The sequence below is a fragment of the Sparus aurata genome, chromosome 10, assembly GCF_900880675.1.
Source record: "Sparus aurata chromosome 10, fSpaAur1.1, whole genome shotgun sequence".
NCBI classification, from domain to species: Eukaryota; Metazoa; Chordata; class Actinopteri; order Spariformes; family Sparidae; genus Sparus; species Sparus aurata.
In genome coordinates, this window is record NC_044196.1 from 33,295,279 (window position 1) to 33,439,457 (window position 144,179).

The window sequence follows — 144,179 nt, forward strand, 5'->3', positions numbered from 1 at the left end:
CCCTGCATCACTTACTAGTGCTCGTGAGCGTTTCGGATGAAGCGCAGTAATCCCAGTATGTTGTCAGGGTAGCCTTTCTTCTTGCCGTCCATCTGCTGGACCAAATTTGGTGGAAACTGCAAAGGAAAATATAATTAGACATAAAGCAGAAATAATAATTACAGAGTGACAGTTGTTATGTTGCAGTCACCTTATTTTTCCACTGGCTGAAGGATCCATCCCTGGCGTATTTTTCCATTGCACCAATCAGTTCCGGGTCAGCATTTGAATACTTTGCCACCTCCTTTCTGTTGGCAGTCTTTCTTAAGTATTCAACTCTCCTGAAAAACAGTTCAATTTTTGATATTTGAATTGTAAAATAAAGAAAACCTTAAAAAGTATCATTCATTAATGATTTAAAATTGTCTTATAGATTGAAATTGACAAAACAACAATTGTCAAACCATATTTTTTAACCATAACAAGACGTGACAGGGATTTTTAAACAAACCTGCCCACATGACTGAACATGCACACTGTTTAGCATGTGGGTGCTCTTAATATTGAACTGGACCCACAGTTCTCCATTAGGGTCCACAGTGATACAAAATACCGTCCTTCGTACAGTCCCAAAGGTCACCAGTAAAAAACATAATTTCACACAGAATATCCATTCAGTGGTGAGCTCACCTCTTATCTATGTAGTCCCTCCATTTCTTCCAATATTGGTCACCTTTTTCAGTATTGTGTCTCAGGGAAAATGTTAACCTTTCCATGTTGTGAATTTCTTCAACTAGTCCTATCCAGTCTGAAATATCTGGGCACTCTTTGCTCAGCCATTTCCTGGTTATTGCCTTTTTACTACTTGCCAATAATAGCTGCAGTAGGTGTCTGTCTTGTTTATTTTTTTCAGTTGGTATGTTGCCTAAGTATATGACTCTGAAACTGAGATCAAGCTGCAAAATGATTATTGATTTGATTGCTGCTGTAATATCTTTCCCAATAAGATGGAATAATGGGAGATTCCGAGAATATGTGAAAGTGACCAGCTGACATATTGCCACACCCTCTCCAACATCGTCCTTGATCTGGATTATTGGTCTGTAAACTTTTGATTCTCCGAGTTCTAAAAAATCTTACAGTGCTTTTCCAGGTGAATTCCCTCCATAAACCTGAGCTGGAGGTGGTGGACAATATCCTACAGATATTTAGCCAATCATCTTCAGTTAACTGTATGTTAGCTTCTTTTTCCCATCTTGATTTAATGTACATTGTGGAAAGACCTCTGTCCTCCTGTAGAGTTGAATAAATCCTTGAAATCAGTTTTTTGCTTGAATTTCCTTTGTAAGTATTGACAAATACCCCAACACAGATGGGAGAGGTTCACATATAAAATTTTGTTATAACTCTTTCCATTTTGCTTCACACTCCAGATCACACCAACCGACCTGGAAGTAAAGCTGTGCTGCTCTGTAATAATCCTCTAAACACCTTTACCACCTTTATCTTTGGGCAGCTGTAGTGCCTGATATCTAATCCGTGGACTTTGTTTTGCCCAGATAAAAGTAGATATCATCCAATTCCATTCATTAAATTGCTTTGGTGGATAATATTGCACTCTTGACCATAATTGTGCCAAAAAATGAAATGAAAATAGAAAACAGGAACATCTATCATTCAGGTTTACCGCTCAGGTTTCCAGAAGAAGGGATGCTTCAAACATCCTTGAAATGTAGGTCTGCTCTCTGGTTCTTCACTGATCATCCACTCGATGAGGTCCTTTGCCACCACATCTTCAACATGGTCCAATTTGTACTCTTTATAAATGTGGTCCTTAATTTCACATGGTATGTCACCGAAAGGATGGTGCCCTCCAGAGAGGATATAATAAATCAGCATCCCTGCCATCTTGAGAATTACAAAAAGAAAACAGTCACAAGCAGTATTTTCTCCAAGTCATTACTTCGGTTAACATAGCAGTAAAACTGACCTGTATATCAGTGCTAAACTCGTATGGTATGTTGGCATCTTCAGATAACCGTTTGCTGCTGCCAAAATCAGCTAATCTCGCCCTTCCGGTAACATCTGCAGGACAAATCAGGAAGACAACCTCAGACATTAAAATCACGTTTCATAATTATAAATTCAAATATTGTTGCTATATCTTAAATATTTGAACTTTTCTTACCAATCAAAACATTCTGTGGTTTGAGATCACGGTGGAGAATCGGAGGTTTTGCAAGTGAAGCACTTTTAAACTCTTCAGAACCTGTTGACAAGTTTCTCTTTCAGCAGACCACCATCATAATTTCTGATGCATTCTTCCAGGGTGTATTCACAAAGCTGAAGACCAAGATATCCAAAGTACTCGTCCTCTGCAAAGTCAACGTATTGTACAATAAATGGATGATCAAGTTCTGGAAGTCGTAGAAATCCCTCCTCATTCCTCAGAACTTGATAGTTGCTTCTTGTCATTCTCTTAATAGCAACCTCAGTGCCATCATCTCTCAGCCCCAAGAAGACGTCAGTACCATCACTGCCCTCTTCTATGCGGAACTCTTCATCATTCATATAAATCATGCTCCCAATTCTGGTAACTCTGCTTCCATCAGTGCTAACGAGCTTCTCGAATTTTTCTCTCCACCTCTTGCTGATTTGTAGCCATGTGTGTATATCTGATGACACAGTGGTGTTGGAGTGGAGTGGCTGAACATTTGAAGTTGACTCCACAACAGGAACTGATGTTGGATCAGTTGCATCACTCAAACACTTGTCATTTGGGCCTTCTTCCTTGTCTGATTTTTCCTTCTCCTTCTTTTTCTTGTTGTTGTTGTTGTTCTTTTTCCTCGGCCCAGGTGAGGCTGTACAGTCTTCACATTCCTCATTTGGTTTGCTGAAATGATTGTTCAGTTTTCTGAGAACTTCTTTTAAATCTTGTAGCATCTTCATATCTGCCCACATCAGAATGTCTTCAGGAACTGAAGTAATTCCCACTGATGATAAGATGTTACCAGCATGTTTACATGACAGCAAGTTTCCAAATATGCCATATGCAAAGATTTTTCTGTTCATTTTGTATTTGTCTTGCACGAAGAAAGCAACTGTTTTACATAACTTCTCCATGAAGTTCAGATCCCAGCCATCTGTGCCTTTTGTTTTCTGTGTTATCACATACAGAGTTTCCAGAACAGGTCCACGTACTTCAGGTCTCTCTTTTAAGCAAAGCCTGTCCAGTAGTTTGGGGACTAAAGCTTGTGCGTGTTCATTTGGTATTTCCTCCAGAGTACACAGAACTGCATGTAAAGTAATAATAGTGCCATGTACATGTTCCTTGGGAATGTTTGGAAAGCGTCTGACTGCTCCTTCAATGTAGGTGTTCAGATTTCCAGTGTCCTTCAGCCATTTAATGCTTCTATGGCGGTATTTTTCAACATTTTGCCAAGTTATTGTAAAGAGTGTTTCAGTCATGGTCAGGTGGGTCTGAGGATCCTCCAACAGCATGTGACTGTCAAACATTTTGAACACTTGTTTAGGTGTTTTACTTTGCACAGCAATTAACATATCCAGGAAATATCTGATTTCAGAGCAGAATTTATCTCCTTTCGATGCGAGCTTGTGAATCACCAGACTCATTTTTCCATTCTGAGTCACATGTTGAGGATCAATGACAGATATGGGTATCACCAGTGCACCAGCAGACATGAGCACTTTCACAACATCCTCTCTGTCATAGATGGCAGCAGCTTGCAGTGGTGTGACTGGTTGTAGATTACATCCATGTGGATTAGCTCTTGCCTCAAGCAGTTTCTCCACAAAAAAAAGTGGTGCTTGGAATAGTGAGACATAATGCAGAGGTGTGACGCCTTGCTCTGAAACATTGTTTGGGTCTGCACCGTGCTGCAAAAGGAAAGTAAATACATCCCTGTTGTGAGTTACAACAGCAGCAGTCAGTGGGCTTATGTAGTCATTACACTTTGTGCATGAGTAAATGTCATTAATGTTGTTCTCCTTTAGTAATTCTTTTAGCTCCTCGAGGTTATTGTCAATTACACACTGTATTATAGGATGTGTTTCTGTTGGGGGAGCTGGCAGTTGGCAGTGTCTGATGATACTCATTTCTTTTCCTCAGCATAACTGAAAAAGAAAAGGTTAGAAAATTACTGTTACATTATATACGAAGACATATACATTCCTTTGAGGAATTCAAATCATTTCTAAAACTTGAAAACTCATCTAACTACTACACTTGTCCTAACTATTAGACTTGCTGACAGCATTAACTACGTGTTTGTTACACAGAGTGCCACACCTTTCCTTCAACTGACATTTAGAATTTAAACTTCCTCCTTCAGGTCTGAAACAGGAAGTAAACTTTCAATAAGCAGAGCTGTGGAATTTACATTAATAGACTTTGGTGGTCGTCTGTACAAGGTGAATTAAAGCTGCAAGCAGCGAAGAACGGGCCCTCGCAGTCCACGTGCAGCGGGGCATGCTGCCGTCAGGGTGTGCCGCAAAGATGTATTCAGGGCAACACCCTCTACTAGGGTTGTCACGATACTAAAATTTTCAACTCGATACCGATTCTCAGGAAAATCTTCGATACCACAAGGAAAAAAAGACCCCAAAATTTAAAAGAAATATTTTCATTAACAAGAAAAATGCAAAAAATAACCTCTGTTACAATAACAATTAGAACAATATTTTGAGGTTGTATGCTGTGCACATCTAAATATTAGGCAAGCCTGATAAAAACTAAATTGACTTAAGTGTTCCTTCCTTGGCTTCCTCGGTATCGATACTTTTGAAAATGAGTATCGTATCCGGATACAACATTTTAGTATTGATACTTTTTTGAGTTTCGATACTTTTGACAACCCTACCCTCTACATGTTTCAGCCATTTGGAGTAGACGGCAAATTGTATGTGGAAATTATATGTAGAGTTGATGGTAATATGGTGAAGCATCAAAATGGACCGCACCACCACAGCCACCAGGTGTGACGTAGGTGAAAGCTTTTGATACGTTTTGTCCACAGATGCTACTTGCAAAGTTTCATGCAAATCAAAAAAAAGTTTTCATTAATTCACAGAGCCTTAGTTGCTCATGGGGAAGTAGTCAACTGGGTTTCAAGTCATTCAGACACACCAATGTGGAGATATGCAACAATTTGTGTTTTGAGCAAAATGTACGGGAAGTTGTTAATTAATAACTTGAGTATTGTTTGGAATATGAAAATTCTTTTAATAACTTTTTGTGCGTCTGGTGATTATACATACGCGTACCGAAAATCATTCATGTACGCGCATGTAGGAGGCGGGGCTTGGATTGTTAATATTCCAGGGGCGCTATAGAGTCCTCAGGTAATGCCTTTCGTTTACATTCAGCTATCGCCAGAAGGGCGTCGGCAATGATTCTACCAAGTTTCGTCTTAATCCGACCAAGATATAAAATATTTCAATTTATTGGACAGATCATTGTGTCATTTTGAGCAAAATGTACAGGAAGTTGTTATTTAGTAACTTCAGTATTGTTTGGAATATGATATATACACACACACACACTTTTTTGTCAGGAGTGTCCACAGATGCTGTGTGCAAGGTTTCCTGCAAATCGGTGAAATTGCCTGGGAGGAGTTCGAAAAAGTAGGTTTGCGTCATTTCCCAAATTTGCGGGGGAAAAACGGAAATGGGCGTGGCCTATATCACGAGATTCAGCACAATTCAGTGAATGCGTGGATATAAGGTTTTAAACTGTGCAACAAAGTAGATGGGAGTTATAAGCCAACACGCACTTCCCTTGATTATAGCTTGATTTCCTTGATTGAGGACAATAATAGATCATGAAATATTCATAATCTATTGAGACCTGCTCGGCCCTAAATATTGTGTTTTCATGTAAACTTTCCTTCTGATGACATCAAATAACCTCAATAAGTTCGGTAAAGTTGAAAAATCACTGCACACATCACTGGTCTCCTGCTGGTTATACTACAGCTGTTAGTTTGGACAAATGCAGTTTGGCATAATTTCTGGGGATTTTCATTGGAAATAATATTCAATAATTTGACTCTTATCCATGGTAGTGTCACAAAAATCACTGCACACATCAATGGTCTCCTGCTGCGGATCAGATCTGTGATGTGGGCAGTGATTTTGGGGACACTACACTGAATAATATTGAAGTTATTGAATATTTTTTGTGGCATCTCTTTTCGGTGTTGCACTTTGTAGACGGTCCCTGCGCCCTCGTCTCACACACGGCTGACCATAGAGACCAGAGTTAATGTCCAGCTGTTTTGATGAAAGTACGGTTGTACCTCGTTGTCTAACTTACTACTATAGGAAACAGTCGTCGTTTGTGTTTTAACAATGTTTCGATTATGAGTTATAGATCCGGGAAGTTCGAATCTGTGAATCTTTACATATTTACCGAAGTTCCACAAGAGTGGAAACTGAAGGAGAGTAGGTCTCCATGACTGTGCTTCTTTAAGTGAGAACACTGATTATTTTACAATATAATTTGAAGGTAAATGTTAAGAGAAATGTAGAAAAATGAACTTACAAAGTTGAAGTAAGGTGTCCACTGTAGTATGAATCCTATCGATTAACGCTTTAAATGCTGCTTTCTCTGTGTTTCTTCCCGCTTCTTACTCCGTCCCGGGAATGAAAAAACCCGCCAGTCGACGGGTTGGCTGTCTTCTTCTTCTTTTTGATCTTTTATGGCGGTTCACAAACAACTTTTTGTTGCATTACCGCCACCTACTGGCATGGAGTGTGGATCGGGACTTTATGCAATCTATTAATAGAGAGATAAATAAAAAAATAATAAATTCTAATGAACAACATTATATTCGCTCTATCAATTTTGTTCTCTTTAGATACTGAAACAAAAAGGGATAACACTTCTCTCCAGAACTTCTCTGTAAAAGATCCCGTAAATCATAATTCATCTTCATTTCTTTGAGATTCAGAATCAGTTCCTTTCTCTCAGCATCATATTTTTGACAATAAAGCACAACATGCTCTAAAGTGTCTTCTTGCTGACAAAACTCACATCTTCCTGAATTGCGTTTTAAATAATGTACTGTTTAATCGTGTATGACCAAAGTGTAACCTGGATATTATTGTTTCCTCTCTCCGGGTTCTCCCCGTGATTCTCAGCATGACTACTTTTCTTTGAATCCTGTTTAACCATCTTCCTGTTCACTCTTCTTCCCATTGCTTTTGCCACCATTCTTCCAATTTATACTTGATTGTAGTTTTTATTTCAGATTTACTAAAAGGAACTTCGATATCAGTATGATTCCTTTTGTAGCTTCCTTTGCACATTTGTCAGCTAATTCATTTCCTTTGATTCCTATATGTGCTGGTATCCATACTAGTATTATATTTAGTCCCATCATTTGAAGTCTATATAACGTTTGCTGCATCTCTATTAAAACATCTGGTCTGCCGCCTGACTTGTTATTTTTTAAGCTGATTAATGAAGAACTTGAGTCAGAGCATATTACTGTTCTCAACGGTCTCACCTCTTCAACCCATTGTAATGATAACAAAATTGCCATCATGTCTCCAGTAAACACCGACAATCCATCACTGATTTGCTTACAAATCTTAATGTTGAAATCTGGAACTATAAATGAAATACCAGTTTTGTTGGCTGAGTTCTTTGAAGCATCTGTATAAATTTGAACACAACTGTAATAGTTATTTTCTATATATGTTTTATTTTCTTGTTGGTGTAATATGAATTCCTTATCTTTGTTCTTTTTGTCAAGCAGTGTGAGATCTACAATAGGATCAGGAAGTATCATGATGTATTACTGAGAGTGGTACCGTTGGACAAATATTTATTTCATTTACTTCTAGTTCTTTTGCTTTCTGCTCAACTGTCCATCCAAAACTTTTTGTTTCTCTTCTCTCCTTTTCCCAACATTGTTCAGTATATCTTGTTTTAGATAATCTTCATTATGACCTTTTAAATTAACTCAGTAATTCAATGATAACTGTACTCTCCTTAACTCCAGTGGCATTTCTCCCATTTCCACTTGTAGTGCTGATGTTGGGGTTGTTCTAATAGCACCTGAGTATATTCTCAAAGCCTGATATTGGATATTGTCTAACCTTTTTTTAGAGATGTGTTTGCTGCAGATCCAAACGCTACACAGCCATATATTAATACTGATCTGATTCATCCTATATAAATGATTTTCAGTGATGTTCTCTCAGCTCCCCCATTCATTCATTGTACCATTTCCATCATTGAGGCATACTAGGTTTTTAGTTTCCATTACTTCTTCAATCAACTCTCCATTCCCATCACCCATAATGTACTATGAGCATTAAAATCTCCACAACAAAAAACTAAATTTGCAGTGGGTTGGGCCTCCACCTTTACAAGAATAGAAAAGGTGTCCTGAGTTTCAGCTCCATTTCTTCAGAATGTACATTCATTTAAATCAATATTAAATTTAAGGTGCACGAGTTCTCTGCATGTCTCTTGTCAGTTTGACATGTTGCTGTTTGACATTTGAATCATCATCATACAAATATTAGCTTTAAGATCCCAATGTCCTTTGTTAATGTGTCATTATATTGTGAGATTTCCCCGTCACAAAGTAATGAATGCTTCTTCTTTTATATGTTTTATCTTTGTTTGGATTTTAACTCATTATGTTATCTGTTTTATTGTAAAGCACTTTGTAACTCGTTTTTGAAAAGTGCTATATAAATAAAGTTATTATTATTATTATGATTATTATTATTATTATTATTATACAACACTCAACTTATTGTGATAAACTAGAGCAAAAAGTTTGTCTCTTGTCTGTTTAACATATTTATTTGAAACACATCATACAAATAGCAGCTTTTAGATCCCAATGTCCTTTGGTAATGTGAGATTTCCCAGTCACAAAGTAATGAATGCTTCTTAGAGAGGAGAAGATTAACTGTGACTGATAGAGCCACAGCACTAATGCTGATGATCAATGAATGATAAAACACATCTTACAATCATACTTTTACACATTTATTTTAATACTCAGCTGACTAAATGTACAGTATATTTTGAGAGTAACATTCAGTATGCTTAAAACAAAAATCATACAAAAGAATCTGCATGTTGTAAATATTGCATATACCATTACTTTTTTTTCTTTGCAAAAGCATGTTTCTGTCAACAGGGCAAGAAGATGATCAGGTCACTCCTTCAAATCCAGATTCTATTCAATTTATTACAGTTTTAACACAATAAGAGCACAAAGCCTGTCACTGTCATAATAAAAGAGAGAAAGATAATAAAAGACAAATAGGAAAAAAATCTCTAACCACTCTCGTGGTCTAAAGACCAACTTTATTATCAATGTGTTTTGGCTTGTTTTCTTTCATAAAAGACAATAAAAAGACCATAAGAACAAATCAGTGTAATATTAGTACTCTCTATATGACCACACATGCATCATCTGTCTGCAAAAACTTCACCAACATTTGGTTAAAATAAAGATTCCACTGTCCTTTGTGAGAAAAGTAAAATAATTTCCACATCACATTGTGATATTTCAGTGTTTATAAATGATGATACTGTATCATTCACTGGTGCTCAGGTTTTAGATGAAGCGCAGTCATCCCAGTGTGTTTGTCTGGGTAGGCTTTGTTATGGGTATCCATCTTATTGACCAACTTTGATGGAAACTGCAACACCTCAAATAATTATCATGAGTTGTTAAAAACTGTCTAGTACTGCTGTTCTGAAACTGTGGTGGTATGTGAGCTCCCTCTAGTGGTACGCACAGGGATCCCAAGGAACATTTACAGATAATAAAATACATCAAAAACTTTTAGGAACATATAATTCTTCATAAAATACAACAGAACTGTGAATGAAAACAACTAAACTGAAGTGTAATACCAAATAAGTTTTTTCTTTGCTGTAATAATAATTTTTTTGTTTCAGCGTGCTGCATAGTCACATACACTCGACATTCATGACTGCAGTAAATACCAAGCAACAACCTCGAGGGCTGAGAAATGAAGCCAATGCAGGAGTAACAAAAAATGCAGTCCCTCAAATGGCCACTTGAGGCTGGCTCCAAAAGTGAGCCAATCTCCACTGCATCTCCATCTTTTTTCTGTCTACCTTACTCTCTCTTGCTGTTCACAGTTAGTAAGATCAAGTCATTCCCCAAAAATGAAGCGGAAGTTTCAGTGCACTACAAAAGTGCAGGGCAAAGATAACACAAGCTCCTTTAGAGAGGTTAGTCAAGTTAATGCTCTGCCTACACAATATTATGAATATTTTGTTTGCAACAAAGAAAGTAAGGAAAGTAATGTATCATGTGAGGGGAGACTTGATGTTCAGTTAATGTTGATATTATAGCAGCCATAACCTGAACATAACATGACGCTAATATAACCTAAACATAACATAACATAACATAAAATAACATAACATAACATAACATAACATAACATAACATAACATAACCCAAGCATAACATAACATAATGCTAATATAACCATAACATGTTAATATAACCATAACATAATGCTATTATAACCCGTACATAACATAACATAAAATAACGCTAATATAATCATAACATAATACTAATATAACCATAACATAACACAACATAACGCTAATATAACCTGAACATAATATAACATGACATAACATAACATAAGGAAACATATCTTCCAATAATATTTTCAGACATTAATTGCTGAACCAATGCTAATATAACCAGAACATAACTTAACCTAATGCTAAAATAACCTGAACATAACATAAAATAACATAACATAACATAACATAACATAATGATAATATAACATAACATAACATAAGGAAACATATCTTTAAATCATATTTTCAGACATTAATTGCTGAACTCTTACTCATTGTGTATTTTGAGGGCAACATTCTCCGCCATTAAAACAAACTCAAGAAATAATCAGGATTTTGGAAAGCTCTTATATTTATTCAAGTTGTGGAAATACATATATATTTTCAATACTATTCAATTAACCTTCTGAGTTTTAAACATTTCTATAAAAGAACATTTCAATGCAAGCACAAAGATCCATTCAGATATTTGTGTGACAAACAGGAATTGCAGTCTTTGTTTTATGTACATTTTGTAGGTTGTAAGTCAGAATTCAATGTTTTCAAACAACAGAACCAAACCTCTTTGTTTCTCTTGCAATCTTTTTGAAATGGCAGTACATGTGAGAGACTATGGCAGAACGGTTAACGAGACAGGATAATCAAGAAAGTAAAATGACTCACATAATGTAGTATACACAAAATACACAAAATTGTAAAATGATAGAAAAAACTTAACTATTGTCATCTTCAGGGTCTTTTCAGGCAATATTGACACACCAAGCAGTGAAAAGAACTATAATTTTGCAACCCACATGGTAGGCTGGTCCAACTCTAACACAACATTGTTTTTTGTTCATATGACATGACTTGTAGGGTTTGTAAGATATAACTAAAATTGTCAGATAAATGTAGCAAAATATAAGAAGAGTTCCTGATTATAATGATTTTCATGTAAACGTAAACAATCTTAAAAAGTACAACTTCTCTACCATAACAAGTGAGGAGAAAGTCCTTTGAATTGTACTTTTACATTATCTTTCTAATTACTTACTGTTAATGTCAGTCTTTTGAAAATAGTTATTATGTAGAACACATATGCAAAATTTTACAGGTTTATTTGACAGTAAGTAAAAGCACAGGAGCGACTAATAAAATGAATCATGACTGAATTCCATTTAGCTGCTTCAGTTTCAGGGTCCTGGTATTGTTCATGCTGGTTCACTGTCAGGTCTTATTGGGACACTTCAGTAGAAAAGAGACACCATTAATGTTATTCGTAACATTTCCTTTTAGGTCTCATGATATCAGGAGTGAAAAGGCCTCTTGGACTATCTTTGTGCAGTGCTGCTGAAGCCTTGCTATGGGGTTGGGCAGGACACTACAACTAATGGTATTCTTTGACACCAGAACTGGTTGTGCTTGGTTGAGACTCTTGTACTGGGACACCCGGGTGCTCCTCATTTGTGGACAGCATTGTGAACCTTGTGGCGATGTCTTCTCTCCGAAACATTTCCTTCAGAGGGATCTCTGAATTCCAACCTTGGCTCTTGGCAAACTTGTAAACACATCCGAAGAGATCAGGAAACAGCTCCATCACTTTAACTTTGTCTTCATCATCGGCACTGCAAAGGAAAAGAATCATTACGTCGAGTGCTAGTAGACTTAATGACTCCTGCATTGTGTTTTGACTTTCATTTGTCATGCATCTTCTTTTATTGAACTGTTTGTGGTAGTAATAATAATTCAAGGGAATGTAGTTGACGGATCAGAAATCTAATTTATTACGTTTGGCTACAAATAGTTTGCCATATGACACAGAATAAGATACTAGAAATATACAATTAACAAATTAAGTAAGATTAAAAATCATTTCCTCTGGCTGCACTGTTAAATAATGCATATTGCACTGACAGGGCCATCAAAGATAAGGTCTGCATGACAGATAACATGCTCAGTTTCTGGCAGTTGGATTTAATAGCTGATTATGAAATACATTTATATATATATATATATATATATATATATATATATATATATATATATATATTTATATATATATATATATATATATATATATATATATATTAGGGGTGTGCCAAAATATCGATTCTACGATATATCGCGATATTTCGTCTTGAGGTACATTATCGATACACTGGTGCCAAATATCGATATTTTTATTTTTTTTTTACATTTTTTTTTTTTTTTTTGGCCCACCACCACAACCCCTCTTTGGAGGACAGCTTTATCTTTATTCAAACATAGGTATACAACCAAATACAATTTAAAAAATGGTTTAAGTAGCTCTGAAACCCACACATATAGATTTTTAATGACAGTTGTAGTCAGTGTCTGTGTTAAGAACAGTCACTGTGCAATATACTCTTTGTTTACTTGGCTGTCATTCATGTGAAATTGATTGACAATGTTTTGTAATTCCTGTGAAATGGATTCAGTGCAGTCAATAAATTATGAATTTCTTCAGTGACACAGATATCGTGATAATTTTTTTTGCAATATATCGATTATCGCAGAATAATGTTATCGTTATCTTGGGCAAAATATCGTGATAGTATCGTATCGCAAGGTACCTGGTGATACCCAGCCCTAATATATATATATATATATATATATATATATATATATATATATATATATATATATATATATATATATATATATATATATATATATATATATATACATATATAGTTAAATGGAGCGTTCAAGACACAATGTGAAAAGGTATGCTGCAGTGGTGCACCACATGAGAAAAATGATGTGTTTTTTGAAAATGTATGTAAACCTATTCTACTAGGACCACCAAATAAAAGTATGAATCTAAAAAATAGCACAATATGACCTCTTTAAGAATTCCATGTCTTAAAGATGTACTTTTAGCTGAGTTTCACTCACTAGTGCCAATGAAGGTTTCGGATGAAGCGCAGTAATCCCAGTATGTGTTCAGGGTAGGCTTTCTTCTTTCCATCCATCTTCTCGACCAACTCTGGTGGAAACTGTAACACCGAATATAATTAGTGATAAAGTGGAATTCAGGAATATAAAAGTTTAAGCTGTTATGTTGCAGTCACCTTCTTTTTCCACTGTCTGAAGGATCCATCCCTGGCGTATTGTTCCATTGAACTGATCAGTTCCGGGTCAGCATTTCTGCAGTTTACTGACTCCTTCCTGTTGCCAGTCTCTCTCAAGTATTCAAGTTTGCTGAAAAAGAGTTTATCTTAGAATTAGGGCTGTCAAACGTTTAATTTTTTTCATTGCGATTAATCGCATTTTGTCCCTAGTTAACTCGCGATTAATCTCAAATTAATGGCAATTTTTTGGGCATTTTTTTTTGGCACATTTCTTTCTGTTCTAAATGTACCTTAATGTATTTTGTTCATGTTCTTAATATTTTTAACAACATAAGAAAGGGCAAATATGCTTGCTTTATGAAAATGTTTATTCAACACTTAAAATCATGCACTTCAAATAAAAGGCTCAAAAAATATCCCCTCACCCTAAATGGGATCAAAACATGGTGATGTCTGCTTTTGGCAAGAGGGGGGTGGGCTCTCTGCATCTGCCGTGTGTTTTGCTTGCGAATGATATTTGAGACTCGACGTACTTCAATGGTAACTCATTTCATGTCGACAGTACATGCAGATAACTTTTGTCCTATCACCTGAACCATCTGGCAGTGTTTTGAAAGTGAATTTGCTGTTCATAAGTCCTTTCTCCATTTAGTTTCACTTTTGCTTTTCAGTCCACCATGTTTTTCCTGAACGCCAACCCTGCTTCTTCTTCTTCTGATTCCCTTTCTTATTCTTCTGCCACCCTCCGGATCAAGACTACAGGTGTCACTGACGGCCGTAAATCAAACAATGTGCGTTCCCTTTTTTTTTATACCGAGCATTAAAAAAATTAACGGCATTAAAAGAATGTGCGTTCACTTTGACAGCCCTACTTAGAACATAAGAATTACAAAATAAACGAAAATATCATATAACCTAAAGGTATTGTTCTACTGTCAAAGCTAGGGTCTACAATCCTGGAGAGCTAACAAGAGAGCTAGCAAGATTTGAAAGTGGCACCTCCTCTAAGTTCCACCCCCCCTCCCCACCCCGTCAGTGCTTCGTCCAAAGCCACTCCCCCACAAACTTGAACGCGCATCTGTTAGTGGAACTCAGCAGGGAGGAGATGCCGGAGCACAACACAGCAATTCAGCTGAATTTAGCACAGAGCAGACAGGAAATCAAGCACCGAAATAACAAATCACATCTGGTTACTTTTCAAAATAAAACACTCCGTGTTGACACCAGCACACATCGTGAGGCCAGCTGTCTACTGTACTGCGTCGTTGCGGTCTCAAACCGCAACCGGTGGGGACTGCTTGACGGTGGAGCAAAACCAGATCGGAGCTGCAATGCAGCGGACCGTATCCAGTGGAAACTGGGCCAACTCATTAGACATTCTCATGGCTAAAAACAACACACAAAGAAGCTAACGTTAGCATTGGGCTAATACGCGCTACAAACATAGCCAAGTTGGCAAACCTCACATATTTCATGAAAATAACAAATCCCCCTAAAACAAACAAATAATTACCTGTCCAACAGAAAGAGAGCAACCTCTGCATCACTTTTCAAGCCCTTCACATGCCCCAGTTGTCTCCACCGCTCAAACCCCACACCGATGTTGACTTGGTCCGACTTCTTTCTTTATCCAGAGCCTTTTTCATCACAGCCTTTTCTACCTCAGGCTTTCTTTTCCTTGCCTTTTTAGCGGGGTGAGCTGTTACAAGTAACGCTGGCTGCATTTTCTCTGCAATTGTAACCAAATGAACGTTTTCTCCTGCAACTCCGTATTTCTGCAGAGGAGTGTGCTGAATATTTCCGGCATCAGTGTAACGTGTGCACGCGCGGAGGAGGGAGGGACAGAACGTGACATGAAGGCATCTGACCAATCCGTGCTATCCGGCCTGGATAGCACGGATTGGTCAGCTTTTTCTCAGTCCTACAGCTGCCACAGAGGTCCGATTATTTTCGTTCCTTTTTCTGAATACATAATGTATTGACTACTCTCATGTTAGCAGGATCATTTCACGCAGTATAACAAAATGTGTTTCTGAACAACATTACAGAACCTTGCTTTAAGTAACCTCAAAAACTCAAAAAATTCAGCCTTGCAACATAGCCTTACTCAACAGTATGTCATTCCATTCTTCTCGATAATGACACTAATCATCTATCACTGTTGTTTATTTAATATAACACATAATATATGATATATATTATAATAATCATAACATATATATAATATAAAATGTGTAATTGGAGTAACAGGTAGAAAGCAACTACACCAGCAGTACAGTTTTCCTGCAATGTCACTAATTGAAAGTCTAATAAGGTCCTAACAAGGTGATAATTAGCAACATATTACTCTGTAATAAAGTGAAACTACATTAAATAAAGCCCAATAAACGCACCATCCTCTGAGCGCTGTTCTCCGTCTGATCATTATTAATATGGAACTACATCATCAATTACAGCCTGTGTTGTCTAATTGAGCCATTGTAGTTCTGTGGTGGAAGCATTAAGTGTGGTGTCTTCAGTATTACTTGGTAGTGAGGGGGTGTCTAATCAATATGTTATGGATCTGATATGGTATTGTATTTGATTTCTTATTGCATGATCTTGTATGCAATAGTATATTTCCTATTTGGTTTCCAATTACAATATAATTCAGCATAGTAGTCTAAGTATTTACATTGTAGGTCTAATAATACATTCTATGCGATTCGTAACTATAACCTGATTTAGGTGTATGGTTTATTATTAGGGTAGAACTTAATTATGCTTATTTTCTAGTTTTTGTCTAATTTGTTATAAAATTCAACTTGTAACATCATATTAGTTGGGTAGGCTATAACTGTCTGTGTTTACTGTCTAATAAATATCATATTATTCCTACTTTTATTTAATTTGACAAAAAGTACGGCTTAGTATTTCTTATTAGTGTGCTTTAATATAAAGTGCACCTTTTTCCTTCCTACCTTTCAGGTTTCCAGAAGAAGGGATGACTCAAACATTCTTCCACTGTAGGTCTGCTCTCTGGTTCTTTACTGATCATCCACTCGATGAGGTCCTTTGCCACTAAATCTTCAGCATGGTCCAACGTGTAGAAACCTTTATGAATGTTGTACTCACATTCAAAGTTTTCCCCAAAAGGATGGTGTCCTCCAGAGAGGATGTAATATATCAGCATTCCTGCCACCTTGAGAATTAAGAGAACAGTTTTGCAATACAGGAAGTATTTTCTTCAAGTCATCAATTGAGTTTACATAGCAGTAAAACTGACCTGTATATCAGTGCTCCGCTTGTATCTTATGGCAGCTTTATCTGTTAAAGTCTCCCTGGCCATCCAGCATCTTGTTCCTGCTCTGCCTGTACAATAAGTTGTTTGGCCTTTGAGTAACCGTCTACTGATGCCAAAATCTGCTAATCTCGCCCTCCCGGTAACATCTACAGAACAAATCACAGAAAAGGTATAATAATTATATATTTTGAATACTGTTGCTGAATTTCTGATTTAATTTCTTCAGTACTTGCACAACTTTTCCTTACCAATCAAAACATTCTGTGGTTTGAGATCACGGTGGAGAATTGGAGGTTTTTCACAGTGAAGCACTTTTAAACTCTCCAGAACCTGATAGACAAGTGTCTCTTTCAGCAGACCACCATCATTGTTTCTGATGCATTCTTCCAGGGTGTATTCACAAAGCTGAAGACCAAGATATCCAAAGTTCTCATCCTCTGCAAAGTCAACGTATCGTACAATAGATTGATGATCAAGTCCTGGAAGTCGTAGAAATCCCTCCTCATTTCTCAGCATTTGATAGTGGCTTTTTTTCATTCTCTTAATAGCAACCTCAGTGCCATCATCTCTCAGCCCCAAGAAGACGTCAGTACCTTCACTGCCCTCTGCTATTTGGAACTTTTCATCTTTCACATAAATCATGCTCCCAACTCTGGTTACTCTGCTTCCATCAGTGCTAACCAGCTTCTCTAATTTTTCTCTCCACCTCTTGCTGATTTGTAGCCATGTGTGTGTATCTGATGACGCAGTGGTGTTGGAGTGGAGTGGCTGAACATTTGAAGTTGACTCCACAACAGGAATTGATATTGGATCAGTTGCATCACTCAAACACTTGTCATTTGAGTCTTCTTCTTTGTCTGTTTTTTCATTCTTCTTGTTCTTCTTTTTCTTCTTCTTGTTCTTCTTTTTCCCCGGCCCAGGTGAGGCTGTACAGTCCTCACATTCCACGTTTGGTTTGCTAAAATAATTGTTCAGTCTTCTGAGAACTTCTTTCAGCTTGTCATTGTTGGTTATTTCTACAGACGTCAGTATGTCCTCAGGCACTGCAGTTATCCCCACTGATGTAAAGATGTTACCCACATGTTCAACTGAAAGTAAGTTTGCAAATACACCATATGTGAAGACTCTGATCTCTGAGTGGTGATGGTCCTTTACAAAAGGAGCAACTGTTTGGCATAATTTCCTAACAAAGTTCAGATCCCAGCCATCTTTGCCTTTTGTTTTCTGTGTTATCACATACAGTGTTTGCAGAACACCTTCACATACATCAGGTCTCTCTTTTAAACAAAGTTGGTCCAGTAGTTTGGGGACTAAAGCTTGTGCTTGGTCATTTGGTATTTCCTCCAGAGTACACAGAACTGCATATAAAGTAATAATTGCCTGATGTACAGATTCCTTGGGAAAGTTTGGAAAGCGTCTGACTGCTCCTTCAATGTAGGTGTTCAGATTTCCAGTGTCCTTCAGCCATTTGATGCTTCCCTGGTGGTATTTTTCAACATTTCGCCCAGTTACAGTAAAAAGACCTTCAATAATGGTCAGATGGGTCCGAGGATCCTCCAAGAGCATGTAACTGTCAAAAGTTTTGAACACTTGTTCAGGTGTTTTACTTTGCACAGCAATTCCCATATCCAGGAAATATCTGATTTCAGAGCATAATTTATCTCCTTTCGATGCAAAGTTGTGAATCATCTGACTTAGTTTTTCATTGTGAGTCACATGTTGAGGATCAATGGCAGATATGGGTGTCACCACTGCACCAGCAGACATGAGCACTTTCACAACATCCTCTCTGTCATTGATGGCAGCAGTGTGCAGTGGTGTGTGAAGCTGTAGATTACATACATTTGGATTAGCTCTTGCTTCAAGCAGTTTTTCTGCAAAATCAAGTGGTGCTTTGTGTAGTGAGACATAATGTAGAGGTGTCAAGCCTAGTGCTGAAGCATTGTTTGGGTTTGCACCCTGCTGCAAAAGGAAAGTAAAAATATTCCTGTTGTGAGTTACAACAGCAGCAGTCAGTGGAGTTATGCTGTCTTTACACTTTGTGCATGAGTAAATGTCATTAATGTTGTTCTCCTTTAATAACTGTTTTAACCTCTTGAGGTTACTGTCAATTACACACTGTATTATACGATGTGTTTCTGTTGGGGGTGCTGGCAGTTGGAGCTGTCCGATGATATTCATTTCTTTTCCTCAGCGTAACTGAAAAAGAAAAGGTTAGAATATTAATGTTACATGATCAATGAATCATATCATATTCATAATAAGTTATAATTAAAAAGAATATATTTAGGTGGGGCACAAATCCATCAGAAGACATTCCCTGTAACTACATATAAGTACCAGAAGTAATACAAAATAATTTCTACAACTTGAAAACTCATCTAACTACTACACTTGTCCTAACTACTAGAATTGCTGACAGCATTAACTACGTGTTTGTTACACAGAGTGCAACACTTTTCCCTCACTGACATTTAGAATTTAAACTTCCTCCTTCAGGTCTGCAACAGGAATTAAACTTTGAATAAGCAGAGCTGTGGACTTTTCATTAATAGACTTTGGTGGTCGCAGGTTCAAGGTGAAATATTGTGTTTTCATGTAAACTTTCATTCTGATGACATCAAATAACCACAAGAGTGGAAACTGAAGGAGAGTAGGTCTACATGACTGTGCTTCTTTAAGGTAAGAACACTGATTATTTTAATTTAATTTGAAGGTGAGTGTTAAGGGAAATGTACAAAAATGAACTTACAATGTTGAAGTAAGCTGTCCACGGTAGTATGAAGCCTATCGATCAAAACTTAACATGCTGTGCTTTATCTGTAGTTCTTCCTGCCTCTGACTCTCTCTGTCACTGACAGGAAAATACCTGTCTGATGATGGGTTGGGTCTCCACAGGATGTGGGAGGACTTTCCCCTTTTACTCTTTTTTTCCCCTTAACATTAATTTGTGACTGTTCAGTCATCATCGTCTACATGCATTGTATCCAGCCTTAAAAAATACCATCAGGCATTATTCTGGATTAAAGAATGGGGCAGGTAAAAAAGTAATTGAACCTCTCTGTGCAGTAACAGTTAATATTTTGCTTAAATGACACTAGAGCTGAAACCATGTCAGATATATGGTGGTAAAGCACAAAGATATTTGTAGCAATGACACAGATACAACATTATCTATGAGAAAGATTAAAATAGGCCTGTTAAGGAAACTAGAACATATTTTAATTAGGGTTTGGGCATTGATAATACAGATGATTAGATTTTATTACTGTTTGCTTTGTAATACTATCATTCTTACATAAAGAACAATAACCTATTTCATCACAATCTGTTATCATTTAAATGTCTACGAATGGGAGAAATAGCATACGTACATATTTGGAATAATTCAGTTTTATTTCCCTGACATCTAAACTCCACCCTTGCCTGAGCTTTATAGATAACAAAGAAGCTGATGACAAGAAGAGAAAGAAGTTACTCTGACAAAGGTTCAAAGTTCAAAAGTTAAGCTCCTCCTCCTGCTGTGACGCTCTGATGGCCGAACACACAATGTGGATATGAAGCCTGCTGACTTCAAATGGGATCAGTTGTCTTATACTGAAGCATGGAATATCATTATACGAAGACATATTATGTAACTCTAACTGTAATGTAGACCTGTTCTTGTGGTTATAGTGTATAAAGTAGTATTGTGTGTATGTTGGCAGTTGATTTTCAAAAAGTGAACTGCTGAACAACATCATCAAGCTTCCTGGGATCAAAGTAGATGTGAGCACTGAGACTGAACCACATCTGTAAAGTTGCTCTTAGAAAAACAAAATAAGGAGCTGAAAGACATTAAAATGTTTCAGCCTTTCATAATAAACTGGAAACAGACTTATGGGATTATTGTTGGCATTGCTGTTGCAAAGACAGCTGACTTACTCTCTGATTTCCTCAGAGTTTTATCTAATGACAACTCTGGACAAAATGTGAGTTTATTCATTCATTTCATCCATAATGGAGTCGTGAAAACCAGATAGAAATTGCACCAGACTGCCAGAGCGACTGTCAGTCAGCCTCCATTCTTCCAGGAAATGTGTTGTCTGGTGGCAGATAAACTAGCATGGTGACAGTGAGATTTATACAGAGCCAATCTAAAGACCAATGGTGTCATTGTTGTAGAGCAGGGCTGCCCGATGTGTGGCCAACGGGCCAAAGTTGGCCAAGATTAAGGCTTCTCTTTTACACAGATTTTTTCTAGCAAAACACATATAATCACAATATTATTTGAAGGTGAGTGTTAAGAGAAATGTAGGAAACTTAACTTACAATGTTGAAGTAAGGTGTCCACCGGAGTATGAATTCTACCGATCAAAACTTAAATGCTGTGCTTTATCTGTAGTTCTTCCTGCCTCTAACTCTCTCTGTCATGGACAGGTAAATACTTGTTTGATGATGGGTTGGGCTTCTACAGGATGTGGGAGGACTTTCCCCTTCTACTCTTTATTTCCTGAACATTAAACTGTGACTGTTCAGTCATCATAGTCTGCATACATCTACAAAGAATGGGGAATGGGGCAGGTAAAAAGCAATTGAACCTCTCTGTACATTAATATTTGGCTTAAAATACACTAGAGCTGAAACCATGTCAGATATATGGTGGTAAAGCACAAAGATACTTGTAGCAATGACACATATATTTCCATATGTAGGATAGTATGTGGTCCTGACATGGGCAGCACCATAAATAAATATAACGTAGGAGACACTGCTCACACGCTACTTTGATATATATATGATTATTAATCACTGGCAATTAATATTACACTCGTTAAAGGAGGCACCACCTCCGTGTTTAGTTATTGGAATAATCCGGAGGACATTATTCCAAACACCTAACTGTACAAGTTGGCTTGGACAGTTAGAGTCCATTCAAAATCAATTTATTCAGTCTCAATATTCTGAAGTAGTGAATTCTTTGCACGTATCCATCGGTTCTCCACATTATAATTAAGTTCCAGACAAAGACAAACGATTATATGTTTATTGACTAAATAATTTGTGTAAAATAAAAGACATGACAATTTTAGACGAACAACAGATAACAGAAAATGTAAAGACTGTAATTAGGAAAGTAATAAAGTCGTGTGACCGTCGGTAGATGGTAAAGTTAAAGGGTCGGGTTATATATATATTAAATATTACGGGAGTAATTCTTAATACTATGAGACCCTAATCTTAATTCTCTTAAGTTCATAAGATAGTCAAGTCAAGTCAAATTTATTTATATAGCACATTTCACACGGCAAGCGTAAACTCAATGTGCTTCAAGAAATTAAAACAAAGATACATTGTAGAACATAAAATAGCATATAGGATAAAAAAGATAAAATAAAATAAAATAGAATAAAAACATTTAGGACATTATACAATCACACAAGAATGTATTTTTATCATCATTTAAAAAAGGGAGATGATAATAAAAAATTCTTAAAACAAACGAGACAGAAATAAAATACACTCTTTAAACTTAACTAAAAGCTTGCGAAAAAAGATATGTTTTTAGTTTACTTTTAAAAGAAGACACTGTTGTAGCAGACAGTATTTCATGTGGAAGAGAATTCCAGAGAGTGGGACCATAGCGGCTGAAAGCGCCATGAGCTGATTCGAAGTTGATTCTGGGTGTAGTGAGGAGCTCTTTATCTGATGATCTGAGGGATCTCCCTGGTGTGTATTTGGTGAGCATGTCAGCAACGTAAGAGGGAGCCAAGCCATTACAACATTTAAAAACAATAAGAAGTATTTTAAAATCAATTCTTTATTTTACTGGGAGCCAATGAAGAGATGATAAAATAGGAGTGATGTGCTCAAACCTTTTGGTTTTTGTTAGTACTCTGGCTGCAGCATTTTGAATACGCTGGAGTTTATGTAAATTCTGCTTTTTCAGTCCAGTTAAAAGAGCATTGCAGTAGTCCAGTCTACTGGAAATAAAGGCATGAACCAGCATTTCAGAGTCTGACTGAGACAGGAAACATCTAACTTTTGATATGTTTCTAAGATGATAAAAAGCAGTCTTAGAAATATTAGAGATATGCCTTTGGAAGGTGAGATCAGCATCTAAAATCACACCCAAGTTATTGACATGCTCACATGGTTTTACAGACAGGGGAGTTAACAAGGATTGAATATTTTGCCTCAGAGCCTTAGGACCTACCAAAAGAATCTCTGTTTTGTCCTCATTAAGTTGTAAAAAATGTTTGACCATCCAGCATCTGATGTCTGTGATGCACTGGATGAGATCATTTATTGGGTTTAGATTATTGATAGAAACAGAAATGTATAACTGTGTGTCGTCGGCATATGATTGATATGAAATATTATGTTGCTGTATGATGGACCCAAGTGGAAGCATGTACAAGTTGAACAACAAAGGACCGCGAATTGACCCCTGAGGGACTCCATATGAAATGCCAACCTCATCAGATTCATAATTACCAATGGACACAGAGAAAGATCTTCCAGTAAGATATGAAGAAAACCAGTGAAGAACTGTGCCTTTAAGGCCCAGACAGTGTTCAAGGCGCTGAAGAAGAATTTCATGATTGACAGTATCAAATGCTGCACTGAGGTCAAGAAGAACTAGAATAGAAACTTCATGATTGTCTGTACTAATTTTAAGATCATTAACAACTCTGATCAGGGCAGTTTCGGTACTGTGGTTAACTCTAAAACCGGACTGGTAAACATCAAACAAATTGTGGTTTGACAGATACCTATATAATTGTTGGTGAACAACTGTTTCAAGAATTTTCCCCAGAAATGGAAGGTTTGATATTGGTCTGTAATTTTTGAATACAAGTGGATCAAGATTACCCTTTTTTAACAGTGGTTTTACAATAGCATGTTTGAGACATGAGGGGAAGATTCCAGAATGTAGGGAGGTGTTTACAATCTCAAGGACATCCTCTATCAAACAGCTAAAAACATTTTTGAATAATTTTGTAGGCATTAGATCAAGAGAGCATGTTGCAGAGCTGAGCTGCTGCACCACATCTTGAAGCTCACTAGACTGAATCAGTGTGAAGCTGGAAAGAGTGCTGGTAATGCCGTGTTGGGTGGAAAGAAAGTGGTCACACCCATCAGTAGGGGAAACCACAATTTTATTTCTAATATTGGAAATTTTATAGTGAAAGTATGTGGCAAATTCATTACATTTCACTGAAGAGTGGAACTCAGCAGGAATTGATCTAAGCGGATTAACCAGTTTGTCGATAGTGCTAAACAGCACTTTGGAGTTGTTTAAGTTTTCAGTAATAATTTGAGAGAATTAATGTTGTCTAGCTATTTTAGTTTCTTTATTATATTTACTAAGCAGGTCCTTATAGATACCATAATCAACCTGCAATTTGGTCTTACGCCATTTGCGTTCAGATTTGCGGATGGTTGTTTTTAGCGCCCTCACTCTTTCCATATTCCTCCAAGGTGCTTTTATTTTACCAGAAATTAGTTTAGTTTTCATAGGTGCAACATCATCCATAATCCGTGTCACTGAATTTTTAAAAATTATTGACCAAATTGTCACACAAGGATAGAGAGGACAAATTAAAACCAGACTGTGAACTACTACTCCTAACAGAGTTTGTATATCTAGCAATGAACCTGTCAGATGTCTCTGCACAAATGGCCCGTCTTTTGACTAGCTTTAAACCAGGTACATATTCGGTCAACAGAGCAACATTAAAAAAAATACAAAAGTGACCTGAAAGGCCAACATCTAGTATGCACTTTGGGTTTAAGTCAATGCCTTTAGAGATAACCAGGTCAAGAGTATGACCTTGATTATGTGTCGGCTCTGTAATGTTCTGCGTAAGTCCAAAAGCACATAATGTGTCGGTGAACTGGTTGGCAAAACAATCAGTAGCATTATCAATATGAATATCAAAATCCCCAGAAATAAGTATAGAGTCATATTCAACAGTAATTTTAGATAAAAGCTCACCAAATTCAGATAAAAAAGCCTTTTTTGAGTCTTGGAGGGCGGTAAACTGTGAGAACTAGACATGGATATACAGATTTGATTATTAGAGCTAAATATTCAAATGTAGAATAGAAACCAAATGAGATGTTTTTACATGATAACATATCTGAAAAAATAGCAGCAACACCACCACCTTTCTTGTTAGATCTGGAACAGTGGGAAAATGAAAAATTAGATGGTGAAGCTTCAATCAGCTCCTTGCTACCAGTCTCATCAAGCCAGGTCTCAGTGAGGAGAATACAGTCAAGTTGATGTGATGTTATAGTATCATTAACAATGAAGGTTTTATTGTTAAGGGATCTAACATTGAGGAGAGCCATCTTTAAGGAGCTTGCCGAGTGAGTAGGAGTGTCAGTTAAAGCAGACACTGGCCTAGGAAGGCAGGAGTTGTTCACTGACAGTGTTTGAGAATCAAAGCACACAGTGGCAGGACTCATGCTGTTAAGACTTGTTGTGTTATTTGGAGAAACAGAGGCCTGGGTCAAGTCCTGCCATGGTGCATATCGGAGAGAAAATGCTATAAACTGAATACAATTTTTGGTCAACTGATTTGTGCCCTTTCTGTTAGGATGCACACCATCTGCTCTGTATAGGCTTGGATTAGTCCAAAAGTAATCAAAGTTTGAGATGAAATCATATCCTGCTGCAGAGCAAACATTTTTTAACCAGTGATGGAGACCGAACAGTCGACTAAAGCGTTCTGAGTCTTTGGAGAGAGTTGGAATGGGGCCAGACAACAGACAACATTTTCCCAGACTCTCAATTGTGTAGCACAGAGACTCCAAGTCTGTTTCAATCGACTACCTTTCCACCAGAGAGACAATAGGTAATAGCACCAGGAAGAGTCAGATACCTGACGATAGAGTCACCTACTATCAAAATCTCAGGATTGCTGCTTATCGCACTCGTGCTGTAGACGGCTAGTTTCAGTGGAAGCTGACCAGCCGCGCTAGCTAGGCTAACCAGGTTAGCATCGGCGTCGGTCGAGCCCAGCAGATTCATCGGTGCAGCCCCCTGGTTGGAGGGACCATGGCAGGGCTGAGATTGTAGACCTGCCGTGGTGGTGACCGGGGCTCTGGATGTCGGAGCAGTAGCCACATCGCTGCCCTCCGGTGACAATGCACACACTCGGGGGCGCCTGCCAGATGGAGAGACGGCGTCAGTGCCAGTGCACAGTGTGTCCAGCCGGGGGAACGAAGACTGCGGGGCAGGGAGAGAAGGCCAAGACTCTGCGTCAGATAATGAAGGAGGGGATGAACGTCTGGGACCTTTTCCCCTGTACATCAGTGGACTGGTTGGAGGAGTGCGACGCTTTCTGCTTTGGGAGCTGAGCGGTGCTGGCTGTTGCAGAGCGGTGTGTGGGCGTGTGGCCACTCGCCCCGTTTGCTTCTCCAGTGGGGTGAAGAAGTTGGACAGCGGAATGGGGTCATCATCTTCATCTTCTGAGCACGGAGTAAATAGGGGGAGAGAGACCCGTCTCCTTTTCATGCCGACGGTTGCCCAGGAGGGAGAATGAGCGTGATGTGATGTGCCTGGAGCAACAGCGTTGGTTGAGCTGGAGGCGCCCTGCTGCAGTGCCTCCAGAGGAGCAAAGATTGCCGCTGTAGGACATCATCCAGGAGGCCCTCAATTGAGCGTAGCTCGGATCTTAGGTCGGACAGTTCAGGATCCGCCGAGGTGAGTGGAGGCATGCTCGAAAGAGAAAACAAAACAACTGACAGTATACAAATCTATGTGTAGGAGGCAATCGCCACCTAACCGGTGATGGCAGGAAATCTGGGGCAACTGGTGTTACTTACACGCAAGGGCTCCAGAGTTGGAGCCCACTGCGATGATCGGGTGTATAGCTTTGATAGATGCAAGGTAGTTTAGCAAGCAGCAAAACTTACCGACACGGGTCCAACGAGTGGACCCACTGCGGTGGAGAGACCTCAGTTTACATACCGTGGGATGTTAGTCAGCTTGAAGCCGGTTAGCCTCCAAGGCTGAAAACAAACTGGCGCTTCGGTAAAAAGTCGTCGTTCCAGATTATACACCGGTCAGCCACAACAGTACACCACGGATGTGGTAAGGCTGTTGTAAGGCCGGCTGCAGGTCCGGCTGTGTCAGAGATTCTGTGCCGTCTTGTATTTTGCCTCAGCGTGTTACCCGAAGCGATGAAAGGCCAATAAGATTGGCTAAACTGTGTTCATTTTGGCTTTGAATTCTCTAGAGTTTCCTTCGTATGCGAGTCTGGAAAAGCTTCACAAGGGAAGATTAGTTGTTGTGTGGAGGCCCGGGCCGACTTCAGTCGGCTTAGCAGTGGGCTAAGATAGAAGTTAGAACTTAGACAGAAGTCAGAACTTTGACAGAAGTCAGAACTTTAGACACCACTCATTCTCACGTGTGTGGATCCAGCTGCATGAAGACGTTCAGCCGGTTTTGTCTGGGAGTCAGGAGGCACTGAAGTTTGGTGTTCTTGAGAGTTCTGGGTTGGACTACGACACGGCGTGTCGGTCCAGTAGCCAGAGGGAAGGCTGGTACTCTGTTGAGGAACTCTTGGTCCGAAGGCCCAGCGGAGTTTCCGCCTTGGGAGCGCTGGGGGCAGAGTCTGTCTCGGCTGGGAGCACACAAAGTCTCTTTCGTTGGACTCTTTGCAAGGCTTGCAACGCTCTTCATCAGATGATCACAGTCTTGAAAAAGACTTTTGTTGGTTGTTTCAAATAGTGGTACTCAAGTTCTGATTCTGAAACTAATTCAACTTCTTCTGAATCAGGCGGTGATACTTTAACAGTATAAAATCAAAAAGAAAAGAATTTGTTCTATTAAAAACTTGAATAAAAGTAAAATACTTAAAGTAGGGATTCAATTCGCTTGTCTTAGAGCTTGTTGCAAAAATAAAAGTAAAGATTCCTTTAAAAATAAAAATAAAATAAAAATGAAAACAAAGAAGAGAAGAAAGAAGAAGGAGAAGAAGCAGGGGGAGAAGAGAACAGGGAGAGAAGAGTGTCCGGAGAAGAAAAAAAGAGAGAAGGGGAGAGTGTCTGTTTTATGACCTGTAGCAGGGGCTGGCTGACAGTGTCACACCTCCTGTGATCTGCGTTTAGGCTCCCAAAAAGTTAATCTAACTATACTATTGGATTTAATGTTTTGAAATCATGTGTTAACCTTGCCAAAACTTCACCATCTTAAAAGTCGATTTTTTGCCTTCGTGAAAAGATGCAACATGATAATGATCATTTGTCATTCAAGAGAATTATAACCTGATTAAGACATGAAGCACCAAGGTATACAACATATAACAATAAGGTATACAATACACAGTAGAACCAAGGACTTATACATATTCCTTGTAGTTCTATCTTTAACAAAACATATCAGACATTTAACTGGTAAATAATACAAGTATTACACAAGGAATGATGATCTTCAAATCTCTCCTCCATCGACAAAGGGGAGGGGGTTTCTGTTGACCTCAAACTTATTGAGTAATAAACTTCATTTGGGCTTCACAATAACATAAGAAAGATCTGTTGAATGACCTTCTTACTCTATTTCGGGATCCGTTAAATTTAAGAATTTGAGATGTAGTTTATTTGTTATTTAGGACTTATTTGAATTTGAGTGAGAACAGAAGACTGCAAAGGGGGATTGGTATGTCAGACCCAGGAACAACAACGGTCGTAAATAACAGTTGGACATGTGAGGAGAAGAACACACAGATTAGGTTTCCCATTAAGCCTTCCCCCACTGGAGAATGTTCCAGAGGCAGAGAAACGTAGATTAGTAAAACATCTTAAATCACCACATCTATGTTAGAAACCAGTCCTTCTTCCTTTTGGTGTGACCAAAGAAAACTCCATTGGGCTTGACCTTGTTTGACCTAAGGAAAAGTGGTTCATCTTCTTTGGAGGAAGGCGAACAGACCAGATGTGCTTAGTCGTTGTAAATTACAAAGAAGATCTCTGGTGATCTGTTTATAGCAAGATAAACAACATTCTCTCACTTTGTGGAGAGGATAGGATTTGCCAGGCCAGGATATGGGGGCTTTCAGTCCCATATGCTGGAAAAATGAGTTGATTTGGGTCAAAGGTAATCATGGCTGAAATGAGACCACCTTAAGATGCAGAGACAAGGCTTGTGTTCCTACACATACAGTGGGGCAAAAAAGTATTTAGTCATCCACCAATTGTGCAAGTTCTTCCACTTAAAAAGATGAGAGAGGCCTGTAATTTTCATCATACGTACACTTCAGTTACGAGAGACAGAATGGGGGGAAAGAATCCAGGAAATCACATTGTAGGATTTTTAATGAATTAATTGGTAAATTCCTCTGTAAAATAGGTATTTGGTCACCTACAAACAAGCAAGATTTCTGGCTCTCACAGACCTGTAACTTCTTTAAGAGGCTCCTCTGTCCTCCACTCGTTACCTGGATTAATGGCACCTGTTTTAACTTGTTATCAGTATAAAAGGCACCTGTCCACAACCTCAAACAGTCACACTCCAAACTCCACTATGGCCAAGACCAAAGAGCTGTCAAAGGACACCAGAAACAAAATTGTAGACCTGCACCGGGCTGGGAAGACTGAATCTGCAACAGGTAAGCAGCTTGGTGTGAAGAAATCAACTGTGGGAGCAATTATTAGAAAATGGAAGACATACAAGACCACTGATAATCTCCCTTGATCTGGGGCTCCACACACGATCTCACCCCGTGGGGTCAAAATGATCACAAGAATGGTGAGCAAAAATCCCAGAACCACACGGGGGGACCGAGTGAATGACCTGCAGAGAGCTGGGACCAAAGTAACAAAGGCTACCATCAGTAACACACTACGGCGCCAGGGACTCAAATCCTGCAGTGCCAGACGTGTCCCCATGCTTAAGCCAGTACATGTCCAGGCCCGTCTGAAGTTTGCTAGAGAGCATTTGGATGATCCAGAAGAGGATTGGGAGAATGTCATATGGTCAGATGAAACCAAAATAGAACTTTTTGGTAAAAACTCAACTTGTCGTGTTTGGAGGAGAAAGAATGCTGAGTTGCATCCAAAGAACACCATACCTACTGTGAAGCATGGGGGGGGAAACATCATGCTTTGGGGCTGTTTTTCTGCAAAGGGACCTGGACGACTGATCCGTGTAAAGGAAAGAATGAATGGGGTCATGTATCGTGAGATTTTGAGTGAAAACCTCCTTCCATCAGCAACGGCATTGAAGATGACATGTGGTTGGGTCTTTCAGCATGACAATGATCCCAAACACGCAGCCCGGGCAACGAAGGAGTGGCTTCGTAAGAAGCATTTCAAGGTCCTGGAGTGGCCTAGCCATTCTCCAGATCTCAACCCCATAGAAAATCTTTGGAGGGAGTTGAAAGTCCGTGTTGCCCAGCGACAGCCCCAAAACATCACTGCTCTAGAGGAGATCTGCATGGAGGAATGGGCCAAAATACCAGCAACAGTGTGTGAAAACCTTGTGAAGACTTACAGAAAACATTTGACCTCTGTCATTGCCAACAAAGGGTATATAACAAAGTATTGAGGTGAACTTTTCTTATTGACCAAATACTTATTTTCCACCATAACTTGCAAATAAATTCTTTAAAAATCAGACAATGTGATTTTCTGGATTTTTTATTTTTATTTTTCTCATTCTGTCTCTCATAGTTGAGGTATACCTATGATGAAAATTACAGACCTCTCTCATCTTTTTAAGTGGAAGAACTTGCACAATTGGTGGATGACTAAATACTTTTTTGCCCCACTGTAGCTTAACTACAATTTGCTGCTACTAGCTGGTAGTTAAACTACATTCATATTTTGTGATGCGTCAAGTATTTCAACTACTTTTTTGACTTTGGGTCATTTTTTGTAGTTTAACTACTTAATTTACAAACTACAATTAATATATTTTTTTTCTATTAAAAAAAGACCCATATAATATAAAATGTTTCATGCCTTTTTTCAAAGAAAAATAAAATACATGTCATGACATGCCAAGCCAACGCCGCCCTTCATTGGCTTGCCCTGGCAGCACTCAAATACTTCACATAGTGGGCGGGTCTTTGTGCCAAGGAAGGCAGAGCTCATACGGCACCAGCACGTCATGGACAACCCTGCCGCTACCTCCTATGTGCCCCCGAACGCACCAGCCCAACCACAGTCATATTTGAGCATTTACATGCTTGATATAGATGCATCTACAGACACGACCTGCGTGTTCACATGTGAGCCCTGCAAGCTGAAAACAACAAAAATTTCGAATTCAAAGAAATCCAACACCAATCAAAGGACGCATCTAAAGGTGAGTGCATTCGTTTTTAATCTAAAGGACAGTATTGCTATATTCAGCTGAGTTTATGCAGCTAATGTTAGATTATAATTATTATTATTATTATATTTTGTATATTATGTATATACTGTCCTTTGTAACCATTTAAGTTAGCTTGCCTCATTGACTGACCTTGGGCTCTCACCTAAAAGCTAAAATAGCTTCCCAGGGAGACCTGATTCATGCACACCTTGATGATCTTGAAGATTAGTGTATTCATCTTATGTGTGGGTCAATAAACAATTCATTTATTCTCAGGTGAGGCCGCCACAAACACCTTCTTCATCTCCATCAACACCCACCAGTAATGGCGAAGCAGAGGAACGAAGTGGGTAGGTTGACCTCACTTCATTCTTCCCAAAGAAGAAAGATGACAAAGTGGATGAGGTGGAAGCCTTTATGAAGTCACCAGATGAGTCCCCACAAAATGCTTTTAAATCTCCTCTCAAAATGTCCAAAGTGTTTGTGAAGTTCAACACTGGTGTCCCAGTCAGTGCAGCATGTGAGTGGCTTTTTAGTGTAGGTAAAGATGTTTTTAGTGCCAAACGGAACCAGCTGTCTGATAAAAACTACATTTTTCCAGGGGTAGAAATGTAGTTTGTTCAAACTACTGCCAGGCTGAACTACATGTATGTAGCCTGGCGAAATTGAGCTGCACAGGACACAGAAATCTCTTATTGGGGTCTTTATTCTGGACAGAAAAATTGGGGTTCAAATCATATAAAAGAATAAGAAATAAAATAGAGCTGGAAAATGTACAATGAACTCTCCTCTTACAAAAAGAATAAACCAAAACACCACCCACAGCGGCTCTCTTCTTTACACTTAAACCCAAAATGCCTCTCCAGACTTCTCGTCTGCTTCAGAAAAAAACGTGAACTCACAGAGACTGTAGGTGTCAGTCTGTTAGTACAAGAGAGTGCAAAAATATTCCTGAATGGGTAGGCTAATATTTAGAGGAGTAACAAGAGTATTCCAGAATAACTAAGGAGTGCCAAGATAACTATAATGGCTCATCGCTGTAACACAAATAGCCACAAATTCACAATAAACCCTTTCACATTCAAAGGTCATAAAAATATTACAATACATGCGTGAAAATACCGTGAAAATACTGTACTAACATGTGAATCTGTCCACAAATACACAACAAAAGCGGCGACGGGCTCTACGCCATTATGGCCAGCAGGGAGTCAGATCTGGAAATTCATCACATACCAAACAAATACATAAACATCGTAACAAGTCACAAAACACGGTCATGAATCATTTTAACAGTCTATCCATTGATATTTCATGCTACTCCATGCTTTTTACAGAACATTTACCTTGCAGAAACAGTCCAAAATGTCCGAAATCACATTTCAGCGCGCGTCGCGGTGAAACGATGTTGATCTCATTTCCGGGTTCTCTTCCTGATCGTTTCCCATGAGACAGTGCGCACAGGAGGTTTCCCAAACTAAAACAGTGTCACCTGGTGGCGTAAATGTTTACAGCCTCATTTTCCCACCCGGCTACATTCTCCCCTGCAATAAAGTCAACGTCCTCGGTGACTTAATTCATACACTTTACTTCATTTACTGCCTCCCTAAAGAATACAGCACCCATACTACTTAACAACTGGGACAATGCATCAGGACTTAGCGTGATAGCGTTACAAGCTGATGTAGGAAGGCGGTGTGGGTTTGAATGTACCCCAGCATTTGCTCTCTGGCTCCGACGAGGAGCTGGGACAGGTGCTAAAACCTTAACATCCAAAGCAGATCTGCTGCGAGTCACAGGGCCAGTCAGCTCTGGTTGTGGCTCAGGTAAAATGACAGGCGGCACAACAGGGACATCAACACTCACAGGCTCTGGAACCTCATTGTCTCTGCCACTTATTTCATCTATTTCTTCCTCCTGCCTCTGGTCTAAGCTTGGATATGTGGTTTCTTCCAGAACTTCATTCTCAGGATCATCATCTGTGTGTTCTTTTGCAACTTCGGTAGCAGGGGTTGCTATAACTATGGGAACACTACCCTTATGTTTCCTGGGTGCAGGAACTGGACCTGAACATGGCATAAGGTTGGCTCTGTGAACCCTTTTGATCGGACCACCCTCCACTGGTTCTACTGCATGCGTGCTGCCTTGAACCTCAACAACTCTGTAAATAATAGGACTCCAGGCATCTTGAATTTTGTTTCTCCCCTGGGGCCAGTGACGCAGGTAAACTAGCTGACCTACTTCTACAGGAGGACAGTGCACTTTGCCCTTCTCTAGTTCAAGTCTCTCTGCCGCTTTTTGTTCTGCATACTGCCTTGCTCTGTTGTGTGCCTCATTCAAGCGCTCCTGATGGACCACGAGCCAGCTGTGTCTCTTATCAAGCACCTGTTCCTGACCCAGCAAAGCATCCACCGGAAGGTGTGGATGCACACCAAACATGAGATAGTATGGTGAGTGACCTGTGGTAGCATGGGGGGTTACGTTGTATGCATAAACTAACTCTGGCAAAAACTCAGGCCACCGGCGTTTCTTTTCTGGCGCTAAAGTACGCAAAAGATCATGGAGCGTCCTATTGAAGCGCTCGCACTGTGCATTACCCTGGGGATGATGTGGTGTGGTGCGAGTCTTTTTCACCCCATACAACTTGCACAGCTCCTGAATGACCTCACTCTCAAAATTTCTGCCCTGGTCCGAGTGTAACCTCTCTGGCACACCGTATTTCATAAACCACTCTCTGAGAAGGACCTTGGCAGTAGTATCAGCTTTCTGGTCGCGCGTTGGGAATGCCTGCGTGAATTTAGTGAACACATCTGTAACTACCAACACATTTTCTCGGCCATCAGAGGCAGGCTCTAACAAAGTAAAATCTACTGCAACAACTTCAAGAGGACGTGAGGCTAGAAAGGGTTTCATAGGGGATCGTATCTTGGGCTGTGGCAACTTGGTGAGTACACACCTCTGGCACTGTTTAACCCACTGCTCCACATCTTCATGCATCCCAACCCAGAAACATCTTTGTCTCAATAGCTTCTGCGTGCGCTCTATGCCCTGATGCCCCATTAGATCATGAACACTCTCAAGGACCGCCTCTTTTAAGTATGCCGGCAAAAGGAGCTGCTGGCACTCTCCCAAATGTCCCTCATCAATAACACGATATAGCAATCCATCAACCTCCCTAACTCTGGGCCACTGTCTAAGAAGAGAGATAAGGGGCTTGGTCAAACTTCTTCTCTGCTGAAAGGTGGGCTTCTTCCCTTGATCCCAGAAATGCCGGAAGGACTTCAGAATAGGATCTGTGTTCTGAAACTGTCGTAACTCATCCTTAGAGTAACCAGGCAGAGTTGGTGTATTGCCCTGAGAGTCAGCGAGCTCAGTATCCTGCTCAACCGCTGTAATACTCCTAACTTGCCTAACCTGACAACACTTCACACCTGCACTGACCAAATCAGGCTGTAAAGCTGTTCCTTTTCTGACAACGTTGCAGATGGATATGCATCCGTCAAAATCCTCATCTCCATCAGGCTGGGGCTCCCCTGCAAACGGCTGCCTAGACAGGGTGTCTGCTGCTGTGTTACACCTACCAGGCCGGTACTGGACTTCAAAATCGAAAGGGGCTAGCTGGGCTACCCAGCGTTGCTCAATAGCACCTAGCTTTGCTGAGTTTAGATGACACAGGGGGTTATTATCGGTTATCACAGTGAACTTGGAACCCAACAGGTACCCCCTAAATTTCTCAGACACAGCCCATTTGAGAGCCAGGAGCTCTAGTTTCATGCTGCTGTAGTTTCGGTCATTTTTCTCTGCATTTCTTAACCTCCTACTGGCATATGCGATAACACATTTCTTCCCTTGTTGCAACTGATAAAGGACTGCACCTAGTCCTAAACCGCTGGCATCTGTCTCTACAATGAACGGAAGGGAGAAGTCAGCATAACCAAGTAGAGGAGCACTCGTAAGTCTGTCTTTAAGTTGCTCAAAGGACTCCTGACATGCCTGTGTCCATAGGCTATTCAGCAGGATTTTGGACCTAGTAGGACTGTTTTCCTTGATGCACGCATTAACTACATCATGTAAGGGTCCTGCCAGCTGGGAAAATCCTTGCATAAACCTCCGGTAATAGCTACAAAACCCCAAAAACGACCTCAACTCTTTAACTGTGGTGGGGACTGGCCACTGTTTCACTGCTTCCACCTTGTCTGGATCAGTGCCTATGCCCTCAGCGGAGATCTGATGACCAAGAAAGCGCACACTGGACTGGAGAAAATGACACTTTTCTACCTTCACCTTTAACCCCGTCTCTCTGAGTCTCTGAAGCACAGTCTGAAGGTGAAACAAGTGATCCTCAAAAGTCGGCGAGAAGACTAAAATGTCATCTAAGTACACTAGCATGATCTGAAACACTAAGTCACTCATAGTTGCCTGCATGAGCCTTTGAAATGTTGCAGGCCCATTGCAAACACCAAAAGGCAGTCTGGTGTACTCAAACAACCCAAAAGGGGTCGTGAACGCAGTTTTGTGTCTGTCCCGCTCATGTACCGCCACCTGATGATAGCCACTAGCAAGGTCAATGGTTGAGAAAAACTTTGCACCATGCAGGGCATCAAAACACTCGTCAATGCGCGGCAGAGGGAATGCATCACATCTGGTTTTGGAGTTCAGTCGCCTGTAATCCACACAGAGCCTCAAGCTGTTATCCGTCTTCCTCACCAGTACAATGGGTGATGCATACGCACTAGTGCTCTCTTTGATAACACCTTTCTTGAGAAGTTGGGTTATGTGATCCCTAACCTCTTTGTACTGGGTTGGAGGCACACGTCGGTAAGGCTGGGTGACTGGTACATCATCAACTAAATGTATTTCGTGTTGGACTTTATCTGTGTAACCGAGGTCTCCATCATTAAAGGCGAATACATCAGCATACTGAGCCAGTAATACAGCTAACTTAGCCTGCTCATCTGGTGAGCCACCTATGTTCAGGCGTCCTAACATGAACTGTAGTTCTTCATCCGAGGCCTTAGACTCTTTGCTGTTCACTGACACCTCCTCATGGTCTGCAGAGATACGGTTAAAGTGCACTTCTGTTGCCTCCTCAACACACTCAATCTCGCTGAGCACACCAAGCCTAGTTCTGGGCTGCAACCAGATATCTTCCGGTGAAAAGTTCACCACTTGAACCGGAAACACATGCTTACCAGACTCCACTAGCGTAGGAACCACAACAAGGCCACTCGGTAGGGGATTGTTGATAGGCTCTAGTAGCATCAAGGTTTCATCAGGGGAGAGCTGCCTGAGCCCTTTCGCGTACACTGTGGCTACTGACGCTGCCGGCACATGCACTGTATCCCTACCGGCTATCCTGGCTGCAGATGTCCTTGCTAACACCTCACATGTTTGCACTCTCTGAAAGGCTTCTCTCCAGGCTGAGTCTAACTTTTCTCCCAAGGTTAAGTCAAAACTCACAATAGCCAACTCCCTGCATCGTTTTATTACATTCATTCCAATGAGCACTGGTGTGTGGCTGTTCTCTTTGTCCTGTTGCCCCATTTCTTTCCCTTTTGTCCTAGATTGATCTGAACCTAGCTCTTGATCCTCCGACCCTGTGTGTTCTGGGACAGGATCCCTGACTACCAAAAACCCACACTCAGGTACAGTTAACCCCATAGCCTGTACGTCCAACTCAATGTAACCTATGTAAGGGATTGGCAGTGAGTTAGCGGCAGTTAGCTTAAGCCAGTTGGCTGTAGAGGTTATGTCTTCGTTTTTGCCTAGCAGATGCCGTCGGAAAAAGGTCTCAGAGATGGTGCTAACCTGACTCCCAGTATCTAACAGGGACCTGGCCATAACTCCGCCCACCTCAACTTCAACCTCTGGACACGCACCTACTGCTCGCTCAAAAAATCTCTCACGAGTAAGGGTTTGAGAGCCTTTGATCTCTCCTCGGATTGCCCGGCTCTTGGCAACCGAGGAAGCTAGTTTCCCTGAGAAGGTGCAGTCTGGGCAGTAGACTGACCTTCTTGTTGGCGTGGTCTGCAGTCTCTCGCCATGTGTCCCACCCCCTTGCATCTAAGACAGACAGGCTTTCCATCATCTGTGAACTGGAACTTTGGTCTAGGCTTCCCGCCTTTATAAGACTTTTCTTTGAAAGAGACTCCTTCCTTCATTACGTTGACTAACTCCCCAATAGCTTTTCCTTGTTCTGAAACAACTTTAAGGATGTCATCTAGTGTAGCAGAGGACTTTTCTTGTGTACTACCAGACACCTGACAACCAGCATATCCACCACCACATGAAATGTTCCTGCTCTTCACAACTTTAGTGGTACTGGGTCTGTCTTCCTGAGACCAAACAACAGCCTCTTGACGCACGTCAAAAAGTGAGGACCCTGGGTTGTCCCTAATCATTTTGCGAAGCTCCCTCCTAAGCGTGGGATCTTTCACTCCCTCAACAAACTGGTCTCTGACGGCCATTTTAGAGTCAGATACTGCATCTGCTTTTTGCTTAAGGACAGAGCGAAGGATCTGAGACAGTGTGTGCGAGTACTCAAAGAAATCTTCACCCTCAAGTTGGTGACGACTGTAGAAGGTCTGTAAGAGCTGGGCTACACTGCGTTTCTCTCTGTAAGCCTCTCTGAGAAAACTGAGAATTTCCTCAGGTTCCTTTAACTCACCATCTGTACACAACCTTATCTCTTCAAGTGCTGAGCCCCTAAGGAGAGAGAGGATGAAGTCAACTTGCTCATCTTTCCCTAGGCCCCTAGCTCTAATAGCCCGCTGCACTTCCTCAAGAAATTCGTCAACAGAACGGCCATCTACAGTAGTGTCCCCACTAAAAGGCTGAATAGGGCGTTCTCTTGGTAAATAGACATAAGATCTGTTAGTCCCACCACTCAAAGCGGTTATTTTTGCCATTGCTTCGTCATGCTTATTACTCAGTTCTGTTAATTTGGCCTGAAGCACGGCAACAGGGTCCATCTCTGGGCCTTCCCCCGGGCCCTGTTCATTGTCACTGTGATTTTGCGACATAGTGAAGTGTCTGTGGAATTTTTCTTTTATTTGATGTCAGGATACAAAAAGTCTCTTTGAAGTCTCTCCAGCGATGATGCGTTGATGCTGTCCTCTTCCCTGGTGAAAATCTTCCACCCACGGAGCTGTTGTCCACTGGTCCACGATCCCCGGTCTCCGCCTGCACCTCCAGGAAAGCCAAAACGTCGTCGGTCTCCTCCAACACCAGGCGCCGAAGGTCCCTGCCACTATAGTTATCTTGTGCACTCCAATCCCCTAAAGTTACCTACTTCACAAAAAATGACTACAAAAATTTGCAGAACCGCCAATCTTGCAGAACCCCACTCCTGGTACCAAATTGTGTAGCCTGGCGAAATTGAGCTGCACAGGACACAGAAATCTCTTATTGGGGTCTTTATTCTGGACAGAAAAATTGGGGTTCAAATCATATAAAAGAATAAGAAATAAAATAAAGCTGGAAAATGTACAATGAACTCTCCTCTTACAAAAAGAATAAACCAAAACACCACCCACAGCGGCTCTCTTCTTTACACTTAAACCCAAAATGCCTCTCCAGACTTCTCGTCTGCTTCAGAAAAAAACGTGAACTCACAGAGACTGTAGGTGTCAGTCTGTTAGTACAAGAGAGTGCAAAAATATTCCTGAATGGGTAGGCTAATATTTAGAGGAGTAACAAGAGTATTCCAGAATAACTAAGGAGTGCCAAGATAACTATAATGGCTCATCGCTGTAACACAAATAGCCACAAATTCACAATAAACCCTTTCACATTCAAAGGTCATAAAAATATTACAATACATGCGTGAAAATACTGTGAAAATACTGTACTAACATGTGAATCCGTCCACAAATACACAACAAAAGCGGCGACGGGCTCTACGCCATTACGGCCAGCAGGGAGTCAGATCTGGAAATTCATCACATACCAAACAAATACATAAACATCGTAACAAGTCACAAAACACGGTCATGAATCATTTTAACAGTCTATCCATTGATATTTCATGCTACTCCATGCTTTTTACAGAACATTTACCTTGCAGAAACAGTCCAAAATGTCCGAAATCACATTTCAGCGCGCGTCGCGGTGAAACGATGTTGATCTCATTTCCGGGTTCTCTTCCTGATCGTTTCCCAGGAGACAGTGCGCACAGGAGGTTTCCCAAACTAAAACAGTGTCACCTGGTGGCGTAAATGTTTACAGCCTCATTTTCCCACCCGGCTACATGTAGTTTTACAAGCTACAGGGTTTCCCCTACATGTAATTGACTGTGGCGCACCGCCACGGGCAAAATAAAAGCCGCCACACCTTCAAAATTCAGGCATAAATAAATCCAGTGTTATAGAAAGGCAATATTTTACCGTCTTCTTCCACCGCAGTCTTTGATGTTAACTAGCATGTTGGATATTTCGCTTGATAATTAGCTAGAGGATTAAAATGGTCACTTAGAGCAGAGTCCTGCAAGGGTCACCGCATCCGACCAGTTTTCCGACACAACTTACATTCCACACCCGAGCCGACCCGGTATAAATTGATACCGACGCCCGAAGGAAAATTGGACTGACGCAATTTTTAAAAGTGAAAGTAAGACAGCGTAGAGGGAATGAGTTCTGGGAGGGCGCAAGCACGCATGAATGAGCTCATATGAAATATAAATGCTTATCATTTGTGTCGCTAATAATGACTGATGATACGTGACGCCTTGAAAATGGCAATTGTAAAACCCGACCCACCTCTCCAGGCTTTAAGACATGTCTTAAGGATGTACTTATTTTTCACACGGGTTAGGGTTAGGCTTAGGGTTTGTCACAGTTTTCTTCAGAAAATAGATGAAAGTGTATAATGATTGTTTTCAGTGTTTATAAATATGAAGAACTTTAGTGACATTTTAAGTCCCTTCATCATTTTTAACTCACTAGTGCTCATGAAGGTTTCGGATGAAGCGCAGTAATCCCAGTATGTGGTCAGGGTAGGCTTTGTTCTTAGCATCCATCTTCTGGACCAAATCCAGTGGGAACTGCAAAGGAACATATAATTAAGAATGAGTCACAAGTAAAACATAACGTAAAGCACAAATAAGAATTGCAGTGTTTTTATGTTGCAGTCACCTTATTTTTCCACTGTCTAAAGGATCCATCCCTGGCGTATTTTTCCAGTGAACAAATCAGTTCTGAGTCAGCATTTCGACACTTTGCCACCTCCTCCCTGTTGCCAGTCTGTCTCAAGTATTCAACTCTCCTGAAAAAACAGTTTATCTTTGGATATTTGAATTGTAAAATAAATAATAATTGAAAATGGTGTTATAAATTGAAATTGACAAAACAGCATTGTCAAACCATATTTTATAACCCTAACAAAGCATGACAGGGAGTTTCACACAAACCTGCCTACATGACTGAACATGCACACTGTTTGGCATGTAGGTGCTCTATAAAGCATTAGCTGGGTGTGGAGGTCTGCACTGCAGTGTGCTCTGTCTGAACTGCCCAATTGGTCAACATGGGAGCTGAAAGCAAGTGGGCAGCTGGTAGCCAAAGGTGTTTGGATATCACTTGAATATTTCACTCTTGACCATAATTTTGCCAAACAAACAGGAATTTAATTCATCAGTCAATCTATCATTCAGGTTTACCTTTCAGTGGTCCAGAAGAAGGGATGCTTCAAGCATTCTTCCACTGTAGGTCTGCTCTCTGGTTCTTTACTGATCAGCCACTCGATGAGGTCCTTTGCCACCAAATCTTCAACATGGTCCAACGTGTACAAACCTTCATGAATGTTGTTCTCACATTCAAAGGGTTTGTCGCCAAAAGGATGGTGTCCTCCAGAGAGGATGTAATAAATCAGCATCCCTGCTACCTTGAGAATTAAGAGAACAGTTTTGCAATATAGGATGTATTTTCTCCAAGTCATCAATTAAGTTTACATAGCAGTAAAACTGACCTGTACATCTGTGCTCGGCTTGTATCGTATGGCAGTTTCTCCTGTTAAAGTCTCCCTGGCCATCCAGCATTTAGTTCCTGCTCTGCCTGTGAGCAAAGTTGTTTTTCCTTCAGGTAACCGTCTGCTAATGCCAAAATCTGCTAATCTCGCCCTCCCGGTGACATCTGCAGGACAAATCAGGAAGACAACCTCAGACATTACAATTAGGTTTCATATTTATAAATGCAAATATTGTTGCTATATTTAAAATATTTTGAACTTTTCTTACCAATCAAAACATTCTGTGGTTTCAGATCTCGGTGGAGAATCTGAGGTTTTTGACTGTGAAGCACCTTTAAGCCCTTGAGAAACTGTCTGATGAGTTTCTCTTTCAGCAGACCACCATCATTGTTTCTGATGCATTCTTCCAGGGTGTATTCACAAAGCTGAAGACCAAGATATCCAAAGTTCTCATTCTCTGCAAAGTCAACGTATCGTACAATAGATGGATGATCAAGTTCTGGAAGTTGTAGAAATCCCTCCTCATTCCTCAGAACTTGATAGTTGCTTTTTTTCATTCTCTTGATAGCGACCTCAGTGCCATCATCTCTCAGCCCCAAGAAGACTTCAGTACCGTCACTGCCCTCTGCTATGAGGAATCCTGCGTCATTCACATAAATCATGCTCCCAATTCTGGTTACTTTGCTTTCATCAGTTCCTACCAGCTTCTCTAATTGTTGTCTCCACCTCTGGCTGATTTGTAGCCATTTGGGTGGCGACATAGAAGTTGCAGCAGTGGACACTTCATCACTTTGGTCTTCTTGATCTAGCTTAATTTTGTTGTCCATTAGAAATGTAACTGTCATTTTGGGAAAGAAAATTTGCAGTAGTTGTAGGATACCCATTTCTTTACTTCAGGGTAACTGTGAAAAAGACAAAGACATAATATTACTCATTTCGAGCCACCTACCATTTTAAACATGCTGCGAAGACTTTAGGATGTGTTGTGTAATTCAAATGTGGCACAGGTTGAACTCACATTAGTCTATCATTGTGTTTTATCTGTAATCATCTCAATTATCAAATATTAAAGACTGATAAAGCCACTCACCTTCAACTGAAGTAAATAAACAACCAGTTCACAGTGGGCCCTGGTTATGACTTTATCGATTCTGCAAAAAGTGTTTTCAAGTGTTAATTGTCAGTATGTTACTGATATTACATCAGATCATTCGCCATCAAATATTCACTTTAACCTTCACTGTTGAGCAAATTCATTATGTGGACACATACACAGTTTATATTGAAAGAGTATGATATCATGATTTTAGATGACTTGAAAATATGTTGTTCTATCTCTTTCCTCTCTTTTCCTCTGCATTAAAGTAACTGGACTCACTTGGAAATATGCTACTCAACATTGGATCCTCCTCCACTGAAAGAAATGTCCACAGAATCTTCACTGTTGACCAAGTGAAGTATTTGAACGTAAAAGTAATCGTCATTTTTAATGACAGAAGTATATGTGCCACACCCTGACCGATACTAACTACTACGATTTAGAACTTCCTCATTCAGGCTGTCAACCTGAATTCAACTAGGAAATATATAGGAAAATATATAGGAAATCTTCGGTTTAACAAGGAAGTACAAGAGTAAAAACTTACATCTGTAAGTAAAAAGTTCTGAATGTAGTGATGATATTACCTGATCATCCTCACTGATAATTAAGACAGCGTTATAGACAAGAATAATCCTGATAAAAAAACAGAATGCAGGAAGTGTTGCTCAACTGGAAAATTATGTCCCCTGTGATACGCTTCAGTTTGGGGATCTTATTTGTTCAGAATTGTTGAAAAAGTCTGAGGCACTAAAGAGGGAGATGAGACGTGCCTGTGTGTTACAGCCATCAAGCTCTTCATCAGGACAAGTAATAACTTGTGTACCTAGCTCAGACTTTTTCAACATTCTGAAAGATTAGTCCTATATTGTAAGTGGATATGCTTTTCACATTATTAAATAGAAAAAAATTACAACACTGTGCGCTGTGAGCATGAATCGTACTGGAGCGTTCTCTGTCTTTTTGTCTGACTGACTGACTTGCCGGTTACAGCTACGCCTATCAACTGTGCACTGCAAAGCTGCAGGTTTAAACACGTTGGATTGATTATTGATGAACTGACTATGATGAGTAAGCACATTAAAATGTAACTAAGGGTTGTTATGCTGTCAAGTGTTCCCACTGTTTAGTATATTTGTTAAACAGTTTGTTGACTTATTGAACAAACAAGATATTTTAACATGTTTTTCTATCAATTTATATCATAAAGTTTAAGGCTGACCGAAAGCATTAGTGTCACTATCTCTGATGTAGGGTGTAGAACAGCGCTACCTATGACTGATTCTTTTTGGCATGGATCTTACCAGAATCTGTGTACAGACTGAATGCCGCAGTGCCACATACCAATATCTGAGGACACATAATGTGCATGCATGCAATACAAATATACATATACATATATATATATATATATATATATATATATATATATATATATATATATACATTTACTAAAGTGAGGAGAAAGTCCATTAAAATTGTACTTCACTGGCCAAGTGTTGCTAAAGCCTTGACATGAGGCATGGCTTACACACTGTTAACAAACTAATCTATTTGAGACTTTTACATCAGAAGTCGCTGTGCTTTTTCTTGCTGACTTTGAAGTCCTTAATCCTTTTTTCATTCAACTTCATTTCCACTGGGTTCCACTGGGCCGACCCGGGGATCCTCAACGTTTGTGAATGGCATTGTAACATTAAAAACATTCAACACTGAAACATTTTTTAACATCCATCTTACATATATTTGACAGCCATCTGCTGAAGGACACAATAATTGAAAATAAAGACTGCATCAGAGTTAACTCGCTCAGCTTTTAGCAGCTTTGTAAAAACACTGAACCACACAAACCTCTTAAAAAGAATTGAAAATGTGTAATTATTGTTTCAGTGTTTATAAATGATGATACTGTATCACTCACTGGTGCTCAAGGAAGTTTCAGATGAAGCGCAGTCATCCCAGTGTGTTTGTCTGGGTAGGCTTGGTTATGGGTATCCATCTTTTTGACCAACTTTGATGGAAACTGCAACACCTCAAATAATCATTATGAGTTGTTAAAAACTGTCTAGTACTGCTGTTCTGAAACTGTGGTGGTATGTGAGCTCCCTCTAGTGGTACGCACAGGAATCCAAGAAACATTTATAGAAAATAAAATACATCAGAAACTTTTAGGAACACATCATTTCTCATAAAATGCAACAGCATTGCAAATGAAAACAACTAAACTGAAGTGTAATTCCAAATAACTTTTGTCTTTCCTGTAATAAATATTTTTTTGTTTCAGCGTGCTGCATAGTCACATACATACAACATTCAATATTGCAGTAAAAACCGAGCAACAACCTCGAGGGCTGAGAAATGAAGCCAATGCAGGAGTAACAAAAATGCAGTCCCTCAAATGGTCACTTGAGGCTGGCTCCAGAAGTGAGTCAATCTCCACTGCATCTCCATCTTTTTTCTGTCTGTCTACCTTACTCTGTCTTCCTGTTCACAGTTAGTAAGATCAAGTCATTCCCCAGAAATGAAGTTTCAGTGGACTACAAAAGTGCAGGGCAAAGATAACACAAGCTCCTTTAGAGAGGTTAGTCAAATTAATGCTCTGTCTACACAATATTATGAAGATTTTGTTTGCAACAAAGAAAGTATGGAGAGTAATTTATCCTGTGAGGGGAGACTTGATGTTCAATTAATGTTGTGCCATATTATAGCAGCCATAACCCGAACATAACATAAGGAAACATATCTTCCAATCATATTTTCATACATTAATTGTTGTACTCTTACTCATTGTGTATTTTGAGGGCAACATTCAGAGCAATTAAAACAAACTCAAGACTTAATCAAGATTTTGGAAAGTTCTTATATTTATTCAAGTTGTAAAAATACACAAGGTCCCTTCACCTTCTGAGTTTAATACATTTCTGCAAAAAGAACATTTTATTTTTTCAAAGCAAGCACAAAGATCCATTCAGATATTTGTGTGACAAACAGGAATTGCAGTCTTTGTTTTATGTACATTTTGTAGGTTGTAAGTCAGAATTCAATGTTTTCAAACAACAGAACCAAACCTCTTTATTACTCTTGCAATCTTTCTGAAATGGCAGCACATGTGAGAGACTATGGCAGAACGGGTAATGAGACAGGATAATCAAGAAAGTAAAATGACTCACATGATGTAGTTAAATGGAAAAATACCCAAAATTGTGAAATGATAGAAAAAACGTAACTATTGTCATCTTCAGGGTCTTTCAGGTTATATTGACACACCAAGCAGTGAAAAGAACTATAATTTTGCAACTAACATGGTTGGCTGGTCCAACTCTTACACAACATTATGGTTTTTGTTCATATGACATGACTTGTATAATTTGTAAGATACAACTAAAATCGTCAGATAAATGTAGCAAAATATAAGAAGAGTTCCTGATTATGATGATTCTCATGTAAACGTATACAATCTTAAAAAATACAACTTCTATACCATAACAAGTGAGAAGAAAGTCCTTTGAATTGTACTTTTATATTATCTTTCTAATCTACTTACTGTTACTGTCAGCCTTTTGAAAATAGTTATTATGTAGAACACATATGCAAAACTTTACAGGCTTATTTAACAGGAAACATGTTGACATGTCACAGTAAGTAAAAGCACAGGAGTGAATAATAAAATGAATCATGACTGAATTCCATTTAGCTGCTTCAGTTTCAGGGTCCTGGTATTGTTCATGCTGGTTCACTGTCAGGTCTTATTGGGACACTTCAATAAAAAAGAGACACCATTAATGTTTTCGTAACATTTTCTTTTAGGTCTCATGATATCAGGTGTGAAAAGGCCTCTTGGACTATCTTTGTGCAGTGCTGCTGAAGCCTTGCTATGGGGTTGGGCAGGACACTACAACTAATGGTGTTCTTTGACACCAGAACTGGTTGTGCTTGGTTGAGACTCTTGTACTGGGACACCTGGGTGCTCCTCATTTATGGACAGCATTGTGAACCTTGTGACGATGTCTTCTATCTGAAACATTTCCTTCAGGGGGATCTCTGAATTCCAACCTTTGCTCTTGGCAAACTTGTAAACACATCCGAAGAGATCAGGAAACAGCTCCATCATTTTAACTTTCTCTGCATCATCGACACTGCAAAGAAAAAGGAACCTTTCAATACAAAGTATTGAAAACTAGCATATATGGGTGAATGACACCCATAACCAAAACATCACATTGTGTGCTAGTAGACTTCATGACTCCTGCATTGTGTTTTGACTTTTATTTGTCATGTATCTTCTCCTATTGCACTGGTTGTGATAGTAATAATAATTCAAGGGAATGTAGTTGATGGATCAGCAAACTATTTTCTTACGTTTGGCTACAAATAGTTTGTTAAATAACACAGAGTAAGATACTAGAAAAATACAATTAACAAATTAAGTAAGATTTAAAATCATTTCCTCTGGCTGCACTGTTTAAATCATGCATACTGCACTGACAGGTCCATCAAAGATAAGGTCTGCATGAGAGATAACATGCTCAGTTTCTGGTGGTTGGCTTTAATAGCATATTATCAAATATATTAGATTTTTGACAAACTCCAAGTGCTTATTGGGGCTGCTGTAACTAAAGTAACTAAACAGGCTTTGTTTACAAGCAGTTTTGTCAAATGCAGGCTACCCAAATTAAGTGCCATGTTTTCTTTTTGACTTCCTACATTTAACATTTTAAAGTGAAAAAGCCCAAAGTCCACACCACAGGGTTATTATTAAATATATACTCTCAGTCAGACAGCAGTAGCAGTGACATTTTAGATCACACTACCTTGTTCAGCATGACCCGCCCTACTCTGCCTCTGATTGGCTACATCCTGCCTGTTAAGATATGCACATGTGCAGCTCTCACCAAAGACTGAACAGAGGTGAGATGTCTCACTCACAAGACACAGTGTGAAAAGGGATGCTGCAGTGATGCACCACATGAGAAAAATTATGCGTTTTTTGAAAGTTTAAGGTATGTAAACCTATTTTACTAGGACCCCAAAATACAAGTATGAACCTGGAAATTAGCACAATATGACTTGTTAGCTGAGTTTCACTTACTAGTGCTCATGAAGGTTTCGGATGAAGCGCAGTAATCCCAGTATGTGGTCAGGGTAGGGCTTCTTCTTTCCATACATCTTCTGGAGCAACTCTGGTGAAAACTGTAACACAGAATATAATTAGTGATAAAGTGGAATTTAGGAATATAAAAGTTGAAGTTGTTATGTTGCAGTCACCTTCTTTTTCCACTGTCTGAAGGATCCATCCCTGGCGTATTGTTCCATTAAACTAATCAGTTCCGGGTCAGCATGTAGGTAGTTTGACGCCTCCCTCCTGTTGCCAGTCCTTCTCAAGTAGTCAAGTCTCCTGAAAAAAAGGTTTATCTTAGAATATATGAGTTACAACACGAACAAAAATATCATATAACCTAAAGGTTCTGTTCTAATGTTGAGTAAACTCAAAAACTCAAGATCTCACTGACTCTAACATGTTACCCTGTAATAAAGTGAAACTACATTAAATAAAGTCCAATAAACACACCATCCTCTGAGTGCTGTTCTCTGTCTGATCATTATTAATATGGAACTACATCATCAATTACAGCCTGTGTTGTCCAATGAGCCATTGTAGGTCTGTGGTGGAAGCATTAAGTGTGATATCTTCAGTATTACTTGGTAGTGAGGAGGTGTCTAATCAATATGTTACGATCTGATATGGTATTGTATTTGATTTCTTACTGCATGAACTTGTATGCAATAGAGTATTTACTATTGGGTTTCTAATTATAATTTAATTATATGAATATTATTTGGCATAGTAGTCTTAGTATATACATTTTAGGTCTAATAATACATTATTTGCAATTCTTAATTCTAACTTTATAATTCTCACTTAATTATATTAATTTCTTTTTGTCTGATTTTTTATGAAATTCGCTTTGTAACGTGTTATTAGATAGGTAGGCTATAACTGTCTTTGTTTACTGTCTAATAAATACCATATTATTCCAACTTTTTTCTAATTTGACAAAAAGTACAACTTAGTACTTCTTATCAGTGTGCTTTAATATAAAGTGCACACATTTCCTTCCTACCTCTCAGGTTTCCAGAAGAAGGGATGACTCAAGCATTCTTCCACTGTAGGTCTGTTCTCTGGTTCTTTACTGATCATCCACTCGATGAGTTCCTTTGCCACCACATCTTTAACATGGTCCAACGTGTACAAACCTTCATCAATGTTGTACTCACATTTATGAGGTTTGTCGCCGAAAGGATGGTGTCCTCCAGAGAGGATGTAATAAATCAGCATCCCTGCCAACTTGAGAATTAAGAGAACAGTTTTGCAATATGTGAAGCATTTTCTCCAAGTCATCAATTGGGTTTACATAGCAGTAAAACTGACCTGTATATCAGTGCTCCGCTTGTATCTTATGGCAGTTTCTCCTGTTAAAGTCTCCCTGGCCATCCAGCATTTAGTTCCTGCTCTGCCTGTACAATAAGTTGTTTGGCCTTTGAGTAACCGTCTACTGATGCCAAAATCTGCTAATCTCGCCCTCCCAGTAACATCTGCAGGACAAATCACAGAAAAGGCATAATAATTATGTTTTTTGAATACTGTTGTTTTCATTTTGAATTTCTAATTTAATTTCATTACTGCAATACACTTACAACTTTTTCTTACCAATCAAAACATTCTGTGGTTTGAGATCACGGTGGAGAATTGGAGGATTTTGACAGTGAAGCACTTTTAAACTCTCCAGAACCTGATAGACAAGTTTCTCTTTCAGCAGACCACCATCATTGTTTCTGATGCATTCTTCCAGGGTGTATTCACAAAGCTGAAGACCAAGATATCCAAAGTACTCATCCTCTGCAAAGTCAACGTATCGTACAATAGATGGATGATCAAGTCCTGGAAGTCGTTGAAATCCCTCCTCATTCCTCAGTGTTTGATAGTTGCTTTTTCTCATTCTCTTGATAGCAACCTCAGTGCCATCATCTCTCAGCCCCAAGAAGACATCAGTACCATCACTGCCCTCTGCTATGCGAAACTCTGGATCATTCACATAAATCATGCTCCCAATTCTGGTTACTCTGCTTCCATCAGTGCTAACCAGCTTCTGTAATTTTTCTCTCCACCTCTTGCTGATTTGTTGCCATTCGTCTGTCAACAGTTCACCAAATTTCTCCTCTGTGGATGGCTTTACAACTCTGGAGAACATTGTTCCAAACATTTCCTTCACAGGCGACCTTAAATTCCACCCTCTGCTGTTGGCAAACAGATAAACACACCCGAAGAGATCTGGAAACGTCGACATCAGATCAACGTTGGCCGCGTCCTCGGGACTGCAAACAGATAAAAAAAAATTCAATTGCACAACATTTAAATAAACAATAAAGGAGCAAAAACTGATGAGGCTGTGGAGATCTGTGTGAAGGAGGTCAGTAAGAGAGAAAGGACGAATTCATTCCATCAATCAGGTAATGTTTGTGACTTTAGCAACAGACACCAACACCAGCAACAACTTGAGGGGGCAGATGATTCAAACAACAGCAGTATTGTAACATGAAGGCAGTGGAAGTGGGGAGATGGAATGCCACATTTATGACTGAATGTTATCAATAACACCTTTAAGGCCCTTCATCATCTGTAACTCAGTTTGACTTACTAGTGCTCGTGGAGGTTTCGTATGAAGCGCAGGAATGCCAGTGTGCTGTGACCGTATGTGTTTTTGGGATCCATCTTCTTCACCAACTCTGCCAACTGCAACACCAAAAACATCTAGTCATTAAGTGGAAATAAGGAATAGAGAAGTTCCAGTTGTTGTACAGTTGTCACCTCAGTTTTCCACTGTTTGAAGGATCCATCCCCGACACATTTCTCCAACGAAGAAATTAATTCCTGGTCAGCCTTTTTCCACTTTTCCACCTCCTTGATGTTTCCGATCCTTCTCAAGTATTCAAGTCTCCTGAAAAATAAAATGTGTTTAAGATGCTCATTTAGTGAAATGGAAAAAGAGACAACACGTGCAGTTTTTACTAGTCATGTTAGGACTCTGTGGACGACGATGATGGTCCATCACTCGGACAAACAAAACTGTGAACAGCCATTCATGGCTCCCAGAAGATGGATCTTAATGACCCTAATGACCCCTGAAATGTTCTTTTGTGCCATCATTAAGTCAAATGCTCAATTTGTCCAGTAGTTTGGTTTCACACATACAAAACTAATTCCCATCAACCAAGTTTAGGTCTGGTTGTGTTTGGTACAAATTAGCATCTACAGTATTAGCATGCTATCATGCAAGACTAAGATGGTGACCATGGTAAACAATATACCTTCTTAGCATCAGTATATTGGCATCACTGAGAGCAGCCTCACTGAGCCACTCGTGGGCATCGACTCTTGTTAATACAATGCGAGCTGCTATACACAGAAATAAAAGGTGACAATGAAACTGATGCTACCTCTCAGGTTTCCAGAAGAAGGGATGACTCAAACATTCTTCCACTGTAGGTCTGCTGTCTGGTTCTTTGTGGATCATCAACTCGATGAGGTCCTTTGCCACCACATCTTCAACATGGTCCAACGCGTACAAACCTTCATCAATGTTGTACTCACATTTAAAGGGTATGTCACCGAAAGGATGGTGTCCTCCAGAGAGGATGTAATAAATCAGCATCCCTGCCACCTAAAAAATGAACAGATCATTTGAGCAATGATAGGAGTATTCTTCAATTATTCATCAATGCAGTTTTTGTCGCAGTAAAACTGACCTGTACATCAGTGTTTGACTTGTATCGTATGTCAGCTTCGTCTGTTAAAGTCTCCCTGGCCTTCCAGCATCTTGTTCCTGCTCTGCCTGTGCAATAAGTTGTTTGGCCTTTGAGTAACCGTCTACTGATGCCAAAATCAGTTAATCTCGCCCTCCCAGTAACATCTGCAGGACAAATCACAAAAAGGTATGATTATTATAGATTTCGAACACTTTTGCTGTCATTCAGAATTTCTGATTTAATTTCATTACTCCAATACATTTTGAACTTTTCTTACCAACAGTGTTGGGGAGTAACGAATTACATGTAACGACGTTACGTAATTTAATTACAAAATTTAAGTAATTGTAATCCGTTACGTTACTGGGAGAAAATATGTAATTAAATTACAGTTGCTTTTGGAAATTTCAATGATTACAACTTAAGTTACATTTGAAAAATAACCGCAAAAGCTCGGATTTATCAAATAGTTTTTCGCCCCTCCTGGATTCATGTTTGTTTTTAGTTTTTTTTCATATCAATATCCTCCTTCCAAAACTGACGCTTGTGATTGGCTCTCTCTGGTCATGTGCCATTCGACTCAACCGACAAACCGTACGGCGGCAGTCAGACTCAGCAGCAACAGTGTCGGCGGCGCACAAGATGTTCCTGGGCTGGAAACACAGAAAACACTTCCTACAGACAGAAGCCAGGCTTCCCTGTACTACAAAGGTGGCTCTCTGTTAACCCGGCTAGATCACCATGGTAACTTATGCTTATAACCTGGTCCCGATCAGGTTCTGTTCAGAGTTTAATCATAAAATCGGCTATAAAAGCGCCGCTGTTTCACTATTAAAACTCATTTACAGCTGGCGTCACCTTTACTTTGAAAGTCCAGTGGAGCTGGATCAGAACATTTATACGGAGGGAGAGATCGCGCTGATCCGCTGCTGTTTACTTTCTCTCTGAGCGTCTCCGTCTACAGATGTTCAGCTGAGGGGACACGCTGCTCAGCTGTTGATCCGACTCGCGTCAGGAGGTCATTTATTAGGCTATAGTCTGTTTACTTTTATATACAGTCAGTCACCACTGAAAGAAGTTGTGCCCTCGCAGCAGGACAGATAATTTAACTTAATGTGGCCATGAATAAATTAATTGTTTCGCCTGTTATGTGTTGCCCAAACGCAAATCTTGAGTAGTCTACTCTGTTTTCTCACATTTAAAAAGGTCTTTGTACAGAGACAACATGAGATTTGCTTGTAGCTACAGCACCTAAAAAACCCACTGTAACCTATTTTCATACGCACAAACACACACTGGCATTTTATAATTGCGATCAGTGAAATATATGAAAACAATATTTAACACAGTTTAAAACAACAGTTGTTGTTGCTCTAAAGCTTCATATTTAAAAGCAGCTCAATGTAGAGCTGTCAGAAATTAAAATCAGCCTCCTCTTGTCATATTTGCAGCAACACTGTTGCTTCAGGCTGTGATCAGGCTTTTTTGTATCGCTCATACTCTCTCCATTAAAACAACCTGCTCCTCTTGGCTGAAATCAGCCCGTTGTCGCTCTATTTAGTGAGGAAGTGAGCCTCCTTCAGTACAGGCCGAAGGTCAGACTCATAATATATGGTTAAACCTTTGAACTGAAAGGTTTATCACACTATAGGTCTTAAAATGTGAAAATTCAAAATTAAGAAAAGTAATCAAAATGTCATCAAATGTAATTAGTTACATTACTTTGAGAAAGTAATTGAAATAGTTACACTACTATTATATTTTCAACAGGGTAACTTGTAATTGTAACCAACTACATTTACAAAGTAATCTTCCCAACACTGCTTACCAATCAAAACATTCTGTGGTTTGAGATCACGGTGGAGAATTGGAGGATTATGTGAATGAAGCACTTTTAAACTCTCTAGTAACTGTTTGACAAGTTTCTCTTTCAGCAGACCACCATCATTGTTTCTGATGCATTCTTCCAGGGTGTATTCACAAAGCTGAAGACCAAGATATCCAAAGTACTCATCCTCTGCAAAGTCAACGTATCGTACAATAGATGGATGATCAAGTTCTGGAAGTCGTAGAAATCCCTCCTCATTCCTCAGTGTTTGATAGTTGCTTTTAGTCATTCTCTTGATAGCAACCTCAGTGCCATCATCTCTCAACCCCAAGAAGACGTCAGTACCATCACTGCCCTTTGCTACGCAGAACTCTGGATCATTCACATAAATCATGCTCCCAACTCTGGTGACTCCGCTTCCATCAGGGCTAACCAGCTTCTCAAATTTTTCTCTCCACCTCATGCTGATTTGTTGCCATTCGTCTGTCAACAGTTCACCAAATTTCTCCTCAGTGGATGGCTTTACAACTCTGGAGAACATTGTTCCAAACATTTCCTTCACAGGTGACCTTAAATTCCACCCTCTGCTGTTGGCAAACAGATAAACACACCCGAAGAGATCTGGAAACATCGACATCAGATCAACGTTGGCCGTGTCCTCCGGACTGCAAAAAGATAAAAAATTCAATTGCACGATATTTAAATAAACAATAAAGAAGCTGTCAAAAACTGATGTGGCTGTGGAGATCTGTGTGATGGAGGTCAATAAGAGAGAAAGGATGAACTCATTCCAGGAATCAGGTAAAGTTTGTGTTAACAATGACTTTAGCAACAGACACCAACACCAGCAACCACTTGAGGGGGCAGATGATTCAAACAACAGCAGTATTGTAACATGAAGGCAGTGGAAGTGGGGAGATGGAATGCCACATTTATGACTGAATGTTATCAATAACACCTTTAAGGCCCTTCATCATCTGTAACTCAGTTTGACTTACTAGTGCTCATGGAGGTTTCGTATGAAGCGCAGGAATGCCAGTGTGCTGTCATCGTATCTGTTTTCGGGATCCATCTTCTTCACCAACTCTGCCAACTGCAACACCAAAAACATCTAGTCATTAAGTGGAAATAAGGAATAGAGAAGTTCCAGTTGTTGTACAGTTGTCACCTCAGTTTTCCACTGTTTGAAGGATCCATCCCCGACACATTTCTCCAACGAAGAAATTAATTCCTGGTCAGCATCTTTCCACTTTTCCACCTCCTTGATGTTTCCGATCCTTCTCAAGTATTCAAGTCTCCTGAAAAATAAAATGTGTTTAAGATGCTTGTTTAGAGAAATGGAAAAAGAGACAACACGTGGATTTTTACTAGCCTTGTTAGCACAGATCACACTTTTGGTCTGTTGGTCCACCACTTTGATTCACAGAAACAACTGTTTGATTCGGTGCCACAAAACTGTGCACAGCCATTCATGATTCATCAAAAGATGGATCCTAATGATCCTAATGACCCCTGAAATGTTCTTCACTGTCATCATTAAGTCAAATTATCAATTTGTCCAGTAGTTTGGTTTCTGACCAAGCACATACAAAACTAATTCCCATCAACCAAGTTTAGGTCTGATTGTGTTCGGTACAAATTAACAAATTAGCATCCAAAAATTAGCATCTACAATATGATGGTGACCATGGTTAATAATATACCTTGTGAGTATCAGCATGTTAGCATTGTCATGGTAAACATGTTAGCAACCTGATGTTCGCATTTAGATGAAAGCTCCACTGTGCCTTTAAGAGCAGCCTCACTGAGCCACTCGTGGGCATCGACTCTTGTTAACACAATGCGAGCTGCTATACACAGAAATAAAAGGTGACAATGAAACTGATGCTACCTCTCAGGCTTCCAGAAGAAGGGATGACTCAAGCATTCTTCCACTGTAGGTCTGCTCTTTGGTTCTTTACTGATCATCCACTCGATGAGGTCCTTTGCCACCAAATCTTCAACATGGTCCAACTTGTACAAACCTTTATGAATGTTGTACTCACATTCAAAGGTGTCGCCAAAAGGATGGTGTCCTCCAGAGAGGATGTAATAAATCAGCATTCCTGCCACCTTGAGAATTAAGAGAACAGTTTTGCAATATATGAAGTATTTTCTCCAAGTCATCAATTGAGTTAACATAGCAGTAAAACTGACCTGTATATCAGTGCTCCACTTGTATCGTATGTCAGTTTCTCCTGTTAAAGTCTCCCTGGCCATCCAGCATTTAGTTCCTGCTCTGCCTGTGGGACAAGTTGTTTGTCCTGTGGATAACTGTCTACTGATGCCAAAATCAGCTAATCTCGCCCTCCCGGTGACATCTGCAGGACAAATCAAAGAAGACAAAATCAGACATTAAAATCATGTTTCATACTTATAAATTCAAATATTATTGTCATTTTTAATATTTTAAACTTTTCTTACCAATCAAAACATTCTGTGGTTTGAGATCACGGTGGAGAAATGGAGGATTTTGACAGTGAAGCACTTTTAAACTCTCCAGAACCTGATAGACAAGTTTCTCTTTCAGCAGACCACCATCATTGTTTCTGATGCATTCTTCCAGGGTGTATTCACAAAGCTGAAGACCAAGATATCCAAAGTCCTCATCCTCTGCAAAGTCAACGTATCGTACAATAGATGGATGATCAAGTCCTGGAAGTCGTTGAAATCCCTCCTCATTCCTCAGTGTTTGATAGTTGCTTTTTCTCATTCTCTTGATAGCAACCTCAGTGCCATCATCTCTCAGCCCCAAGAAGACGTCAGTACCATCACTGCCCTCTGCTATGCGAAACTCTGGATCATTCACATAAATCATGCTCCCAACTCTGGTCACTCTGCTTCCATCAGTGCTAACCAGCTTCTCTAATTTTTCTCTCCACCTCTTGCTGATTTGTAGCCATTTGTCTGTCAACAGTTCACCAAATTTCTCCTCTGTGGATGGCTTTACAGCTCTGGAGAACATTGTTCCAAACATTTCATTCACAGGCGACCTTAAATTCCACCCTCTGCTGTTGGCAAACAGATAAACACACCCGAAGAGATCTGGAAACATCGACATCAGATCAACCTTGGCCGCGTCCTCGGGACTGCAAACAGAGAGAAGAATGAATTGCATGACATTAAGATAAACAATAAAGAAGCAAAAACTGATGTGGCTGTGGAGATCTGTGTGATGGAGGTCAGTAAGAGAGAAAGAATGAACTCATTCCAGGAATCAGGAAAAATCACATTCAATAAATGTGATGATTAAAAAATCTAGGATCTTAGAAGGTTAGCTATGTACACTTGCTAATGTTGTTTTTAGGGCCGGGACTCGATTAAAAAAATTAATCGAATTAATCAGAGGCTTTGTAATTAATTAATCGAAATTAATCGCATTTTAATCGCATATAAATATTTGACCTGAAAACAGTGAGAAGCAATTTTTTTCACATGGATTTTAGTATACCATTGAATAATGACTGAATACAGAAGCTTAAGCAACAAAACATTGTTTGGGGTTTTTTTTTCAAGACCAACAGACCAGTGCAATTTTTACCATAAAGTGTAGTAATAGCTTATTTAGGAATACATTTCAGAGATTCAGGTAGCCTATAGGTAGGTAGACCTTCTGTAAACTATAACATTTTGTTTTTTAAGTAAAACACAATACTTTCAAGTACATTCAGAACATTGGAAACCCTGACTATTAGAAAATATCTATCTTCAGAGGTCATAACAGAGTTTACCAACAGTTGATCTAAACAAATCAATTTCAGTCCAACTCTCTGTAAATAACCTTGGCCAAAACAATAAACAGTTCAACATAAAGTGCCAGTTGCAACAACGACATAATAAATAGTTGCTTAGCATTTAGGTGATATCTGAGGCTTGATATGCTGCGGTGATACGCTAACTCCTTCTTGCATAATTTGCACACAACCGTGCTCTTATCTACGCTGCCATCCGTCCGCTTTTTAAAACAAAATTTCCCATTCACGGGGCCAACCAGAGCGGTCTCATCTGCTTCTTCGTTCATTGTTGTTGTCTGAAGTCATGAACGCAGTGTTGGGCAAGCTACTCGAAAAAAGTAGTGAGCTAAGCTACAAGTTACTCTACATTAAATGAAGCTTCACTACGCCAAAGCTACTCCCCAGAGAAATGTAGCAAGCTAAGCTACAGCAAAATGGCAAAAGTAGCTTAACTACATCAAAACTATTTTTTTTTATATTGGAACAACTTCATTCCAAGTCAAAGCTATCTCAGTGATCAATAAAATTATCAATCAGACAGATAAGCAGGCAAAAATGTTACGTTCAATTGTTTATTAAACAATAATTTGTGCTTTCACTATTTTGTATATTTTATTATTCAACTATCAACGCACACTTAATTCTAACATCCATGGACAGACATTCACCTTGCTACCACAGCAATATCCACCTGACTTACACTAATGGACAGTGTCCTACACTGTAGCATATTAACATAATTAAACAGCAAATAGTATATTATAGTTGTAGTTTTCGTTAAGGTTCTCTTGTCTTCTAGTTTCAGCTTTATAATTATATTTGATATTTGAGTTAGTCTATTTAGTTATTGTATTGTATATAATTCAGCCTTTAATTGTATTTGTTTCTTTTACCTACCTCATTGTTTTTGGATTTTGATTTATGTAAAGTGGCTGTAACACTTTAATTTCCCTTTGAGATTAATAAAGTACTCTATCCATCAACCAGTGTCTCATATAACTGGCAGTTTCAAAAGTGGTATTTTTATTAAGCCCACTCTGTAGTAGTAGCTATATCTACATACATTTTAAGCTAATCATTTTGACTAATCACCATACTTTGGTTTTGTAGAAATTGCATTTTTGCTGTATCCTGTGCTGGTTAAAAATTACAAAAGTAAAAATTCAGAGTAATGTTTCTCTGTTACTGTATTTGTTTATTATCCAAGTTTGTCTTTTACATCCCTCGGGATCAACTCGTCTCCGTCCTCCTCACCCTCTGCCATCTTTCCATCAAGTAACGTAACTCACTGAAGCTAACCTGTCTGTGTTCCCGTGCAGCAGAGACGTTGTATGCAAGGATTAGTCCGTGGTGTCACCGTCATACGGAAGTGCTTCTGTCGGCTCCACATACACGGCCATGTGTGGCGGTGGCATCACCGACTTATCCTTTCATTTCAGACCGCAACAGAAAGCTCCGCTGCGCTGAACTTCAGAGGTGTTCATAAAAATGTAGCTTGTGTGGACGCTACCGCGCTACTTGGTCAATAAAAGAGCTAAGCTACTGAAAAGCTATTTCATTCAGAAAGTACCGACGCTACCACCACGCTACTGAGAAATGTAGTTAAACTAGTAACGCCGCTACTTGTAGCGACGTTACTGCCCAACACTGCATGAACGCTATGCATGAACGTTTGTTGGTGCTCCAGTATAATCGGTACCCCTGAAACTCATCCAGTGAGAAACGTTCCGCGGTGCAAAAATTAGTGCGATTAAAATGCGTAAATTTTTTTAACGCGTTATTTTTTGTGTAATTAATTAATCGTAATTAACGCGTTAAAGTCCCGGCCCTAGTTGTTTTTATCATTGACTTTAGCAACAGACACCAACACCAGCAACCACTTGAGGGGGCAGAGGATTCAAACAACAGCAGTACTGTAACATGAAGGCAGTGGAAGTGGGGAGATGGAATGCCACATTTATGACTGAATGTTATCAACAACACCTTTAAGGCCCTTCATCATCTGTAACTCAGTTTGACTTACTAGTGCTCGTGGAGGTTTCGTATGAAGCGCAGGAATGCCAGTGTGCTGTCATCGTATTTGTTTTTAGGATCCATCTTCTTCACCAACTCTGCCAACTGCAACACCAAAAACAACTAGTCATCTCTCTATAAAAGCAAGGAATCTCTGTCTGTCTGTGTCTGTGTGTGTGTGTGTGTTTCTGTGAGTCAAATATCTCTGTGGATTAGGATTACACTGACCTGAGACTTTCAACATGGCTGCTGCGTGGTTCAGTGGTGTGCAACTAAGCATTTGTTTGGACTGCAATGATACCGTGAATAAATTATCCTTTACAAATTCTGTAAGCATTGTCCACCAGAGCCACCACAGTCACGTGCGCACCAGAGCCAATCACTGCACACCGTGGCCACGTGCGCACCAGAGCCAGTCACTGCAGAGCTCAAGCCCACGACATACCTGAAGAAACAAGTGGATTGATACCTGCAGCGGCGCGAGCTGGACCAGGATTTTGCCGGCGGTTCGGTCCCGTTCTGTTCTGTTTTGTGCATCTAAACTGACTGTTGTGGATTAATGAGATTAAACGAGTCCGGACCGAGTCTGTTCGGGTCTGAGGAGATCCGGAGACGCGCGGACAACAAAGTGGAATCGGAATCTGTGGATGTTCGTGTGTAGCTAGCCGCTAGCTAGCTACACAGCCCACCTCCCGAGGCAACGGACCGGACACATCGGCACGTCCAAAACCGGACTTAGGGTAAATAATGTCCGCCACGCTTTTTTGCGAACATTGCCGCCACGTTTGCTTTGTGTCTGGTGCAGGAAGAAATGGTAAAAATGGGCTTTTGTCACGAAAGTGTCCAAGCAGCAAGTTTGGTTGTTGAGGAACAGGAAGTTGAGGGAGGGACCTAGGCGGATGATTGACAGGCAACGACGGTCAGTGTGTAGACAGCGATATTGAGAGTTGAAAGATTTGTGACATTTAGCGTGTTTGGAGTGTGTAGTTAGTGTGTTATGTAGTGTTTGGTGTAGGGTGTTTAGTGTGTAGTGTAGTCGGTTTTTTGTTTAATGAGTCAGAACAATGAGGAGAAGCTGAATGTGGAGCAGGCAGTCCAGCTATTTATTCTGCTGGAAGGAGCTCAGGCAGACCTGAGCATTGCCTGCGTTTAAATGTAAATAGTTACATATAACTTCATAAATGTTTAAAATGTATGCACAAATTTAGCAAACAACAATTTATATTTACATTATAAGTAAAAACAAAATGGTTTGTTAAACATATTTGTGGTTTTCACAGTAAAAAAATCAAACTTTTCCTACTCGGATTTTATGTTTTTTTTTTTCGGGATTTTAGGTCCATTGTGTTAATACAGTATGTCAACATGAAAAAATAACTGTACAGTCACAGGTGAGGTTGTGCTGAAAATAATGACACCTAGTAAATAGTTTTTAAAGTGAAATATAATGGCAAAATCAAAAATAGTCAAAAACGGCCAATTATACCCTGGAATATCGGATTTCACAACAAACCTAAATATCCCTGACGTCCCACCTTCAAACACAGCCTCATTTAGCCATCCATGAAAAAGCTACTTAACCTCCCACTTTTTTATAGGAATACACTTTTCTTACGGACAGCATTAGTTAAGTGGAATTAATGAATAAATCAGTTCCAGTTCTTGTACAGTTGTCACCTCAGTTTTCCACTGTTTGAAGGATCCATCCCCGACACATTTCTCCAACGAAGAAATTAATTCCTGGTCGGCATCTTTCCACTTTTCCACCTCCTTGATGTTTCCGATCTCTTTCAAGTATTCAAGTCTCCTGAAAAATAAAATGTGTTTAAGATGCTCATTTAGTGAAATGGAAAAAGAGACAACACGTGCAGTTTTACTAGCCATGTCAGGACTCTGTAGACAAGAATGTTGGTCTGTTGGTCTGTTGGTCCACAACTCAGATTCACAGAAACAGCTGGTTGGACTGCCACAAAACTGTGTACAGCCATTAATGATTCATCAAAAGATGGACCCTAATGATCTTAATGACCTCTGAAATGTTCTTCAGTGCCATCATTAAGTCAAATTATCAATTTGTCCAGTAGTTTGGCTTCTGACCAAACACATACAAAACTAATTCACATCAATCAAGTTCAGGTCTGGTTGTGTTTGGTAGAAATTAGCATCTACATTATTAGCATGCTATCATACAAGACTAAGATGGTGACCATAGTAAACAACATACGTTCTGAGCATCGTTATTGTCAACATGTTAGCATGCTGATGTTAGCATTGAGATGAAAGCTCCACTGTGTCTTTAAGAGCAGCCTCACTGAGCCACTCGTGGGCATCGACTCTTGTTAACACAATGCGAGCTGCTATACACAGAAATAAAAGGTGACAATGAAACTGATGCTACCTCTCAGGTTTCCAGAAGAAGGGATGACTCAAGCATTCTTCCACTGTAGGTCTGCTCTTTGGTTCTTTGTCGATCATCCACTTGATGAGGTCCTTTGCCACCACATCTTCAACATGGTCCAAAATGTACAAACCTTTATGAATGTTGTACTCACATTCAAATGGTTTCTCACCGAAAGGATGGTGTCCTCCAGAGAGGATGTAATAAATCAGCATCCCTAACACCTAAAAAATGAACAGATCATTTGAGCAATGAAAGAAGTACTTTTGAGTCACACATCAGTGTAGTTTGTCGCAGTAAAACTGACCTGTATATCAGTGTTTGACTTGTATCGTATGTCAGCTTCGTCTGTTAAAGTCTCCCTGGCCATCCAGCATCTTGTTCCTGCACTGCCTGTGCAATAAGTTGTTTGGCCTTTGAGTAACCGTCTACTGATGCCAAAATCTGCTAATCTCGCCCTCCCAGTAACATCTGCAGAACAAATCACAAAAAGGTTTTAATAATTATAAACTTTGAATACTGTTGCTGTCATTCTGAATTTCTGATTTAATTTAATTACTTCAGTATATTTTGAACTTTTCCTTACCAATCAAAACATTGTGTGGTTTGAGATCACGGTGGAGAATTGGTGGATTATGTGAATGAAGCACTTGTAAACTCTCCAGGACCTGATAAACAAGTTTCTCTTTCTGCAGACCACCATCATTGTTTCTGATGCATTCTTCCAGGGTGTATTCACAAAGCTGAAGACCAAGATATCCAAAGTTCTCATCCTCTGCAAAGTCAACATATCGTACAATAGATGGATGATCAAGTTCTGGAAGTTGTAGAAATCCCTCCTCATTCCTCAGAACTTGATAGTTGCTTTTTGTCATTCTCTTAATAGCCACCTCAGTGCCATCATCTCTCAGCCCCAAGAAGACGTCAGTACCATCACTGCCCTCTGCTATGCGGAACTCTTCATCATTCACATACTTCATGCTCCCAACTCTGGTTACTCTGCTTCCATCAGTGCTAACCAGCTTCTCTATTTTTTCTCTCCACCTCTTGCTGATTTGTAGCCATGTGTGTGTATCTGAAGACACAGTGGTGTTGGAGTGGAGTGGCTGAACATTTGAAGTTGACTCCACAACAGGAATTGATGTTGGATCAGTTGCATCACTCAAATACTTGTCATTTGAGTCTTCTTTCCTATCTGATCTTTCCTTCTTCTTTTTCTTCTTCTTGTTCTTCTTTTTCCTCGGCCCAGGTGAGGCTGTACAGTCCTCACATTCCACGTTTGGTTTGCTGAAATAATTGTTCAGTCGTCTGAGAACTTCTTTCAGCTTGTCATTGTTGGTCATATCTGCAGACATCAGTATGTCCTCAGGCACTGCAGTTATCCCCACTGATGTAAAGATGTCACCCGCATGTTTACATGAAAGCAAGTTTCCAAATACACCATATGTGAAGACTCTGATCTCTGACTGGTGATGGACCTTTACAAAAGGAGCAACTGCTTTGCACAATTTCGTGACAAAGTTCAGATCCCAGCCATCTGTGCCTTTTGTTTTCTGTGTTATCACATACAGTGTTTGCAGAACACCTTCACATACATCAGGTTTATCTTTTAAGCAAAGCTGGTCCAGTAGTTTGGGGACTAAAGCTTGTGCTTGTTCATTTGGTATTTCCTCCACAGTACACAGAACAGCATGTAAAGTAATAATAGTGTGATGTACATATTCCTTGGGAATGTTTGGAAAGCGTCTGACTGCTCCTTCAATGTAGGTGTTCAGATTTCCAGGGTCCCTCAACCATTTGATACTTCCCTGGTGGTATTTTTCAACATTTCGCCCAGTTACAGTAAAAAGAACTTCAGTCATGGTCAGATGGGTCTGAGGATCCTCCAACAGCATGTGACTGTCAAAAGTTTTGAACACTTGTTCAGGTGTTTTACTTTGAACAGCAATTGCCACATCCAGGAAATATCTGATTTCAGAGCATAATTTATCTCCTTTTGATGCGAGCTTGTGAATCATCTGACTTATTTTTTCATTGTGAGTCACATGTTGAGGATGAGAGACATGTAACTGTGTCACCAGTGCACCAGCAGACATGAGCACTTTCACAACATCCTCTCTGTCTTTGATGGCAGCAGCTTGCAGTGGTGTGTATGGCTGTGGTTTACATCCATCTGGATTAGCTGTTGCTTCAAGCAGTTTCTCCACAAAATATAGTGGTGCTTTGTATAGTGAGACATAATGCAGAGGTGTGAAGCATTTCTGGGACATACAGTTTGGGTCTGCACCCTGCTGCAAAAGGAAAGTAAAAATATCCCTGTTGTGAGTTACAACAGCAGCAGTCAGTGGAGTTATGAGGTCATTACACTCTGTGCATGAGTAAATCTCATTAATGTCGTTTTCCTTTAGTAATTTTTTTAGCTTCTTGAGGTTATTGTCAAATACACACTGTATTATAGGATGTGTTCCTGTTGGGGATGCTGGCAGTTGTAACTGTCTGATTATATTCATTTCTTTTCTTCAGTGTAACTGTGAAAAAGGAAAGGTTAGAATATTAATGTTATATTATGTATGAATCATATCATATTCACATTAAATCTTATTTAAAAACAGAAGGGGTAGAAATCCATCACAAGACATTCTCTGTAACTACATATTCATACAGAAGTAGTATAGAAGTAATTCAAAATCATTTCTACTCCTTGAAAACTCATCTAACTACTACACTTGTCCTAACTACTAGAATTGCTGACAGCATTAACTACGTGTTTGTTACACAGAGTGCCACACCTTTCCCTCACAGACATTTAGAATTTAAACTTCCTCCTTCAGGTCTGCAACAGGAATTAAACTCTGAATAAGCAGAGCTGTGGAATTTACATTAATAGACTTTGGTGGTCGTAGGTTCAAGGTGAAATATTGTGTTTTCATGTAAACTTCGAACATCTAATAACCACAAGAGTGGAAACTGAAGGAGAGGAGGTCTACATGACTGTGCTTCTTTAAGTAAGAACACTGTTTATTCTACAATATAATTTGAAGGTGAGTGTTAAGAGAAATGTAGGAAAATAAACTTACAGTGTTGAAGTAAGGTGTCCACTGTAGTATGAACTCTGTCGATCAAAACTTAACATGCTGTGCTTTATCTGTAGTTCTTCCTGCCTCTGACTCTCTCTGTTGCGAGACAGGAAAAGACCTGTTTGGCAAGATGGGTTGGGCTTCTACTGGATGTGGGAGGACTTGCCCCTCCTACTCTTTACTTCCTGAACATTGTTCTGTGACTGTTCAGTCTACATACGATCTACAAAGATTGTCTTAATGTTGAAGGGCTTAGGGCTGTAACCCTCGCCTCAATTAATACCTGCAGGCAGAGGTGTAGCAAGCTTTTCAAAAGTGCAGTGGATGGATGTGGTGGTGGTGGTGTTTTTTCAAATTTTTTTATTTATTTTTTTTTGGGGGGGGGGGTCTGGTATGTAAGGCTGTTACTGTGATGATAAATGACATTTAAATATTGAATCTGTGTCTATAATAACCACACCCTGACATGTAAATGTGACATCTGTCTTGATTCATTTAATTTAACTTAAAATATGGACAACTGACTGTTCCTATGAATAAGAAACAGAAATGCTTTACAGCAGCTCCCATTCAAAGTCAAGAATATGCAGAAAAATAGTAGTCGTAATAAAAATGATAATAATAATAATAATAATGATAATAATAAAATATATATATGCTGCATATTTATAATAGAAGTCTACTGCAACTGTACTTTTTTTTACCATGAAATGTTATTTTATACATTATCATATTTCATAATGTTCTGTCATGGACTATGTCACTTCACTGCTAACAGAAAAGAAAGCAGCTCACGGCCAGTTGCAGCTTCTTATCTTGATCTGCAGTCTTTGTTAATTTTTTGTCATGATTGTTATTATTAGTACCCACACTCTAACAAATTATGTGCTGGCTCAACATAAAAAATTGATGTAACAATTTGCATGGATATTTTTAAGTTATTTCAACTTAGCCAGTATTGAGTACATGCCAGAAAACTTCTTTGGTTAGGCCAACTTAATTACTTTATTACAAGCAACATGATTTGCCTTGTCCTCTACGAGCTTATTTAAGTTGAACCAACTTAATGTTAATTGTGTTAAAATGACTCCTTTTAGTTATTCTAACTTATTTCTTTTCCTTTCATTCTACTCAGAAATGTCCATGCAAATTGTTACCTTAATTTTTTTTAGTACAAGAACTTATTTATCTAAATCAGAATAAATCACACATGCAAATTCCAGTTTTATGATCTAAATGTTTATTCAAACACCAGTCAGCATCTCCCTTACAGTAACAGGACTGAGTGTTTATTGACATTTTAAAAGTACACAAAAATGTAGCCTTCATAAAATATGTCAGGAAACTTACAACATAAAATAGCACTGTAAAACTGTCTCAGAAAGATTCATTATCTTCGTCATCTTCCCTCACTGCACCCTCACAGGATTGTCCCCTCTTCAAAAGCTCAGGCTTTAAGTCATCAGTAGTGTTGAGGAGTGTGTTTCTGGCTCCTATGAGAAGCAAATGTTCCATAAATGTTTGTTTTGAAAGGACAATTTTCAAAAAAACAACACAGTTTCCTGTTTCTTTAAATGACGGCCAATATGCTCAAAGTATTCTCTTGCTGTGGAGATAGTGTTTAAGGGGCAACATGGACACTTAAATGACAGTACAGTGGACAATGTCACTGTATCACAGGTGGAGTGACAGGTGGGTTCGCAGGCTGCCCAATGTTTTAAATGAGCAACAGCACTCCCAATGAAGACAAGGAAGAGATTCTCCACCATTACCATGTCAAAGTCTACAATGCTTTAACAGATCTGTCTTTCTTGGTGTTTCAAATCTACAAATTTCACAGGCCCACTTTATTATAAAAACTTGTGGTTCTGTTTAAATTACTTGAATTTAGGTTATTCAGAAGGCTGTGGTGCCTACAATTTGTGTAGCCTATATAACAGTACATTTTTTTTAAACTATTATATAAAAAGGAAGATTTAAAAAAAACAAGAGAAAATGTATGCAAACTGCTCCAAAGAAATGGGCAGTGGGCAATTGCACACTCCTGCTGTTACACCAACTAGCTTCATTATGGTATGACCACTCCTGTGGCGTCTCAACAATATTTGCTTCGTCAACGCTGTTTTTAGACTGTACTTGCTGCTGCAATGGCTGACTAACAAACCGAATGTGTGCTCAGTCACCTACAACGGCCTAGCCATGAATCTATTGCTGGTCAAACATTCAACCCAACTACAAATTTTTAATACATTTGAAAGAAACATTAACTCCTCTGAAAGTTAAAACTACGGAAAACCAGTGCCAATTAACACCTGCCACCATAAAACAAAACTTAACAAACACTAATATTAGGCCAAATTACTACCATTACTGCTAGCTTACACATTACCACTGGTGACCGAGAAAAAGCATCTAGTGTTGTGTAAAATGATTTCTTGTACTGTTTGCTGATGCAGTTATTAGCTGTTGTGAATAAATTAGTCAAAATTGTACTCACCAAGCCGCAAAGTTTGCAAACCGCATTTTTCCAACTCTGCTCTGCGAAGTCGTGTCTTCCAACCTTATGCTTCCAACAAGCATGCCGCATGGTCTGTTCACAAGGGGTTGGCGGATCGATCCAAATATTGATAGTATCGATACCAAGGTGAGTATTGGTATTGGATCGATACTGACGCGATGAGATCAATATTTTTGTTGTAGTTTCTCTTCTATAAATTCAGCAAATCACTCGTATTACTTCACAGAGTTTGTGTGATCGCAGCATCCCTCTCAGCCCTTATGCACAGTGCTCCTCCTGTGTTATTTATCATAATCATAATCAGCTGATTAAAGGCAAAAGTACAAAATCATTCAATGATCAGGAACTTTCAAGTAAAGAGTATCGGTATCAGTATCAGAATCGGCAATACTGGCCCTGTAATTACTTGGTATCAGATTGATACCAGAATTTGCAGTATCACCCACCCGTACTGTTCATGCTAAACATGTCCGAGCAGGTCAGCACTGTATTAGCTTTTAACAAACACAGACACAGATTTTTAAGTTGTGCTAACTGTGAATACACCTCTATGTTAAGTAAAGGCAGAAATGTCTGTTGAAAATTCATGTATTATCGAGTTAAGACTATTTCATTTATTTTAATTTAGACCAACTTGTCATATTAAGTTATAAACTCATTATAATGTGTACACATAACAAACTTGTTTTTTTTATGAAGAAAAAGCTCTTGATTTTGAGCTATACTTACTAACCCCATGAATCATTTCTTAGAGTGCATCAAAAGTCACAGTTACATGTCAGGATGTGGTTATTATAGACATATTCAATATTTAACTGTCATGTATCATCACAGTAACAGCGTTACATACATTAGCAGCTGTAAACATATAAAAACATTATAAAACACATCATGTGGTCCCCTTTAAATGCTGGGTGGAGGTGTATATTTTGGTAAATAACCGCCGGTTCTAAGTAAATGCCAAGTCTAGAGTTCTCAACGGGCCTGAAAATTATGACCCGACCCGGCCCTGTCAGCGGGTTTTTAAGCCCGAACCCGACACACCAGCATGAATTGTCTGCCCGAACCGGGGGAACCCCCCAAGTACTAGCGGCTGCGGCCTGCAGGAAGGTCCAACCCCGCCCACATCCAGTCTTTTAATTGTGCTTCGTACAGGACAGTGGGGATTTCGGACTTCTATGAAACTTGCTGCATTTACAACACCTGCAAACTGCAGGACTTGGTAATTTTCTTTTTAATGTAGTGTTGTCATATATAAAACTAAATGGAAAATCTATAATTAAATCAGCCAAAAAAAAGACAAATGCATTTATATTTTGTAATATACATAGGCCTGCCTCTCTTCTTAGGTCAATTGGCATCTTCGTGGTATAATATGGCAGAAGCATTTAAAGGCCTACTGCATTATCTATCATTTTAATACAGTATCTGATTGTATTAGGCAAATTAAAATTAATTAATCCAATAAACACCACTTTATAGCTATATATATATATATATATATATATATATATATATATATATACACACATATATATGTATTATATATATGTATATATACATATACATTGTTCATAACCTAAAGCCAATGTAGGCTATTTTAAAAGATGCAATATATGTTACTACTACATTCTGTATGATTCTAAATGAGACAGAGTTATGTAAATGAAGGACACATGAATTATTACACTCATTGTCTCCCCTAAAATCTCAATTCATGTGAATAATAATATATCACTATTCCTACAATGACTCCTTTGAGTCGAAGCGAGTAAACTCATCAAGCATGGAAAATTAGCTGTGATTGTGCTACTGTGGTTTATAGTAAAGTACAACAGATCGCTGTAATCAAGTAACAGACAAATATTTTCATAACTTAGCAGGCAGGTAGTCCAACTTCCTCTCTGATTTTCTCCAAGCACTTTCCTTTATTGTCCGGTCTCTGTATGTGTGCACAGCGGTATGGTGGTACAGAGCTCGGGGAGCAGACCCGAGCGCTGCTGTCGGCGAGGCAGCCCTGGCTCGGAACGACACTACCACACTCCATACACAGCCAGCTGTTCTATTGCTTTGCTAACTATGGCTAACGCTCCGTGCTCGGGCCCCGGAGCTTGTTAGCCCCATACTACACTACTACACTCCGTGTACAGCGGTATGGTGGTATAGAGCTCAGGGAGCAGACCGGAGCACTGCCACCCCGGCTCGGAACGACACAACAAGCGAGAAAAGCTAGCTGTTCAATTGTTGTGCTAACTGTGGCTAATGCTCGGGAGCTCCGGTCTCTCTGTTCCTCAGCGTCGGCCGGCACACTGATCCTAAAATGGTATTGTGGGCGGAGTTGGACCTGAAGGTGGGGCTGCCTTCCCGCAGGCTGCAGCCATTATTGGGCGCTCACACCAAAGGCGATAAAATCGCCTGTGGTCGCTCTGATCGCTCTGATCGCTCACATCGCGTCGCTGCAGTCGCCTGTGTGGCAGCGACTGCAGCGACTGAGGCGACCAAAGCGACCGAAGGACGGGTCTTTCAAGCAGCAGGCATTTCCGCCTTTTTCCGCCTTCGGAATCCAGATCAGCCCCCAATTGGCTGTCGCCGCGGTCGCGCCGCTGCTCATTTGCATAAAGTTGAGCGTCTGTCAACTTTATGCGCAGCGCTGCATAAATCGTGATGCATGCTGGTTAAAATGTGTCCACGATGACCTGGATGGTTTCTGCTCCGCATCTGATCTCACATGACCTTAAGTCATCGCGGGAGCGAGGCTGCTGCAGAGCATTCGCGCAGTTGCTCTCCAGGTGCTGCGCGACCCCAGACCCACCTTCATGACGTCAGGACTTTGCCCTAATTGGCTCTCATCTACGCTGACGTATATGACGTGTGTTTCGATGAATTTCCATATCCATAAGGTCTCTACCTTAACTCAAATATCAAATACTTTCAGATAAGTAGCAGTCGTGTGGCCGCACCTATGGGATAGTCAACATCAGGGATTCCCAAAGTGTGGTGCGCGCACCCCTGGGGGTGCGCAAGCCGCCACCAGGTGGTGCGCGAGATGAAAAATGTAATGGTGGTCTGGTGTAAAAATATTACACAGTGTCTGTGCGTTCAGACCGAAAGCGCACAAAGAGTAAAATCCACCTTGTCCACTCCACCTAAGTCGCTTAGTCACCCTGTTCGTTCTTGCTTCTAAATTTAAAGGGCCCGTGTTAAACACCACCACGCAACTATTGCTGTAGCACAGCCCATCCATTTACTGACATCGTTGATCACGGAAAGTTACTCATTGAACAGTAACTTGATAACGCGCGCGCACACACACACACACCTACACACACACACACACATACACACACACACACACACACACACACACAGCCACTGGAGAAACTGCTATTGCAGGGGTGGACTGGCCATCGGGAGTACCAGGGTTTTTTCCGGTGGGCCGATGGACGGTCGTTTTTTATTTTATTTTTATTCATTTATTTTTTTATTTATTTATTTATGCTGCGCCTAGACGTTTCTCTGTCGACCCCAAGAGAGTGAGAGATTGGTGAAAATATCAAACTGAGCTTCAGTGTCTGTCCAAGGAGGACAGCAGCAGGACCAGGCTGCCTGCTGGAGGGAGGAAGAAGTCTAGCGAGGAGCCTGAGATAAACATGCGGGGATGGGTGATCAGCAAACGGGCACGCCATGAGAGAGTGTCCCGCATGATGATCAAGGCGAAACAAATGTCCGCCACCGTGAGTGACAGCAGAGATGAGGAGTTTGCAGCGAGTGCTGGTTGGCTGAATCGTTTCCTCCGCCACAACAACTTCACTTGCAGAAAGATGCCAGAGAATTCACCGAGAAGCTGGAGAAGTGTGTGACATTTTCATCCTGGGTTTTGAGAGGAAGGAACTAAACTCCTGTCACACATTGCCACCTGGTCCCAAATAAACGCCCTGGCTATTATTCGGTAATTTACGGTATGATAACTCTCCCGGCCGGGGAGAGAGACATGCATCACAGTGCTCAGCTGCAGACACATCAGAGAGGTGACGAGTTTCGAGTCCCAATTTCTCTGGGACCGACCTGACTGAGGGACGACAGCAGAGCGAGACATCCCCATTGGATATCGCATGGCTTTTCCCCCTTTTCCACCTAGACACGTCATAGCTCATTACATAAATTTGGAGGATTTTTAATTTTTTTTTTAACTCCCGCCACCGCCTTTTCCACCTTTCCCTCCTTGTCCACCTGGCTCCCATCCATTGCATTAATATGGGTAAGTCTTTGTCGGTATTGATATTATTTCTACAAATATAGGCCTACTGGGAATACTCACACATCCTCCTCCCATCTCTCTCTCTCTCTCTCTCTCTCTCTCTCTCCCTCTCTTGCTGCAGGCTGAGCGACTTTTGCGTAGCTCTTGAAAAGTTCCAGATGGATCCTCTTTTATCCTCTTTTAATTTAGGCCTATCTTATGTTTCTGAGCCCATCCTCTTTGTTACTTATTTTGTGGATCGTGTGTGATTTTATTGCACTTGTAAAGTTTCAGATTGATCCTCGTTTTTATTTATTTATACCTGTTTCTGAGCCCATGCTCTTCAATGTTGTGGATCGTTTGTAACTTCATTGTAATTCAATTCAATGTTCTGTCGTTCTAATTTCCATAACTGTTGTGTTATGATGATGTTAGCTCCACGGTTATTTAATACCGCTGCAATTTTTCTTTTACGCGGCTGAAAAAATAACATTTATGTCAAAATCGTGCTTTCTGTTACTGAGCCTGTCTGTCACTCATCCTCTTCAAAGTGGAAGCTTGTGCGTAACTTTGTTGTATGATATTGAAACTCTGTTGATGTTGATATCGTCATGCATGTTGTGGTTATTTGCGCATGATTAAACATGAGTCTTTATATGGCGATAAAACAAAGCTTTGTTGCGTTTTTTTTTTTTGGGGGGGGGGTGCGTCAGCCCGGTTGGGACGTAGAAGGGGGTGCTCCGCAAAAAAAGTTTGGGAACCGCTGGTCAACATGAATAAACCTATAAAATCCTTCATCTATCGCAACAGATGATGACGCGAAAGATGTCGTCAATAAACTGCTCAGTTCTGTCAGCTTGTGGTGATGATGAAGAAGTGGTTAACTGCTGTGTCCAGTGTTATCTGTACTATCCACTCTTCTTAATTAACCCTTTCTGTTCCCATCACATTAACAATACAAAGAATTATCCTGAGCTATTCTGTGTGTGATGAGATGGTGCAGCGGGACAAGGCATCTGATTCAGTCAAGTGTTATGATTATCGTATTTCATTCATTCAGTGAATTGTATTTCATTAATTGTGAAAAATGTTGCTATGAGAAAATGCTTCATCTTATGTGTCTATAGTTATGCTTATTTGTTAAATGTAGTCAGCAAATTCCCCTCATATGTGATATAATCATGCACCTAAGCACAGTTGTCATCATAATAATGAATAACTGTTGAAATTGTATTGTACTGTTATTAGGCAAGACTTACTATAATGTACCAGATAGACAAGTTCAAATTTATTTAATGGTGACATTACAAGGAAAACAGAAGATGATCATTTACAGTAAGACAACATTTAGGCTCTTCATCTACTCTTGATGAGCCACTGTGTGACCATTTGTAGTGAACCAATTACAAAGTATCCAAATTTCCAAATTCCATCCATCCATTATCGTCCGCTTATCCGGGGCCGGGTCGCGGGGGCAGCTGCCTGAGCAGGGACACCCAGACTTCCCTCTCCCCGGACACTGCCTCCAGCTCTTCCGGGAGGACCCCAAGGCATTCCCAGGCCAGCTGAGTGACATAGTCACACCAGCGTGTCCTGGGTCTTCCCCGGGGTCTCCTCCCGGCGGGACATGCCAGGAACACCTCCCGAGGGAGGCGTCCCGGGGGCATCCGAAACAGATGCCCGAGCCACCTCAGCTGGCTCCTCTCGATGTGGAGGAGCAGCGGCTCTACTCTGAGCTCCTCCCGGGTGACAGAGCTCTCCACCCTATCTCTAAGGGAGCGCCCTGCCACCCTGCGGAGGAAACTCATTTCGGCCGCTTGTATCCGGGATCTTGTTCTTTCGGTCATGACCCAAAGTTCATGGCCATGGAATTTCCAAATTTGAAGTTGTTATTGTGACAAAGCTGTCACATTCTGTTGTCTCTAAATATGAACTGTCTGTCTGTCTGTCTGTGTGTGTGTGTGTGTGTGTGTGTGTGTGTGTATATATATATATATATATATATATATATATATATATATATATATGTATATATATATATATATATATACAATCAGATGAAAACATCCTCTGCAAAAAGACAGGCTTGACACGGGTCTTGATCCCCGAACATCTCAAATTGAATAATTTCTGAAGTAGATTAATATGAAAAAAAAATGCCAGCAAGTTCCCATAGCATCAGGTAAGAAAACTGATCGCAGTCGTTGTTGATTGTAATCAAACATTGATGGAATTTCAATTTCCTCCACTTCTTCGCCAACGAAGAAGGCAAACACCGCAACCTTAGCCAGGTCACGACACGTCTACGGGAAGAGAGAGTGTCCGACTTCATAGCAGCGTTTGTATCCCCGCCCCTGCTGTCGCCAGCAGATCTCGCTGATGTGATCAGGCAGCAGGGGGTCAACTTGAACGCGCCCATTACCTTCTCCCCGAACCCGACCCCCCGTGCGCCTGCATTGTTTTCCTCATACGCTTGTTATTGTAACTTTACGCAGCGGTGTCAGGTCTGTGTCTGCCCCTCCCCATGAAGCAGGCAGCCAGACTTACTCTTCAACACACGTGAACAGCGATGATTCACAGAACTAACAATATATAATTTACAACCTGCAAGAAATGTATTTAATGAAATGTGTTTGATGAAAAAGGAAGCCCGAGGCCCGACCCGACCCGGGTCATTTGCGTATTTTTTTGGCCCGAACCTGGCCCGAACCTGCGGGTCCGGTCGGGTTTGTCGGGCCGGGCCGACCCCTTGAGAACTCTAGCCGAATCTAATTTATTTTGAAAAAACATCATGGAAGAAGACGTGACCACTGACACTGCACGTTTTTCTTCTTCGACTTTTTCACGTGTTGTGCCCAGAAGGATGCCAGAGAATTCACAGAGAAGCTGGCGAAGTTTGTGACATTTTCATCCCGGATTTTTGTGAGGAGGGAATTAAACGCCTGTCCCAAATAAACGCCTGGCTATTATTTGGTATTGTACGGTAGATCCTGCATCATCAGCACGAGCTGAACAATAAATCTAACACAGCAAGAGAGGCGGGACTTAAGGCAGAACAGCCAATCATCAGCCGGTCAGTCCCAAAGCCGGTGTCATGTTTGAAGCAGTAACGGGAGAGGGAGGGGGAGAGGAGGCAGCTGCAGCGAGCGCAGACGCAGAGCGGCCGGAGAAACTGAGCGACTATAGTGAGGCGTTTGTACAAAACTGCGGATAAACGGCAGAAAAAGTGTGGGTGTTGAACCGTCTCACCGGGAAAAGTGTGGTAAGACACCCACATCCCCCAGGGGTGCGACGTTCCTACCTGCAGGCACTATTCTGGGTTAAAGAATGGGGCAGGTAAAAAGTAACTGAACCTCTCTGTACATTAACAATTAATATTTGGGTTAAAAGACACTAGAGCTTAAACATGTCAGATATATGGAGGTAAACCACAAAGATACTTGTAGTAATTACAGATACAACATTATCTATGAGAAAGTTTGAAATAGACCTGTTAAGGAAACTAAAACATATTAAAGTGGGATTTGAGCATTGACAATACAGATGATTACATTTTATTACTGTTTGCTTTGTTATACTATCATTCTTACATAAAGAACAATAACCTATTTCATCACAATCTGTTATTTAAATGTATATGAATAGGGGAAAGAGCATACGTACATATTTGGAATCCTTTAGTTTTATTTCCATAACATCAAAACTCCTCACTTGCCTGAGCTTTATAGATAACACAGAAGCTGAAGACAGGAAGAGAAAGAAGTTACTCTGACAAAGGTTCACAGTTGTTTGAGAGTGTGAAGCTCCTCCTCCTGCTGTGAGGCTCTGATGGCTGAACACACAATGTGGATATGAAGCCTGCTGACTTTAAATGGTATCAGCTGTCTTATACTGAAGTGAGCGATTTCACTATACGAAGATATTTTATGTAACCAACTGTAATGTAGACCTGTTCATGTGGTGATAGTGTATAAAATAGTATTGTGTGTATGTTGGTAGTAAAGTATGACTGGCAGTTGATTTTCCAAAAGTGAAATGCTGAACAACATTTTCAAACTTTCTGGGATCAAAGTAGATGTGAGCACTGAGACTGAACCACATCTGTAAAAGTTTGAAAAACAAAACAAGGAGCTGAAAGACATTAAAATGTGGTCAGTGGAAATAGACTTGTGGGATTATTGTTGGCATTGCTGTTGCAAGACAGCTGACTTGCTTTCTGTTTTCCTCAGAGTTTTATTTAATGACAACTCTGGACAAAATGTGAGTTTATATATTTATTTCATCCATATTGGAGTCGTGAACAGTGTTGGGAGTAACGGCATTTAAATATAACGGTGTTACTAACGGCGTTATTTTTTAGTAACAGAGTAATCTAATGAATTACTTTTCCCATCGTTACAACGCCGTTACCGTTACTGACTATAAAATGTGGCGTGTTACAAATTGAAGTTTCTCATTGAAGCTGTTGCCATCCGACTCGGCTCTCAGCCACCGGAGCTGCCGGGCTGCTTTATTTTTCTCCGGTGAGGCAGGAGGGAGGGGCGGGACAACCGCAGAGGTGATGATTGGCTCTCTAAGGTAGAGTGAGAGTTCTTTAGCCAATCAGAGGCTATGTTTGGTTTACACACAAACCACACAGCCTCGCACACACAAACTAGCAGAGGTGAGCTGCAGAAATGGCGAGTCAGAGGGAAAGTTAACGTTTTCAAAGTGGAAGTACAGACACTACTTTAACCTCCTTTGTCCACTTCCGTTTTAAGCAACTCTAATCTAATGAAGGGGAAGAGGGAAAAGGGGAAGAAAAGAAAGTAACGCAAGAGTTACTTTTCCTGGTAACTAATTACTTTTATATTGGAGTAATTCTGTTACTAACTCAGTTACTTTTTGGGAGGAGTAACTAGTAACTATAACTTATTACTATTTAAAAGTAACGTGACCAACACTGGTCGTGAAAAGCAGATAGAAATTGCACCAGACTGCCAGACCGCTTCTTAGAGAGGAGAAGATGAACTGTGACTGATAGAGCCAGAGCTCTAATGCTAATGATCACTGAATGATAAAACACATCTTACAATCATACTTTAAACATTTATTTTGACACTGACTAAATTTACAGTATATTTTGAGAGTAACATTCAATATTCTTACAACAGAAATCATACAAAAGAATCTGCATGTCTTCATTAAGGGTTTTTTTTCTCTTTGCAGTACCATTCACTTTATGAGTAGAAGCACTTTTAGTCTTCTTGTGTATTAGGTTCACTAAAAAGAAGTTCTGTGTGACAAACAGGTAGTGGTATTGCAGTCCTCGTTTTATGTACATGTACTTAGTTGGGAAAACTACACTGTTGCCTTTTTGGTTCTTTCTTTCTTTTACATAATCAATGTTGCACGTAGGTACGGTAATCCTATTTAAAGAAATGTAGTCATACACACACTGGCCCTCATTTATCAAACGAACGTACGACAGAAAAACGCGGTACGACCATTTCCACGCAAACTTCGGCATTTATCAATCTGAACGTGAGCGGGAGCTACGATCAAATCTCACGTCAGGTCTGAGATCGTGTACGCAAATTTGAGTCTGTGGATTTGCGGTGCAGCACAGCAAAATCTGGCTGAGTCTGAAAATAACAAACCTCAGCTGTCATTAAGCATAAGCAGTCACATATTTAGATCAGATCAAAACGGGTTCTTAAAACGAATAAAACAAAAAAATTTTTTTTAAAAGCCCACGTTCTTACTGAAAGGCTACCACTTTTTTGTAATATAAAATATGATAGGCTACGTGACAACTAATTAATGGAATACCTAATAACCTGCTACAGAGCAGGAACGCAGACACAGTAGTGCGCACACACGCACACGGGTCACAGTGGAGCTGTTCGGGCTGCTGAAGGGCAGGTGGCTCTGTCTCGGACCAGCAGGGGGAACGCTGCTGTATACCCCGGAGAAAGTGTGCGATATCATTTTGGTCTGTCAAGTTTTGCACAACATTGTATTAGTGATTGGAGTGAGTGCCTTTGATGTGCCGGCGCAGTCAGATGAGCCAATGCCCATGGAACTGTGGCAGCACAGCCTCCACTGGGGGCTATACGGAGGAGACAGGACCTCATTCATCACCTTTAAACGTAAAGTATACCTTAAACTCTTGCAAATGCTCTGCAGTATTTAATCAGTAATGTGAATTATTGGTGGAATTGGCTAAAGGCATAATAAACACAGAAAATAGACAACATTTAGTCATTTTTAGACTTTATTAAGGCTTTTTTAGAGTTTCATTAATTTCTTTTAATGTGTTATTTGTTGCCTCATGTGCGCCGGCAACTGAGGCCAATAAACTGCATATTTGTGTTTGTCTGTCCAGGACCTCTGCTGTGATGATGTTTGGTCTGGACGCAGCACCGGGGCCAGAGGGCACGCGCTGTGGGGAGGAGACCTGGCCGACATGATGCTGGTGCCTGGCTGTGAAGCATTTAAAAATACAATAAAAATGTATACCCATGAAACATGTGTAAGCCTAATTATGTGTAAGAAATGTGAACAGTCAGAGTTTGATAGATTTTACAATGCAGTAGTCCGGAGTCCGTTCCTCTGGCAACGCTGTTTACTGCCTCCGTTATTCTCTTCCATACAGCGTTTTTATGACCTCCTTTAATTCCATTTTTCAGACTGCCAAAAAGCAAATCTTTGTTTTGCTCTACCTCGGATGTCAGGATGCCGATCTCCATCTCGAAAAAGTTTATTTTCTTGCCAGTGTTTCTTCTCTCCATGTTTGACCTCAGTGGGCGAGGCCTCCGAACCAGGAATATTTAAGGGCGTAACATGTTAATGACGATCGAATTCAGCCGCCGCATTTATCAAGACCCGCACATTCGTACGCTGAGATTGGTCAGATACGAATGTTTCATAAATCACACGTGTGTCCTGTCGTACGACCAATTCTGCGCTCAGATCTGCGCCCGTTTTCACGCAAGATTGATAAATGAGGGCCACTATGATCACAATGAGCACATGTTTCTATCAGCGGGGCAGGAAGATGATCAGGTCACTTCTTCATATCCAAATTATATTCAATTTACTGCAGTTTTAACACAATAAGAGCACAAAGCCTGTCGCTGTCAAAATAAAAGAGAGAAAGATAATAAAAGACAAATAGAAAAAAACCTCTAACCACTCTCGTAGTCGAAAGACCAACTTTATTATCAATGTGTTTTGGCTTGTTTTCTTTCATAAAACACAATACAAAGACCATGTAAGAAAAATATCAGTATAATATTAGTACTCTCTATATGACCACACATGTATCATCTGTCTGCAAAATCTCCACTAACATTTGGTTAAAATAAAGATTCCACTGTCCTTTGTGAGGAAAGTAAAATAATTCCCACATCACATTGTGATATTACACCATATAGAAGAAAGTAATTATAATATCGAGGGTCGATGTGATCTTATTGAGCCTTCACTGTAAAATAAACATGATCAAACATCACTCATTTTTTATAACCAACAGAAAACCTTATAATACAGAGAATCCTTCCAAAACCTTAAAACTACCCCTTTAAAAACAACCTGCATGTTGTAAAGCTTTTATATTCCATTACATTGTTTTAATTACAATATTCACATGATGAGAGGAAGCACTTCAGACTTATTTTTACATTTTTGACACCCTCCTCACTCAAGCAAAGAATTTCAACTCATGTTCTCTATTTCATTTAAGTGCAGGTCTTTAACATCAGCCATGTCAATGACATCAGCACTAATTTATTTACCTGAAGGAGCTTTTTACAGTGATAGCACAAAAAGAAAGGTTGCATTAAGTTAATGTGGAAACATCCAGAGGCTTGTAGACTTGTATTTTTACTATACAGTTGACTTGGAAGCTCCAGATCAGTGGCAAAATAAGCAAACGTAGAAGTTTGACTGCTGATTTACAACCACCCAGCATCAGGTCTTGTTACATTAAAGCAGTTCAATCAAATCAACTCGGTTGTGGCAGGACTTTTTCTTTTCTACAGTAAAGACCCTGCTCAATCAAAGTATTTAGGTGTCACTTTGCAATTGGCCCAGACAGAAGTTGAGATTCTTTAACTGGCCTGCCAACATGATCATCCTCTGTGGAACTCTGGAGAACATTGTTCCAAACATTTCCTTCACAGGCGACCTTAAATTCCACCCTCTGCTGTTGGCAAACAGATAAACACACCCGAAGAGATCTGGAAACATCGACATCAGATCAACGTCGGCCGCGTCCTCGGGACTGCAAACAGATAAAAAATTCAATTGCAAACATTCAAACATATAGATAACAATAATAGAGCGAAAACTGGTGTGGCTGTGGAGATCTGTGTGATGGAGGTCAGTAAGAGAGAAACGATGAACTCATTCCAGGAATCAGGTAAAGTTTGTGTTAACATTGACTTTAGCAACAGACACCAACACCAGCAACCACTTGAGGGGGCAGATGATTCAAACAACAGCAGTATCGTAACATGAAGGCAGTGGAAGTGGGGAGATGGAATGCCACATTTATGACTGAATGTTATCAATAACACCTTTAAGGCCCTTCATCATCTGTAACTCAGTTTGACTTACGGGTGCTCGTGGAGGTTTCGTATGAAGCGCAGGAATGCCAGTGTGCTGTCATTGTATGTGTTTTTGGGATCCATCTTCTTCACCAACTCTGCCAACTGCAACACCAAAAACATCTAGTCATTACGTGGAAATAAGGAATAGAGAAGTTCCAGTTGTTGTACAGTTGTCACCTCAGTTTTCCACTGTTTGAAGGATCCATCCCCGACACATTTCTCCAACGAAGAAATTAATTCCTGGTCGGCATCTTTCCACTTTGCCACCTCCTTGATGTTTCCGATCCTTCTCAAGTATTCAAGTCTCCTGAAAAATAAGATGTGTTTAAGATGCTCATTTAGCCAAATGGAAAAAGAGACAACAAGTGGAGTTTTACTAGCCTTGTTGGTCTGTTGGTCCACTGAGGTGTCTGCACAGTTACACATTCAGAGCTAAGCTTTAATAGGGATAGCTTGTGTTCCCTTATTGTGAGGGAAGAGAGGTGGCCAATGTGATGTTTACATGACAAGGGGCCCGGCGCAATTAAACACCTGTGTGTGTGTGTGCATTAAAGTTTAGCTGGAGAACAGGCCTGTATGGAGCACTAAAACTGAATTTATCTCTCATGCCAGTTGTTTAGAGCTGACCTAATGTATACATTTCCATACAAGCATGAAGAGACAATCTTGTCCACTTTAGGCTGCCAAGGAGTGATCTCATCAGAGTTAGATGATGTACAGAAGAAGGAGGCAGGTCAGCTTCTATTTCTACTATTGGACAGATGGACCCTCGCTCCACAAAGTGACCAATTAGAAGAAGTAGGAGGGTGCAAGTGAATAGACTCAAAAGAGGCTTGCAGAAGCGAAGAAGGGGAGCTTCTTCTGAGATCAAAAGCAATAGGATTTCTGATAGAGCAGAGGGCAAAGCATTGGGCAGAACTTTGTCATAAATTTGAGAACACCAGGTAGCGGCCGCCTGGTTTGGATGCGAGCTTGAGATCTGTTTAAATAAAGATTGCTCTATCATTCCACTAAGCCTTGCCTCCGCAGAATTCTTATATCAACATACTACACACCGACACCTTTGATGAAGAAAGACCAGAAACTACACCACGACTCGGATTCACAGAAACAACTGTTTGATTGAGTGCCACAAAACTGTGTACAGCCATTCATGATTGATCAAAAGATGGATCCTAATGATCCTAATGACCCCTGTTGACCCCTAAATGTTCTTCAGTGCCATCATTAAGTCAAATTCTCAGTTTGTCCAGTAGTTTGTTTTCTGACCAAACACATACAAAACTTATTCCCATCAACCAAGTTTAGGTCGGGTTGTGTTTAATACAAATAGCATCTACATTATAAGCATTATTGGTGACCATAGTAAACAATATACCTTCTGAGTATCAGCATGTTAGCAATGGCATTGTCAACATGTTAGCAAGCTGATGTTAGCACTGAGATGAAAGCTCCACTGTGCCTTTAAGAGCAGCCTCACTGAGCCACTCGAGGGCATCAACTCTTGTTAACACAATGCGAGCTACTATACACAGAAATAAAAGGTAACAATGAAACTGATGCTACCTCACAGGTTTCCAGAAGAAGGGATGACTCAAGCATTCTTTCACTGTAGGTCTGCTCTCTTGTTCTTTCCTGATCATCCACTTGATGAGGTCCTTTGCCACCACATCTTCAACATGGTCCAACTTGTCCAAACCGTTATGAATGTTGTACCCACATTCAAAGTTTTCCCCAAAAGGATGTTTTCCTCCAGAGAGGATGTAATAAATCAGCATTCCTGCCACCTTGAGAATTAAGAGAACAGTTTTGCAGTATATGAAGTATTTTCTCCAAGTCATCAATTGAGTTTACATAAAAGTAAAACTGACCTGTACATCAGTGCTCCGCTTGTATCTTATGTCAGCTTCTCCTGTTAAAGTCTCCCTGGCCATCCAGCATTTAGTTCCTGCACTGCTTGTGCGACAAGTTGTTTGTCCTTTGAGTAACTGTCTACTGATGCCAAAATCAGCTAATCTCGCCCTCCTGGTAACATCTGCAGGACAAATCAAAGAAGATGAACTCAGACATTAAATCATGTTTCACACTAAATTCAAATATTGTTGTTATTTTTAATATTCTAAGCTTTTCTTACCAATCAAAACATTCTGTGGTTTGAGATCACGGTGGAGAATTGGATTATTTTGACAGTGAAGCACTTTTAAACTCTCCAGAACCTGATAGACAAGTTTCTCTTTCAGCAGACCACCATCATTGTTTCTGATGCATTCTTCCAGGGTGTATTCACAAAGCTGAAGAACAAGATATCCAAAGTACTCATCCTCTGCAAAGTCAACGTATCGTACAATAGATTGATGATCAAGTTCTGGAAGTCGTAGAAATCCCTCCTCATTCCTCAGAACTTGATAGTGGCTTTTTTTCATTCTCTTGATAGCAACCTCAGTGCCATCATCTCTCAACCCCAAGAAGACTTCAGTACCATCTCTGCCCTTCGCTATGCGGAACTCTTCATCATTCACGTAAATCATGTTCTCAATTCTGATTACTTTTCTTCCATCAACCAGCTTCTGTAATTTTTCTCTCCACCTCTTGCTGATTGGTCGCCGTGTGTGTGTATCTGATGACACAGTGGTGTTGGAGTGGAGTGGCTGAGGGTTGAAATGATTGTTCAGTCGTCTGAGAACTTCTTTCAGATCTTGTAGCATCTTCATATCTGCTGACATCAGTATGTCCTCAGGAACTGAAGTTATTCCCACTGATGATAAGATGTTACCAGCATGTTTACATGACAGCAAGTTTCCAAATATGCCATATGCAAAGACTCTTATGTTCATTTTGTGTTTGTCTTGCACAAAAGGAACAACTGCTTTACATAACTTTTCAGTGAAGTTCAGATCCCAGCCATCTTTGCCTTTTGTTTTCTGTGTTATCACATACAGTGTTTTCAGAACAGTTTCACATACATCAGGCTTCTTTTTTAAGCAAAGCTGGTCCAGTAGTTTGGGGACTAAAGCTTGTGCTTGTTCATTTGGTATTTCCTCCACAGTACACAGAACTGCATGTAAAGTAATAATTGCCTGATGTACATGTTCCTTGGGAATGTTTGGAAAGCGTCTGACTGCTCCTTCAATGTAGGTGTTCAGATTTCCAGTGTCCTTCAGCCATTTGACACTTCTATAGCGGTATATTTCAACATTTCGCCCAGGTTCAGTAAAAAGATCTTCAATAATGGTCAGATGGGTCTGAGGATCCTCCAACAGCATGTGACTGTCAAAAGTTTTGAACACTTGTTCAGGTGTTTTACTTTGCACAGCATTTGCCACATCCAGGAAATATCTTTTTTCTGAGCAGAATTTATCTCCATTTGATGCGAGCTCGTGATTCATCTTCAATAGTTTTTCATTGTGAATATCATTAATGTTGTTCTCCTTTAGTCATTTTTTTCAGCTTCTTGAGGTTATCGTCAATTACACACTGTATTATGCGATGTGTTTCTGTTGGGGGTCCTGTCACTTTGAACTGTGTGATGATATTGATTTCTTTTCTTCAGCAGAACTGTGAAAAAGAAAACATAAAAAATTAGATCTCGTTTTTCTGGGATCAATAACACAAACACAATAAACACTCACAATATAATGTATAATTATTTAGAACTAAAACTATGACGAATGCTCATGAAGTGCATCGGCGTGCATGCTCCGGATCAGTAGTTCAGCAATCTAACAGCTTGTGGAAGGAAGTTGTTGATTAGTCTTAAAGTTCGGCCTTTTTGACTCCAAACTCCAAAACTCCAAAAAAATTATTTCTACAACTTGAAAACTCATCTAACTACTACACTCGTCCTAACTACTAGAATTGCTGACAGCATTAACTACATGTTTGTTACACAGAGTGCCACACCTTTCCCTCACTGACATTTAGAATTTAAACTTCCTCCTTCAGGTCTGCAACAGGAATTAAACTCTGAATAAGCAGAGCTGTGGAATTTCCATTAATAGACTTTGGTGGTCGTAGGTTCAAGGTGAAATATTGTGTTTTCATGTAAACTTCAAACATCAAATAACCACAAGAGTGGAAACTGAAGGAGAGCAGGTCTACATGACTGTGCTTCTTTAAGGTGAGAACACTGATTATTTTACAATATAATTTAAAGGTGAGTGTTAAGAGAAATGTAGGAAAATTAACTTACAATGTTGAAATAAGGTGTCCACTGTAGTATGAACTCTATCAATCAAAACTTAACATGCTGTGCTTTATCTGTAGTTCTTCCTGCCTCTGATTCTCTCTGTTGCGAGACAGGAAAAGACCTGTTTGGCAAGATGGGTTGGGCCTCCACAGGATGTGGGAGGACTTTCCCCTTCTACTCTTTACTTCCTGAACATTGTTCTATGACTGTTCAGTCATCATAGTCTGCATACGTCTACAAAGATTATATCCAGCCTTAAAGAATACCTGCAGGCATTATTCTGGGTTAAAGAATGGGGCAGGTAAAAAGTAATTGAACCTCTCTATACATTAACAGTTAATATTTGGATTAAAACACACTAGAGCTGAAACATGTCAGATATATGGTGGTAAAGCACAAATATACTTGTAGTAATTACAGATACAACATTATCTATGAGAAAGTTTAAAATAGGCCTGTTAAGGAAACTAAAACATATTTTAAGTAGGGTTTAGGGTCTTTAAAAACAACCTGCATGTTGTAAAGCTTTTATATTCCATTACATTGTTTTAATTACAATATTCACGTAATGAGAGGAAGCACTTAAGATTTATTTTTACATTTTTGATGCCCTCCTCACTAAAGCAAAGAATTTCAACTCACGTTCTCTATTTGTTTTAAGTACAACATCAGCCGTTTCAAAGACAGACCAGAGTCAAGGTCCTACTGTTGGAGTTGACATAGAACTACATCAACACTAATGTATTTTCTCTAAAAAGAAAAGTTGCATTTAGTTAATGTAGAAACATCCAGAGGCTTCTTTTTACTATACAGTTGACTTTGAAGCTCCAGATCAGTGGCAAAATAAGTAAAAAAATATCTCCCTGGCCTTCCAGCATCTTGTTCCTGCACTGCCTGTGCAATAAGTTGTTTGGCCTTTGAGTAACCGTCTTCTGATGCCAAAATCTGTCAATCTCGCCTGTTAACATCTACAGGACAAATCACAAAAAAGGTATAATAATTATTAGCGGTGTAACGATACACAAAAATCACAGTTCGATACGTACATCGGTTTTGAGGTCACTGTTCGGTTCATTTTTTTGTACAGTATGGGAACAAAATGCAAAACATAAATTTGCTTGTTGTGTATTCAGAACTTTTGTAAACCAACAATTTATTGTAACATCATACAAAATATGAAAATTAAATGAAAAAAAATAGAATACTGTTGTAAAGTGCTGCCTGCTAATAAGTTAAATAAATTATTCCAAATAAAGTATATATAAAGTAAGCTTTCCAATGAAGAAAATATTCTCAAACAAATAAATGTATGAATTATTATGAAAATAAATTCCTCACAGCTTGTTAAAGGCTTTTAACAAAACTAACAGTTACAGCATGGTATTTCTCTTCACCTGACCCAGTTACAGTAAAAAGACGTTCAATAATGGTCAGATGGGTCTGAGGATGCTCCAACAGCATGTGACTGTCAAAAGTTTTGAACACTTGTTCTCCTGTTTTCCCCTGTGTAGCGATTGCCACATCCACAAAATATCTGATTTCAGAACATAATTTATCTCCTTTTGACGGAGCTTGTGAATCATCTGACTTATTGCTTCATTGTGAATATAATGAATAGGATAAATACCAGATATGGGTGTCACGAGTGCCACAGCAGACATGAGCACTTTCACAACATCCTCTCTGTCTTGGATGGCAGCAGCTTGCAGTGGTGTGTTTGGATGTTGATTACATCCATTTGGATTAGCTCTTGCTTCAAGCAGTTTTTCTGCAAAATCAATTGTTGCTTGGGATAATGAGGCAAAATGCAGAGGTGTCAGGCCTAGTGCTGAACAGTTGTCTGGGTCTGCACCCTGCTGTGAAGGGAAAGTTCAAATATCCCTGAGTTACAACAGCAGCAGTCAGTGGGGTTATGAAGTCATTACACTCTGTGCATGGGTAAATGTCATTAATGTTGTTCTTCTTTAGGAATTCTTTTAAGCTTCTTGAGGTTGTTTTCAATTACACACTGTATGAGATGATGTGTTTCTGTTGGGGATGCTGCTACATGAAGCTGTTGGATGAAACTCATTTATTTTCTTCAGCGTAACTGTGAAAAAGAAAAGGTTATTTTGTTACTGTTACGTTATTTATGAATCATATCATATTCACATTAAATTATATTTAGAAACATTTTATTAAGGTGGGGTACAAATCAATCAGAAGACATTCCCTGTAACGACATATAAGTACCAGAAGTAATGCAAAATCATTTCTACAACTTGAAAACTCATCTAACTACTACACTTGTCCTAACTACTAGAATTGCTGACAGCATTAACTACATGTTTGTTACACAGAGTGCCACACCTTTCCCTCACTGACATTTAGAATTTAAACTTCCTCCTTCAGGTCTGCAACAGGAATTAAACTTTGAATAAGCAGAGCTGTGGAATTTACATTAATAGACTTTGGTGGTCGCAGGTACAAGGTGAAATATTGTGTTTTCATTCTGATGATAACAAATAACCACAATAGTGGAAACTGAAGGAGAGCAGGTCTACATGACTGTGCTTCTTTAAAGTGAGAATATTGATTATTTCATGATTTAATTTAAAGGTGAGTGTTAAGAGAATTGTAGGAAAATTAATTTACAGTGTTGAAGTAGTGTGTCCACCGTAGTATGAATTCTATCTACCAAAACTTAACATGCTGTGCTTTATCTGTAGTTCTTCCTTCCTCTGACTCTCTCTGTTGCGAGACAGGAAAATACCTGTTTGACAAGATGGGTTGGGCCTCGACAGGGTGTGGGAGGACTTACCACTTTTATTCTTTTATTTCCTGAACATTAGTCTCTGACTGTTCAGTCATCATCGTCTACATACAATCTACAAAGAGTGTCTTATTGGTGAAGGGTTTTGGCACTTTATCCAGCCTTAAAGAATACCTGGACAGGGTTGGGGTGAGCAGGTGAAGACAGGTGAGCTGACTGCTGAGCAGAGAGACGTCAGAGAAACCTGCATGTGAGCAGAGAGACACAAACACATGAAAAAATCCACACGGGATCAAAAGGCAGATACTATATTTGAAGTTTTATCTGGAGAGTCATCAGATGAGGCAGGACAATCTGGCACTGATGAGAGGCGAAGACCAGGATTATGAAGAGGCAGTAGATACATTGATGAGTCTCTCGTCTATGGCAGTAACACCACACCCACAAGCACACACACACACACGGGAAGATCAGGTGAGGGAAAAGCAGTGAGGAAACAGGTAGGGAAAAACACAACAGGGTAAAAATAAAAAATAAAACTCTCTGTTGCGAGACAGGAAAATACCAGTTTGACAATATAGGTTGGGCCTCCACAGGGTGTGGAAGGACTTTCCCCTTCAACTCTTTTATTTCCTGAACATTAATCTGTGACTGTTCAGTCAACATCGTCTACATACAACTACAAAGTTTGTATCCAGCCTTAAAGAATACCTGAAGGCATCATTCTGGGTTAAAGAATGGGGCAGGTAAAAAGTAATTGAACCTCTCTGTACATTAACAGTTAATATTTGGCTGAAACGACACGAGAGTTGAAACATGTCAGATATATGGTGGTAAAGCACAAAGCTACTTGTAGTAATTACACAGATACAACATTATCTATTAGAAAGTTTAAAATAGGCCTGTTATGGAAACTAAAACATATTTTAAGTAGGGTTTGAGCTTTGGCAATACAGATGATTACATTTTACTACGTTTACTTTCTTATACAATCATTCTTACACAAAGAACAATAACCTATTCCATCACAATCTGTTATCATTTAATGTATACGAATGGGAGAAATAGCATACATACATATTTGGAATCCTTTAGCTTTATTTCCCTGACATCTAAACTCCTCCCTTGCCTGAGCTTTATAGAAAACAAAGAAGCTGATAACAGGAAGAGACAGAAGTTACTCTGACAAAGGTTCACAGTTTGATTCTGCTGAGTGTAAAGCTCCTCCTCCTGCTGTGACGCTCTGATGGCCGAACACACAATGTGTTTGGCTGACTTAAAATGGGATCAGCTGTCTTATACTGAAGTGAGCAATTTCATTATACATATGATGTAACTCTAACTGTAATGTAGACCTGTTCTTGTGGTGATAGTATATAAAGAAGTATTCTGCGTATTTTGGTAGTAAAGTTTGACTGGCAGATGATTTTCAAAAAGTGAACTGTTGAACAACATCATCAAGCTTTCTGAGATCAAAGTAGATGTGAGCACTGAGACTGAACCACATCTGTAAAGTTTGAAAAAAAAACAAGGAGCTGAAAGACAGCTCAAATGTTTCAGCCTGTCACAATAAAGTGGAAACAGACTTGTGGGATTATTGTTGGCATTGCTGTTACAAAGACAGCTGACCTGCTTTCTGTTTTCCTCAGAGTTTTATCTAATGACAACTCTGGACAAAATGTGAGTTTATTCATTCATTTCATCCATAATGGAGTCGTGAAAAGCAGATAGAAATTGCACCAGGCTGCCAGACCGACTGTCAGTCAGCCTCCATTCTTCCAGGAAATGTGGTGCCTGGTGGCAGATAAACTAGCATGGTGACAGTGAGATTTATATGGAGCCTATCTAAACACCAATGGTGTCATATTTATGCTGTTGTATTCTTTAAGATAAAAATGTTTTTTAGTGGAGCCCCATGTAGAGAGCCTCCTCACCGCAGTGGCCGAGGGTTTGATTCTAGCCTGTGGCCCTTTGCTGTGTGTCATCCTCCCTCTCTCTCATCCCATTTCCTGCCAGTCATCAGCTGTCTTGGCCCATAAGGTCATGAAAGGCCAGACAAAAGGTTGGTAGAGAATACACCTTACACAGTGGCCCAGGGTTTGAATCGGACCTGTGGCTCTTTAGCTGTCACTCCCGCTGTCCCGCTCTTCAGCTGATCTGTCCAACACATGAAAATACTCTTGAAATATGTTGGGTCCTTAAATGTTATTTATATTTTTGTGTTTGCTTCTAGTTCATTAAGTTTCTGTTTTGGCCTGACAAGAAAAAAAAGTTCAGGCACCAGTGTTCTCACACTCACATTGTGCATTCAACTTATTGTGATAAATTAAAGCAAAAAGTTAGTCTCTTGTCAGTTCAACACGTTCATTTGAATCATCATCATACAAATATCAGCTTTTAGATCCCAGTGTCCTTTGTTAATGTGTCATTATATTGTGAGATTTCCCCGTCACAAAGTAATGAATGCTTCTTAGAGAGGAGAAGATGAACTGTGACTGATAGAGCCAGAGTTCTAATGCTAATGATCAATGAATGATAAAACACATCTTACAATCATACTTTTACACATTTATTTTGATACTCAGCTGACTAAATGTACAGTATATTTTGAGAGTAACATTGAATATGCTTAAAACTAAAATCATACAAAAGAATCTGCATGTTGTAAAGCTTGCATATTCCATTAAGGTTTTTTTTCTTTGCAATACCATTCACTTTATGAGTAGAAGCACTTTTAGACTTCTTGTTTATTAGGTTCATTAAAAAGAAGTTGGCAAACACCCTTTTTTGAATGTCATGCTATTGCAAGCTGCAGTAAAGTTTTTTTTTTTTTTCAAAGTAAGTGCAAAGATCAGTTCAGACTTGAGTGGATATATTTACATGAACATATTGTTTCCCTCAATTTTATTGGTGTCCGCTGACTTCTGCTGTGAGGAGCCTTTATTCTATGTTTTTTCAAAGTTGTAGCCTAAAAACAAAAGTTAAATATCGGTACTCCAACAACGGTGGTTCTTTTTTCAAACTTGTTAGTAGGTTTAATTCCCTGACATCACCTAAACACAGGTCCTTCCCACTGAATGGATAAAAAGAGCTTCTATCTGCTTCCTCTGAAAGGTTTTCTACCTGTAAATGGGAATTTTTTTTCCATTCATATGTGTTTTTCTAAAAAGGAATTTGCTATATCCAGTCCTGAATATTTCACCTCCAAAAACAACAAAACACGTCCTCCTCTTTGTTTTTTTTACTGTACGCAACATAATTTATAGCACCTACAGTAACTTTTCCCACTGAACAACCTCTCTCTAAGGGCTGGGGTCTCAGCTACGATCATTAAAGGTTTGTGCTTTCAAGACATTCCCTGTATGGAAAAAGCAAAGGGGTGTGATACTTTATCACGGCCAGAGGGAGGCACTGTGGGCCCATCAGAACACAGAACCCCAGTGCTGATAAGGCAACATACTGTACATTACCACAGGTAATGTTGGCTGGATTATTAGGAGAATAACCAGCTGCCTTGTACGAGTGTCCACCCTCTTGACTGTCCCTCTCGTTCTTTGTGAAATGGTCGTATCTCTGAAAGTCTGAGAGGCCATGAGAACAGATAATAGGACAAGGCCATTGAGAAACTGTCAGGATTCCAAACACCACTTGACCCGGCTCTTATTTGTGACAGAAAACTATGTAGGAATTGATATTTGTCGGTTCATTAAGTCTGTTCCCTTCACAAATATATCTTTTGAGTGGAAGACGTTCGATTGCAGGACAGGCAATAAGGCACAGCCCCTCACAAGCTCAAATCAATGATGATGTGCTCAAAGATCTGCGTGTTTCCCTTGAAGCTGGAGGTGAAGATGAAGTCCCTGCTGTCAGTGGAAACCACAGTGAAGGAGCGCGGTGCCTGGATGTACTCCTCCTTGAAGCACTCAAAGACTTTCTCTTCATTATCCCACAGGTAGATCTGCGAGAAGGTGTAATCGCTTCCCAGGGCCAGGTAGTAACGTTCTTTGAAAAGGAACGGCTGGAGAATCATGGAGCCTCGAGAGGGCAAAGCCTGGATCTTTCTTCAAATTGTTCAGCACCCCAACGAAGAACTTTGGAGTCACCGATATAACGTGTCATAGCCAGTTTATTTTCTCTGCAAAAGCATGTGTTTCTGTCAACGGGGCAGGAAGATGCAGACTTGTTCAGTGTTTGCAGTTTTAGCACAATAAGAGCACAAAGCCTGTCACTGTCAAATAAAAGAGAAAGATAATAAAAGACCAATAGGAAAAAAAAAAACTCTAACCACTCTTGTAGTCTAAAGACAAATTTATTATCAATGTGTTTTGGCTTGTTTTCTTTCATAAAACACAATACAAAGACCATTTCAGAAAAACATCAGTATGATATTAGTACTCTCTATATGACCACACATGTATCATCTGTCTGCAAAAACTCCACTAAAATTTGGTGATTCCCATATAATTTCCATATAAAAAGAAAGTAATTATAATATCAAGGTTAGATTTGATCTTATTGAGCCTTCACCTTAAAACAAACATGGTCAAACGTCACTCATTTTTATAATCAACAGATAACCTTATATTACAGAGAATCCTTCCAAAGCCTTAAAACTATCTCTTTAAAAACAACCTGCATGTTGTAAAGCTTTTATATTTCATTACATTGTTTTAATCACAACATTCACATAATAAGAGGAAGCACTTAAGATTTATTTTTTTTTTTACATTTTTGATGCCCTCCTCACTTAAGCAAATGATTTCAACTCACATTCTCTCTTTCTTTTAAGTACAGGTCTTTAACATCACCTGTGTCAATGACAGAACATAGTCAAGGTCCTACTGTTGGAGTTGACGTAGAACTACATCAGCACTAATTTATTTACCTGAAGGAGCTTTTTTCAGTGATAGCACAAAAAGAAAGTTTGCATTTAGTTAATGTGGAAACATCCAGAGGCTTGTAGACTTGTCTTTTTACTATACAGTTGAATTTAAAGCTCCAGATCAGCGGCAAAATCAGCGAACTTAGAAGTTGGGGTGCTGATTTACAACCACCCAGCATCGGGTCTTGTGGCATTAATGCAGTTCAATCAAATCAACTCGGCTGTGGCAGGACTTTTTCTTTTCTACAGTAAAGACCCTGCTCAATCAAAGTATTGTCACTTTGGAACTGGCCCAGACAGAAGTTGAGATTCTTGAACTGGCCTGCCAACATGATCCTCCTCTGTGGATGGCTTTACAACTCTGGAGAACATTGTTCCAAACATTTCCTTCACAGGCGACCTTAAACTCCACCCTCTGCTGTTGGCAAACAGATAAACACACCCGAAGAGATCTGGAAACATCGACATCAGATCAACGTTGGCCGCGTCCTCGGGACTGCAAACAGATAGAAAATTTAATTGCATGACAATTAAATAAACAATAAAGGAGCTGGCACTCATTCCAGGAATCAGGTAAAGTTTGTGTTAACATTGACTTCAGCAACAGACACCAACACCTGCAACCACTTGAGGGGGCAGATGATTCAAACAACAGCAGTATTGTAACATGAAGGCAGTAGAAGTGGGGAGATGGAATGCCACATTTATGACTGAATGTTATCAATAATACCTTTAAGGCCCTTCATCATCTGTAACTCAGTTTGACTTACCGGTGCTCATGGAGGTTTCGTATGAAGCGCAGGAATGCCAGTGTGCTGTCACGGTATGTGTTTTTGGGATCCATCTTCTTCACCAACTCTGCCAACTGCAACATCAAAAACAACTAGTCATTTAGTGGAATTAAGGAATAGAGAAGTTCCAGTTGTTGTACAGTTGTCACCTCAGTTTTCCACTGTTTGAAGGATCCATCCCCGACACATTTCTCCAACGAAGAAATTAATTCCTGGTCAGCATCTTTCCACTTTTCCACCTCCTTGATGTTTCCGATCCTTCTCAAGTATTCAAGTCTCCTGAAAAATAAAATGTGTTCAAGATGCTCGTTTAGTGAAATGGAAAAAGAGACAACACATGGAGTTTTACTAGACATGTCAGGACTCTGTAGACGACACTGTTGGTCTGGTGGTCCAGTTTGATTCACAGAAACAACTGCTTGATGGACTGCCACAAAACTACCACCCAAGTCCACCCATTCAGTGTTAATTTTGACAGCAAATTCTGATTTAGTCTTAGTCTTTTGAATAAGACACCATTTAGTTTTAGTCATATTTTAGTCATCTGAAGTCTTTTAGTCTTAGTCTAGTCTTAGTGAATGGTAAATCTCTCTCTCTCTCTCTCTCAATTCATTTCAATTCAAATGGCTTTATTGGCATGAGGCAACACTGTACATATTGCCAAAGCAAGGGGTTGGAAATAATAAATAATAACAAAGAAAAACTATATTCTAATATAATCTCAGTCAATAAGTAATTAATAACAATGAATCAATCAGTTTGTGTCAACTGAATCTCTCTCTCTCTCTCTCTCTCTCTCTCTCTCCCCAGATGTCAATTATTCGTTTTGGTCATGGACCTACCGCCTACATTTCTGTTGTTCATGAGACATGCCGTTGCCCTCGGACTGGGTGCACTGCAAACCGTTAACGCTACCATCTTGCTAACAAGCGAAGTCAGCTGAAATCCGCCAAAGCTGTGCAACTAAATAACGTGTAAACGACCTAACTCTTTCGAAAACTTCCACAAAACTGTGTGAAGTTCTGCAAACTCGTCTTTGTTCTTCTTCTGTGTAAATGCTGCTGCCTGTTCAGCTTGCCGCAGCTTTTTAGAATGGATCTGCTGTAATCTGCATCGGTCAACCTACCCTCAAGAGATTCGCTCTGATTGGATCTCTTCTCCATTCGTCCCACCCTAACATTTTCGTCTCGTTTTTATTCGTTGACTAAAGTGTCAGTTATATTTCGCACAATCTTTGTCATCATATCTGACTTTTTATTTAGTTTTCATTTAGTTTTCGTCCATGAAAAAGGTTTGTTGACGAATATTTTTCGTCATAGTCTTCATCAACGAAATTAACACTGCACCCGTTCATGGCTCCCAAAAGATGGATCTTAACGACCCTACTGACCCCTGAAATATTCTTCAGCGCCATCATTAAGTCAAAATTAATTTGTCCAGTAGTTTGGCTTCTGACCCAACACATCGAAAACTAATTCCCATCAACCAAGTTTAGGTCTGGTTGTGTTTAGTAAGAATTAGCATCTACAGAATTAGCATGCTATCATGCAAGACTTAGATGGTGACCATCGTAATCAATATACCTTATTAGCATCAGCATGTTAACATCGTCATTGTAAACATCTTAGCATGCTGATGTTAGCATTGAGATGAAAGCTCCACTGTGCCTTTAAGAGCAGCCTCACTGAGCCACTCATGGGCATCTACTCTTGTTAGTACAATGCGAGCTGCTATATACGGAAATAAAAGGTGACAATGAAACTGATGCTACCTCTCAGGTTTCCAGAAGAAGGGATGACTCAAGCATTCTTCCACTGTAGGTCTCTTTTTGGGTTCCTTGTGGATCATCAACTCGATGAGGTCCTTTGCCACCACATCTTCAACATGGTCCAAAGTGTACAAACCTTCATCAATGTTGTACTCACATTTATGAAGCTTGTCACCAAAAGGATGGTGTCCTCCAGAGAGGATGTAATAAATCAGCATCCCTGCCACCTAAAAAATTAACAGATCATTTGAGCAATGATAGGAGTATTTTTCAATTATTCATCAATGCAGTTTGTGTCGCAGTAAAACTGACCTGTACATCAGTGTTTGACTTGTATCGTATGTCAGCTTCGTCTGTTAAAGTCTCCCTGGCCTTCCAGCATCTTGTTCCTGCACTGCCTGTGCAAAGAGTTGTTTGGTCTTTGAGTAACCGTCTACTGATGCCAAAATCTGCTAATCTTGCCCTCCCGTTAACATCTACAGGACAAATCAAAGAAGAAAAACTCAGACATTAAAATTATGTTTCATACTTTTAAATTCAAATATTGTTGTTATTTTAAAACATTTTAAACTTTGCTTACCAATCAAAACATTCTGTGGTTTGAGATCACGGTGGAGAATTGGAGGATTTTGACAATGAAGCACCTTTAAACTCTCCAGAACCTGATAGACAAGTTTCTCTTTCAGCAGACCACCATCATTGTTTCTGATGCATTCTTCCAGGGTGTATTCACAAAGCTGAAGACCAAGATATCCAAAGTACTCATCCTCTGCAAAGTCAATGTATCGTACAATAGATGGATGATCAAGTTCTGGAAGTCGTAGAAATCCCTCCTCATTCCTCAGCGTTTGATAGTTGCTTTTTGTCATTCTCTTAATAGCAACCTCAGTGCCATCATCTCTCAGCCCCAAGAAGACTTCAGTACCATCACTGCCCTTCACTATGCGGAACTCTTCATCATTCACATACTTCATGCTCCCAACTCTGGTTACTCTGCTTCTATCAGTGCTAACCAGCTTCTGTAATTTTTCTCTCCACCTCATGCTGATTTGTAGCCATGTGTGTGTATCTGATGACACAGTGGTGTTGGAGTGGAGTGGCTGAACATTTGAAGTTGACTCCACAACAGGAATTGATAATGGATCAGTTGCACCACTCAAACACTTGTCATTTGGGTCTTCTTCCTTGTTGAATTTTTCCTTCTTCTTCTTTTTCTTCTTCTTGTTCTTCTTTTTCCTCGTCCCAGGTGAGGCTGTACAGTCCTCACATTCCACGTTTGGTTTGCTGAAATAATTGTTCAGTCGTCTGAGAACTTCTTTCAGCTTGTCATTGTTGGTCATATCTGCAGACATCAGTATGTCCTCAGGCACTGCAGTTATCCCCACTGATGTAAAGATGTCACCCACATGTTCAACTGAAAGTAAGTTTGCAAATACACCATATGTGGGGACTCTGATGTCTGAGGGGTGATGGTACTTTACAAAAGGAGCAACTGCTTTACATAACTTCTCGACAAAGATTCGATCCCAGCCATTTGTGCCTTTTGTTTTCTGTGTTATCAGATACAGTGTTTCCAGAACAGGTCCACATACATCTGGTATCTCTTTTAAGCAAAGCTGGTCCAGTAGTTGGGGGACTAAAGCTTGTGCTTGTTCATTCTGCATTTTCTCAACAGTACACAGAATTGCATGTAAAGTAATAATTGCCTGATGTACATATTCCTTGGGAATCTTTGGAAAACGTCTGACTGCTCCTTCAATGTATGTGTTCAGATTTCCAGTGTCCTTCAGCCATTTGATACTTCCCTGGCGGTATTTCTCTTCATTTTGCCCAGCTACATTAAAAAGACCTTCAATAATGGTTAGATGGGTCTGAGGATGCTCCAACAGCATGTGACTGTTAAAAGTTTTGAACACTTGTTCTCCTGTTTTCCCCTGTGTAGCGATTGCCACATCCACAAAATATCTGATTTCAGAGCATAATTTATCTCCTTTTGATGCGAGCTTGTGAATCATCTGACTTACTGCTTCATTGTGAATATAATGAGTAGGATCAATGCCAGATATGGGTGTCACGAGTGCACCAGCAGACATGAGCACTTTCACAACATCCTCTCTGTCTTGGATGGCAGCAGCTTGCAGTGGTGTGTATGGATGTTGATCACAACCATTTGGATTACCTTTTGCGTCAAGTAGTATTTCTGCCAAATCAAGTGGTGCTTGGGATAGTGAGACATAATGCAGAGGTGTCAGGCCTAGGTCTGAACAATTGTCTGGGTCTGCACCCTGCTGCAAAAGGAAAGATAAAATATCCCTGTTGTGAGTTACAACAGCAGCAGTCAGTGGAGTTATGTAGTCTTTACACTTTGTGCATGGGTAAATCTCATTAATGTCGTTCTCCTTTAGTAATTTTTCAAGCTTCTTGAGGTTGTTGTCAATCACACTGTCATATACCATGTGTTTCTGTTGGGGATGTTGGCAGTTGGAACTGTGGGTTGATATTCATTTCTTTTCTTCAGCGTAACTGTGAAAAAGAAAAGGTTAGAATATTAATGTTACATTATGTATGAATCATATCATATTCACATTAAATCTTATTCAAAAACTTTTTATTTAGGTGGGATACAAATCCATCAGAAGACATTCCCTGTAACTACATATAAGTATCAGATGTAATGCAAAATCATTTCTACAACTTGAAAACTCATCTAACTACTACACTTGTCCTAACTACTAGAATTGCTGACAGCATTAACTATGTGTTTGTTACACAGAGTGCCACACCTTTCCCTCACTGACATTTAGAATTTAAACTTCCTCCTACAGGTCTGCAACAGGAATTAAACTTTGAATAAGCAGAGCTGTGGAATTTACATTAATAGACTTTGGTGGTCGTAGGTACAAGGTGAAATATTGTGTTTTCATGTAAACTTTCATTCTGATGACATCAAATAACCACAAGAGTGGAAACTAAAGGAGAGTATGTCAACATTACTGTGTTTGTTTAAGGTAAGCACAAATTTTATGATGTATTTTGAAGGTGAGTGTTAAAAGAATTGTAATAAAATTCAATCACAATGTTGAAGTAAGGTGTCCACCGTAGAATAAATTATGTCGTTCAAAACTTAACATGCTGTGCTTTATCTGTAGTTCTTTCTGCCTCTGACTCTCTCAGTTATGAGACAGGAAAATACCTGTTTGATAAGATTAGTTGGGCTTCAACAGGATGTGGGAGGACTTACCCCTATTACTCTTTTATTTCCCGAACATTAATTTGTGACTGTTCAGTCAACATAGTCTACATAATATCTACAAAGATTGTATCCAGCCTTAAATAATACCTGCAGGCATTTTTCTGGGTTAAAGAATGGGGCAGGTAAAAAGTAATTGAACCTCTCTGTATGTTAACAGTTAATATTTGGCTTAAAATACACAAGAGCTGAAACCATGTCAGATATATGGTGGTAAAGCACAAAGCTACTTGTAGTAATGACACAGATACAACATCATCTATGAGAAAGATTAAAATAGGCCTGTTAAGGAAACTAAAACATATTTATGTATGGTTTGAGCATTGACAATACAGATGATTACGCTGTGTTACTGTTTATTTTGAAAGGCTATCATTCTTACATAAAGAACAATACCCTATTTCATAACAATCTGTTACCATTTAAATGTATATGAATAGGGGAAAGAGCATATGTGCATATTTGGAATCCTTTAGTTTCATTTCCCTGATGTCAAACTCCTCCCTTACCTGAGCTTTATAGATAACAAAGAAGCTGATGACAGGAAAAGAAAGAAGTTCATAGTTGCTTGACTCTGCTAAATGTGAAGCTCCTCCTCCTTTCTGTGACGCTCTGATGGCCGAACACACAATGCAGATATGAAGCCTGCTGACTTTAAATGGTATCAGCTGTCTTATACTGAAGTGAGCAATTTCATTATACGAAGACATATTATGTGACTCTAACTGTAATGCCTGTTCTTGTGGTGATAGTGTATAAGATAATATTGTGTGTATGTTGGCAGTTGATTTTCAAAAAGGGAAATGCTGAACAACATAGTCAAGTTTTCTGGGATCAAAGTAGATGTGAGCACTGAGACTGGACCACATAAAGTTGCTCTTATAAAACCAAAACAAGGAGCTGAAAGACATTAACACGTTTTCAGCCTTTTCACAATAAAGTGGAAACAGACTTGTGGGATGATTGTTGGCATTGCTCTGGCAAGACAGATGACCTGCTTTCTGTTTTCCTCAGAGTTTTATCTAATGACAACTCTGGACAAAATGTGGGTTTATTCATTTATTTCATCCATAATGGAGTCGTGAAAAGCAGATAGAAATCCACCAGGCTGCCAGAGCGACTGTCAGTCAGCCTCCATTCTTCCAGGAAATGTGGTGCCTGGTGGCAGATAAACTAGCATGGTGACAGTGAGATTTATATGGAGCCGATCTAAACACCGATGGTGTCATTGTTGTAGAGCAGGGCTGCCCGATGTGTGGCCAACGGGCCAAAGTTGGCCAAGCTTAGATTTCTCTTTGATGCAGATTTTTCTAGCAAAACACATATAATCACAATATAATTTGAAGGTAAGCGTTAAGAGAAATGTAGGAAAATTAACTTACAATGTTTAGGTGTCCACTGTAGTAGGAAGCCTATCGATCAAAACTTGTGCTTTATCTGTAGTTCTTCCTGCCTCTGACTCTCTCTGTCACGGACAGAAAATACCTGTTTGATGATGGGTTGGGCCTCCACAGGGTGTGGGAGGACTTGTCCCTTCTACTCTTTACTTCTTGAACATTAATCTGTGACTAGGGTTGCCAACCGTCCCTTGAAAAACGGAATCGTCCCGTATTTAGAAACAAAGTTACGCGTCCCATATTGAGCTTAAAAGGGACGCACTTTGTCCCGTATTTCTGTGAGAATCAAAATGGTCTTTAAAATGTCAATAGAATCAATGAATGACAGGGCGTTTTATATGAAAATTTACGGTAATCTTACTGCCAGCCCTCTCCTGCTCTGTGACCAATGAGCCGACAGCACACTCGCACACAAGAATAACAATGCAGAATCCGGCTTTTCTCATTGGCCGAGGTACTAGCCTCTTTCACACTGCCGTTTGCATGCGGGGATTCTGCGCCAATTCTCCGCACCCGCCTCTGTGTGAAAGTTTTAGATGCGGAGAGGGGGGAAATTTCACTCCGGCGCTGATCCGCCTCTGGAGGTAGTATCAGGGCCGCATTATTGGTGAGCCGTCCCAGTGTGAACAAATAAGCCAGAGGCGCGGAGCGAGGGCGTGTCGGTCTGACAGTCTGATAACTGCACAGGTCCTTCACTCAACTAAATACAGAGAAATGTCCCACAAAGCAACGTTACAGGGCCGAACAAAAGTAACGTAGTAACTGTAACTGTAACTGTCTTTAGCAACTTATATGAGGAAAATAAATACCACAGCTGTATGTGCAGAAGCGTCTGTCCTCCTGTCTGTCCTACCGACTCTTCGTCACATTTCTGCCAGAAAAACAGCGTCTGTCACCGGCAAAAAACTTTAACTAACCGAGTGTTTGTGATGAAAATAAATCACCGCGACCGTCAGCCCTCCGGACCGAGACTTAACCGAACTTTCCCCCAGAAAACAGCCTCCATCCCCGCGAGTGACAGAGTCAGACAGTGTCCTGTTTACTGATGGTGATTATGTATAATTATGTAATTTAGCACGAAAAGCTTAACTCCATCACTTTCCAGGTGGGTCAGGATCTCAATCACTACACATTATAACAGCATCTATATGATTATAAACTGTCCGTGGATCTTGGATTAACTGGGGAACACCTGGGGAACACCTGGGGAAACACCGACGTCATCAACATGACGTGTATCGTCACGCCTCTTTAGGAGCCGCAGCGCCGGCTTTCTGTGTGAATTACACACGTGAAGGCGGAGATGCTTCGCTCTGTGTGAATCACCATCGGCGGAGAATTGCCGAACCACCGCTCCGGAAATAATGCGGAGAGGCTGTTTAAAAACGGCTACTGTTTCTTGCAAGAAGATACCGGAAGACAAGAGACTGAGGCAACTGGCAAAACAATCCAGCATGGCTCGCAACGACACAGGTTCACAGGACACTGCAGACGGTACGCCTTCCACCATGAGCAGTAACGTTACTCCCTTGAGAAAAAAAGAAAAGGCTGCAAAAATACAGACTCGAATGCGAAAAAGTGTGGCTGGAAAAAGTGTAGATAATGTCTGCTGGCGCACTTTTTCTGTAGCCCATGGTGAACTGTTTGACGTGACACAACATGATTCTAGTGGTCGACACATTAAACACGTGACAAAAGGTGGACCCTTGACCGGTTTGTTGTCCACCAGGTAACACCAGAGGCAGATATGGTATGTTAAAAAAAAGAATGTTTTTTAAGTCCAATAAATGTCAGTATTTTATGGCCAAATACATTTTTAAGTGGAATAAACACATACAATTGATAGATGAATACATAAAATAGATCAATAATACATAAAAGTAATACATAGATGAATAATAGATAAAGAATACACACTATACTGTTATGCCCTGTAGTAAAAAGAGGACCCAAATGCAGATTTCAGGAGTTGATCTTTGCTTTCGCAAAAGTCTTTATTGTTTTTACGAGCTGTGACGTAGAGAGCGGCAGGCACTTCGGGCGAAGTCCCCGAGGAGGAGTGTGACGGCGGCGGCTCGGGAGTGGCGGACCACAGACACCGGAGAAGTGGAGAGTGGAGAGTCAGATATCGGCAGAGGCTGACTCTGGGGACGTGGAATGTCACCTCTCTTGGGGGGAAGGAGCCGGAGCTGGTGCGGGAGGTTGAGCGTTACCGGTTGGATCTGGTGGGGCTTGCCTCCACGCACAGCATCGGCTCTGGATCCAAACTCCTGGAAAGGGGCTGGACACTATTCTTCTCCGGAGTTGCCAAAGGTGTGAGGCGCCGGGCGGGTGTGGGGATACTCACAAGTCCCCGGCTGAGCACCGCTGTGTAGGAGTTTACCCCGGTGGCCGAGAGGGTCGCCTCCCTTTGCCTAAGGGTTGGAGGGAAAACTGTCTGTGCGTATGCACCAAACAGCAGTTCGGAGTATGCGGCCTTCTTGGAGGTCCTGGCTGGGGCCCTGCAAGGGGCCCCAGTGGGGGACTCCATAGTCTTACTGGGGGACGCGCACATCGGCAATGACGGAGATACCTGGAGGGGCGTGATTGGGAGGAACTGCCTCCCCGATCTGAACCCGAGTGGTGTTCTATTATTAGACTTCTGTGCTAGTCACAGTCTGTCTATAATGAACACCATGTTCGAACACAAGGATGTCCATTAGTGTAGATGGTACCAGAGCACCCTAGGTCGAAGGTCAGGATCGATTTTGTGATCGTATCATCTGATCTTTGACCATGTGTTTTGGACACGCGGGTGAAGAGAGGGGCAGAGCTGTCAACTGATTACCACCTGGTGGTGAGTTGGTTTCGGTGGCAGGGGAAATCCCTGGACAGACCTGGTAAGCCCAGACGAGTAGTGCAGGTAAGCTGGGAACGTCTGGGGGAGGCCCCTGTCCGAGAAGCCTTCAACTCCCACCTCCGAAGGAGCTTCTCTAGCATCTCTGTGGACGCTGGGGATATCGAACCTGAATGGACGATGTTCAAAGCTTCTATTGTTGAAGCTGCAGCTGTGTCCTGTGGCCATAGGGTCTTAGGTGCCTCAAGGGGTGGCAACCCTCGGACACCGTGGTGGACACCGGTGGTCAGGGAAGCCGTCCGACTGAAGAAGGAGTCCTTCAGGGACATGTTGTCCCGGGGGACTCCTGAGGCAGTTTTGGGGTACTGACAGGCCCAAAGGGCAGCAGCCGCAGCTGTGGCAGAGGCAAAGCAGCGGGTGTGGGAGGAGTTTGGCAAGGCCATGGAGAAGGACTTTCGGGCGGCGCCAAAGCGCTTTTGGAAAACTGTCCGTCACCTCCGGAGGGGGAAACGGGGAACCATCCAAGCTGTGTACAGCAAGGATGGGACCTTGTTGACTTCGACTGAGGAGGTCATAGGACGGTGGAAGGAGTACTTTGGTGACCTCCTGAATCCCACCCAGCTACCTTCTGTAATGGAGACAGAGCTGGAGGATGATGGGGTATCATCGCCGATTTCCCTGGGTGAAGTCACTGTGGTAGTCAAACAACTCCACAGTGGCAAAGCCCCAGGGATCGATGAGATACCACCAGAAATGCTGAAGGCTCTGGGTGTTGAGGGGCTGTCTTGGTTGACACGCCTCTTCAACATTGCGTGGGGGTCGGGGTCGGTGCCGAAGGAGTGACAAACAGGTGTGGTGGTCCCTCTCTTTAATAAAGGGGACCAGAGGGTGTGTGCCAATCACAGAGGTATCACACTACTCAGCCTGCCTGGGAAAGTCTACTCCAAGGTGCTGGAAAGGAGGGTCCGGCCGATTGTCGAACCTCAGATTGAAGAGGAACAATGCGGATTCCGTCCTGGTCGTGGAACAACGGACCAGCTCTTTACTCTGGCAGGGGTCTTGGAGGGGGCCTGGGAGTACAATACCACATGTGTTTTGTGGATCTGGAGAAGGCGTACGACCGGTTCCCTGGGATGTTCTGTGGGAGTATGGGGTGAGGGGGTCCCTTCTCAGGGCCATCCAATCCCTATATTCTCAAAGCGAGAGCTGCGTGCGTATACTCGGAAGTAAGTCGGACTTGTTCCAAGTGGGTGTTGGCCTCCGCCAGGGCTGGGCCTTGTCCCCAATCCTGTTTGTGATATACATGGACAGGATTTCGAGGTGCAGTCGTGGTATGGAGGGGTTACAGGTCGGTGACCTTAAGATCGCATCACTGCTTTTTGCAGATGATGTGGTCTTGATGGCATCATCGGCTGTAGATCTACAACGCTCACTGGATCAGTTCGCAGCTGAGTGTGAAGCGGCAGGGATGAGGATCAGCACCTCTAAATCTGAGGCAATGGTTCTCAGTAGGAAACCGGTGGATTGCCTACTCCAGGTGGGGAATGTGTCCTTGCCCCAAGTGAAGGAGTTCAAGTACCTCGGGGTTTTGTTCACGAGTGAGGGGATGATGGGGCGTGAGATTGACAGGAGAGTCGGAGCAGCGGGTGCGGTGTTACATGCGCTTCACCGCACGGTTGTGACGAAAATGGAGCTGAGTCGAAAGGCAAAGCTCTCGATCTACCGGTCAATCTTCGTCCCTACCCTCACCTATGGTCATGAGTGATGGGTCATGACCGAAAGCAGGAGATTGCGGGTACAAGCGGCCGAAATGGGTTTTCTTCGCAGGGTGGCTGGGGTCTCCCTTAGAGATAGGGTAAGAAGCTCAGCCATCCGGGAGGGACTCGGAGTACAGCAGCTGCTCCTCTGCGTGGAAAGGAGCCAGTTGAGGTGGTTCGGGCATCTGATGAGGATGCCACCAGGGCGCCTTCCTAGGGAGGTGTTCCTGGCACGTCCAACTGGGAGGAGACCTAGGGGTAGACCCAGGACCAGGTGGAGGGATTATATCTCTTCTCTGGCCTGGGAGCGCCTGGGGATTCCCCAGTCAGAGTTAGCCAATGTGGCCGGGGAAAGGGATGTCTGGGGCTCGCTACTGAAGCTGCTGCCCCCGCGACCCGATTTTGGATAAGCGGTTGACAATGGATGGATGGATAGCGCTGAAACATGTCAAATATATGGTGGTAAAGCACAAAGCTACCTGTAGTAATGACACAGATATTTCCATATAAATCAGAATATAAATCCTTGTTTATGCTGTTGTATTTTTTAAGGTAAAATGGTGTTTAGTGGTGGTAGAGAGGCTGTGTCCTCACTGCAGTGGCCCAGGGTTAAATTCTGACCTGTGGCTCTTTGCTGTGTGTCATTCCTGCTGTCTCTCTTCAGCTGATCTGTCCAACACATGACTGCAAAAAAAAAAAATGAATATATAAATGTTTATTCATTTTTGTGTTTGCATTTAGTTCATTATGTTTCAATTTTGGCCCGACAAAAATAAAGATCCATCACATTGTACATTCAACACTCAACTTATTGTGATAAACTAGAGCAAAAAGTTTGTCTCTTGTCAGTTTAACATGTTCATTTGAATCATCATTATACAAATATCAGCTTTTAGATCCCAATGTCCTTTGTTAATGTGTCATTATATTGTGAGATTTCCCCGTCACAAAGTAATGAATGCTTCTTAGAGAGGAGAAGATGAACTGTGACTGATAGAGCCAGAGCTCTAATGCTAATGATCAATGAATGATAAAACACATCTTACGATCTCACACATTTATTTTGATACTCAGCTGACTAAATGTACGGTATATTTTGAGAGTAACATTTAATATGCTTAAAACAAAAATCATACAAAAGAATCTTCATGTTGTAAAGCTTGCATATTCCATCAAGGGTTTTTTTTTCTTGGCAATACCTTTAACTTTATGAGAAGAAGCTCTTTTAGACTTCTTGTTTATTAGGTTTATTAAAAAGCAGTTGGCAAACACCCTTTTTTGAATGTCATGCTCTTGCAACATTTTTATTTTTTCAAAGTAAGTGCAAAGATCAGTTCAGACTTCTGTGTGACAAACAGGTAGTGGCATTGCAGTCCTCGTTTTATGTACATGTCATAATTTGTAAGTCAACATTCAGTATATTCAAAGAACAAAAAGACAGACTGAAAAAGCCTCTCAACTTGAGTGGATATATTTACATGAACATATTGTTTCCTTCAATTTTATTGGTGTCCGCTGACTTCTGCTGTGAGGAGCCTTTATTTATTTTTTTCAAAGTTGTAGCCTAAAAATAAAAGTTAAATATCAGTAGTCTAACAACGGTGGTTCTTTTTTCACACTTGTTAGTAGGTTTAATTCCCTGACATCACCTTAACACAGGTCATTCCCACTTAATGGATAAAAAGAGCTTCTATCTGCTTGGCAACTTACAGTTCCTCTTAAAGTTTTTCTACCTGTCAATGGGGATTTTTTTTCCATTCATATGTGTTTTTCTAAAAAGGCATTAGCCATATCCAGTCCTGAATATTTCACCTCCAGAAACAACAAAACACGTCTTCCTCTTTTTATTTTACTGTACGCAACATAATTTATAGCACCTACAGTAACTTTTCCCACTTGACAACCTCTCTCTAAGGGCTGGGGTCTCAGCTACGATCATTAAAGGTTTGTGCTTCCAAGACATTCCCAGTATGGAAAAAGCAAAGGGGTGTGATACTTTATCATGGCCAGAGGGAGGCACTGTGGGCCCATCAGAACACAGAACCCCAGTGCTGATAAGGCAACATACTGTACATTACCACAGGGTAAGAGGACATGAGGTAAGTGGCAACCACACCTGCTTCACCCTCAGTAGAACAATGATCCTTCTCTCAGGTCCTGGTGTATATTTTTGGGGTATAAAACCATTAGCACAGGGGAGATTAAACCGAAATGTAGACATCCAAATAGATCAAATTGTATTTCAAATCTTTCCAACCCCAGGAATGTCGGCTGGATTATTAGGAGTATAACCAGCTGCCTTGTACAAGTGTCCACCCTCTTGGCTGTCCCTCTCGTTCTTTGTGAAATGGTCGTATCTCTGAAAGTCTGAGAGGCCATGAGAACAGATAGTAGGACAAGGCCATTGAGAAACTGACAGGATTCCAAACACTACTTGACCCGGCTCTTATTTGTGACAGAAAACTATGTAGGAAATGATATTTGTCAGTTCATTAAGTCTGTTCACTTCACAAATGTACCTTTTGAGTGGAAGACGTTCGATTGCAGGACAGGCAATAAGGCACAGCCCCTTAGAAGCTCAAGTCAATGATGATGTGCTCAAAGATCTGCGTGTTTCCCTTGAAGCTGGAGGTGAAGATGAAGTCCTTGCGGTCAGTGGAAACCACAGTGAAGGAGCGCGGCGCCTGGATGTACACCTCCTTGAGTTTCTCTTCATTATCCCACAGGTAGATCTGCGAGAAGGTGTAATCGCTTATCAGGGCCAGGTAGAACTTTGGAGTCACCGATATAACGTGTCATAGCCAGGTTATTTTCTCTGCAAAAGCACGTGTTTCTGTCAACGGGGCAGGAAGATGCAGACTTGTTCAATTTTTGCAGTTTTAGCACAATAAGAGCACAAAAGCCTGTCGCTGTCAAAATAGAGAGAAAGATGATAAAAGACAAATAGGAAAAAAAAAAAAACTCTAACACCTCTCATAGTCTGAAGACAAATTTATTATCAATGTGATTTGGCTTGTTTTCTTTCATACAACACAATACAAAGAACATTTCAGAAAAACAACAGTATAATATTAGAACTCTCTATATGACCACACATGTATCATCTGTCTGCAAAAACTCGACTAACGTTTGGTAATTCCAATATAATTTCCATATAAAAAGAAAATAATTATAATATCAAGGTTAGATTTGATCTTATTGAGCCTTCACTGTAAAACAAACATGATCAAACATCACTTGTTTTTATAACCAACAGAAAACATGCATGTTGTAAAGCTTTTATATTCCAGTAAATTATTTTAATTACAATATGCATAATGAGAGGAAGCACTTTAGGCTTACTTTTACATTTCTGACACCCTCCTCACTTAAGCAAAGAATTTCAACTCACATTCTCTATTTCTTTTAAGTACAGGCCTTTAAAATCAGCTGTGTCAACGACAGACCAGGGTCAAGGTCCTACTGTTGGAGTTGACGTAGAACTACATCAACACCAATTTATTTACCTGAAGGAGCTTTTTTCAGTGATAGCCCAAAAAGAATGCATTTGTATTTAGTTAATGTGGAAACATCCAGAGACTTGTAGACTTGTCTTTTTACTATACAGATCACTTTAAAGCTCCAGATCAGTGGCAAAATCAGCGAACGTAGAAGTTGGGGTGCTGATTTACAACCACCCAGCATCAGGTCTTGTTGCATTAATGCAGTTCAATCAAATCAACTCGGTTGTGGCAGGACTTTTTCTTTTCTACAGTAAAGACCCTGCTCAATCAAAGTATTGTCACTTTGGAATTGGCTTGGACAGAAGTTGAGATTCTTGAACTGGTCTGCCAACATGATCCTCCTCTGTGGATGGCTTTACAACTCTGGAGAACATTGTTCCAAACATTTCCTTCACAGGCGACCTTAAATTCCACCCTCTGCTGTTGGCAAACAGATAAACACACCCGAAGAGATCTGGAAACATCGACATCAGATCAACGCTGGCTGCGTCCTCGGGACTGCAAATAGATACAAAATTTAATTGCATGACAATTAAATAAACAATAAAGGAGCTGTCAAAAACTGATGTGGCTGTGAAGATCTGTGTGATGGAGGTCAGTAAGAGAGAAAGGATGAACTCATTCCAGGAATCAGGTGAAGTTTGTGTTAACATTGACTTTAGCAACAGACACCAACACCAGCAACCACTTGAGGGGGCAGATGATTCAACAACAGCAGTATTGTAAACATGAAGGCAGTGGAAGTGGGGAGATAGAATGCCACATTTATGACTGAATGTTATCAATAACACCTTTAAGGCCCTTCATCATCTGTAACTCAGTTTGACTTACTAGTGCTCGTGGAGGTTTCGTATGAAGCGCAGGAATGCCAGTGTGCTGTCATCGTATCTATTTTTGGGATCAGCCTTCTTCACCAACTCTGTCAACTGCAACACCAAAAACAACTAGTCATTAAATGGAAATAAGGAATTGAGAAGATCCAGTTGTTGTACAGTTGTCACCTCAGTTTTCCACTGTTTGAAGGATCCATCCCCGACACATTTCTCCAACGAAGAAATTAATTCCTGGTCAGCATCTTTCCACTTTTCCACCTCCTTGATGTTTCCGATCCTTCTCAAGTATTCAAGTCTCCTGAAAAATACAATGTGTTTAAGATGCTCGTTTTGTGAAATGGAAAAAGAGATAACATGGAGTTTTACTAGCCATGTCAGGACTCTGTAGACCACGATGATGGTCCATCACAAGGCACGGTTTTACCATTAAGGCAAAGGTAGGCAATTGCCTTGGGCCCCCAAACCTGCAGGGGCCCCCAACCAGCTGCCCCCTCCCCAACCAGCAGGGGCCCACCATTGTCTTTGTAAATTATAATTGTGTACTTATAAACAGAAAATAAAGAAAACACTACAAAAACAACAAAAAAACATCAGAATGCCCTAATCGTATTACCTGCCCCCCCTCCCCTTTCGTACTGTAATGGACTATTCCATGAGTCATCATGACCGCGAAAAGACGAAAGACGGCAACCAGGAAGTGAAGCGCTGCGGTTTGTTAACGATAGAGGCGTACAGTCCGAGTTCTGGTAAAATGAGCCAAGCGGGTATAAAAAGAGGAAAAAGCGGGAAGAAACTAAAAAGAAAACCGCGACACTAACAAAATTAACACGTTTTTGTTTTTTTACCGTGCCGACACCGGTTGATATAAATGATAACGTTAATGTAGAGGAACAAATCGTTGCAGACTCAGAGCCTGAGGAGCGAGCCGTTCCCGAGCCGTTCCCGAGTCCGATAGTGCAGACAACCCAGTAGAGTTGGTGGAGGAGATGAAGACCTGGTGGTGAGTAGGTCAAATAGACCCCTTCCTTTGACGACGAACGTGATGTTGACCTACTGGAGGATGACCCGGCGCTGCGGCCAAAAGATCTCAATGACAGAGAGGAGCTGCGCAGTTGTTCAGATGGAGACAGACTTTACTAAAAATCAAGACGGTCGGCGATTCACATGCTGTCATCACATCATGCTAATGAAAAACGGGGAGAAGATTAACAGGTCCTGCACAGACGCACAGACACACACACACACACACACACACACACACACTCACACACACGCGCGCTAAGAGCCAGACTTCCAACACTACTCTAACGGCCACAAACGGTCATTTTGACCGCTAGATTTTAAACTCTATATTCTCTCATGTAAATACCCACCTGCGTGATGAATGCATTCATTGTGTCATGATATTTTTTTAAAACGAAATAACACCAAAATGTTAATTTTAACAAATTTGATTATACATTTATCAATATTCATGTCATCGCACACAGTAAACCATAATTATTGCATATATTTACACAATATTTTGATAGAGAAAACTCAGTACACCAACATTAACAATTAAAAGTAACGTATTTGATTGTGAAGTATTTTATATCAACACTTAATAATATATAATAAAATAAGTAATAATAATCGAAAAAGCTGGAAATGAGCTGATATAAAACAACAACAAACAAAGAGCTGTATGTCTGCATGTGTTCCTATGGTTTGGTTAAATTTAAAAAGGTTTCAATTTGAAAATAAATTCACAAATTACTTGAATACATTCTCTTTTTGAAGACCTCGTCTAAAATTTCTGGATTTGATCAATTTTGAGAGAATATTCAGGGGATAATGGTAAAAATGTCAGTGTGGTGTAACCATTAAAACTTGGTATGAAAAACTTGTTCAAAAAGGATGAAATTCTCTTTAAAACACATTATCAAATAGTTTGGCATATTCCTACATGTGTGTTGTTTAACAACGAATAAATTATATGGAACATCATTGTTCTGAATATTATAACGAATTTGGGGAATTGTGTCTGTCAAGTCAACTTCCTAAATTGTCAAGGCGGTGTAACCGACATTCAAAGAGCCATTTTGTTCATTTGTGTAAGAAGACCATGTGGCAGGAAATTATATCACAAAGACGGACCCCTGATGAGCCTGACTGCTGCATGCCAAGGTTCGTAGCTCTCTCTTAAATCTTGATAATTTGACATTTTTAGGGTATGGTCAGGTGTGCTTTGAGTTACATGTCAAATGGTATGACCTTAGGAAATCATTTATAATTCATAATAACTGTAAAAATAAGTATTTATGTGTTTGAAATCTTCACATCAAGGCCATGTGCTTACATAGGTGTCCATTATATTGCCTGTTAAATTTGAATTGAAAAGTCAAATGGTGTAACCGGTTACACCATTTGACTGTTATTACATTCCTTTCGGTTATAGGCTGATTTTGTCAAATATCAGAAGTTTTTTATGCTGATTAAAGATGTAATGTGAACTAACTTACTATGTGGAACTATTTTTAAGTGTTAGTGTTATATTTCTTAGAAAAAAAGTGGCAATTTATCCACAGCTTTATCATCAAAGCTGTGGAAGGTTAGGATAAAATCATTATTTTGCATGGCTTTAATGTTTTTGAAATGTTTAGCTTTAAACACATAATTAATAAATATTTGTATTCCATTCACTTTCAACTTTAAGATGTATATAATATATGTAATTTACTTAATGAAGCAGCAGTGGGTGAACAGTGATCATGTTGAAAATGAACAGCAGCTTTAAAAAGACTTGATACTCCAACAATTGATAAATGTTTGTCAAAGATTATAATTTAGATCAGTTAAATTACATTTATTAACTTTCTATTGTTTCATAATTATTGTAATATAATAGAGCCTCTTTTCCCCCAATAGATGCCATTATCAGGCAAAGAAAAAGTGGCTCGTCACAGAGCACGAGTCAATGCAGATCCTACAGCATTTACCTTGCCAAAAGGCAAGAAAGGTGGTTGTACACACACAGACACACACACACACACACACTGACAGAGACTCACACACACACACACACACACACACACACACACACACACACACATACACATACACACACTTTTCCAGGGAAATACTGTCTACTGTAATGTAGTTATTTAGACTAATTGCTTTCATTTTGCTATTTTACTATTTAGTTATCAAAGGAGAAAAAGAGAGGGAAATACTAAAGATACTCCAATAGCTGAGCTTTCCAAATCAAAGCAGGAGAAGTTGAGGCAAAAGTGGAGAAAGTATCAGCAAGACCACAGAGAACAGAAAAGGGTGCTTGCTGATGTTCTCAACTTAAGCCCACCATCTTTGGACACATCAGATGAGCAAATTCAGCATCTTGAAAATCCTGAGCCCATGCATAATCATTTGGATGATCATGACTATGAGCAGCCAGTTGTAGAGAGGCTGCAAGCATTCTCAACTCCTGCAAATTCAGAGAAGGAAAGAAAGAAGAAATACCATAGCTCAGTGCTGGAGGAGAGGGAAAGGCTGAGGTCTGAACTGCGCAAAGTTAAAAGGGTACTCCAGGCAGCAAAACAAAAGACAAAAGGAAACTGGATTGGCAAAAGAAAAAAAAGAAAATGGTCAGTTAAAAGAGCAAAATGGAAAAAACTAAAAGAAAGCCTCACAAAAGAGAAGAAGAAGTGGCCAGCTTTCTCTGTAGGGATGAGAATAGCCACATGTTATCAGGCAAAAAGGACACAATAACAGCTATGAGACACCTCAGACTGTCTTACAGGCAATTTGTTAGATACTGCCCTTTTTTTATTACACCTGCAAAAGACTGATAGAAATATGTGTGCTTGTATTGACCTTGAAAAGATTAAGCTACTTGTTGACAAACTGTACCACAAAGGCATTCTCCTTACCAACAGAATCTCAAAATTGCTAGCAACTATTGCATGTGACACGACCAACAAGAAATAGATGTATGTGCTGCTACAATGAGACTGAGTTTGAAGGACCTCTGGTGGATATTGTTTTAACATGGCAGCAGTGGTCCAGGGTAGTCACATCTGAAGAAGGCAAAACCTTTGCTAACTTTGCAAAAGTCACACAAAGTGGAAAGTGTGATGATCTGCTGGCTTTGCTTAACAAAAAGCTAGACTCTCTAGCTAAGCACCAATTCAACTGGCTCCACCAGGTCAAAACATTCAGAGAGCTAAAAGAAACATTACGAAAGGATGAAATCTGCATTCATGTAGACTTCTCTGGGAACTATGGCTGTAAGCTCAGCAGCTGAGGTACTTTACAGTTTCCTGAAGGATCAGCCCTCAACCATCAAGTACTTTTGGATATCGGAGGAAGCCATTGTGAAGTACGATGAATAAGTCCCAACAAATGTCCCAGCCGTAAAAGGTACACTGAAAATCCATCAAGTGACCTCTGAAGAGCCAGCTGTGATTCAGTGTAAGGAAATCTCATGTTTCTGTGCAAGACCTGATATCTGCAAGTGCTATGATCCAAGCCCAGCTGATTTCCGCAACCTATCAGAAGATCTTCCTTCAACATCTACCAACTGTCAGCAGGATCTGAAAGGCAAGTTCATTCTGGTCAGATATGAAAGTAAGCCTTTCGTGGGACAGGTCATCCAGGTGGTGGGCGAAGAAGTGGAAGTGAGCTGCATGCAACAGTAAGAAGAATGTCTTCACCTGGCCTCATCCACCTGAAATCCTATTCTATTATGAGTCTGATGTGCTGCACCAAATCTCCGAGCCAGAACCTTTGAACTCACGTCATTCAAAACTCATGACAGACGACTGGAAAACATTTCAAACCATACACGTTTAACACATTCATTCATTGCAGTCAGGTTCATTCACATGATTTTTGGATGTTTGTTTCTTAAATTAATTCATAAAAGAACATTCACATTTTTCGTTTCGTTTTTCGTTTCCGCTTTTCCGTGAGGGTCGCGGGATGTTGCCGCTTTTTATCCCCCTGAGGGGGGCTTACTGGGGCCGAATCCAGTTCCACTCACTGGGCGAAGGCCAGGGTACCCCCTGAATGAGTCGCCAGCTCATTGCAGGACCCTTACTGATGGCAGTGGCTGCCACGCAAGGTGCCAACTGCACATCAGGAGCAATTCTGGGGTTCAGTATCTTGCTCAGGGATACTTAAACATGTAGCTCAGTCCCGCCCAGGGGAGCCGGGGATTCGAACCAGCGACCTTCCCACTGAGCTACAGCCGCCCAGTGAGATGATTTTTGGATGTTTGTTTCTTAAAATTATGTTCTTTTATGAATTAAAAGAAATGGAAAAAAAAATATTAAAAATGAATGTTTGTTTCTTAAATTAATTCATGAAAGAACATGAGTTCACATGATTTTTGGAAGTTGTTTTTTGAATGATTTCATAATAGAACAGTTAGTTCACATGGCTTTTGTTGCCATGTTTGTTTCCTAAACTGTTTCCTACAGAAAACACCCAATTCTTGTTGTTGATGTTTTTTCTTCATTGAAAATAATGAAAGGCACAAGGTCAATTGACCTTGTTGACTGTCATGCTTGATTTGTAGTGGCAGTTTCTTCTGTAAAAGCAACATGGTCAGGTGGTGTAACTGGTTTTGTCAATTGGTGTAACCAGTATTTTTCATAAAAATATTGTAATTTACAGGAAAATTCATGGGGAATAAGATGTAATCCTCTGTTGCAATGTATAACCATATTTTTTAACAGTTGATACATAATTTGTCAAATTCTATTCAGCATTTGTCCTGGTCTGTATTGCAAATACGCATTAAAATTCTATTTAAAATAATCAAATCAAATTCTACAAACAAATCTATTTCAGGTAATATATTAAAATTAAGTAACTGTTTTTATAATTACACTTGCATACACTCTAGGTTAAAATACATATTTAATATTTCTCCTTTTGTTGTGGTTACACCACTTGACATTTTCAGGGGTAACCCATCTTTCCTTTTGTAAAAAAATGTTCAAAATCTATTTGGAATTACATGAAACCAACAGAATTACAAGATATAAATGTTTGCAAACCTAATACAAGCTTTTAAAACTATTTATTAAAACATTTTTGAATTGCTCATGATGCAAACTCTTATTTGTCACTGACCCACATATTAGAATCTCCAGTATTAGCATGCTATGATGCAAGACTAAGATGGTGACCATGTTAAACAATATACCTTCTTAGCATCAGCATGTTAGCATCACTTAGAGCAGCCTCACTGAGCCACTCATGGGCATCGACTCTTGTTAACACAATGCGAGCTGCTATACACGGGAATAAAAGGTGACAATGAAACTGATGCTACCTGTCAGGTTTCCAGAAGAAGGGATGACTCAAGCATTCTTCCACTGTTGGTCTCTTTTTTGGTTCCTTATGGATCATCAACTCGATGAGGTCCTTTGCCACCGAATCTTCAACATGGTCCAACATGTACAAACCTTCATCAATGTTGTACTCACATTTATGAAGCTTGTCGCCGAAAGGATGGTGTCCTCCAGAGAGGATGTAATAAATCAGCATCCCTGCCACCTAAAAATTGAACAGATCATTTGAGCAATGATAGGAGTATTCTTCAATTATTCATCAATGCAGTTTGTGTTGTAGTAAAACTGACCTGTACATCAGTGTTTGACTTGTATCGTATGTCAGCTTCGTCTGTTAAAGTCTCCCTGGCCTTCCAGCATCTTGTTCCTGCACTGCCTGTGCAATAAGTTGTTTGGCCCTTGAGTAACCGTCTACTGATGCCAAAATCTGCTAATCTCGCCCTCCCGTTAACATCTACGGGACAAATAAAAAAAAAAGGTATAATAATTAAAATTTGGAATACTGTTACAGTCATTCTGAATTTCTGATTTAATTTCATTACTCCAATACATTTTGAACTTTTCCTTACCAATCAAAACATTCTGTGGTTTGAGATCACGGTGGACAATTGGAGGATTTTGACAATGAAGCACTTTTAAACTCTCCAGAAACTGACAGACAAGTTTCTCTTTCTGCAGACCACCATCATTTTTTCTGATGCATTCTTCCAGGGTGTCTTCACAAAGCTGAAGACCAAGATATCCAAAGTTCTCATCCTCTGCAAAGTCAACGTATCGTACAATAGATGGATGATCAAGTTCTGGAAGTCGTAGAAATCCCTCCTCATTCCTCAGCGTTTGATAGTTGCTTTTTTTCATTCTCTTGATAGCAACCTCAGTGCCATCATCTCTCAGCCCCAAGAAGACGTCAGTACCATCACTGCCCTCTGCTATGCGGAACTCTTCATCATTCACATACTTCATGCTCCCAACTCTGGTTACTCTGCTTCCATCAGTGCTAACCAGATTCTCTAATTTTTTTCTCCACCTCTTGCTGATTTGTAGCCATGTGTGTGTATCTGATGACACAGTGGTGTTGGAGTGGAGTGGCTGAACATTTGAAGTTGACTCCACAACAGGAATTGATGTTGGATCAGTTGTTTCACTCAAATACTTGTCATTTGGGTCTTCTTCCTTGTCTGATATGTCAATATTCTTGTTATTCTTTGTCTTCTTGTTGGTCTTCTCTTTCCTCGGCCCAGGTGAGGCTGTACAGTCCTCACGTTCCACGTTTGGTTTGCTAAAATAATTGTTCAGTCGTCTGAGAACTTCTTTCAGCTTGTCATTGTTGGTCATTTCTGCAGACATCAGTATGTCCTCAGGCACTGCAGTTATCCCCACTGATGTAAAGATTTCACCCACATGTTCAACTGAAAGTAAGTTTGCAAATACACCATATGTGAAGACTCTGATCTCTGAGTGGTGATGGACCTTGACAAAAGGAGCAACTGCTTTGCACAATTTCTTGACAAAGTTCAGATCCCAGCCATCTGTGCCTTTTGTTTTCTGTGTTATCACATACAGTGTTTGCAGAACAGTTTCACACACATCAGGTCTCTCTTTTAAGCGAAGCCTGTCCAGTAGTTTGGGGACTAAAGCTTGTGCTTGTTCATTTGTTATTTCCTCCACAGTACACAGAACTGCATGTAAAGTAATAATAGTGTCATGTACATATTCCTTGCGAATGTTTGGAATGCGTCTGACTGCTCCTTCAATGTAGGTGTTCAGATTTCCAGTGTCCTTCAGCCATTTGATACTTCCCTGGCGGTATTTCTCTCCATCTGGCCCAGGTTCAGTAAAAAGAACTTCATTAATGGTCAGATGGGTCTGAGGATGCTCCAACAGCATGTGACTGTGAAAAGTTTTGAACACTTGTTCTGGTGTTTTACTTTGCACAGCAATTTCCACATCAAGAAAATATCTGATTTCAGAGCATAATTTATCTCCTTTCGATGCGAGCTTGTGAATCAGCCGAGTTATTTTCACATTGTCAGTCACATGTTGAGGATGAGTGCCATCTAAGTGTGTCACCAATGCACCAGCAGAGATGAGCACTTTTGCAACGTCATGTCGGTTGTTGATGGCAGCAGTGTGCAGTGGTGTGTATGGATGTAGATCCCATCCATCTGGATAAGCTCTTGCTTCAAGCAGTTCCTCCACAAAATCAAGTGGTGCATCATACATTGAGACATAATGCAGAGGTGTGAAGCCTTGCTCTGAAACATTGTTTGGGTTTGCACCCTGCCGCAAAAGGAAAGTAAAAATATCCCAGTTGTGAGTTACAACAGCAGCAGTCAGTGGGGTTATGTAGTCATTACACGTTGTGCATGGGTAAAGTTCATTTATGTCGTTCTCCTTAAGTAATCTTTTTAGCCTCTTGAGGTTGTTGTCAAATACACACTGTATTATACGATGTGTTCCTGTTGGGGGTGCTGCCAGTTGGAACTGTGGGTTGATATTCATTTCTTTTCTTCAGTGTAACTGTGAAAAAGAAAAAGTTATAATATTACTGTTATATGAGGTATGAATCATATCATTTTCACATTAAATCTTATTTAAAATAATTTTATTAAGGTGAGGTACAAATCCATCACAAGCCATTCCCTGTAATGACATATAAGTACCAGAAGTAATGCAAAATAATTTCTACAACTTGAAAAGTCATCCAGCTACTACACTTGTCCTAACTTTTGTTAAGATTTATTCATTTAAATTTCACCTGACCACTGTGACAAATCACTATGCCCTCATGACCACCTGCCCAGAGATTCCTGTGCACTCTATCCACTTGTCTGATTTATGCACACTGATTTGAGTCTAAGACACTGTTATACAATTGTCATGCACCAATACACTGTATTATTAAAAGAGCTGTACATATCCTATTGATAAACGAGATAGGTTGCAAGCATTTGTCCTTTTTATGGGGGGTTAATACATTGGAGAGAAAAGCCAGGGTATGAGAAAGAGCACAGCTGCTTTCCAATGGACAGGCAAAGTTCAAGAGATAACACTTGTTTCGCACAGAAGCATCGAGGTGAGATTTAGAGAGTCAGCCAGTTTCAAACAGAGAAAGTCCTTGATCAAGCTTTACTTAATGATACAATTCTAAATAAATGGTAAAAAGTAAGTTGTAGTTTGTCTTATCTCAAATGAACAAATACGTAGTGCAACACCTTTCCCTCACTGAACTTTAGAATTTAAACTTCCTCCTTCAGGTCTGCAACAGGAGTTAAACTTTGAATAAGCAGAGCTGTGGACTTTTCATTAATAGACTTTGGTGGTCGCAGGTACAAGGTGAAATATTGTGTTTTCATGTAAACTTTCATTCTGATAACTTCAAATAACCACAAGAGTGAAAACTAAAGGCGAGTAGGTCAACATGACTGTGTTTGTTTAAGGTGAGCACACTGATTATTGGTCGTGAATAACCGTCTGTTATTTTGACCTCAATCTTTTCCACATTTTTCAATGTATTCACTCCATTAAAACACAAAAATATTCGTCTCAATTGGGAATTCACTGTCTATTTTACTCATCGATAACATTCATAATTACAAAGATAATCGATGTTTGTCTGCCATTTTTTCCATTCAAGCAGAGGATGATGAATGTTAAATAAATCCCACATTCAACCTCGACTTCAACTCGCCCTTGTTTCCACAATCGCTGCTCAAGCAGACAAATAACAATTCAAACTCTATAAGCTGCTTTTCCACACTATTCAAGCAACACTGCAGTTTGGCCCACAGCTTGTATTCTGTTTTTTTAATTTCACATCTGGAAGTTCTTCTGAACTCCCCTTCTATGATTTACAGTACAATTTGAAGGTTAATGTTAAGAGAATTGTAGGAAAATGAACTTACAAAGTTTAAGTAGTGTGTACCGTAGTATGAATTATGTTGATCAAAACTTAACAAGCTGTGCTTTATCTGTGTTTCTTCCTGCTTCTCCCTCTGTCCCGAGAAAGGAAAGACCTGTTAGATGATGGGTTGGGCTTTTACAGGAAGTGGGAGGACTATCCCCTTGTAGTTTTTTAACCCTTTGTTAGGTCAAAAATGACCTGGTGACATTGTTTTCTTGCAATATCTTCTATCTTCTTTATATCTGACCCACTAATGGAAGAGTGTAGGGTCCAATCACCTTTCTTTAGAGCAAAGCTGGTCTAGTAGTTGGGGGACTAAAGCTTGTGCTTGTTCATTTAGTATTTCCTCCACAGTACACAGAACTGCATGTAAGATAATAATAGTATCCTTTACATGTTCCTTGTGAATGTTTCATTGTCACCTTTACATGTTCCTTCAGTGTCCTTCAACCATTTGATATTTCCATGGCGGTATTTCTCTTCATCTGACCCAGTTACAGTAAAAAGAACTTCAGTCATGGTCAGATGTGTCTGAGGATCCTCCAACAGCATGTGACTGTCAGAAGTTTTGAACACTTGTTCAGGTGTTTTACTTTGCTCAGCAATTCCCACATCCAGCAAATATCTGATTTCAGAGCATAATGTATCTCCTTTCCTTCCTTCCTTTTAAAGTTGTGAATCATCTGACTTATTTTTTCATTGTGAGTCACATGTTGAGGATGAGTGACAAGTAACTCGGTCACTGCTGCACCAGCAGAGATGAGCACATTCACATCATCCTCTCTGTCATTGATGGCAGCAGCTTGCAGTGGTGAGTATACCTGTAGATCACATCCATCTGGATTAGCTCTTGTTTCAAGCAGTTTCTCCACAAAATCAAGTGATGCTTTATATAGTGACACATAATGCAGAGGTGTGAAGTTGTTCTGTGAAATATTGTCTGGGCTTTTGTTACCGGCTCCAGACCTAGGGGTAATCTGGGCCAGTAGCAAAGGTTACACAGGCTAGAGAGCACTGTGTAGCCAATATTATAAAGATATTTCTGTGGATGATATAGAGAGAGGACAAAAGTTATCGTCTTGCTCAGGCCAGTGCTCGTTTATTTTCTGTCAGTTCAACATAAAACTCTCACATCAGCTACTCCGACTTTCTGATTCAATTCATATTCCATTCATACGACACTAAAACATATAACAAATAAAATAACAAATATTAACACCAGACTCACAATAAACACTATAAACATTCTGCCAAAAGAAATGTGAGAACACAAAAGTAGATATGAACTCAAAATAATCTCACTTATTTTCCACACAAACATAATAGACAAAAAATAATGTAACTCAACACATACACAATTACTATACTCACTCTCACATTCCTTCACATTTAACACATTCATTTCATTCAGACTTGTCTACATTTGATCGTATGCTTAAGGCTTTTCTGCCACATACACAACTGATCTTACACTTGCACTTAACTTCCGCGGTTAGCATGTGTGGCGTGACCCTGCACATGTTGGCTAGCAACTCGAAACTGAACTCGTCTGAAAATAGCGTCTTTCTTCACTTTTAACTTACAACTAACTGGCTCTAACTCTTAACACTCATGAAAACATTATGTTCCCTAATACATATGTGGGTAACTTACAAAACTAGTACAGACATCTGAGATTCACAAAGTACATATTCAACATTGCGACACTCGTCGCGATACGAAGCTTTACACTTCGGCTTTCAACACGGTGTAAACATCTCAAAAACACACAAAAACCTTCCAGGACGATTAATACAGTAGTGATATTAGATACACAACTGAGCTAAACATAGAAAAACAAGTTTTATCGTACCTGTGGATGATATAGAGAGAGGACAAAAGTTATCGTCTTGCTCAGGCCAGTGCTCGCTTATTTCTGAGCTGCGCATGAGCAGAGCACGTAGCTGAAATCTCCCTAATGAATCCACAGCAGCACCAGAGCGCCATCTGCTGACTAGTTTGGGTATAACCGGTGTTAGTTCATTCAAATAATTACAAAAAAATAGGGGGGTGTCTGTTCAAATCAAAACTTAAAATGTGGCATTTCCAACCCACTACACTTTCACCCTGCTGCACAAGGAAAGTAAAAATTTCCCTGTGATGAGTTAGTTCATTAAGTTTCAGTTTTGGTCAGTCAAGGAAAAAAAGATGATCAGGTCACTCCTCCAAATCCAGACTTGTTCAATTTCTTGCAGTTTAAACACAATAAGAGCACAAAGCCTGTTACTGTTTAAAAAATAAAGAGAGAAAGATTATAAACGACAAATAGTTAAAAAAAACTCTAACCACTCTTATAATTCCCACATCACATTGTGATATTTCAGTGTTTATAAATGATGATACTGTATCACTCACTGGTGCTTTTAGATGAAGCGCAGTCCTCCCAGTGTGTTTTTCTGGGTAGGCTTGGTTATGGGTATCCATCTTATTGATCAACTTTGATGGAAACTGCAACACCTCAAATAATTATTATGAGTTGTTAATAACTGTCTCGTGCTGCTGTTCTCAAACTGTGGTGGTATGTGAGCTCCCTCTAGTGGTATGCACAGGAATCCAAGGAACATTTATAAAAAAATAAAATACATCAAAAACGTTTAGGAACATATAGTTCTTCATAAAATACAACAGAACTGTGAATGGCTATGACTAAACTGAAGTGTAATTCAAAAATAAGTTTTTCTTTCCTGTATTGAATATTTTTTTGTTTCAGCATGCTATATAGTCACATACATACGACATCCATGACTGCAGTAAATACCAAGCAACAACCTCGAGGGCTGAGAAATGAAGCCAATGCAGGAGTAACATAAATTGCAGTCCCTCGAATGGCCACTTGAGGCTGACTCCAAAAGTGAGTCAATTTCCACTGCATCTCCATCTTTTTTTCTGTCTGTCTACCTTACTCTCTCTTCCTGTTCACAGTTAGTAAGATCAAGTCATTCCCCAGAAATGAAGATGAAGTTGCAGTGCACTACAAAAGTTCAGGGCAAAGATAACACGAGCTCCTTTAGAGTACGTGGGCATTAGTCAAGTTAATGCCCTGTCTACACAATATTATGAATATTTTGTGTGCAACAAAGAAAGTATGGGAAGTAATTTATCCTGTGAGGGGAGACTAGATGTTCAATTTATGTTGCGCTATATTTTAGCAGCCATAACCTGAACATAACATAACAGAACATAACGAAACATTTCTTCAAATCATATTTTCATACATCAATTGCTGAACTCTTACTCATTGTGTATTCAGCGTGTGTAAAACAAACTCAAGAAATAATCAGAAATCTCTTATATTTATTTAAGTTGTAAAAATACATATATATATTCAATACTATTAAATTAATGAACAAGGTCTCTCCATGGACTGTTTCAAAATCCATGGTGTGAGGTGGGAAAAGTTCTGGGTTTTGGGTGAGTTGGCATAGAATGACCCAATGACCCATTATTAAATAACAAATATGTAATAGAATAAATAACACATTTTTGGTGCACTGCAAGAGGAGAAATGATCTTAATTTAAGACATCTTGAAATCATACTAAACATAATTATTTAGGTCCTCAAGTTTAAACTTGTTTTATATTCTGAGAATAACTTCCAATATGCAAAAAATGAAAACAGAATGTGTATGTTGTTAAGGTTTATGTGGAAAACTTATCTTAAATTAGATGAATTAAAAAAACAACTTTGACACAATTGTTCTCACTTCAGTATAAGAATGTAATGCAACACAAAGGTGTTACCAGGGGAGATTTGGTCGTAGCATGTACATATGGGCACACACATACTGAAAACTTAAACAGCAATGCACATGACACTGCATATAAGCATATGGGGAAGAGGCAAACAATATGTGTAACTCAGTCAGTGTCATTTCTCTGTCAATATTATCAAGAGAGTCTGGAATCTTTCCAAGGTATAAAAACACTGATCCAGTCTGTAGTTGTTTTTAAGTTAACTTAACTTCAAGTCACTGGCTGGAGACTGCTGAACCTTGTAGAGTGTGAATTGCTCTGTAGATTGCATCAAGCAGTTGGAGGTGATGTCTTCTCTTTGACACATTTCCTTCAAGGGGTCTCCGAATTCCACCCTTGTGTCTTAGCAAACTTCCAAACACATCCAAAGAGATCTGGAAACATTGACATCAAATCGACTCTGGCTGCCTCCTTGGTACTACAGAGGAAAAGGAACATATTTATTACAGTGGATATATAGTAGATGGATATATAGTAGGTGTATAGTATCAACATGTAGTGGAATGTAATAGACATTATTAAAAACTTATGAAGAACTTTAGTGACATTTTAAGGCCCTTCACCACTTTTAACTCACTAGTGCTCATGAAGGTTTCGGATGAAGCGCAGTAATCCCAGTATGTGATCAGGGTAGGCTTTGTTCTTGCCCTCCATCTTCTGGACCAACTCTGGTGGGAACTGCAAAGGAAAATATAATTAAGATTGAATCATACGTAAAACATACCATAAAGTAGAAATAAGAATTACAGTGTGACAGTTTTTATGTTGCAGTCACCTTATTTTTCCACTGTCTGAAGGATCCATCCCTGGCGTATTGTTCCATTGCACCAATCCGTTCCGGGGCAGCATTTGAATACTTTGCCACCTCCTCTCTGTTGCCAGTCCTTCTCAAATATTCAACTCTCCTGAAAAACAGTTTATTTTTGGATATTTGAATTGCAAAATAAAGAGAAGAGACCTTAAAAAATAATATTCATTGAAAATAGTGTTAGAGATTGAAACCGACAAGTCAGTGGTTGTCAAACCATATTTCATAACCTCTAACTAGGCATAGCATGGATCTTTACACCAACATGCCTACTTGACTGAACATGAACACTGTTTAGCATGTAGGTGCTCTATAAAGCATTAGCTGGGCATGGAGGTCCTTACTGCAGTGTGCTCTGTCTGAACTGCCCAATTGGTCAACATGGGAGCTGAAAGGATGTAGGCAGCACTTTGCTGCACTCCCAGCTTGATATGTAAAGGACAGAAATGAGTAGGGTACGCCAAAGAGTAAAATGTAAAAGTTCCTATACTGTGTATAGCCCACTTCTCGATTATTGTTTAGTTGTTATATCTGCTTTTTAGAGGCCTTTAACAAACACCATCTCCAATAAGCACAAGTGATGTATGTGGTCTGCAACAGTGTTTGGAGGGTGTTCCAGGTGAAGTGGTCCTCAAGGGATAATATTTCACTCTTGACCACAATTTGAAACCAACCAGATGAGTGCTAAAAATGAATGAAAATAAGAAACAGGAAATTTAAGTCATCAATCTATCAATCATTCAGGTTTTCTTCTTTACCTGTCAGTGGTCCAGAAGAAGGGATGACTCAAGCATTCTTCCACTGTAGGTCTGCTCTCTGGTTCTTTACTGATCATCAACTCGATGAGGTCCTTTGCCACCAAATCTTCAACATGGTCCAACGTGTAGAAACCTTTATGAATGTTGTACTCACATTCAAAGGGTTTGTCGCCAAAAGGATGGTGTCCTCCAGAGAGGATGTAATAAATCAGCATTCCTGCCACCTTGAAAATTAAGAGAACAGTTTGCAATATAGGAAGTATTTTCTCCAAGTCATCAATTGAGTTTACATAGCAGTAAAACTGACCTGTATATCTGTGCTCCGCTTGTATCTTATGTCAGTTTCTCCTGTTAAAGTCTCCCTGGCCATCCAGCATTTAGTTCCTGCTCTGCCTGTGCGACAAGTTGTTTGTCCTGTGGATAACTGTCTACTGATGCCAAAATCTGCTAGTCTCGCCCTCCCGGTAACATCTGCAGGACAAATCACAGAAGACGATCTCAGACATTAAAATTATGGTTCATACTTAAATTCAAATAATGTTGTTATTTTCAAATATTTTAAACTTTTCTTACCAATCAAAACATTCTGTGGTTTGAGATCACGATGTAAAATGGGTGGATTATGACAATGAAGCGCCTTTAAACTCTTCAGAACCTGTTTGACAAGTTTCTTTTCCAGCACCTTTCTTTTTTCTTTCTTATTTTCATCTTTATGTAAACCCAACTCTTTTGTGACATATTCTTCCAGGGTGTCTTCACAAAGCTGAAGACAAAGATATCCAAAGTTCTCATCCTCTGCAAAGTAAAGGTATCGTACAATGGATGGAATTTGAAGTTCTGGAAGTCGTAGAAATCCCTCCTCAGTCTTCAGCTCCTGATAGTTGCTTTTAGTCATTCTCTTGATAGCAACCTCAGTGCCATCATCTCTCAGCCCCAAGAAGACTTCAGTACCATCACTGCCCTTCGCTATGCGGAATTCTGCATCATTCACATAAATCATGCTCCTAATTGTGGTTACTCTGCTTCTATCAGTGCTAACCAGCTTCTCTAATTTTTCTCTCCACCTCACGCTGACTGGTCGCCATTCATCTGTTAACACATCATTTTGGTCGTCTTGTTAGGGCCCGAGCAGGTCATCGACCTGTGAGGTCCCTATTGTAATTGGAAGGACTAGTGTACCGCTTTAACTGCAGTTTTGGAGGCCTGAACATACCCAAAAACTCACCAAATTTGGAATATACGTCACATCTAGTGAAAAATTTGATAATTTAATGCCGTTGGGCGAGGTCGTGACCTGCGGGCTCTGTAGCGCCCCCTAATGTTCCTCCCTGCCTTCCACATGCACGTAGATGAACGAAATTCGGTACGCTGATTCATCGTGAGCAGACGCACAAAAAAGTCTGTGGGGACCATACTGTCACTCCAACAGGAAGTCAGCTATTTAGATGTGTGGCGGCGTTTTTGTCCAATTCATGCCTACTTTGAAAATTATCTTGTCCTAGAGCTTAAACACCACAGTCTTAAAATTAACTCAGTAATTTTCTTCATGTCTTGAAGAACAAAAGTTATTAAAATCTTTCAGCTGCGACATACTTTAGTGGGCGGGGCAGTGGAAACCATTTTTTTCCCTCGCGGTCAAGCATCGAGGCTTTATAACTTTAACATACAATTACCTATCCACACCAAACTTCTATTTAGTGTAGAGGGTGTCTCCCCAAATAAATCTCAGCATCAATACTAAGTCGGCCATTTTGATTTTGGACGCCATTTTGAAATATTGCCAATCTTCGTACTTAAATTATCTCCTCCTACAGATGTAACACCACCGACTTCAAAGTCACTCAGTAGCATCCTCTGACCTTGAAGATGAAAAGTTATTAAAATCTTTATCCTACGTCATTCCTGCTGGCAGTTGCGGAGCCCGCCATAACAATCCTTCGCCATGAAGCATCAAGTCCTGATATCTCCTTCATACTATTTCCTGGCTCGGCCAAATCTAGAGGGAATCTAGAGGGAGTCGCCCTGAATAGATCTGTGCATCAATACTGTGTCATATCCATAGCGCCACCCACTGGAAACCCACTGGAAACATGAAGTAAGTTTTATCGCAGTCAATTTTGGCGCCCTACATGCATGTACATGAATGAAATGTGGCATGCATGTGTGTTATGAGAAGACGCACAAATGACTCATTTACACCCACACTCTCAGTCCAACAGGAAGTGGTCTATTTAGCTTAGAAGCACATGAATGTATGATGTACGTGATACAAGTCGCCACTAGATGGCACTGTTGTCTTTCAAGGCACATGTATCCTATCTAGATAACCTCTGAATGATTCCATTCAATTCCAGTAAGTCAGCCGCATATTCATCAGATTTTATTGAAACTTCAAAAGGTGGCAGCATGCACTTCTTGGAAGAAAAACTGGTAAACAAAGCAGAACTTAGATCAAAAGCTTGACACTGATAAACAGCCATAAATACATTTTTGAAAGAGGGCAAGTGAAGCATTATTCTGCACATATTTATGTGCAGTGATGACAAACATAGTCAGATGTACATGGTATTTGCAGGTAGTTTTGTCTGAATTGCATGTTACAACAGGGCATATTTGAATGGTAATGGGTTGAGCCACATAATGGATAAGTGAGTGGTAGTGAGCCACAGCACACAATTTTCAAATAAGCCAATTTGCTAAGAATGCCATTTGCGTGTTGTGTCTGCCCTGTCAATGTGGCACACAACAAGATGTGTGTAGTTGTGATTCTGCCCAACTCTTCCGCGATGAACGAAGTGAATTCCACTTCGATATGAAACAACTGAGTGAGTTCTTTGGTTAAACACCGCTACTGCAGGACGCTCGTCAAACCTGGTCACTTGACCGCTGTCCCTTTCCAAAAGGAAGAATCACATCTGGCTGCACTCCACTACCTATCTAAATCTGTGGCATTCCACTTCCATCCTCCCCTATGATGCGCTGCCTTCCTGCCTTCACGGTGACAACAGAAGGCAGTGTCTTATCTGCGCCGGTGGTCGAGTGGTTGGAGTGCATGCCACATACGCAGTGGACCCAGGTTTGAATTTAGGGCGGAGGAAGTTTACTGCAAGCCACAACCCCCCCTTCTCTGTCCCACTTCCAATCTAGAGAAGGCCGTAACACTTCACACAATGTAACGGTGCAGAATCGATTGTCAAAACGTACCCGATTATTAAATGTTTTAGAAATCATTCACCTGCAGCCCATTAGGATTTCTGTGGATTGCACGAAGTTGTTCTGACTTCACCTGAAAGCGCTTGATACTGGCAGGGGCAACCCACCGCGTTACAAACACACGTTGGGAGAAGAGGCTGATATTCACCCCCGGCGTGCACCGTCCCAAACGCAGGCGGTTGCCGCCTCCGTGAACAACGATCGAGGAACGGGGCTTAAGCCGCGGCGCGTTTGGACGGCGGCACGCCCCGACGCGCGCGCGGACTGCGAGGGCCCGTTCATCACTGCTTGCAGTTTTAATTCTTGTTGCTTTTCCATCTTTTTCTTGGACTCAGGTGAGGCTGTACAGTCCTCACATTCCTGGTTTGGTTTGCTGAAATAACTGTTCAGTCGTCTGAGAACTTCTTTCAGCTTGTCATTGTTGGTCTTATCTGCAGACGTCAGTATGTCCTCAGGCACTGCAGTTATCCCCACTGATGTAAAGATGTCACCCACATGTTTAACTGAAAGTAAGTTTGCAAATACACCATATGTGAAGACTCTGATGTCTGAGGGGTGATGGTCCTTCACAAAAGGAGCAACTGCTTTACATAACTTCTCGACAAAGCTTCGATCCCAGCCATTTGTGCCTTTTGTTTTCTGTGTTATCACATACAGAGTTTGCAGAACAGCTTGACATATATCGGGTTTCACCCATGAGCAAAGGTTGTCCAGCAGTTTGGGGATCAAAGCTTCTGCTTGCTCATTTGGTATCTCTTCCATTGTACAGAAAACTGCATGCAAACAATCGATCGACCTCTTTAATTCTGTCTTTGGGATGTTTGAAAGGCGACTGACTGCACCTGTAATATAGGTGTTTACTTTTTCAGTGTCCTTCAGCCATTTGACACTTCCCTGGCTGTATTTTTCTTTACCACGGCCAGTAAAATTAAAGAGCATTTCAATAATGGTCAGATGGGTCTGAGGATTCACCCGCAGCATGTGGAAGTCAAATGTTTTTAACACTTCTTCAGGTGTTTTTCTTTGCATTGCAGTTTCCAGATCCAGGAAGTATCTCATTTTGCGGCATAATTCATCTCCTTCTGATGCGAGCTTGTGAACCATCTGACATATTTTTTCATTGTAAGTAATATGTTTAGAATCAGTGTCAGGTAATAATGTCACCAGTGCACCAGCAGAGCTGAGCTTTTTCATGACATCATCCCTGCCACTGATGGCAGCAGTTTGCAGCGGTGTGAATCGCTGTAGTCCACGAATATTCCATCCATCTGGATTAGCTTTCCACTCAAGCAGGGTGTCCACAAAAACAAGCGATTTGTCATTTGATAGTGAGACATAATGCAGAGGTGTCAAGTCATTTTGGGATTCAGTGTTTGGGTCTGCACCCTGCTGCAACAGGAAAGTAAAGATATCCCACTTGAAAAATAAAACGGCAGCAGTCAGTGGAGTTATGAGGTCATTACACTCTGTGCATGGGTAAATGTCATTAATGTTGTTCTTCTTTAGTAATTTTTTTAGCTTCTTGAGGTTGTTGTCAATTACACACTGTATTATAGGATGTGTTTCTTTTGGGGGTGCTGGCAGTTGGAGGTGTCCGGTTATATTCATTTCTTTTCTTCAGTGTAACTGAAAAAGAAAAGGTTAGAATATTACTGTTACATGATCTATGAATCATATCATATTCACATTAAATTATATTCAACAACCTTGTATTTAGGTGGGGCACAAATCTATCAGAAGACATTCCCTGTAACTACATATAAGTACCAGAGAAAACTTGAAAACTCATCTAACTACTACACTTGTCCTAACTACTAGAATTGCTGACAGCATTAACTCTGTGTTTGTTACACAGAGTGCCACACCTTTCCCTCACTGACATTTAGAATTACAAACTTTCATTCTGATGACATCAAATAACCACAAGAGGGGAAACTGAAGGAGAGTAGGTCTACATGACTGTGCTTCTTTAAAGTGAAAACACTGATTATTTTATAATATAATTTGATGGTGAGAAATGTGGAAAAATTAACTTACAGTGTTCAAAGTAAGGTGTCCACGGTAGTATGAATTCTATCTATCAAAACTTAACATGCTGTGCTTTATCTGTAGTTCTTCCTGCCTCTGACTCTCTCTGTCACGAGACAGGAAAAGACCTGTCTGAAGATGGGTTGGGCTTCGACAGGATGTGAGAGGACTTGCCCCTTCTACTCTTTACTTCCTGAACATTGTTCAGTCATCATAGCCTACATACGATCTACAAAGAGTGTCTTATTGGTGAAAGTGACTTACAGGTAAAAAAAATACCTGGACAGGTGAGCAGGTGAAGGCAGTTGAGCTGACGGCTGAGCAGAGAGATGCCGGAGAAACCTGCACATGAGCCAAGCAGAGAGACACAAACACATGAAACAAACCACTTGGGATCAAAAGGCACAACATACTATATTTGAGGTTTTATCTGGAGAGTCACCGGATGAGGACAAGGACAGTCTGGCACTGATGAGAGGTGAAAACCAGGATTGTGAAGAGGCAGTAGATACATTGATGAGTCACAGATGTGTCTCATGTCTACAGCAGTGACAATACACCCACAAACACACACACACACGCACACACAGGGAAGCATCAGGTGAGGGAAAAGCAGTGAGGAAACAGGTAAAAACACAACAGGGTAAAAAAAAAAAACTCCTGCTGTGACGCTCTGATGGCCGAACACACGATGTGGATATGAAGCCTGCTGAGTTAAAATGGGATCGGCTGTCTTATACTGAAGTGAGCAATTTCATAATACGAAGACATATTATGTAACTCTAACCATAATGTAGACCAGTTCTTGTAATGATAGTGTATAAAGTAGTATTGTGTGTATGTTGGTAGTAAAGTATGATGGGCAGTGTCTTTCTGGGATCAAAGTAGATGTGAGCACTGAGGCTGGACCACATCTGTAAAGTTGCTCTCATAAAAACAAAACAAGGAGCTGAAAGACATTAAAATGTTTCAGCCTTTCACAATAAAGTGAAACAGACTTGTGGGATTATTGTTGGCTTTGCTGTTACGAAGACAGCTGACTTGCTTTCTGTTTTTCCTCAGAGTTTTATCTAATGACAACTCTGGACAAAATGTGGGTTTATTCATTCATTTCATCCATACTGGACTTGTGGAAACCAGATAGAAATTGCACCAGGCTGCCAGACCGACTGTCAGTCAGCCTCCATTCTTCTAGGAAATGTGGTGCCTGGTGGCAGATAAACTAGCATGGTGACAGTGAGATTTATATGGAGCCGATCTAAACACCAATGGTGTCATTCTTGTAGAGCAGAGCAGCCCGATGTGTGGCCAACGGGCCAAAGTTGGCCAAGATAAGGTTTCACTTTGACGCAGATTTTTCTAGCAAAACACATATAATCACAATATAATTTGAAGGTGAGTGTTAAGAGAAATGTAGGAAAATAAACTTACAATGTTGAAGTGAGGTGTCCACTGTAGTATGAATTCTATTGATCAAAACGTATCCTGCTGTTTCTTCCTGCCTCTGACTCTCTCTGTCACGGATAGGCAAATACCTGTCTGATGATGGGTTGGGCCTCCACAGGATGTGGGAGGACTTTCCCCTTCTACTCTTTACTTCCTGAACATTAATATGTGACTGTTCAGTCATCATAGTCTGCATATGTCTACAAAGATCCAGTATCCAGCCTTAAAGAATACCATCAGGCACTATTCTGGGCTAAAGAATGGGGCAGTTAAAAAAGTAATTGAACCTCTCTGTACATTAACAGTTAATATTTGGCTTAAGTAGTAGTTGTAGTAATGACACAGATATTTCCATATATTTCCTTGAATTTATATATTTTCTTGAATAAAATCAGAATTGTAAACATTGTGCATTCAACACTCAACTTATGGTGATAAACTAGAGCAAAAAGTTTGTCTCTTGTCAGTTTAACATGTTCATTTGAATAATCACCGTACAAATATTAGCTTTAAGATCCCAATGTCCTTTGTTAATGTGTCATTTTATTGTGAGATTTCCCTGTCACAAAGTAATTAATGCTTCTTAGAGAGGAGAAGATGAACTGTGACTGATAGAGCCAGAGCTCTAATGCTAATGATCAATGAATGATAAAACACATCTTAGTCATACTTTTACACATTTATTTTGATACTCAGCTGACTAAATGTACAGTATATTTTGAGAGTAACATTCAGTATGCTCAAAACAAAAATCATACAAAAGAACCTGCATGTTGTGAAGCTTGCATATTCCATTAAGGTTTTATTTTTTGCAAAAGCACGTTGTAACTCACAACTCGTAGTGTAAAGACCATCTTTATTATCAATGTGTTTTTGCTTGTTTTCTTTCATACAATACAATACAATACAATACAAAGACCATGTAAGAAAAATATCAGTATAATATTAGTACTCTCTATATGACCACACATGTATCATCTGTCTGCAAAAACTCCACTAACATTTGGGGAAAATAAAGATTCCACTGTCCTTTGTGAGGAAAGTAAAATAATTCCCACATCACATTGTGATATTACACCATATAAAAAGGAACAAATTATAATATCAAGGGTCAATGTGATCTTATTGATCCTTCACCCTAAAACAAACATTATCAAACATCACTAATTTTTATAATCAACAGATAATAATAATATAATACAGACAATCCTTCCAAAACCTTAAAAATATCCCTTTAAAAACAACCTGCATGTTGTAAAGCTTTTACATTCCATTACATTGTTTTAATTACAATATTCACATAATGAGAGGAAGCACTTAAGATTTATTTTTACATTTTTGACATCCTTCTCACTTTAGCAAAGAATTTAACCTCACGTTCTCTATTTCTTTTAAGTACAGGTCTTTAACATCAGCCGTGTCAATGACAGACCAGGGTCAAGGTCCTACTGCTGGAGTTGATGTAGAACTACATCAGCACTCATTTATTTGCCTGAAGGAGCTTTTTTCAGTGAAAAGAAAGGTTACATTTAGATCATGTGGAAACATCCAGAGGCTTGTAGAATTGTCCCACCCACAAATATCGATATTTAATGATAGTTGTAGTCAGTGTGTGTGTTAAGAAGAGTCACTGTGCAATATACTCTGTTTACTTGGCTGTCATTCATGTGAAATTGATTGACAATGTTTTGTAATTCCTGTGAAATGGATTCAGTGCAGTCAATAAATTCTGAATATCTTCAGTGACACAGATATCGTGATGTATCGTGGATGAAATTTCTTGCAATATATCGATTATCGCAGAATCGCTGTATCGTGATATTTTCGTTATCATGGGCGAAATATGGTGATAGTATCGTATCATCAGGTACCTGGTAATACCCAGCCCTAACCCAGCATCAGGTCTTGTTGCATTAATGCAGTTCAATCAAATCAACTGTGGCAGGACTTTTTCTTTTCTACAGTACAGACCTTGCTCAAAGTATTGTCACTTTGCAGTTGCCCCAGACAGAAGTTGAGATTCTTGAACTGGCCTGCCAACATGATCCTCCTCTGTGAAAGGCTTTACTACTCTGGAGAACATTGTTCCAAACATTTCCTTCACAGGCGACCTTAAATTCCACCCTCTGCTGTTGGCAAACAGATAAACACACCCGAAGAGATCTGGAAACATCGACATCAGATCAACGTTGGCCGCGTCCTCGGGACTGCAAACAGAGAGAAGAATGAATTGCACTACAATTAAATAAACAATAAAGGAGCTGTCAAAAACGGGTGTGGCTGTGGAGATCTGTGTGATGGAGGTCAGTAAGAGAGAAAGGATGAACTCATTCCAGGAATCAGGTGCAGTTTGTGTTAACATTGACTTTAGCAACAGACACCAACACAAGCAACCACTTGAGGGGGCAGATGATTCAAACAACAGCAGTATTGTAACATGAAGGCAGTGGAAGTGGGGAGATGGAATGCCACATTTATGACTGAATGTTATCAATAACACCTTTAAGGCCCTTCATCATCTGTAACTCAGTTTGACTTACTAGTGCTCGTGGAGGTTTCGTATGAAGCGCAGGAATGCCAGTGTGCTGTCATCGTATCTGTTTTTGGGATCCATCTTCTTCACCAACTCTGCCAACTGCAACACCAAAAACATCTAGTCATTAAGTGGAAATAAGGAATAGAGAAGTTCCAGTTGTTGGACAGTTGTCACCTCAGTTTTCCACTGTTTGAAGGATCCATCCCCAACACATTTATCCAACGAAGAAATTAATTCCTGGTCAGCATCTTTCCACTTTTCCACCTCCTTGATGTTTCCGATCCTTCTCAAGTATTCAAATCTCCTGAAAAATGAAATGCGTTTAAGATGCTTGTTTAGTGAAATGGAAAACGAGACAACATGTGCAGTTTTACTAGCCATGTTATATCCATTCATGGCTCCCAAAAGATGGATCCTAATTAACCTAATGACCCCTGAAATGTTCCTCAGTGAAATCATGAAGTCCAATTTCCAATTTGTCCAGTAGTTTGGTTTCTGACCAAACACATGCAAAACTAATTCACGTCAACCAAGTTTAGATCTGGTTGTGTTTGGTATGAATTAGCATGCGATCATGCAAGACTAAGATGGTGACCATGGTAAACAATATACCTTGTTAGCATCAGCATGTTAGCATCGTCATTGTAAACATGTTAGCATGCTAATGTTAGCATTGAGATGAAAGCTCCACTGTGTCTTTTAGAGCAGCCTCACTGAGCCACTCGTGGGCATCGACTCTTGTTAACACAATGCGAGCTGCTATACACAGAAATAAAAGGTGACAATGAAACTGATGCTACCTGTCAGGTTTCCAGAAGAAGGGATGACTCAAGCATTCCTCCACTGTTGGTCTATTTTTTGGTTCCTTATGGATCATCAACTCGATGAGGTCCTTTGCCACCACATCTTCAACATGGTCCAAAGCGTACAAACCTTCATCAATGTTGTACTCACATTTATGAAGCTTGTCGCCGAAAGGATGGTGTCCTCCAGAGAGGATGTAATAAATCAGCATCCCTGCCACCTAAAAATTGAACAGATCATTTGAGCAATGATAGGAGTATTCTTCAATTATTCATCAATGCAGTTTGTGTTGTAGTAAAACTGACCTGTACATCAGTGTTTGACTTGTATCGTATGTCAGCTTCGTCTGTTAAAGTCTCCCTGGCCTTCCAGCATCTTGTTCCTGCACTGCCTGTGCAATAAGTTGTTTGGCCCTTGAGTAACCGTCTACTGATGCCAAAATCTGCTAATCTCGCCCTCCCGTTAACATCTACGGGACAAATAAAAAAAAAAAGGTATAATAATTAAAATTTGGAATACTGTTACAGTCATTCTGAATTTCTGATTTAATTTCATTACTCCAATACATTTTGAACTTTTCCTTACCAATCAAAACATTCTGTGGTTTGAGATCACGGTGGAGAATTGGAGGATTTTGACAATGAAGCACTTTTAAACTCTCCAGGACCTGATAGACAAGTTTCTCTTTCAGCAGACCACCATCATTGTTTCTGATGCATTCTTCCAGGGTGTCTTCACAAAGCTGAAGACCAAGATATCCAAAGTTCTCATCCTCTGCAAAGTCAACATATCGTACAATAGATGGATGATCAAGTTCTGGAAGTCGTAGAAATCCCTCCTCATTCCTCAGAACTTGATAGTTGCTTTTTTTCATTCTCTTGATAGCAACCTCAGTGCCATCATCTCTCAGCCCCAAGAAGACGTCAGTACCATCACTGCCCTCTGCTATGCGGAACTCTTCATCTTTCACATAAATCATGCTCCCAACTCTGGTTACTCTGCTTCCATCAGTGCTAACCAGCTTCTGTAATTTTTCTCTCCACCTCTTGCTGATTTGTAGCCATGTGTGTGTATCTGATGACACAGTGGTGTTGGAGTGGAGTGGCTGAACATTTGAAGTTGACTCCACAACAGGAATTGATGTTGGATCAGTTGTATCACTCAAATACTTGTCATTTGGGTCTTCTTCCTTGTCTGTTTTTTCCTTCTTCTTCTTTTTCTTCTTCTTGTTCTTCTTTTTCCTCCGGCCAGGTGAGGCTGTACAGTCCTCACATTCCACGTTTGGTTTTCTGAAATAATTGTTCAGTTGTCTGAGAACTTCTTTCAGCTTGTCATTGTTGGTCATTTCTGCAGACATCAGTATGTCCTCAGGCACTGCAGTTATCCCCACTGATGTAAAGATGTCACCCACATGTTCAACTGAAAGTAAGTTTGCAATGACACCATATGTGAAGACTCTGATCTCTAAGTGGTGATGGACCTTTACAAAAGGGGCAACTGTTTGGCATAATTTCCTAACAAAGTTCAGATCCCAGCCATCTGTGCCTTTTGTTTTCTGTGTTATCACATACAGTGTTTGCAGAACACCTTCACATACATCAGGTTTATCTTTTAAGCAAAGCTGGTCCAGTAGTTTGGGGACTAAAGCTTGTGCTTGTTCATTTGGTATTTCCTCCAGAGTACACAGAACTGCATGTAAAGTAAGAAGAGTGTGATGTACAGATTCCTTGGGAATGTTTGGAAAGCGTCTGACTGCTCCTTCAATGTAGGTGTTCAGATTTCTAGTGTCCCTCAGCCATTTAATACTTCCCTGGCAGTATTTCGCTTCATTTTGCCCAGTTACATTAAAAAGAACTTCAATCATGGTCAGATGTGTCTGAGGATCCTCCAACAGCATGTGACTGTAAAAGGTTTTGAACACTTGTTCAGGTGTTTTACTTTGCACAGCAATTAACATATCCAGGAAATATCTGATTACAGAGCAGAATTTATCTCCTTCCGATGCGAGCTTGTGAATCATCTGACTTATTTTTTCATTGTGAGTCACATGTTTAGGATCATTGACAGATATGGGTGTTGCCAGTGCACCAGCAGAGATGAGCACTTTCACAACATCATGTCTGTCATACATAGCAGCAGCTTGCAGTGGTGTGTGAAACTGTAGATTACATACATTTGGATTAGCTTTTGCTTCAAGCAGTATTTCTGCAAAATCAAGTGGTGCTTTGTGTAGTGAGACATAATGTAGAGGTGTGAAGCCTAGTGCTGAAGCATTGTCTGGGTCTGCACCCTGCTGCAAAAGGAAAGTAAAAATATCCCTGTTGTGAGTTACAACAGCAGCAGTCAGTGGAGTTATGCTGTCTTTACACTCTGTGCATGGGTAAATGCCATTAATGTTGTTCTCCTTTAGTAATCTTTTCAGCTTCTTGAGGTTATCGTCAATTACACACTGTATTATAGGATGTGTTTCTGTTGGGGGTGCTGGCAGTTGGAGCTGTCCGATGATATTCATTTCTTTTCTTCAGTGCAACTGAAAAAGAGAAGGTTAGAATAGTACTGTCACATGATCTATGAATCATATCATATTCACTTTAAATTATATTCAGAAACCTTTTTTTTAGGTGAGGTACAAATCCATCAGAAGACATTCCCTGTAACTACATATAAGTACCAGAAGTAATGCAAAATCATTTCTACAACTTGAAAACTCATCTAACTACTACACTTGTCCTAACTACTAGAATTGCTGACAGCATTAACTACGTGTTTGTTACACAGAGTGCAACACTTTCCCTCACTGACATTTAGAATTTAAACTTCCTCCTTCAGGTCTGCAACAGGAATTAAACTTAAATAAGCAGAGCTGTGGAATTTCCATTAATAGACTTTGGTGGTCGCAGGTTCAAGGTGAAATATTGTGTTTTCATGTAAACATTCATTCTGATGACACCAAATAACCACAACAGTGGAAACTGAAGGAGAGTAGGTCTACATGACTGTGTTTCTTTAAAGTGAGAACACTGATTATTTTACAATAAAATTTGAAGGTGAATGTTAAGAGACTTGTAGGAAAATCAACTTACAATGTCGAAGTAAGGTGTCCACGGCAGTATGAATTCTATCGATCAAAACTTAACATGCTGTGCTTTATCTGTAGTTCTTCCTGCCTCTGACTCTCTCTGTCATGGACAGGAAAATACTGTTTGACCAGATGGGTTAGGCCTCCACAGGATGTGGGAGGACTTTGCCCTTTTACTCTTTTAATTCCTGAACATTAATATGTGACTGTTCAGTCAACATGGTCTACATACAATCTACAAAGATCGTATCCAGCGTTAAAGAATACCTGCAGGCACTATTCTGGATTAAAGAATGGGGCAGTTAAAAAGTAATTTAACCTCTCTGTACATTAACAGTAAATATTTGGCTTAAAAGACACTGGAGCTGAAACCATGTCAGATATATGATGGTAAAGCACAAAGATATTTGTAGTAATGACATAGATACAACATTATCTATGAGAAAGTTTAAAACAGGCCTGTTAAAGGGATATTCCGGTGTAAGTTTAATCCATGGTCACCGTGAAACTGTGTTAGACTCCCTCTCGAGAGATCGAGTTTGCAGACTGCTAGCTAACGTAGTTTTAGCATCCTCAGAAACGACCGCACGACAACGATACACTGCAGTAAATAGGTCCAAATATAAAACCGCCATCAAAAAGCCTCAAATAATGCTCAGAACAGCACCAAACTTCAGCAACATTAGAAATATTATTTCGAGGCATCAAACATTTGATATCATTGCTGCATTTGTCGGAAAAGATAAACAAAACTCACCTCTCCAGCTGCAGGTTCGTTGTGGGGAAGCCATGTGAGTCGATTACCGAGTGCAGTAGGGTTCCGCAGCTCAATGATGATCATTACTGGGGGACTCTACTGCACTCGGTAATCGACTCAAAGGGCTTTCCCACAACAAGGAAAATTCTCGGGTGGTGAGTTTCGTTTATCATTTCCGACAAATCCGGTGTGAGAGTTTAACTGGCGTTCATTTTAACTGGCGAGGGTCCCAGATGTGTGGTCTGAGAATCCCGTCTGGAGAGGGGTCCTCGGCCATGTCCGCTAACCAGGAAAAACATTCCGATCACCCTGCTCATCGATCCAAGTCATGTATATGTGTATTAGTTTTGACGTGGCTTGAGCACTTTTATTCCACACGGAGATCCCGAGGTCTGCTACCTGCAAACAACTGTTAGACGAGCGCTACAGAGCACATAGTGACAGTGTAGGTGACTGTGACGATGCCTGTCCGAAAATACGCAACTGTCTATAAATCGTTCAAAAGTGCATGTTGTCGGTCTCATATCTTTGTCGTGAATGTCTATACTTACATACAGCTGGTGGGTGGAACACTATGAGGCATTTGTTCACGCTGAGCGTCTCGAGAGCAGCGGAGACGCTGTTCGCTGTCGCGTTGAGTGCGCAGCGTCCAGGTTAACTTGTGACACCTCTACCATCGAGTATTTCTTTCATTCCGCGCTGCGTTCAAAGTTACTGAATGAAAGCCACCGTTCCCAGCCGCATACATCGTCACTAAGCTGAAGCCAAGGGGATATGAAAACTGTATACACTGTCATACAGCCTGCTTGCCAAACAGTCTGCAGAGTATGTTGACACCCAGCCCGAACTCAGCGGGAGGTCGGTCAGCTGTGGCAAAGCGTGAGACGCCCAGATCAACCTGTGATACAAACACCTGTACCGACCATGTATGAAATAAATTAACTAGCCTACAATAGATAAACAGTAACAATACAGAACTATATATGCAGACCTCCTTAAGTCCTCCCTGTGTTTGTGAAAATGTACCTAAAGTGGTTGCACTTAACACATATCAGCAGCCTGGATTTCAAAATCACTAAAGAAAAATGAATACAGTACAAATGATATTTCAGTCTATTTCAGTGTGAGTTAATGTTTCTTTTTTGTCCTAAGCCACACACAGCAAGCAACCCTCGGGCTTGAGCATTTATCACAATGATATTAACTCAGCATCATTCAATTAATCACAACTTGATTGAATAGGTACAAGTGTGCATGCTGCACATTTTATTGGCATCCTTTACAAAAAAAGTCTCCCTCAGTTGAGGGACGACCAACACACTGGATGTGGTACCACATGGTGCATGTGGTGCACTCAACCTGAAAGGGAAACAGAAACAGATGTCAGATTTTGCTAAACAGGGCAGCATCAGTCAGGAAAGGGTGTGTACGAATGAAGTAGTCCAACACTGACTACACATTATTATGTATCATTATTCAAGATATTTTGACAATGTGTGCTAAATTCTTGGTTTAAAACCCTAGCTTGGGTCAGTCTTGTCAGTGTTCCTTCAGCAGCATCAGTGTCCAAAGGCAGTGCAAAGACATGCAAGTGAGTATAATGAAACTATGCATTTTCAGTAACCGTGTGATAGATAAGAGTTCACCCAGTGTTGTGGAGGTAACCCATCTAGGGTGGATCCCCATCTTCCATTTTGTTGTCGGTCAACATGAAAATTCACCGTCTTACCCACTCATCCACATCAGCCCCTGAGCTCTCCTCCCCACAAGCCCGACACAGGTCTGACAGGTCATCTGTAAACACAGACCAGAAAAAATTACAGGTATTTATATAATGTCAATACAGACACAAATGTTTCAGTGTATCTGGTGGAGAAGTACATACCAGTGTTTGTTAACAGGGCCGTTGCCATTTCCAGCCTGATGCTGTTTACACCCTGCTGGTCCACTGCGTAACTGATTATGACTCCTTGCAGGATCTGCTCTGCAAGCTGAAAAGTGACCGCTTTATATCAGAAAATGGACTTATGCTGATGATGGATTGCCAAAGACAGTCAAATTGCTACCTTGCAAACAAACACACCACATGATGTGGAGTCCAGCTGCTTCGGGTGGTCCAAGGTTGTGCAGGACCATCGTCCAATTGCCGGACAATGTTTGCGAACAAGTGCTCTACACAGACAAAACATTGATCACAGCTCATTATGTCTAACCTCAGCTCATTTAAGATCTTCACCAATTAAATGTCAATTAACTGGTGTTGAAACAACTTCACAAGGACAACAGGACACAAATAATGTTGTAATGTGTTGCTGCCACAGTATCATCCAAAGGCAAGGAATACATTAGAGTTGACGTTTCACTCACCTTGTTATGTCCCTGCAGTGGTCCACTTGTTGTTTTGTGGCCCCAAATGGGTCCACAAAGAGGGCTCGGTTTTCCTTCATATACATAATCTATGGAAATGTAAATGATGATTACAGCCATCCACTTGTACACCAGATAGTCACATGATTTGTATCCACTCAGTTAACTATTACTCACAACAAGTGTCCAGTGACCCTGATGACATACGGCCCCCGCTGCCACATCATGGTTGCCAAGATCCAGCTAAAAAAAAAACAAAAAAAAAATACATTTTACACAGAGACATCTCAATGCATAAAATGTCACTATTATAGGAATTGGCAGACATGGCACTCACTCTTTTATACTGTTTCTGGGATCCCTGCCAGATGTCAGACATGGCAAAAGAGTCAATCATCTTCGTTCTTGTTCTCATGCAGACCAACAGTAAATATGCACTGACAATCTGTGAGTACAAGAGTGACGACGTTACACTTTGCTAACTGAGAAAAATATTCAAACAATGAGAACTTAAACAAGAGATTACTTCCGTCTCCAACTCCTTTCCTGGGGCCAGGTGCTTCAGTGTTTCAGAGAACACTTTGTATGGCCCCACCCTGGACCAGAGTGTCTCTTGACGGCCACCTGCCCATATGTCACTGATTACTGCAAGGATGAAGATCAGTGACAGTTATTTGTGAAATGCATGATTGATGAATACATAATTTAATGAATCTATACTCACAATGTTCTGTATCCTTTGCAGGTCCTGGGGATTTCTGGCAGCCTGGTGTCCCAGAGGATGTGGGTGCATGTGTGCTGTTTGTGTGTGTCTGTTGTGTATGTGATGGACCAGCCAGAGGAGAGGAAACCAACACCTTTCTTAGTTTGGCAGGGACCCTCTCCTCTGGCTGGACATGGTGCGTCAGGTGGTCTATGTTCACCTTCATTTTTTGCTTTCCCCTCTGGGACACCAGGTCTGCACTCTTCCCCTCTAGTGCGACAATTTTCAGGGGGCCAAGGAAATCTGCCTCGAGCTTGCCCCCCTTGCGTTGCTCCTGTCGTCTGTTCTTCTGGAGGACAAGCTCGCCGACTTTAAAGTTGTCCTCCTGGCCTCCATCTTCTTTCCTTTTTCGGACCTTGTCCTGACTTTTCCTTACATTTGCAAGAACACGTCTGTGGACATCCTCCCTCATTTTAAGGCCGGCACAGGGTTCTTCCGGATTGAGGAGGCTTGTGACTTTGTGTTCTGTGACCTGTGACAAATCATGTGTAGTGGTTAGACACACGCACACACACAAAAAAAAAGGGTGAGAACTTTGAACAATCTTACTTCAAAGTGCTGTGGCACCTCTGAGGGGTACATCGCCTCCCTCCCAAACATCAAGTAATACGGAGCTACAACTCATTCCGGTATTGAAAAACAAATTATACCTCTGTATTGTTCCATTAAGTTTCTCCACAAGGCCATTGGTTTGTGGGTGATATGGGGAACAAAGGCTCCTTCCAATGCCCAGCTTTCACAAAGCTCATAGTTGACCTTCAAGTGATTAGTTGGATAAAGATGACATGACATAAGTCAGTACAGCAGTGGTTGCATACTGGGGACAAATGAGGCATCATCACTGTACCTTATTGCAGAACTCTTTGCCCTGGTCTGTTAGCAGTCTTTTAGGTACACCAAATTTGTAAAAGAAATCGAGAATACAATTTGTCACCTCGACTGCTGTTTTGCTCTTTAGTGGGTAGGCCTCTGCCCATTTGGTGAAATAATCAACCATGACACATATGTACTGGTTGCCACCACCTGTGAGTGTAAGTTTACCCACCAAGTCCATCCCCACAAGCTCAAGAGGCTCAGTCACCTGAAAAAAAGACAATAGGACATGAGAATGTGATCAGTGATGTGTTTGAGAGCTGACTGTCTGCCATGACTGTTTCTACCTCGATTGGGTAGGGCTGCCCTCTTTGTTTGGCACTGGGGACACTGAGCAACCTGTGAGGAACCAAAAAGTCAAACTTGTCATGAACAGACACATTAGTTCAGTGGTACATCCAGCCAGTCCCAACTACATTTGCAAGAATACACATTACACTCACAAGTACACCAGGACAGGACTGTGGCAGTTGGATGTAAAGCAGGTTAAAGAAGTGTGTGTGTGAACAGCACATGTATGGACACAAGAGTCTGAGAATACCAACTCACCCATTTGCGGATGTCGTCCAACATCCCTGGCCAATAATACCTGGAGATGATGGCACTGTGGGTCTTCTCCACACCACAGTGCCCACCAAAATGACTGCAGTGGAACTCCTCAAAGATGGAGTTGGCCTCCACTGCAGTCATTACTACTTTGGCCAGGTGCTCAGAGCCATCCTTCTTCCGTCTGCAAACATAGTGCAGGTCCCCATCTGATGAGTGAGTGGTACAGTGTTAGTTTTGTAGGTAGCTAAACCAAAGCAGATTATTGTTGTGTTCAAGGGTTGATAGAACATGCATCCTTACCCTTTATTTTGAAGTTTTCCGCTCTCCTTCTGATTGTATATCGCTCCTTGGCGGTCAAACCCTCAGGATACCGACCATGTACCTTAAAGTTTACCACCTCCTCTGCAATTTTTGGCTCCATGTTAGATCATTTCAATCCTATCCTCACCTCTATATGACTATCCAAATGACTTATATACCCACAAAGGTGTGAGTTTGAAAGGCTACCAGCCAATCCCCATACTGATTTGAGTTTCTTCACCTTTGTAGTATTCTGAACAGCTGTGAATGGTGATTGCAGTACTGATACTGAATGAGTACTCAGATTACTCAGTGTTAAGACTACTTCATTAATTGTACACCTTTCTCTGACGGTGACGCTTACCTGACATCTGTTTCTCTGTTTCCCTTTCAGGTTAGGGTTAGGGTTTTTTACTGCAGTGTATTGTTGTCATGCGGTCGTTTCTGAGGATGCTAAAATTACGTTAGCTAGCAGTCTGCAAACTTGATCTCTCGAGAGGGAGTGTAACACAGTTTCACGGTGTGTTAGACCATGGATTAAACTTACACCGGAATATCCCTTTAAGGAAACTAAAGCATATTTTGATTAGGGTTTGGGCATTGATAATACAGATGATTACATTTTATTACCGTTTGCTTTGTAATACTATCGTTGTTACATAAAGAACAATAACTCATCTCATCACAATGTGTTATCATTTAAATGTATACAAATGAGAGAAATAGCATGCATACATATTTGGAATCATTTAGTTTTATTTCCCTGACATCTAAACTCCTCCCTTGCCTGAGCTTTATAGATAACAAAGAAGCTGATAACAGGAAGAGACAGAAGTTACTCTGGCAAAGGTTCAAAGTTGTTTGACTCTGCTGAATCTGAAGCTCCTCCTCCTGCTGTGACGCTCTGATGGCCGAACACACAATGCGGATATGAAGCCTGCTTACTTGAAATGGGAGCAGCTGTCTTATACTGAAGCATGGAATATCATTCTACAAAGATATATTATGTAACTCTTACTGTAATGTAGACCTGTTCTTGTGGTTATAGTGTGTAAAGTAGTATTGTGTGTATGTTGGTAGTAAAGTATGATAGGCAGTTGTTTTTCAAAAAAAGGAAATGCTGAACAACATCATCAAGCTTCCTGGGATCAAAGTAGATGTGAGCACTGAGACTGGACCACATCTGTAAAGTTGCTCTTATAAAAACAAAACAAGGAGCTGAAAGACATTAAAATGTTTCAGCCTTTCACAATAAAGTGAAACAGACTTGTGGGATTATTGTTGGCATTGCTGTTACAAAGACAGCTGACTTGCTTTTATAGTTTTACTAGTTTTATCCAATGACAACTCTGGACAAAATGTGAGTTTATTCATTCATTTCATCCATAATGAAGTTGTGAAAAGCAGATAGAAATTGCACCAGACTGCCAGACCGACTGTCAGTCAGCCTCCATTCTTCCAGGAAATGTGGTGCCTGGTGGCAGATAAACTAGCATGGTGACAGTGAGATTTATATGGAGCCGATCTAAACACCAATGGTGTCATTCTTGTAGATCAGGGCTGCTCGATGTGTGGCCAACGGGCCAAAGTTGGCCAAGCTTAAGGTTTCTCTTTGATGCAGATTTTTCTAGCAAAACACATATAATCACAATATAATTTGAAGGTGAGTGTTAAGAGAAATGTAGGAAAATGAACTTACAATGCTGAAGTAAGGTGTCCACTGTAGTATGAATTCCATCGATCAAAATGTATCCTGCTGTTTCTTCCTGCCTCTGACTCTCTCTGTCACGGATAGGAAAATACCTGTCTGATGATGGGTTGGGCCTCCACAGGGAGTGGGAGGACCTGACTCTTCTACTCTTCACTTCTTGAACATTAGTCTGTGACTGTTCAGTCATCATGGTCTGCATACGTCTACAAAGATTGTATCCAGCCATAAAGAATACCTGCAGGCACTATTCTGGGTTAAAAAGCGGGGAAGGTAAAAAACTGTACATTAACAGTGAATATTTGGCTTAAAAGATGCTAGAGCTGAAACATGTTAGATATATGGCGGTAAAGCACAAAGCTACTTGTAGTAATGACACAGATATTTCCATATATTTCCATGAATAAAAATATTTTCTTGAATAAAATCAGAATTGTGAACATTGTGCATTCAACACTCAACTTATTGTGATAAACTAGAGCAAAAGGTTTGTCTCTCTCAGTTTAACATATTCATTTGAATCATCATCATACAAATATCAGCTTTTAGATCCTAATGTCCTTTGTTAATGTGTCATTATATTGTGAGATTTCCCCGTAACAAAGTAATGAATGCTTC

General features: G+C 40.2%; 5 protein-coding genes and 1 long non-coding RNA gene across 14 annotated transcripts; all 6 read right to left on the bottom strand.

Annotated features, from left to right (window-relative positions):
• Positions 1–11,972: 11,972 nt before the first annotated feature.
• On the bottom strand, positions 11,973–17,605 carry LOC115589452 (serine/threonine-protein kinase/endoribonuclease IRE1-like). Its single transcript, XM_030430292.1, has 4 exons — positions 17,212–17,605; positions 16,946–17,109; positions 16,641–16,861; positions 11,973–12,210 (listed from the first exon to the last, which is right to left on the bottom strand). Exons 1-4 carry the CDS (start codon positions 17,603–17,605, stop codon positions 11,973–11,975), a joined length of 1,017 nt encoding a protein of 338 aa, XP_030286152.1.
• Positions 17,606–41,997: 24,392 nt separating this feature from the next.
• Positions 41,998–43,278, bottom strand: LOC115590311 (uncharacterized). Its single transcript, XR_003985741.1, has 3 exons — positions 43,251–43,278; positions 42,328–42,388; positions 41,998–42,139 (listed from the first exon to the last, which is right to left on the bottom strand). It is a non-coding gene; the product is annotated as an uncharacterized LOC115590311 (long non-coding RNA).
• A 2,308-nt stretch (positions 43,279–45,586) lies between these two features.
• Positions 45,587–98,650, bottom strand: LOC115590285 (uncharacterized). 9 transcript variants are annotated; one of them, XM_030431599.1, is made up of 22 exons: positions 98,591–98,650; positions 94,539–96,481; positions 61,461–61,624; positions 61,154–61,377; positions 60,433–60,562; positions 58,766–58,860; positions 55,433–56,097; positions 55,166–55,329; positions 54,861–55,081; positions 54,138–54,267; positions 53,968–54,062; positions 52,970–53,634; positions 51,142–51,305; positions 50,833–51,056; positions 50,204–50,333; positions 50,034–50,128; positions 49,046–49,710; positions 48,767–48,930; positions 48,459–48,682; positions 47,602–47,731; positions 47,426–47,526; positions 45,587–46,472 (listed from the first exon to the last, which is right to left on the bottom strand). In XM_030431599.1, the coding sequence occupies exons 2-22, from the start codon at positions 96,412–96,414 to the stop codon at positions 46,235–46,237; spliced, it is 6,564 nt and encodes a 2,187-aa protein (XP_030287459.1). In that variant the 5' UTR covers positions 96,415–96,481; positions 98,591–98,650; the 3' UTR covers positions 45,587–46,234. The 9 variants fall into 9 exon arrangements, with proteins under 9 accessions (XP_030287459.1, XP_030287460.1, XP_030287458.1 ...); XM_030431600.1 differs by lacking the exons at positions 94,539–96,481; positions 98,591–98,650 and adding exons at positions 81,714–83,134; positions 83,769–84,612; XM_030431598.1 differs by lacking the exons at positions 94,539–96,481; positions 98,591–98,650 and adding exons at positions 61,740–63,681; positions 64,231–64,346.
• A 7,521-nt stretch (positions 98,651–106,171) lies between these two features.
• LOC115590289 (probable serine/threonine-protein kinase ireA) lies at positions 106,172–117,877 on the bottom strand. Its single transcript, XM_030431620.1, has 7 exons — positions 117,781–117,877; positions 114,445–116,395; positions 114,166–114,329; positions 113,857–114,080; positions 107,703–107,832; positions 107,533–107,627; positions 106,172–107,199 (listed from the first exon to the last, which is right to left on the bottom strand). The coding sequence occupies exons 2-7, from the start codon at positions 116,375–116,377 to the stop codon at positions 106,980–106,982; spliced, it is 2,766 nt and encodes a 921-aa protein (XP_030287480.1). The 5' UTR covers positions 116,378–116,395; positions 117,781–117,877; the 3' UTR covers positions 106,172–106,979.
• A 3,215-nt stretch (positions 117,878–121,092) lies between these two features.
• On the bottom strand, positions 121,093–124,248 carry LOC115590300 (serine/threonine-protein kinase/endoribonuclease IRE1-like). Its single transcript, XM_030431640.1, has 6 exons — positions 123,712–124,248; positions 123,446–123,609; positions 123,139–123,362; positions 122,348–122,477; positions 122,150–122,250; positions 121,093–121,990 (listed from the first exon to the last, which is right to left on the bottom strand). The coding sequence occupies exons 1-6, from the start codon at positions 124,136–124,138 to the stop codon at positions 121,885–121,887; spliced, it is 1,152 nt and encodes a 383-aa protein (XP_030287500.1). The 5' UTR covers positions 124,139–124,248; the 3' UTR covers positions 121,093–121,884.
• A 7,276-nt stretch (positions 124,249–131,524) lies between these two features.
• On the bottom strand, positions 131,525–135,413 carry LOC115590291 (serine/threonine-protein kinase ppk4-like). The gene is made up of 6 exons (XM_030431622.1): positions 133,751–135,413; positions 133,471–133,634; positions 133,162–133,385; positions 132,536–132,665; positions 132,366–132,460; positions 131,525–132,032 (listed from the first exon to the last, which is right to left on the bottom strand). The coding sequence occupies exons 1-6, from the start codon at positions 135,294–135,296 to the stop codon at positions 131,813–131,815; spliced, it is 2,379 nt and encodes a 792-aa protein (XP_030287482.1). The 5' UTR covers positions 135,297–135,413; the 3' UTR covers positions 131,525–131,812.
• Positions 135,414–144,179: the final 8,766 nt, after the last annotated feature.

What these genes read in the sequence shown, in the direction of transcription:
- LOC115590285 (XM_030431598.1), bottom strand. Translation starts at nt 63,663, where the DNA reads ATGAATATAATCAGACAGTTACAACTGCCAGCATCCCCAACAGGAACA. An exon ending in CGAAACCTCCACGAGCACTA is followed by an intron (nt 49,711 to 50,033) that starts GTAAGTCAAACT and finishes ATCTGTTTGCAG; the next exon opens with TCCCGAGGACGCGGCCAACG. An exon ending in CGAAACCTTCATGAGCACTA is followed by an intron (nt 46,473 to 47,425) that starts GTAAGTGAAACT and finishes TTTTCTTTGCAG; the next exon opens with TGTCGATGATGCAGAGAAAG.
- LOC115589452 (XM_030430292.1), bottom strand. Translation starts at nt 17,605, where the DNA reads ATGATTTATGTGAAAGATGAAAAGTTCCAAATAGCAGAGGGCAGTGAA. An exon ending in AGCGGAGCACTGATATACAG is followed by an intron (nt 16,862 to 16,945) that starts GTCAGTTTTACT and finishes TTAATTCTCAAG; the next exon opens with GTGGCAGGAATGCTGATATA. An exon ending in TTCTTCTGGAAACCTGAAAG is followed by an intron (nt 12,211 to 16,640) that starts GTAGGAAGGAAA and finishes TTTCCTTTGCAG; the next exon opens with TGCCGATGATGAAGACAAAG.
- LOC115590289 (XM_030431620.1), bottom strand. Translation starts at nt 116,377, where the DNA reads ATGAATATCAACCCACAGTTCCAACTGGCAGCACCCCCAACAGGAACA. An exon ending in TCAAACAGTGGAAAACTGAG is followed by an intron (nt 107,628 to 107,702) that starts GTGACAACTGTA and finishes TTGGTGTTGCAG; the next exon opens with TTGACAGAGTTGGTGAAGAA. An exon ending in CGAAACCTCCACGAGCACTA is followed by an intron (nt 107,200 to 107,532) that starts GTAAGTCAAACT and finishes ATCTATTTGCAG; the next exon opens with TCCCGAGGACGCAGCCAGCG.
- LOC115590291 (XM_030431622.1), bottom strand. Translation starts at nt 135,296, where the DNA reads ATGTATGACAGACATGATGTTGTGAAAGTGCTCATCTCTGCTGGTGCA. An exon ending in ACCACAGAATGTTTTGATTG is followed by an intron (nt 133,635 to 133,750) that starts GTAAGGAAAAGT and finishes TTTGTCCCGTAG; the next exon opens with ATGTTAACGGGAGGGCGAGA. An exon ending in CGAAACCTCCACGAGCACTA is followed by an intron (nt 132,033 to 132,365) that starts GTAAGTCAAACT and finishes CTCTGTTTGCAG; the next exon opens with TCCCGAGGACGCGGCCAACG.
- LOC115590300 (XM_030431640.1), bottom strand. Translation starts at nt 124,138, where the DNA reads ATGATTTATGTGAATGATGCAGAATTCCGCATAGCGAAGGGCAGTGAT. An exon ending in AGCGGAGCACAGATATACAG is followed by an intron (nt 123,363 to 123,445) that starts GTCAGTTTTACT and finishes TTAATTTTCAAG; the next exon opens with GTGGCAGGAATGCTGATTTA. An exon ending in TCAGACAGTGGAAAAATAAG is followed by an intron (nt 122,251 to 122,347) that starts GTGACTGCAACA and finishes TTTCCTTTGCAG; the next exon opens with TTCCCACCAGAGTTGGTCCA.